The following is a 120,633-nucleotide window of genomic DNA, read 5'->3' on the forward strand; positions in this document are numbered from 1 at the left end:
GATTTAGGAATGTCGCTGCCAGGGCTTAGTGTGGAGAGGAAAAAAAAAAAAGGCTCTTTGCTGGCAGTAGATGTGGATAGTGGGGAGAAATTTGCCATCTCTGGAGTTCCGGTGCAGCATCCCCGCTGTCCGCTGCCAGGCGTGGATTAGGTGGATGCAGAGCAGTAATCCTACCTAATTTTCAAAACAAGCCCTTAGGGATGAAGAAGTAAATCTCGTTGTGGGCTGCTGACCCGATTAACACAAAATGCAGCAGGATGAGGCGGTCGGCGGTTCAAGCAGACCCGCTGCCGGGGGTTCCCGCCGGCGGGTGACGCGAAGCCCGAGGGCGGCGGCGGGCGGGCCCCGGCCGTGCGGCGTCCTTCGGGCTGCCCGGCTCGGCCGCCCTTCGGGAAACATAAAGCTGGCCTAGGCTTTGGGTTCAGGTGTGGCTGAAAGGAGATGGTGCGCTCTGGGATGTTTCCTAGCCCTTTTAGCGGTGATGCGGTCTCTGTGGGTAGCCGTGCTCCAGGTGCCACCTCTTCTGGCGTTTCTTTTTGTGCCCGAGGCCGCTTCTTGTGTTCGTTAGCTGTCGGGGACAGGCGTGGGTCTGTCCTGAGCCCCTGGGACCGGCCCCTTGAGGAGAAGGGAAAGGGGGGAGCGCAGAAAAACACCCGGCCTGACTTTCACCGTGTGCCAGGGGATGTAAGCCCTCACAGAAACCAACCCCTAACTTTAGGAACGACCGAAACAATCTGCTGGGCATTTATGAGGTGCTGTAGCCTGCTCACTACCGAGAGAATTAAATCCACAGATCCTTAAAACGGTTTCATTGTTTTAAAAATTTATTTTCCAGTTTATGAACAGAAATGTCTGCAATTACTGACAAAACCACGGACAGTAACACAGGAGTGTGCTTGCACATGTTTTAAAACAGAAGCTTAAGACTGAATGAAGAAGGTTTAATTCTTAAATGCACACTCGTCTGTTACACTAAAGAGAGACCCTAGAACTTACAACTTTACTTGTAATTAATTTTTCACTGAAAAGTACAATTTTATAAAAAACCTCACTTATTTGCACTTACTTAAATTATGCTTATTAATACAGACTGACAACGTAGATAGCTCTTAACAAATTAAGTTGTTTAGTGAAAATAAAAAATTAAAAATAAGTCAGCACTGTTGTAAAATGGAGTCATGGTCTGAAAACCTCCAAAGTAAGAAACAGTTGAATTATTTGTGCTTCGCATAGACTTTATGACTGAATCGCCAGGTCAGATTGCTAATGCGATTGTTGAAAACTACTACAGTGGTTTAGAAAAATGAGTAGGTTGAAGCTGTTGCCTGTGCTGTTTCACTTTCCTGAGGTGGCAACAGTCCCTAGTTTGTGACGGAGGTGGGCACCTCTGGATTTGGTTCCTGCTTTGGTCAAGTTGTCCATTTCTAAGCTTTTGCTCACAAGTTAGGCAAACCATTTTTCTATCAAAGTTATGATGTGCTAATAAAGTTAGGTTAAATTGCACTTACTAATTTTGTAAAAGAATACTTAACATTTGCCTTTCTAAGAGGAAAAAGTATGTTTTGTATTTCATCATTTGTACGGCAGTGCATGATAATTCTTGACACTTTTTAAAATGTCCTTTATCTTAAATGGAGAAAATGAGGAAAATTTAGGCCTCAACACTTCTATGCTGCTATTCTGCTTTTCTTTTTTCTTGCTGCTAATTGGATTAAAAGCCGTTTTGGTTCCTATGGCATCCCGTGAGGAGATTACTGTCTGTGAAGATGAAGTAAGGTAAAAAATCAGAACTGTGGTACGAGCAGATCTGGAAAGATATCCACAGTTCCAGGGGTCACTTATGACTGTATCTAAACTTTAAAAATTACTTAAATGAAAGAATATCTTGCCAGATCTCCTCCCCTGTATGTGTGTGCAGAGTTGCCTTTCTGAATGATGTAGGTAATGTTTATGAGAAAGATTACAGAAAAATCTGTTAAAATACATAATAGCTAAACTGGTCATCCTGACTATTTTTCAAGTGTAAAAGGCTAAAACACTTTATTGGAGACCAATGAAAATACTGTCTTTTAACACCTGCTAAGACATCGTGCAACTGTCCAGGAGCATCTGAATTCTCAGTATAATTCTGTAACCTTACTGTCACCCGAAATGGAAGTTTTAGAGGTTAGATGGATATATATGTCTTTGTATGGTGTTTGTCAAAGTGAGTCTTTTTAACTGTCTGTTTCTATTTTGTGATACTTTGTCATATTTGAATGTTTGAAAAACATGAAAATATAAGCAGTTCTGTTAGCTTATTCTTTCAAGTCTCATTTTTCATTTGTAAAAAGTGGCTTGCCCTGAAGCAGTAAAGCTTTGAACGATAGACATCAGTAACTGAACTCTTTCAACAACAATTAATTTACTTTGTTGGTGTTTCCATAGGTCTCGGTACAGCCACTTAGAGAAGATGACAGATTTGGTGGCTGTTTGGGAAGTAGCTTTAAGTGATGGTGTTCATAAGATTGAATTTGAACATGGGACCACTTCAGGAAAACGTGTTGTCTATGTTGATGGAAAGGTGAAATTGCTATGTGCTCAAAATTCACTATGATACAGATTATATAAGTGCCCTTTCATGCAACAGGCATCAGAACAACCAAAAGACTAATAAATGCAAGCGAGGGATAATCGGTTGATTAACTTTACCTGATTTAATGAACTGCATCATTCTTTTTTTCAGTTACAACTAAGGTAATGAAGTGCTTTGCAAATACCAGGTTTTCGTTCATTCTGAAATAATAGTTAAGCACAGCTGTTTCCCGAGTTCCAGGTCATTTTTTTTTATACTGAAACATGCATTCAGGTTTATCAACTAATACCCATTGTCTTTGTTTTATTCCACAGGAAGAAATAAGAAAAGAATGGATGTTTAAATTAGTGGGTAAAGAAACATTCACTGTTGGAGCAGCCAAAACAAAAGCTACTATTAACATTGATGCAGTCAGTGGCTTTGCGTATGAATACACTTTGGAGATCAATGGCAAGAGCCTCAAGAAGTATATGGAGAACAGGTCAAAAACAACCAATACTTGGGTACTGAGCTTGGGTGGTACGGATTATAGGGTCGTTCTAGGTAAGTAAACGTTGAGTGGCTTCACACTGCTGCCTTTGAATAAACTCGTATGCGCTTAATACCTGCTAATTAAGAGAAAGCACAGTTCAGTGGCTAGCACTGCTGCGGTGTAAAATCCTGGGTGTCTGGAAGTTTGGAATTAGATGCCAAAGAGTCTGAAAAATAATGGTCTTGTTACACCTGCATGAGCCTGCCTTCAGTGTTCTGTTCTACAGCAGTGTGGTTGAGGTTTAAAAAAAGGAAAAAAAAGAAGATTGGAAGGAGTTATGGCTTCTGTATCCATAGAGCTGCCCTAGCTAGACAGTTCCCAGTGAAGCATGTTATAGAAGTGTTATCTGCGTTGTGATCAAACCCGCTGCGTGTGTAAGTGTATTCGCCAGGTAACCAGGCTGTCCTTCCAAAAATCAAAGGCCAAAGTCAAGGAGTCTCTAAGTGAAGAAGTGTGACAGTGTTGGTCTACCTCTTTGATAGATTAATCAGCATCCTTTTTTCTGCATCGCTTCTTAACTAGAAATTTTAATCTAAAAACTTCAGATGATGTTTTTCGACTTTTTTAATAGCAAAGCAATGCGTTTCTTTTCTTCTGCCCCCCTTTCCCAAGCAGATGGGAGGAAGGGATCCCCTGAGGAATTTGTCCCTGCCATCCAGTGGGAAAATGCCCATTTAGGTATTGCTGTATGGTGAGACCTGGAGACAAGAGATCTTGGGCTATGATTTCTTCTTAAGCCTCAGGACAGAATGGACTGCCCTAAGATGAAGGGGGGTGGGGTGGGGTGGGGTGGGGAAGAAAGACAATTTTAATGCCAGAAACAGGTTAGTCTCCCCACAGACTTTTAATCTCTCTATGCTTACTTAAAAGGCAAGCAGTGTTCAGCTCTCTGCTGCTGTCCTGTGGATGACAGTGTTGGTAATGTGAGTTCTAGAGCAAAGTAATTCAAGAAGGATGTGCTGGGAGAAGTAAAAGAATATTCTGTTTCAAATGAAAATAATCTAAGATTGATATTTAAAGTAGTACTTGGGTTTTCAAGGACATTTCAATAATACAGTTTGATGGATGTTAAATAATGCTGCTTTTGAATTAAACCAACCTGCAAAAAACGTTAGAGCTTCACTGAATGAACAGCACTCAAATAATTAGCAGAAATTACTTCATTTTTCTGTCTTCAAGTTTTTCAGTTTAAGAATGTCAAAATATCTCTGACAATATTCAGAACACCACAGTGTTAATAGCCAGGGCTAGGGAGAGGTAAAAATGTATGTTCATAGCAAAAGTTGTTTGCCCATTGATGGCAGATCCTTCCCATCTCTCCAGTCTAAGAACAAACCCTGTAGCCCAGGTACTATGGGTAATTAGGAACTTCTTTGGGGAACTGAAAGTAAAATTCAACAGTAAATTGTCAACATTCTTAGATCTTTTTGTCTGTAGGGAGAAACAAATGTCTTGTTCTTTCTACTTTTTGCTTTCTTTTTCCTTCACAGAAAAGGACACTATGGATGTGTGGTGCAACGGTCAAAAAATGGAAACAGCGGTATGTGATCATTGCCAAAGGTTTTTCACAGGCTATGGCTACATAACCGAAGCTCAGCAAAATAAGCCACAGAGGGACGTGTTACCACACGTTACCACAGAGTATGAGCACGTGCCTAGCCAGCCACATGCCCGTAGCCTGTTCCCAGTGCCCTTCAACTGCATTTTATAACCGAGAGTCTTTCAGTTAGGATGCCAAACACCTATCTGTTTAAGGATAAACACACTTCTTAGACAAGCAAAATAAATCTCCTGGGTCGGTTGTCCAGGGTTTTTAGGGTGAAGACTTTCAGGGGAGTGGGAGGGACTTGAGTTTGATGCAGAGTGTAGAGCCACCTCATCCATACCTGCTCGTGTTCGTGGTGACTGAAGGTTGAACATGTGGAGTCTGTCATGACTCCTGATGTTTTTCCATCTAGAGATGGTCCCTAACACTTTGGGCTTAAGTCTTGTTGGAACACATCAAATCTTTTGTCTTTCTGCCCCATCTGCATTAATTTTAAGAGCAGGCTGACAGAAGGCTTAAGCTATTTGGTGTCTCCTTACATTACGATGGCTTTCAATATGCATATGATGTAGGCTTCCCCATCCCTGAAGGATTTCTTACCAGGGAGTTGTCACTGTGATTACTACTGCCACAAGTAATCCCCTGGATGACTACAAATTGTAAAACCAAGAGTTTTGCTGTATTTGAGAATAGGATGAAAAGATTCACCAAATGTGTCTTCAGTAATCAGTGGAAGAAACATGCTCATGAATTGGAACTTCTGCCCTTGATGGTTCTCAGCCTTTTCTACAATGTAATAGAGGCAGTGGGAGATATTCTTGCAGGCTGCGACTACAGGTGTAGCTGTCAAACTGTGCTGGCATTAGAGTGGCACACAGATCCTTCTGCTCTCCCAAAGATGATGCCAAAAACACAGCCCCGTGGGGCAAAATCCGTTAGCAGGAAGTTACGTAACCACAGCTGGAGCTGCGTATCAAAAACCCACAAGTGTCACGCTCAGTTCAGGGATCTCTTTGTCCTGCTGTAGAAGGCACCACTAAACACTTCACCTTTTACTGCCACTTCAGCATAGTTGGTGTGGCACTTACTGGCTGTACTGCACAACCCTGAAGGAAACTGTCTTTTCTGGGTTTGTTTTACTGACAGACATCAATTTGCAAACTCCAACGTTACCACTTCTGATTATGTGAAATTTTGATTGACATCTTATACCCACAAATCTTTAACTGCACACCTTGACAAAGCCCTGTCTGAGATTCTGTGGCTTTGCTCAGCATTTGTGCTGTATTTGGCACAGGTACCTACGGCTGCTCTAATTGTGGGGACTACAAGTGATCTTGGAAACAGCCTGATGCGCTCAAGCCTTTATTTTACTAAAACAGCACCTGTCTGTGTGTGTTCTTCTCTCCTTTCTCCCAGGGTGAATTTGTAGATGATGGGACTGAAACTCACTTCAGTGTTGGTGATCACAGCTGTTGCATTAAGGCTGTCAGTAGTGGAAAACGAAGGGAAGGAATTATTCATACCCTTATCGTGGATGACAGAGAAATCCCAGAGGCTGTGGAGTAGCCTCTAGTTAACTGATTACTGTAGGACTAAGATCAGGAATTTTCAATTACTGTGGTAATTATTTTTATATGTACTACTTGGTACATCTAGTTTGTGCTGGGTTTATTTTCTAGTTTCTGTATATGAAATTATTCTTTTTGAGGACCAGAGGAAAATAATTATATATAACCTCTTACATGACCAGTTTTTAAATATATGTATATATATAGAATATATATTATATCATTAAGTGCAGAGAACACTGGTAGAAATTAGATGCTAGAAAAAAATCTTACTGTAATAAAATGGAAGATAAATATTCACTAAGACTGAATCCTTATAAATTCTGAGGGTGTGTAGAGGGAGGAGGAAGCATATGCTGGGCATTTTAATAAGTTGTTGAAGTCTTCTCAGTAATTATTTTCTCTTAAATTGACTACCAGTTTCTCATATCCAGTGAGATACAAAGTTAATTAAAAAATTGTTAAAGAAATACATTGTTACCAGTACTTGTGTTAAAATAATACTGCGCTATGAAAACTGTTCTTTATTCCGAGTAGGAGAAAAGATGTTACAAAAAGATGTAACCCAAATTCCTGAAGGTTTTCTGAAAACTGATGATGCTTAGAAATTCTTGCCGTAGTTCAGAAACTCTGTACTGAGTTTTTTCAAAAAAGGAAACAGGAAAAAAAATAATTCCTGTCATGAAACTCCTTTAAAAAACAAAACCTCTTGACGCAAGCTGAAAGAGCTTATTCTCGTCCAGTGCTGTCTAGCAAACCTTCTATCTAGAGCTGTGTGTTTTCCTGCCAGTAATGTGTGAATCAAGAAACATGAGGAAAAATGGGACTGAAATAAAGGAAAAGAATTGGTTGTTAAAATGGAAAAGTTAAGATGGGAACAGACTAATTCTGGTTTCAAACTTCCACCATACTATCTAAAAGCAACCTCGTGATTTCAGCGAGAACAAGACTTTTATCTGTTAGGTGGTTCTTACAAGTTCATGGAGGGGGTTTGTCCATTTAAAGTCATACTGGAGCACACCAGGCTCACACACTACCAAAGCTGACCTTTTGCAACAATGTAGACACAGCTAATCTTAAAAAAAAAAAAAAATAAAATAAAAAAAACCCCAAACCCACAAACAAAGTATGAATATATTCATTTAAAATTTTGTTTTGCAATAGTTACAAAAATTTTTCCACTTGCACCCTCACTTAGAGTTCAGAATTAGACTTTTATAACTTCATTTTTCTTGAATTTGTGAGTGGTTCAGTGTTCCTAGCACTATGACTGCTGTCTCGGGAGCTGCAGGTGCAGTACAAATGTGCTGGGAATTACTTAACAAATTATTTTGAAAAGTTTTATTAAATGCTAATTTCACCTGTGGTTTAGGGTTCACGCTGCTCTCCATTAGCACAGTGCTTTACATGTGGATATAATGCTTGTCATATGACAACATTGTGGGTTTCTAATAATTTTACGTGAGCCCTTCTCCCCAGATAATTACAGCTTTAAGTGTAGGTGACTTGTCAAGCTAGAGACAGACCCGATTCCGATAGATGAGCCTTTATTTCTGTATTGCAGTGCTGTTACCAGCCGTTCTGGTGTTTAGTTAGGGCCACAACTGGCGGATTTAAGTGCTTCAGATTGGATAAATCTGGTAGAAGCTTTTTGTTTGGGGCAAAAGACTTGTTTTAAAGCCTGCTAACATCATCGTTTCAGGCTTTAGTACAGAAAGTTTAGAAGAACCTTAGGGCTGGGATGAATCCCCTTTTACATTGAAATGAGTATAACAGCTCTTAGGCTTTTCGCTTCAGTGGCTTCATGTCACTACAGAAGCAACGTGGGGATACCTAGCTACAAGGTTGTCACTGTAATCTTTAAAAGATACTGGTTAAGGTACATTAATTAAAGAGCAATTTCAAGCTATATCTTAAACCAGTTCTCTACTATTTCGTAGCTTTTCAAAGAGACTGAACACCCCTGAAATCTGAAACTCAAATACAGTCCAAGTCGCGTCCTTAAGACTAGATGGAAAAATAACAGGTTAGGTGATGGTGTCATTCATACTTTTTATTCTGAATACATGTATCTACAATGCTTAGAGTATCTTAACTAATAAGAACTGTAACAAACAGCAACTACTGTTAGAAATTGTGAAGTATTGCCTGACATTTGTCATAACTATGTGATTTAATGGCATGTCCCCTAAGTGGGAAACAGCTTTCACCTGATAAATATTCTTTTGACTTATTAAGTGAATGTAAGAGTCAAAGGCACAACCAAGATTTCTTGGGTTTCACTAACATACGTGGTAACTCAGATTAAGAAAATGTAATGAAAGAAAGACAACCTATGCAAACACAAGCGTATGGTCAGACCACTTTAAGGCATAAAGTAAACGATGCAGTAAATGTTGCACTGTATTTTGTGATGCTTTCCCTCTGTTCCCTTTCACAGATAATTTTGTTCTTACTTTTTTCGTTCATGGATATTTCAGAGCGCTTTGCAGGAGGCACTTTGGTGTGTTACTAGATAGAGCATCCTCCTAAAATCTAAGTACTGTACTAGCTACAGTTCCGATTAATTCTTACTCTGGATGCTGCTGGTTTCCTCAGACAGCCATGTACTTCTCCCTTACTTGGGAACAAGTCAACAAATATTGTGGAAGGGCCCCAGCACTGTTGCAAATGACAAAGGTGTCAGGATTGTTTACATCATCTACTAAGCTGTCATATGCCTCAGTGGCATCCCCCTCCACTGCTGGTGGCATAATGTAAGACGGCTTGCCCTTTGTGTATAAGCCTGTTAATACATCGGCCTCAAACACGTACATCTTAGAGTCTGTTTCCCACATATCTTTACCCTCGATTAGGCTTTTCGGGTTCCTTTTAAAGTAGATGCCAGCTCCGTATCTTTGTTCTGGAAAAAGAGAGAAAAAAATTCAGAAGAAAAAAAAGCCTTTAACAATTGGTTCTGTTGGGGTGGTAGTACTAAGAGACTGCTTCTTGATTATGACCTTTTATGCTACTGCTCAACGCGGGCCATCCTTTTGGAAGTCAGTTTGCATTGAGTGGCTCTGGTGCTGGCACTGACCTCCCACCGCAGTCACCGGCAGTGACAGCTGAAGGCCATGCCCATTTAACTGCTGCTGCAGCGATGACCCTTTGGATGGAACTGTTAATCCAGCGATAGAAATATCAAGGTATAATGTATTTATGTAAACACTTCAGTCACCATGTACTAGGGACCCTGATGAGCACCAAAGAAGGTAAGATTTTAATAATGCAAACTATAAAAAAAAAAGCCTTGAGATTTATAAGAATGCTGCATAAAAATGCTATCACAGTATCGCGTGGAAAAGTGCAAAGAAATTAAATTAGACCATCGTCCCGTTCACTACTTTGAAAGTGCAAAAGTGTGCCATGTACAAGGAAAGGCCAATTCCACTTTTGAGCAGTTTATGGCCTGAAATCCCGATTCTGTGTTTGACAAGCAAAATTGTCACCTGTTGCAGGATGAAGCGCTAAATGCTCACTCTTTCCTTCTCTGAAAACGTCTGGCTGCTACAGGATTTCATAGACCCCACAACTTTCTTGCCAAGCGTACTCCAGTCTCGATGGCAGTCTGCTCAGCCAGGTTAGCGGCTGTCTGATCGCACCCGAGGTGAGCGGGGTGAGGCTGGATCTCCTTCAGAAGTACCTTCCAGCCTCAATTATTCTGCGATTCCTTTGAACATGTTTTAAGGCATCAAGCTGCTGAGTGCACGTTTGCAGCAAGTAAACAAGGACATGGACCTTCTTTAGAGTGACACAACAAAATAAAACTTGGACATGGCACTATGTGTCTGTTAGCAATTCTGTCACCAGTGCCTGGGCCAGGCTAGAATCCAGGCTTGCCCTCCCAGAGCCTTACTGACTGCATTGTCAGGAAGGAAAAACAGAAATATCTTCCTGTAGATAAAAAATTAAGCTCATATGACTCTAAATGCAGATAAGAAGCAGTTCTTGTTTAGGAATGCCGTTTTTTTTCTGGTTTTAATCCAACTTTAGTAGTCAGTCACTGTTCATTTTGCTTAAAGATACCAAAGCAAGTTACTACCTGTTGGTGGAGAATACATCCTGTGAAATCCAGTTTGGCACACCGAGCGACAGAAGTGAGCAGGAACATGCTGGTACAACTTGTGGGTTATTTTGGAAGTACCTTGTTTTTCTTCTATTTTTTTTTTCATTTGTTGGAATGCAGCAGATAAAAGAGGATTATATACCTTTTCAATCTGTAACGTAAATAATAGTGTAGTGTAAGCAAACGGGGACTGGAATCGGTGAGTGCTCTTGTTCAGGCTGTGTTCTTCAACGTCACAGCCTCCGATTTAGCTGCTGCGCATTGACCACATAGAGGATAAGGTTTCTGGAGTGTGCAGCTGATCCACAGAAATAGAACCATGCCACTATCCCGTGCCTCATTGAAATTGGTGGGAATATCTCCCAGTGTGCTGATCTGCAGTACTCGAGTTGGGCTGAATGGATTGGGCATCAACCCTACGTGAGAATAAGCTGTGTGGGTGCCATCAGCCTCCTCTTGTAAAGAACTGCAGGCGACCGGTAAGGCCTGGAGAACCTCAGCTCTCGTTGATCAAAACTTTACAGGTCTCAGGCGGAAAAAGCTCCACAGATAAGAGGGCCTTTACGTCAGTTTGTGCCTTGAAAGCGTGGCTGCGTGCAGCTAACACCACACACCTTCAGGCAAACTGGCTACGCGGCAGCTCTTGCTGGCACAGCCGGCTCCACCAGTGGGCCAGACACAGTCCGATGGCAAAAGTCAGTGCCAGGGGCCTGCGAGGCCTCTCCTCTGGCAACCCGCTCACGCCAGACGTCCGACCACTCAGCTAACAACAAGCAGGTGCTTCCCGACCACTCAGCTAACAACAAGCAGGTGCTGAAGCACGATCAAGCTTCTGCTCTCTCAAGTCATCTACCTGAGCTGTGACCGACCCTCAGTGCAGCACTGGTTTACATTCTGATGTAGCTTTTGTGTTGAGACTCAGCAAAGCCTTTAGCTCTGCAGATCAAGAAGCACTTGCTTTCATCTGGTTGGTATTTGCTACCCCTTCAGTGTTAAATACCCTTCTCACATATGAAAGGCAGTGGCAGGTAGCAGTCTGGTTTCCAGGTACCTGCTGTTACTACTGGGCACACAAACCCCAGAAGTTTACAAACTTCTGTGATTCTCTGTGTTGCACAGCCTCATCCTCCTGCTCAGTGAAGTGCTGATATCCAAGCAAGATCCCAGCTTCAACATACTACTAATCAGATCGTAACTCCGACAAATCCAGTTGCTAATTTTTGGTGTCAAGCTCACGAGGAAAGAGAGACACTGCATTAGTGTCCTGGAATATTGTACTCATTCTAACATACCAATCTCCTATTTCTCTGGAGTCCTATAAAGGAATATTTGAAGCATGAAATAAGAGAGACTATACAGTACAGCTGAAAGGACTTCTGAAGAGTTTAAACACAGTTTTTGAGTGATTCTTTGCATTACATTTAAAATACTTTTTAGTAGGAGTAAAGACTGCATCTATTTTAAGGATTAGGCTAACTTGATCTTAATTTTTAGAAGCAATGTATTCAAAATAATTCATCTAAGTTTCTTAAGCATATGTTAGACATGTTAGTTCAACTATATCAGCTGAGATTTAGTTTTTCCATGAATACCCTCTTTACCTTGAGAACATGAAGCCCAGCTTTTTCAAACTGTTTCTGTCTATCTTTAAACTCCTGCAGGTGTGACTCCACCAGTGAAATCTGGATGGATTTAGTAGTATTTGTCTTGTGAAAGCGTCCTGAAAATTGATCTGCTTCTGGTTGGCCTGGATACAAATAAGGGAGAAAAAATTTCATATATCATATCTGAAGCAAAGGCAAGGAGGAGGGATCCAATACCTTGGTAGTCAAGAACAAAGAATGTTAAATATTCTCTGAAGTAATGGTAGAGACTAATGTTGAGAGGGACTGGTATATATATATATATATAAAATTACATATATATATATATATAAATTTATTGAAATTTTTCTGCATTTATTAAAGAAACCAGAGAGAGAGGTAACCAAAGAAAAGCAATTTATCTTCTCCATTACATCTCTCCACAGCCCAGCTTTCACATAATGGTACCTATACTGAATGACTATACAAACACAAGGAAAAAATGGATCACTCGGCAGCTTTCTGTAATGCCGTGAGTTCCACCAACTGTTAATGCAAGTCAGACTCTGCAGAACAAGTCCATTGGTGGGTCCTGCAACAGCGCTCCAGCTGTAGCTAGCCAAAGAGCTCAGCAAAGGTATGTGTTAATTAAGTGCAAATTTTGTAAGTCTCCTGTGGCCAAGCTTTAAAGTGAGTCTGTGTTGGAGGAAGCCAGCATTACAGCTGGCTGTACAACCATGGCAGCCCCTGTACAAACTGTGCCCTACTGGGAACATTGCCAAGCGAGTAACCAAAGCTACTGGGGGGGGGGGGCTCATATGATAAAAGTACAGTCATATCAGTAATTAAAGCAATGCTCAGTATGTGCGCGAACCGAATGCACGTCTGTCCACGCTCAGCAATACAGAGATACATGTTGCTTCATACTTGACCTTAGTTAGGCACTTATTTAATTAGGAACTTATTTACTTTACATACCCATTAAGCACAGCAGTTCCTCTTGTTTGGCTGTAGTCTTCTCCTGCATACGAAGCAGTAGTTTTTCAGTTGCGAGCACTGCATCAATCACAGCATCAGGAGGGCCCCGAAATTCCAGTCTCGCTTTTCCACCTCTCACTTCTTCTGATACACATACGCTAGAATGCTGCTCTCGAGATAGTTCTGCAAACTCGCTTCTACCGAGGCTAAAAATGTAGTTGTTTTCAATAACAGCACAGTGACTTTCCTGAACTCCTGCCACGCTTTGGATCCACGACTCTGCTGCTTCCAGTGCTGTACGTGTGTTCCCTTTAAGTTCAATAGCTGCTTCATTATTTGCAGCCTCTTTTACACTTTGACTGCCTGACTTGGCACCTGGAAGAAAGATTTTTTTTCTTTTTTTTCATACAAGTGCATTGGAAGGGTAAAGAGCTTTCAAGTGCTGTCACAAATTCCTATATGTAATCCAAGAGCAACAGTGCAAGAAACACACTACTCTTCTGCTATGCTCAAAAATAGGAGATACCAAGAGGCAAGGTTTCCAGGAAAAAAAAAAAAGCCACATACGCAGAATTTATTTTCCTTCCACTAAATTATTTCCAACAAGTTAGGCACTGATGATGATTTTTATGTTTGAAAATCTTCTAAGACGCTGCCCAGTTCCATTCCTATTAATGTAAAAATGCAAAGCGCTCACACATTTTTGCCTCCCCCTTTCCCCAAGACACGTACACAAATACTAAGTTCTTTTTAGAGGAATGTGATTTCAGATTCTCAAATCTGCAGTGCTCATTTACTTGAGATGCCCCTTCTGTTCATTACTTACTCAAATGATCACTTCTGTTGTAATACTGCTTTTTTCCCAGCTTTTGTGTTGCTGAATGAAGTTTTGTCTTGAAAACCTTGAAAGAGAAAAGTTGAGGAGCAGTTTGCAATCTGTTGTCAAATACGCAATTCGTCTCTTCAACACTCTGTGAGATAAGCAGTTTACAGCTGTAGTTACACCACCCCACTCCCCCAATTCTGAAATTGTTAACAGCTGACATTGCCAGCTTTTCCCAAAATTTTGTTCCTGATAATATCCTGTTCTTCTGTTCTCTTAAGGTAAGACGCCTCACACACTGAATAGCACCAACTCCCTGTGGCTGTGGCATACCCAGAATTCACAGAACCACAGCACATAAAGGTGTTCATTACTTGCAGTTTAATGCTGAGGAATCCTTACTCAGTTTTAAAACTCAGCCTATTCCTCAGCCTTTACCCTAAAGCTCCTCCTCACAATCACACATGGAAAGCCTCTGCGAAGTGCTACTCTGCTAGGCAGTGGATTTGGCACCTGGCAAATTGCCTTTCCTACTTTTTTCAGCAAAAAGAGTTTCTGCTGTGCCCTGATTATCAAGGGATTAAGTGATGAGCACACAGCTGTCATACAGCTTCCTTTAGAGTTTACGGGACCGTTACAGAACATGGATCTGATCTCAGAATCACAGAATGGTTTGGGTTGGAAGGGACCTTACAGATCATCTAGTTCCAACCCCTGTCCACCTAGTTCTTGCACCCATTGAAAGAATGGATGGTTGATGTTAAATGTGAACAAAAGCAAACTCTGTACTTCCATAATAGATGGCTAAAATAGTTGTGTATTATCAGCCAGATATCCAAAAGGTGGAAAATGGCACACTGCGGCTGAAATTATCCACTGTCTGTTTGCAACCCTCTTATCATGTTAGGTCACATAATGTGCTGACAGTGTTTTGCTCCAGGAACTTCATACCAAAAAAAAAAAAAAATTTGGCTAAAGAAATTTCCTGAGGAGGAATAAGTTTAGTCCCTAATGAGTTAAGAGTAGACTCTTTCTTATAAATTCACCAATAGTCATGAGAATTTCAGAGCTCCCTCCCCTTGTTATCAGACCACAGGGTGAAGACTTCTGGTTTAGTGAAGAGAAAATAAAGATTTGTAAAGATTAATAATACCTGTTAATGAGATAAATAGTTTCATAAAGGGACCTGCTGCTCACAGACATTGTAAGTAGTACAGAATTCAGATTATCTTAATTTGTAGTCATCTATGGGAATATTTTTACAGCTCTGGGTTTTCCTTATTGGTAATTACTAACAAATTTGTTACCTGATAGGCATCGTAGTCACCTGGGCAACAGACAAACTGCACATCTATCTTCTTCTCAGGGTGTGCCGTGGCAAAATTTAAAACCTCTTCAATCATGATCTCTGCCACTGTATCAACAGGCAGTATTAACAACCAAATTCCATTTGCTGGAAAAGAAACTGAGGGAGACTGATAGTCCCGAAAGTAATGCAGACATCTTGTCACTGTAGCTTTTAATTCCTGCAGGAAATACAAGTGTTTCAGTCCTCACATCATTCAACATGAAAATCAATGAAAATCCAACCTAACTGATCATTACCTCACGCAGTAACACCCTGTGGCGGTACGGCGGCCACACAACGTGCAGTATGAATGAGCAGGGCAGATTATACCCTTTTGTTACTATGAATTCCTTGTAAGACGAAGAATATAGAAGGTGAGACCTAAGTTCATCCTGAAGAGCTGAACCCGCTTTTTGCAGCAGTCGTTTTGCAACGGGAGAGTAAGGCTCGCCACGCATAGACACGCAGTTAACAACAGCTGTAGTCTGGAAGAAAAAAGTACAAAGTGTCAGTATACTTCAAGTTTACTACTTGCAAGCTTTGCTACTACAGGGAGCATGCTTTCTAGGAACAATTCCTTTAAAAAAGCCTGACTGCAGCAGGTTTGAAAGGTTCTCTTACTACTAAGGGCAGTGCTGGAATGGATCAAAGCATGCACCTTCTGGTGGCAGGAGATGATACAATTTTTTCCAGAAGCCAACAGCGTGCATAAGACCTGTTCGAGTCACCAGAGCGTATTCAACAGAATTATGACCGCAGCTATAGGTGTGACCCAGCACCTCATCAGATGCAATTCTGCAGACAATTCTCAACGAGCAGGAGAGAACTATGGCTATGTCTGTTATCCCAGCCCACACAGATGCTCCCCACGTTAGGGTAGCAAGCACCCATCACCGAACTAGCAGGGTCAGTGCACACAGAGGAACTGCAAAGCTACGGTTGCTTCCAATTCCCTGTGGAAACAGCAGCTTTCCATAGCAGGTCTTCTGTATTTCAAATTAAATACGTAAAATGCAAAAAAACTTGTTAAAAGAATGCTGATAACAGCAGTAATTGTTCTAACTTTAATTGTTGAAGATTAAAGATACAAAACTTTGGAGCATATTTTCCTCATAGTCTTGAAGGCATGTGGTATCTTTCAGGGCTGTGGAATTGGTTACTAAAATTCCCCACAATGACAACTTTGCAATCCTTTGCTCTCACATCAAAAAAATAAACTTCCTATTCAATTAAGATACGTCTTTAAAATAAAAGTTACAAATTTTTTTAAGATACAGTGTTTGCTAAAAGCAAATGCCATTCCTGTGATGTAGCTTCCAGTCTCAGAGCTCTGTTGGGTTACTGTGACTGCACTCATGTATTTTATATCATATTTTCTAGCTAAAAAGTTAAATTAATCAATTTAAATGATGCACTGTTTAAAGATATGGTGCACATAATCTGTGTAAGTTATTTTCAGCTGTTTCAGTGTTTGTTGAATAGCTCCAGTAGAGGCACCTATGAGAACACAAATTATAGGAAAAAAGCAAAGCCAAAAATAAGAGTAGACTTACAGGGAATGCATGATAACATGTGAACTCCCATGATGTTAACATAGGGATATGTTATTGCTAATCTTCCAATCATTAGTTGCTTCCTACTATACCATAACAGCATGTATACAAAAGAAATAAAAACGTTCTTATGTCTAATACCAATTTAGGAAAAAAAAAATAAAATCCTTGCTGCTATAATTTATTTACCATTTGTAGATTCTCATCAGGCTGAGAAGATATCTATTTAGTGGACTGATACAATACGTGTTCTGAACTCTTGGGCTCCAAATCCTGCCAAGACTTGGAGGCAATTCCATGTCCAACCCATTATGGGACAGACTTACCTTCTGCTCTTCAAGGAGTCCGCTTACGATGCGCAAGCGACTGCCTCCATGTTTGATGAAAGTTGAAAGCTGGCTTGGTGAAGCTGAAGGGGTTTCCTGAAGTGAACTAGTATCACCCAGAAACTCTTGGCAGGCCTTCTTCATTTCTGCAACTGTAGGCTCATGAATGTTCACCAGGCGGATTTCCCTGAGGCAGCCTAGTGGATGTGCCTCAACAAACTCCCTTATAGCCATTACCATCACTCGAGCACACAAACTGAGCGGGAAGCCAAAAAGACCTGAACTCACTGCTGGGATAGCCACAGACTCTATCCTATTTTCTGGAGCACTAACGTACTTCAGAACATTCACAATAGCTTCCTGAAGCAGGTCACAAGATTTATTCTCTCCACAAATGGCCCACCTTGGGCCAACTGCATGAATAATTTTCTTACAAGGAAGCTTCCCTCCACCTGTCACGGCTATTTTGCCAGCTGCGAGATGTCCATGCTTTTGAATATAAAGCTTGCTTTGCTCTTGTATTTCTTGCCCTCCAGCAGCCACAAGGGCTAAAGCAAGGCCTCCTCCATGCTCTAGATACTCATTGGCTGCATTCACCAAAGCATCGGCCTTGTGTCTTGTAAGATCATCCTTACAAACACAAATATCAATTCCCTGCTTTAGTTTTTTCCTGTATACTTCAACAGTGCATTTTGTACTTTCGAAGGTCAATGTACAAGCAAACTTTTTGGAAATGAGATTACTCAGACTATCCTTTCTTTTCTTAAGAACTTCATAGGCATCTTTATTGATGGGGATCATCAAGCTGTCCTCATCCATTACCATGCTTGGCCCTAGGATATAGAATAATATAAAGTGAAATCCAAGACACTACTGTCAAAACATTGCTTTTTATACAGAAGTGTGGTTTATAGCTCTCAATTTTATCTTGCTGCCATTACTTACCAATACTTTTTGGCATAGTCTGATCTTCTCTTTCCCTTTTCCACAGGCTTAGAAAGCCCAACTAAGCAAAGAAAGGCACTAAAAGATGACAACAAGAGTATCACTGAGCCTGTGGTGACTTGAGGGTTTGGGTTTGCCTTACCGTTCAACTGAGGGGGAAGCTTGGTTAAGATGTGTCTCCTCCTGCTACTTGTTCTCTCTCTCTCCTACTGTTTGTTCTCCCCACCATTAGGCTGACACAACCACTGTCGGGGACATATTCTTAAATGAACCACTGGCATAATCTGAATTAAAAAAACCAACCCAACCACACCACAAAACTTAATTTGTGTTAGAGCACCAACCTTGAAGATTGATACAGCAGCACAACTGAATGGGCTGAGAATAAATGGTGAGAAGGAAGAAAAAGGAGCAGACAAGTGTGAGAGGGACATCTTTGAAAGAGATCCTGTTACAGGGCTTTGTTAACTGGCTGCAGCGCCACCGTGACACTGTACTGCATTTGCCACTAAAACTCCAGCTGAGAAAGCAAATGTGAAGAGCCACACCATAATCAAGGCTTCAAAATGCCTCTAAAAGCAGCAACCACCACTTCCCCTCCAAGCTTGTTTTGCTGAGAAGGCTGAAGCCTGCCTCTGTCCTCCCCAGGGCATTCTTAGCATTTTGTTACCGATTTCTAGCAAGATCTGGGAGTGAGCAGCGACTCACAGGCACACAGCAGAGGAACACTTGCCAATACGTTCATTTAACCGTGCCACAGAGATATTATGATGAGCTTTGTCTTGAATTCTGTGGCTTTTCTTTGGTCTACACTTAAAGCCCACAAGCAAATTCTTTCTTTGTATGGAACTTACGAATTCAGAAGGGCTTTTTAAACCACTTTTTTTGGGAATAAAAAGAATGGTAAAGAGTGGGGCAGTTTTTGTATTATCACTGTGGCTATACAGCCCTCTCCTGGCAGATGTCAGCAGTACTGTATGCGGCAGTTATGTTAATTAATGTAAATCAATACTTATGAGTTTAATCGAACTTTCCTCTGAGGTATGCTGCCTGCTTATAAAAAAAGTCTAACGTTTTGCAGTTATAAAGTATACACACTGATTTATCAAAACACTTCTAAGCACATCCTTTTAAAGGAGAAATGCAAGTAAATAATCTTGAAGTAATGCATAATAATGTTGGTTCATAACCACGTCTAATTAATACGTTTCAAGTTGCTTTTGGCTATGCCACATTGGCGTTTTCCAGTTTGCTGGCTATAGCTGGCAATTTTCAGCTTAAATGGAGGAACACACTTTGCAAATGGCTAAATGAGACACTTACCTAAACCGCTTTTCTCTTTCGAGGTCCCTGGACTGGAACTCTGTGAAAAACGAAACAAGAGAAAGAAAATACATGTTACTGCCTGACGGGCTGCGTGCCTACAGGAGCAGTTCTGTTGCAAGCCAACACCGGCAGCACCACCTTTTCAAAAATTTGTATGAAGTTTTTTAACATTTAAAGCGCTATTCAGAGCTGAACTTCGGAGGCCCGGACCGCTGCGGGTGAAGTTACCCTCAGCTTCTTCCCGCTCCGGCTGACCCGCGGGCGGTGAGGAGCCGGGAAGTCTTACTGCTTCCCGAGAGCCCGGCCCCACACCACCGCCGCTTCCCCCCACCCAGTGCCTAAACCCCCCTGGCAGCTGGTTGCTCGCAGCCCCGGAGAGCCCGGCCCGGCCTGGCCCGGCCCGGCCCGGCCCGGCGCACAGGGAGGGGCACGCCTCGCCGCAGCTCCCCGGGCCCGTGAGGGAGCTGCTGCCCAGCGGAGGGCCGCCCCGGCGGGGGCCGCGGGTCAGGCGCCATCCACGGCCCCGCCTCGTCACCTGGAAGATCCCCATTAACCGGCGCTGCGCGGCGCGGCCGTTTCCCTCTCAGCACCGGGAGCTGGAGCGGGGCCCGGGGCGGGGAACTGCGGCTGCGAGCGGCGGAGCAGGAAACGAAAGCGAAAGCGGGCAGCGGCGGGCATCATGGCGTCGTCGCCGCTGCTGGTGCGGCTCTGCCCCGCGCCCGACGCCGGCGACAAGCCGGTGAGGAAACTCCAGACCTACTTCCAGTCAGGCAAGCGGTCGGGCGGCGGCGAGTGCGAGGTGCAGGCGGGCCCCGAGCCCGGCATCTTCAGGGTACACTTCAAGCAGGAGCGAGGTACGGGGGCGAGGGGCTGGGGCAGGGGCGGGCGGAGCGGCGTGCCCCCGCCGCCGGCGCTGAGGGAGGATGACGGGGGCGGTGGGGCTCCAGCTGCCCCGAGTGTGGGGGGTGTCTGCTCGCAAGGAGGTCGCGCAGCCCCGTGAGGGGACGGCAAATGGACGCCGAGGGAACCATCTTGCCCCCCCCGGGCAATGCGCAGGCCTGCAGGTGGTCTCCGTGGCCGCTTGTAGCCGTTAAGTTTTCCGGTAGCTTTATCAGCCTTATCTGCCTGTCCCCAAATTACTGCAGATAAGAAGAGCGTGGTATCCCGCACGGATCACGTCTTGGAAATCGGCGGCAGATGCCTGAAAATAGTCATCCAGCCGGGAGAAGGGGACCTGAGCAGGAGCCCCTTTACAGAGCAGGCCTCCCCCAGCTTCTCTGTCCCTTCCAGCTCTTCCCCACCTCAGCAGGAGCAGCAGGCGGTCACAGGCCATGGAGAGATGGCAAGAGAAGCCCTTACCAGAAAGGTACATCAGGAAGAGTGGTAATGAACAGTGTCATGACCTGCCCCTCTTATAGTTCCAGGCATCCTTTGCGTTGCTTTGTGTCACACTTCAGTATTTCCTGCCAGGCAAATGTTAGTTTTGTTGTCTTAGCCAATAAAACGGGGATGAGGAGCAACTTTTGAGTGCTGGACCACAAAGCATCCACACATGTTCACAGGCAGCATGTTCTCCAGCATGGCTTTGGCCCATGCCAACCACTACTCCCCAAAGCGGCACCCTGGCAGGTTTCAGGGGTTAATATGCACCAAGGACTGCTGCCAAAAGGTGAGAGAGTTGTATGATGTTTGTATCCCTCTTGTCATGCAGACCTCTTAACACTATTTCAGCATGTTTTGCCCCTTCAGACGACTCTAATTGCTTCCACCCTTTACCTCAGTGTTAAAATATCCACTCTGGTGTAAAGTAGCACAGCAAACGTTATTTCAGACACTTTGAACTAAAAGTTATGCAGAAAAGAAAAGATCAACGTGCAGTAGGGACATGGGGTGGGGCCAGGCTCCATGTTAGATGGTATGCATGCGGCTCTACTGAGACACTGATACCTGGCCCAGAGGGTTTACCCTGTTTTCTGTAGTAGCATAGATTAGCTTTTAAGGTATAGCATGTGGTAAAGTAGTGGTTATCTGACATATGTAGCAGTATACTGCAAATTTCCCTGTCCCTTTGTGCAAAATAGAGATGTGAACACGTTTGTTGCTGTTTTTCAGAATCCTGTTTTCTGCCTTAACCCTGAGGTACTAAAGCATGATGTTTGGGAAGTTTTTAAAGAAAGACAGTAAGAAAAAACTAGAAAGTCTAATATAATTAAAGGGCAATGTACTATAACTCGTGCTGTTAAAACGTGTTGTGTTTCTGTCACCCAGTGCTAAGGGCACAGACAGGTTCTTTTGGGGATCCTTGGGAGAGTGATGATTGCACTAAGTTGTAGTCACAATTAAAGCTTTTTTTTTTTTAGTAGGACTTTATGATTAGCATAGCATAGAATTAATGATCAGAATAGCACAGGATTCTACAAGCAGAATCAGTGTAGTACAGTTTTATAAGTAGCATCGCACTGGATTTTGTAGCACAGCTTAGCTTATGGTTTCTAATCACTTGCACCCTCTGCAGACCATGTCAAGTCTTAGTACTTGGCTTGCTGTGTCAATATACCAATCACAATCTAGGCTGGAAAAACCCATAAAATATTACGAGTCATTCACTCAGTCCTTGGAGGAAGCAGAGGACAGTGGAGGTGTCACTGGCCGCTGGGGGATCACAGGTCTCCCTGCCCAGTAGCAGTTACAGTCCATGTTCCCATTTAGGACTTGTAACTTTAATTTTGTAGACAGTGCTCTGCATGCTGTTATGCTTCCCTGTTCTGTGGCGGGGTCATCACCACCTGGTTGGCGGGGTGCCTGGGACCTTCAAGGCTGGTAAGGAGGGGAGTAGCTGGCCTGGTGCCCAGGAACCTTGAGGACAATAGGGAGTGGAAGAAGCAAGCTGTTTGCTTGGTGCACAGGACCTTCCGGGCCTGATAATGAGGGGAAAAGGGACTAATACATGACCAGCTCGATCGCAGAGAATGGCCGTTTGCCTTACAAAATGGTGTTAGTTACGCTAACCTCATTAGCAGAGGTCAGGAGCGGGGGGGTACTGGTCACGGTCTCAAACTAAATAGCAAAGTTACTGTCTTTGTTCCTGCAGCGCTGATGACATTAAAAAATTTTGGATTTGCTGCTGACTTAGAAGCAGATTGCTTTACTTCTGTGTATGTCAAGTCAGTGTACGTGACATAAAAAAACTCTACTGTGTGCAAATGTGTATATAGTAATCTGGCCCTGTTGAGATGTACAGAGCTTTTTCTTACTCAAAATACAGAAGCAGCAAGCAGAGAACCTTAGAAAAAAGACACTGATATCTTCTTGTCTTCTCTTTAGATATTTCTTGCAGTGTCTGCAACTTTGAATACCAGTATGTTCACTGAAGAGCAAAGGGAGAGAATTACTATTATATGTCCAAATTTAAAAAGAGAAGGAGATCCTGATACTGATGGCTCTGAGAAATTGACGGGAGATTTTACAGATATTGAAAAAGCTTATCACTACTTTAAGGATATCCTTGCAGGCAATGACCCAAACCGTGATTTTTCACATTCTGAAAGCAAAAATGGCTTGAAAGATGAAAATGGTCTGAATGCTGAAGAAATGAACGAGCTTATAGTTCCATCAGCTCTCTATGAATATTTCAGTCATACCTGCAAAGAACAAATCCAAAAACTATGTGAACGTTTTGGAGTGAATATACGAAGTAAAGATGATCACAGTGGAACCATGTTCATATGCTTCACTTCCGCTAAAAGTCCTGCATCAATACAAAAAGCTAATGATGCTTTTATCAGGACTTTTCAGAAAAGTGTAGAGCATCTGAAACAGGAAAAAATTCCCATAACAAACAGTTACCCATTAAATGAGACAATAATGAAATTAAATGCTAAATTTGGTAATCTTCTTGCCAAAGAGGAAGGGAATCAGTTGCTACTCCGTGGTCCAGAAAGTGAGATTTTAGCTGCCAAACGATTTCTAGCAAAGGAAGGTGAGAACAGCCAAGCTGAAAAGAATGTGAAAAGATCATCTGAACTGTACAAATACAGGAATGGAATTGAAGTTGATGCTTCTGCATTTAAATTGTTGGAAACAATACTAAGCAAAGAAATTGAAGACATTAATGACAAATTTGATACACTAGTAGAAAAGAAAGATGGTTCGTATGGCCAGAAGATGCTCGTAATATTTAGGCCTCGGATCAAAACTTCTGATATGTCCTCACATGCTACTGAAAGTTTCATCGATGCATTTCAGAGTGCCTCTGCAATGTTAAGAGAAAAACCCATCAGCTCCAAGCTTTCAGAAGATCAGAAGAAAAGATTAAATATGCTGCTTGATGGAAAACAATTGGAAAATCTGCATGTAAAACTTAAGAAGAAGGAAGACAAAGTCATCTTAAGTGGTTTACCAAATCATCTTTGTGCTGCTGAAAAGCACATTATGAACATTATCACTGAAGACTCAACACAAACTAAAAATAAGACACCACTGTTCTCTGATCTCCTCTATCAAGAAGCTACAGGAGCATCTGAAAAGAAATACAATGGCAAGCAAAACAATAATCTTTCTTCTGAAGGACAGGCTAAGGCAACGACAGAAGGAGACGAAGATGTGTGTCCGATTTGCATGGAGACAATTAATGATAAAGAAGTACTGAGAAAGTGCAAACATGTGTTTTGCAAAAGTTGCATCAGCCAGGCCATGACTTACAAGCAAACTTGTCCTGTTTGTAGTACCGTCTATGGAGTCGTGAAAGGAGACCAGCCAGAGGGAACGATGTCAACTGAAACGCTGTCTTTACCTCTCCCTGGTTATCCCAATTGTGGTACTATTGTGATTACATACAAGATGCAAAGTGGTATTCAAACTGTAAGTGTATTAAGGATTCATAAAAGATATTTTTCCCACAACAAAACCAATATTGAATATAAAATTAAGTATTTTCCTGCCATTTTAATGCATGTCCAGGAGAGCCATTTCTTTGTTCTGTACAAATCTGCAAGTACTTAATTCTGTATCCTCGGGTGTGATTAAGTAATGCAGTAGGACTTAAATAGTCAAAATGGTAGCCCTCTGTTTTATATGCACCAGGACAGAGCTACCTGTCTTAATGTGTACACTGAGAATAACTGAACTGAAACCTGTGGAGTGATATCATAAAACCAAAGTTTTGCAAGTATAGTGAGGGTTCTCTGAGGTGTTCTCCTAGCTGCTGACACCAATGGACAAAAATGAATAGTGGGCTGGCTTGTAAGCTTTCCAGGGGAGAGGTCAGCTTATTTTATGTGCTTAGAGTCATGGCTAGGACTGAAAATCGGATAAATTAAAAAATTGGGGGTGGGGTGACGTGCAGTTGGGAGAGCAAAGAGACAAAACCACATTTAACAATGGATGCATGAGTGATGGCAGGAGAATGTGAATTAAACTTATATGAAAGAAACTGGCTAATGAGGAAAAAACCACCTCAAAATCAGCCATCAGTCATGCTATGTCCTTCTGATTCAAAGATGGGATAAAAAGTATCGTGAAAGCTGGGATCTGTGATTTTCACGCTTTCAAAGCGTTTTTCATATACAATGTGGGTTTATTTTGTTTTTCTACAAAACAGAGCAACCATCCAAACCCCGGGGAGCCTTACAGCGCCACTTCTCGAACAGCGTATTTACCTGACAATAAGGAAGGGCAAGAAATTCTGCAGCTCCTCAAAAGAGCCTTTAACCAAAAATTGATTTTCACAGTGGGGCAGTCACGTACTACTGGTGCACAAGATGTTATCACATGGAATGATATTCACCACAAAACTTGCAGGACTGGAGGACCCAGCAAGTAAGTAGTCTTCTCTTTATGTCATTTTGTTGCTACTCAGATGTGTCAGGAAGGCTACCCTGAGTATTTTCCACTTTAGAGCCTTCAGATTTTGTCACTGAGTGATTGTGGAATGCTGTATGGATCCAGGCTTGAACCACCTTCACCAGTTTGGACAGTTGGAACAAGGATGAGCTTAGCTTTCTGTTGCCCCTCAGGCCACTTCTTCACCAGTGAGTTGTGTAAAGGACCTACTCAGTAACTGCTCTGATGAGAAACTACTTCAAGTTCAGGACAGGACAGCAAGCTCCAGATAGCAGCTAAGGTTGGACTCCTGATCTCAGCCTCTTCTGTCACCAGCTGTTTTGCACCAGGAGGTGCTGGTCCATTATGATCCCAGTAAAGATGGCACTCGGACTCTGTAAAACATGGTTTGAAATTCTACTTATTAGAGCTAACAGCAAGAAGAAAGAGGTTGTAGTGTAGATATGGTTATGTCCTTTTAGATGCTAGGAACCCCAAGTTGCGCAGCATTCCGTGGGCCTCTGATGAGAGCACAGGACACCATGCTGGCCCCGTGCATGGAAGGTGTTACCCTGCTTTGATTGTTTAAGCTACTACAGGATTTTCTACGTAGAAGACAACTCTGTTCAGCATTTCTTGAGGACATGCTGAGCTTGTAGATAGAGGCGAGGACACACAGGTGGTGTACTCACTGGTACCCAGTAGGAACTGCCCACAGCACCTCTCTCAGAGGGAGCTGGCTGAGCTGTCCCGCGGCCACAGGACATGCACGGCCCAACTCACGCCTGAAGGCCACACCACATGTGTGGCACAGGCCTGGGCCTGCCCGGTTAACTAATGTGGGTCACTAATTCCTCAGTGTATAACGGTCTTACGGTCAGGGTCACCACAGTCCACCCCTTACTGTGTGTAGAATCGACCGTATTTTAAAGATATGATTAACTACAGATCATGTCAGTAAACTGGTTCCTGGAAAAAATCTTACAGAGACAAGAGGGAGGCTTGGAACAGTCCTTTCAAGCTTGTTGCAGCCTCTCAGGAGGAGGTGTCTTCCTGCAAGCTCTAAAGATTTGTGTCTAGGTCCTCCTTCCTGGGCTAGGATTGTAAAAAAAGGAAAAAGCATCAGTTTTACCTGATTCCCCCCTCTGCCCAAATGCTCTCCTTAGCACTCCGTAGACGCTGTTGGCGATGCACTAGTTAAGATCCAGAGGTGCCACTGTGTTTGTTTTCAGTGCTCGCGTGGATATGTTTCAGGTGTGATTTTTAGAAAGATGCATACCCACGCGCCCCATCGTTTTGAAGTGACACAGCAAGCAGCTTTGAAATCAAGTTCTTAGTGTCAGTTTGGACAACCAAAATCAGCAGCTCCTTTTCTGAAGTTTTTAACTTTACCCTGCCTGTCCCACCTCTCTGACCTGTGAAATAGGGTCAGTTTTCTCTGTAGAGTAAGCTTAAAATTTGTAAAGTGTTCCAACAGGTTTTGATGAGAAGGTTCTGTAAAATTGTCAGGTGCTTCATTGCAGAAGTAGCCCAAATAATTCTTTTCTTCTTCTCCTAGTTTTGGTTACCCTGATCCTCATTATCTGCAGCGGGTTCGATCAGAATTGAAAGCAAGAGGAATTGAATAAAGAAATTTATCAACTGTCAACTCTTAAGTGTAATAACTGATCATGTAGTGGTTAATTACTACCCAAGCACTAAGAAGAAGGTTCAACTGCTGTACTTAAGTCACTGTATTTCGCATTCAGCTAAGAAAAGTAATCTTTTTTCATCAAACAATATATGTTCTTTTTATGCATCATTTACTTCCTTGAATAATACTTCCCTGTATGTGTAGCCCTTACAGAATTTGGGTCTTGTGAGTGCAGCATTGGTACTTGTCGCACTTGTTCAGTACCAAATTGTGTATCTTACTTTATCAGTGAACCTGGTCTGTGCTTCTTCCCACAAGTCTTCAGTCTGACCACCAACCCGATAGATCCGCTACTAGCTGTTATTCAATCAAACGCTTGCTTTAGCTTTGTGTTACTACGTCTGTCATCAGGGACAGCACCATGTAACCCATCTACTGGAAAATTTTTATGCAGCTGTATATATTATGTATAAATGTGATACATTTTTATAGTATCAACTCTGATCAGGCTATGATCTTTTGCTTCTTTTCAGGGTAGAAACGGCATTAGTGGTTTGGGGTTTAAACATGAAATTAGTATGGATGAGGTATGAGGGGGTATGTGGATGCTCCTGTATTTTTAACCCTGCAGAAGTGCTGAATGCTCAGAGCCACGCTGGAGCAAATGGCCTGTGGCCATCTCTGATAATGGGGTCCTGGTTTTGTGCCTTCCATCGTGTTTAAGCTTAAATACAACTTTTATGTCAGCTTTGCGACTATAAAACTGTATTCTTCCCGTTGCTTCCAAAATATAGTTTAAATTGTACTATAAAGATACTTTGTAGCTACTCTGCACTAAATAGCCTCCTGATTACTTCTGTGGTGGTGTGAAACAAATAGCTTTCACTTAATGCAGCCATAATTGTTAGTGAGTTAAACCTTGTTAGGCTGCTGACTATAACTGGTAAATAAAATATAAAAATACCATTTGCTTAGTTCTGCATTCTTCTGTACAGGTTTTTCCTCCTGTTTTAGATATGTATAGTTGGTTTTTATTTTTTTTATTTAGGAACTTCCCAGCAATGCCATGATTTGGGGTGATTTGTACCCCATGCCATCTCTTTTTTTTTTTTTTTTTAAAGATTCCCACATTGTGAGGAGGCAGTTCTACTTTACCCCTTTGACTTTCAGATTTCATAGTGTTGGGCACTGTTTGGTTTCCTCGTGGGTGGGATGACTTTCCTACTGTGGTTTTGTTTTACTGTATCTGTTTTCACATTTTATACTATTTCATGTTCCCTCCCTTTTCTGTGCAGTAAGATACCAATATTCCAGTTGTTTCTAAATAATGGTGCTTTTCTGCAAACCAAAACAAGCTGTGGAGATCAATTCGCCCCAACTTCTTTTGGTCTCTTGTTTCACTTTCTGTCCCAGTAAGCCAGTTCACCCATGTCAGACCCCTGTCTGATAATTCACCAGTTCCCATTTTATCTGTGGCAGTTTGCAGGCTGGGTTTTGCAGCAGAGTCCTATTGAGTGTCACTGAAGGCTCCCAAGCCTTTATCCTATAGCCAGCTGTACAGACCTTTACTTTCTAATCATAGCTGTACAGTTTAGGAATAAATCTACCCGATTTGCAAAGTCGGGTATTTTGCCAGGGTTGCAGCAAGGGAGGAGAGCGTGTCCCTGGACTAACTGCTGGGAGAACAGCACATTAGAAAGCAAGAGGTTAATTGCCTGCTGAGAAACAAAGGCGACTCCACGGGTCTGCTCAGCGTCTCAGTGTCTGACTACTCCTGTATTTGGGTGACATCTGCCCTTGCTTATGGTATTTAATGACATTTGGTTATTACCTATTTCCACAATGAACTTGCGGGGAAAATTTTTCATTTGTCTGTCTCGTATTTGGGCACATGAGTAAAATACGCAGCGAGAAACAGCTGAAAACTGTAATCTTCAAGGGGAAGACCTGAGCCCTCAGTTGAAAATGTCTCAGCTCGCTGACACGTGGGTCTGAGGAACTTGCTCTTTCGTTGCCACCTTGCACAGCTGACGGAGAATGGTGGAAACGGGTAATTTCAGTTTGTTTCATGGCTTGTTTTGAAAACGCGGGAGAGCGAGGTCTGTATGATCCAGTGCCCAACTCACCGTAAGTTCAGGCATTGGAAACAGCTGCATTCCTAAAACCGGTTGCTTGTACGACTCTGTGGCAGGACAAGGCCGCCTCTACGATCTCCCGGGCAGAGCGGGCCGCGTACCCGCGGTGCTCCCCGGGGCGGCAGAGCCGCCGTCCTGCCCGCCGTGAGGTGGCGCGGCGGGAAGCGGGGCCCGCCCGTCCGCCCGCCCCCGGGACAGGGCGGAGCGCGCCGCCGCTGGTTTCCTCGCTGAAGAAATGAAACCGAAAGCGGCGGGATGAGGGGAGACGGAGAAGCGGCCATGGCGGGGCAGCGGCCGGGCGCCTTCCCGCTGCTGGTGCGCGGCGACTGGGGCGCCGCCGAGCCGCCTCCCGCCCTCAAGAAGAAGCTGCTCTGCTACTTCCAGAGCCAGAAGCGCTCGGGCGGCGGCGAGTGCGAGCTGCGGGCCGGTACCGGCACCGGGCACCTCCTCGTCTGCTTCGCCCGCCCCGAGGGTGAGCGGCCGGGGCCGGGGCTCTAATAGCCCCTGCCGCGTTTCGGAGGCGGGCGGGGGGGGGGGTGGGATGGGGGCGGCGGCGGCGCGCCCTCCCCTCACCGGTGTCTGTCGATGTTGGCAGTGAGGCAGCGGGTGCTCGACCGGCGGGTCCATGAGCTGGACTGGGGGCCCAGAGGGCGGCTGTCGCTGCTCGTCACCGAGCCGGCCGCGGACGGTGACCCCGCGCAGGTGAGGCGGGCGGGGCGGTGCGGTGCGGGGCCGGGGCTCCGGGCTGGGCGAGCGGGGCCGTGGTTTAACCGCTCTTCTCTCGTTCCCCTTCCAGGAGGTGGGACCAGCCGGCGGGGCCGAGGCGCCAGGTAGGGTCTGCGTGAGGCGCCGTGCGGGGCTGAACGCTCGCCTCAGCCCTGCGGGGCCGGGGCTCCGGGCCTGGCCCACCCGCGGCTCGGCGCTGCTCCGGGGAGGTGGCAGGAACTGGTGGCCGGTTCACTCGCGGAGTGCCAGGCTGGCGTTAAGCTGTGCTCTTTCCTCTTCCTCCCCCCTGCGGCCCCAGCACTCTTCCTTTTTTAAACCACGACATTAATTTAATTCCTAAAGCACAGCCCATAAGTAAGCTAAGCTGGACGAGCTAACTTGCTATGCATTTTGTTGTGATTCCAGCTGACATCATGTGTTTTCCCTGCGGGCCAGAGTTTGCTCGTCGTATGTAGCACGCTTACCTCTACATGCATAAATATCGTTTGTGCAGATGAGGGTGGCGCACAGATGAACGTTGAGGGTGCAGACTAGAAAAGCAGTCTGGCAGATGTTACCGTTATCTTTTGTTTTCTAGTTTAGCTGTGTTCCTTATTGTTTTAAGCTAGCAGGCAGAGGTCACAATCATAGAATAGTTTGGGTTGGAAGGGCCCTTAAAGACCATCTAGTTCCACCCCCCTGCCATGGGCAGGGACACCTCCCACCAGACCAGGTTGCTCCCAGCCCCATCCAGCCTGGCCTTGAACGCTGCCAGGGAGGGGGCAGCCACAGCTTCTCTGGGCAACCTGTGCCAGTGCCTCACCTCCCTCACAGGGAAGAATTTCTTTCTAATATCTAATCTAAATCTCCCCTTTTTCAGTTCAAAGCCATTACCCCTTGTCCTATCACTGACAAAGAGTCCCTCCCCACCTTTCCTGCAGGCCCCCTTTAAGCACTGGAAGGCCGCTATAAGCTCTCCCCAGAGCCTTCTCTTCTCCAGGCTGAACAACCCCAGCTCCCTCAGCCTGTCCTCACAGGGGAGGTGCTCCAGCCCCCTGAGCATCTTTGTGGCCTCCTCTGGACCCGCTCAAGCGGGTCCGTGTCTTTCTTGTGCTGGGGACCCCAGAGCTCAGTATAGATGTGCAGAGTCAGAGTATGTCATGACAGGTGCTTTTACAGAGGTGCCTGGTTTCTAAAGGCATTTCTCTCCAGATAAGGGATGTCTTTGACAGATCTTGTGTTCAACAGCACAGTTTTTATGAGGATAGTGTTGTAATGCATGGGAGGACCTGCTCGCAGCATGACTATGTGCTTGTTTGTTTTTTACTGTTATGCCTGAGGCTTCTTCAGCTTAAAAGAGTGTTTCTGTAAACGTATTCTATGTATGGTTTAAAAAAAAGAATATATGGAAGTCTATGATTCTGGCAGTGTCAAATGAAACTAAATTCAAGCTGTGTTAGTTCTTGGGTCTACAGGAGTGTGACCTTTTTCTTCTTGAAGTATGCAGTAACTGAGAAATCATTGTCTTTTATCTCTAGTTAAAGAACCCCAGGGGTCTCTTCCCACCTGCCAGAATAAGGAGACTTCTATGTGTACTCAGCAAAAGGAGACAGGTAAGCATGCCACTTACCAAGCAGAGATCAGTGTATTCTTGCTTCATTGGTTTTCATTGACCTTTATGCTGCAATAGAGCCCTGGTCACCTGGGTGGCTTGTGGTGTTTGTCTAATGTAGTATAGAAATCATGATCTTAGGCTAAAATAAATATTTTTTTTTTCTTTGTACGAGTCCCTTTAGGAAACTCCCCATTTCACTCGCTGCCTCAGACAGGTCAGTTCCTTAGGGAGAGTGTGCAGTGGATGCTGACCTTTGTTCTGGGTAAGGCTGTCCCTGTCCGGGCCTTCCCAGCTGTCACCAGTCCTGACAAGGCAACCTGTGACTGAACATCAGTGGCCATGTACCCCAGATACACCTGAGCTCTGGTGGCAGCCAGCACATGTAGACCCATGGTGACCCACAGCAATGGCTGGAGCTGTAAGAAGAGAGGGTGCAGAGGCAGAAGAGTGATGGTTCCCCTCCTCATGGATTTGTGAAGCAGCTTTCATAGCCATTAGCTCTGCTGTCCTTGCCTGGTGATGAATGGAAGCCTTTTCTCCTCACCTGTTGATATGACAACTCACACTAGCAATAGGCTCAGCTTGTTTGGGATTTAAAGGCTGTTGTGGGAAAAAGCCAAACACCTGAATTACTGTTTATTTGCCTATTCTTTTCCCTGGTCTTATCTGGGATCTGAACAAAAAGTGGTGAAAACCTGGAAGATAATAAGCTTGTTTTTTTTCCTTAACTTTTGCTTAAGATATTAGGTGTGATCTTTTCATTCCAGAATCACAATCAGGTGAGAAACTGGAAGTGGAAAAAGCAACCTCTAGGAAGTCTGTTGTAGTAGTAACCACTGCCTCTGGGGAGGAAATAGAAGATGAGATTGTGGAAATGTACTTTGAAAATAAAAAGAAGTCCGGTGGGGGGACTATCGAGTCCTACATCAAAAAGGATCAGCAAATGATCATTACCTTTCAGGATGAGGAAGGTATGATCATATCTTATGGGTGTTAGATTACTGAAGCGTTTGCTGGTGCTGGATCTCTTTGTGGGCATTGCTTCAGCAGAAAAGCATATTATTCCCGATGGATGACAATGTAAAGGGAGCAAATGTGCCTTTCTCTCCGATGCAGATGTGGGTTTCCTACAGTGTTTATAATAATCCACAGGGAAAGAAGTGCTTCGCTAGCCCTGTCCCAAATGCTTGATCAATGTTCATAAAGAATAATGCAGGAGAAATGATGTCAGGAGCTCTGCAGAATAAGTAAGCTTAATTCAAGTTCAGGAGACTGGATAAAGCATAGTAGAGTATTAACTGCAGATCATGGGTAAATGTTTTGTTGTATTTTCTTTCATGTTCATTTTAATTGCCAGGATTTTGGAGATTGGGAAGAAAGGAGGTATTAAATATTATGCATTTGCAAGGCAGGGGTGAATGCTCACCTGGTGGAGAAAATTATTTTAAAGTAGCCTCAATTTATATGTAGTTTTCCTCTATGCTAAGGTGCTGTTGGCAAGTAGCCAACAGTTAGTGTGTGAAAAACGTATGCAAAAAGACGAAAATGTTTATGCAGGATAAATAGTTAAATACAGTAACTATATTTGACTATGTTGAATACTTAATAGTTAAATATTTGTTAAGTACACAAGCAGGATGGAAAACCCTTTCTTTATTTGCTATTTATTAGATGTTCCTAATCTGGAGAAGGGTTTCTTGCACTTGAGGGCAGTAGAAAGGAGGCAGCACTTATCTCAAAAAGTAACTTTTTTTTTTTTTTTTTTTTTTCCCTTGGGAAGATTGGGGGCATCTAGATTATAGAGTAGCTTTTATCCTGACCTTAACTTTTGATGTAGTTTTGCCTTACTTGTTTCTTCTGTGATATGAGAAAATGCCTGGCCGTGTTTTTAAAGTGGAGTGTAATTTCATATGTTACTCTCTTGTGGTGGGAGGGAAGGGAAGATCACATTTGTTTTCCTGTGGAACTAGATGCCCAAGAAGTTCTGAAAAGGAAGCATCACTCTCTGAAGAAAATTGATCTGGTCGTGAAGCCATGGCGAGTGGAGACTCTGCAGGAGCCGTGCCAAGTAGAGGACTCTCAAAGATCCTTCCCTTCCGCCATAATTGTGCTTGAAAATGTGAAGGAGACAGTAAAGGAGTGCATGTTAATTATGCTGGTAGAGAACATCAGTGGCTTGTCAGAGGATGATGGTGACTTCAGTGTGGAAATGATACCTGAAATACGTGCTGCTGCAGTTACTTTTATTGGAAATACCGGTAAGGAGTCAGAGTTGCGGATCTTTCTTACTAGCTACTTGTGTGTGTGTATGTGTGTGTGTGAGGGCAACTAGGAAATGAGTGTTTTCTCTCATAGATTTAAGGTTTAATCTGATACTGGTTCATTTTAAATGAGGATTTACTCTACTGAAGTTAATGACATACCTTTTATCTGTAAGGTATAGAGGCCAGTGTAAGTCAGAAGAGGGCTAGCTCTGATTTGGATAGTAAACAGAATAAGTAGGACTAAAAACTAACTTTATACAAGCAACATAAAGATGTAGGCAGTCTTAGAACAGATTGATGATAAAGGCTTTCCTTGTCTGTGTAGTAAGTTTGTATTGGTTTGAGGGAAAATTGAGTGTGGAACAGAGCTTTTTAAGGTTATTAAATAGACTGCCTCAGGCTTGGGAAATCTATTGTAGTAGATTGGAGGCCAAGAGAGGATTAGGGGAGTAGCATCTTCTTACAGGTGTTCTCTAGATACCTGCTGTGGCCATTGCTGGAGACAGGATACTGGGCTGGATAGACCCTGGGATGCTGAGGCAAATCCAGCTGTCCTTATGCAGAGTGGCAGCTGTCAGTTACGTGAAGCGTGGCATTAACACCCTACGCTTTGCCTGATGCTGCAGTACCAACTAGTTGTTAAGCTACTGCGTGCCCACTGTGGTTTTTTAGCCTGTTCAATACCACACGCTTTATCTTCTGCCGTATTAGTGATTGATGACAAAGGCATCTTCCAGGTGATGAAGAGGTGTCTGCTCCTGCTTCCCACCAGTGAGGGGTTGGGGGGGACTTCCTCGTTGATTTATGGTTGATATTATTAACAAATTCCATCCCAGGACATGGGCAACAGTAAGTGATTTGATAAGGCTAGATTCAGAAACAGTGTGAGCCAATGCTATAGCAGATGTCGTAGAGATAGCAGCACCACATTACTGGGAGAACTGACTTAAACTGACAGCAGTGAATTGGTTCCAGGATTCTTTGGGTGCTGCTGTGCTTGAGTCCTTTTAGGGATAAAGTGATTTTACACGTGCTTGATTCTGGGTGAGGAGGTAGGACAGGAAAGAAGAGAGAATTCTGTCTTCTGTGGGGAAAAAATTGTAAATCTCTTTAGAAGGTAGAAGGTGATGGGAACAAGTTATGTGCCACTTTGAATCAACTTTGTGGGAATAGCTGTGTTGCTGGTAATATGTGAGAATGAAGTTGCCCAGCAATCTTGAAGTTGTGAAGGGTAATCCCTGTGGTACCATTGTCTGTGGTCTTTAGTCTGTGGTACCACTAAACGAAATAAGTTTTTAGTCTCTGAGAAGGCACAGGGTATTCTGCTTTAGAAATCAGAAGTTAATTGTTTCTCATAATGTGGTCCAGTCCCAAATTTTTGGTGTAGCCTTTAGGAAATAAGTAGATCCTTTAAAAACTGAATTGTGTGTTTGCCTGACATAGGAGTGACTTGTTTATCTTTTACTGTGATAACAGGGGGGAGAATAGCCAAAAATAGAATATGTTTATCAAAATCTGAAAGAATCCAAATTCAAACTGTTGACTTAAGTCTGCTTAGTTGTGTATAAAGCTATAGCCCAGAAATGAACCTGATCTTATTTTCTTTTGGGGTTGAAGAGGCCCAGTGCTACTCAGTAGGGAAACTAGTGACGAATTCTGGCTACAGTAGTTGTAGTCAACAATTGTGATCAGTCATGTGGTGAATACTAGGTAACAGGCACTGAATATGTGGAAAGAAGTAGCTTGGTGGGCACCTCTGAGTTGATAGATGCTGTGTAATTTGGTGCTTTTGGTCAATAAGTACAGTGATAGTCTGCTAACTTCATAGTAGAAAAGCGAGCTGCTTGTTTGCTTTTTTATTTTTTTTTTTCCTTCTCCCTTCTATTTCCAGCTGCAGAGGAATTTGCTAAAAAGCTGAATCAAAACCACAGAGCAAAGCAACAAAACATTACTGCACGGTGCCTTGAGCTAACAAAAAGTGTTAGGGCTGAAAATTTACCACCTAACACCCCCAGTGACTATATAACCATCTACTTTGAAAGTAAGAGGAACGGAGGTGCGCAAGTGGTGGATGTTCAGCAGCTGCCTGATGAAGATGCAGCTATCATTACATTCAATGACTATAAAGGTAATGCAGAAATATGAAGCCCTTGTTTCTTCGAGATGCTTTCACTGAAAGATCAAAACGCGGATTTTCTAGAGAAATGCCTACTTTACCCCTGTAAAACAGCAGATCTGGTGCTTTGTCAGCAGGTCTCTGCTAACTGGAGTGCAAGCTTAAGTTTTGGACCAGCTGGGCATGAGGCATAGAAGTTTTTCCGTTTTATGCACAATTTATTTCAGCCAGGCCTTGATCCTTACAGAGCTCAGGTTACAGTTTGAGTTCAATAGAGAAAGCACAGCCTCATGTAGTGCAGGAGACTTGCCTCCGCCCCGCCTTCACCACCAGCTGCCCTGTGGCAATGTGTGCTGCATGGCTTGTCTGAGGACAATTGCTTGGACAGCTTTTTTTGCCCGAGAGCAGGTGCTGTGGTTTGTCCAGCCAGTGACAGAAACATGAGCATCTGTGGAAGGTGGAGGACAAGGGGGAAGCCGGGGGCATTGCAGCAAAGGGGAGAGCTGAAGGGAAGTTGAAGAAAATAAGTGCTCTTTCGGGGGGAAACAGAGGAGCTGTGATTTGATACTGCTCAGTAGCAGCCCAGACAACTGCTGAGTTGGGCACTTCAAGTACAGTATATAACAGAATTTGAGGCAGAGACGGTGCTGAGCATACCTCCTTCTGGAGGTGGACAGTGTTGGTTCTTAACTGTCTGTCTTTAACTTAGTTTATGGCATTTAAAACCAGTAACTCGTCAGTAATCTGGCATTATTTCTATCTGGGAAGGGGCGAAAATTACTGTATAACTATTCTTAGATGTAACAAACATTATTATGTAGAAAATACAGTTGGGAAAAAAGAACTCGGAAGATCTTTGGTTTTAAGTGCTAGCATTAATTGTTTGGGGTTTTGTTTGCTCATTTTAGATGTAACCAATATCTTGGCAAAGCAGCATTCATTCAACAAAACGCCAATCTCTGTCTATCCTTACTACATCTCACTGGGAACAGCCCTATATGGAAAGGAAGGGCCACAAATAAAGAGGCCAGATCCCATTACAGTGCCTCTGGATCTGTGTGTCTGGTCTTACTTGCAGAGAAATAATCGGCTAATTGAGGCAATAAACTGTGAAATGGCAGAGTGTAATTGTGTGCTAACATGGCCTGAACCCCGCCATGCAGACCCAAAAGTTACTTTGCATCCTTCAGCTACTTTGTCTGAGCAGAAGAGATCAGCATCTCGACTGATCAAGACATGGAATGAAAAAGTTTCAACAGCATTTTCACGTAGCATATCGAAGTACAAAGCAATTAAATGTCAAGTGAGCGCGGAGGTGTGGGAAGCCATTAGAAACAGCTTTACCCATGATGAAGTTCTGATAATCCCATGTATCTCCAAGGGTTTACTTCTTCTAGTAGGTGAAAAAGAAGTTGTGAAGGATGTTGAACAAGAACTGAAGGTTCTGATAGAAAAGGCCACCAGAGAAATCGAAAGAGAAAAGCAAAGAACTGAAGAAATGATGCTAATGGGTCCAGGGGAATATGCACTTTTACAGAGTACTGGTCTTGAAGAAAAAATTCATATGGAGTTCCCAGCCCTGCAGATAACTTATGATCATTTTCAGAAGATAATTAATCTATGTGGAGTGCCTGAGGAAGTTTATAAAGTAAAAGGGGAATTATTAGATACTATACGCAAAATGGCAAAGAAAACAATTAATATCCACCCTTATATCTTTCAGTTTTTAGAGCATATTGATAATGAAACCTTGTCACAGAGCCTGTTTATGTCAAAACAAATTAGTGCTTTTTATGAGCTTGGCACAGGAACTATCATCTTGAAAGGGAGTGCTCCTGAAGATCTCCAAAAAGCAGAAGAAGAAATAAAGAAGGAACTGGACTACAAAAGCATTACTTTGGAGGATGAGTCGATCCTCCAGAAAGAGGAATGGAGGATGCTCACCAAGCAAAACTGCTCTAATGAAGCCGTAACAGTCACTCAGGCAGAGAGTCAGATCATCATTGCTGGTTGTTCTCAAGCAGTAGCAAAAACCTTTGAGGAACTTTTTAACTTTATAGATGAAAACACGCAAGTACGAAAGGTCATTGGAGGAAAGCCCATGGCAGTCATCATGTTTTTTGAGGAAGAGAAGACCAATGTTTGGCGTGACTTAGAGAATAAAGGTGTAGAAGTTTGCTTTAGCACACAAAACAAATGTAGAGTTATATCCTTGAGTGGGCCAAGAAGAGAAGTGCTGAAGGGATTCACCTTAGTTGAGCAAATTCTGTCTGGCCTGCATTATAAGCGTCTGGTAATTAGAGAGCCAGGAGCCAAGTCGTATTTCAAAGAGCGAGAAGACTTTTTTGCTACTAGTGCAAAACATGAGTTTAAGTGTCTAGTCAGACTGGAAGAGCAGTCAGAAGAGCAAGAACATAGTAATATAGGCAAGCCCTACAGGCAGGTGACCATGGATGGAATTGTAATAGCGATTTATAAAGCTGACTTGTGCAGTCATCCTGTTGACGTTGTGGTAAATGCATCTAATGAAGACTTAAAACACATCGGTGGCCTTGCTGAGGCACTGTTAAAAGCAGCTGGTCCAGAGCTGCAACAGGAGTGTGATGAACTGGTGAGGAGGAACGGGAGTTTGCAGCCTGGGTGTGCAGTTCTCACCGGCGCTGGGAAACTCCCCTGCAAGAACATCGTTCATGCTGTTGGGCCGAGGTGGCGGAAGGAGGAAGCAGAACAATGCGTGTACTTATTAAGAAAAACAGTGAAGAAAAGTCTACAACTAGCTGAAACACTTAATCATCATTCCATAGCTCTGCCTGCTATAAGCGGAGGGATTTTTGGCTTCCCCCTGGAACTGTGTACATATTCGATTGTATCCTCCATCAAAGAGACCTTGGAAGAATCCATGGGGGACAGCAGCTTGAAGGAGATTCATCTTGTGGATATTGCGCAGAATAACATTCAGGCTTTCAGCAAGGCACTGACAGAAGTGTTTTCAGATTCACCTTCCTACAGGTCGCTGCATCAGACCAGTCCAGTTCATAAGCCTAAGAAAAGCAAAATTTCTCAAAATAGCAAGAACTTTCCGTTTGTAACAACTGAGGAAGGCCTTAACATCATGCTGAAAAAAGGAAGCATTGAAGATGCTACAGTAAGTGTTTTAAATTACCTGCTTTTAAAATACCAAATGGTTGGTTTTTTTTTTTTTTTTTTTTTTTTTAAAAAAGAAAAACAAAAAAAACCCCAGAAGAACAAAAAAATGACCAATCTTAGACCATCATCTGGAATTGGCAATGTAACATGTTTGATATGTTACTGAAATTGGCTATCGCTCCTGATAACAAGCATTGCTATTAAGTGACTGTGTTACATGATAGATACAGGTGGCTGTGCAGCGCTGCATTTCATCGTCTGCTAACAGAGGCGCACAGCTCCCTGTGGTACCTCGTGCATTACAACTTAGCAGAAGCAACCGGGGTCAGCAGGGACGGTTCTGGGCTCTGAACCCCCCTGACCCTACCTTGCTGGGCAGGACCACCCGCGTGCAGCATTGACCTTCCCAGAAATCCTGATTGCAGGAGCGTGGTAGTAGCGCAGAAGAGGGTGCTCAGTGTTGGTTAATGCAAGTACCCTCCCTTGTGAGATGGCTGGGCTGCTGCCAGATCCACTGTGGTCCTGAGGCAGCACAGACACGCTCCTCTGAGCTCTGGGCCCTCAGCCAGTCTGGTTCTCTCCCTGCATCTGTAGGATATTGATCTGGGGAACTATTAATCATCATGTCATTGGTAAACACTGGCACAGAATGTGCAGTTGCTATTGCATTCCTGTGGAGAACTAACTTCACTAGTTGATTTCCAGTTGCCTCTGGTATTCAGTTGCTATTAGCTGGCTGATAGCTGCTTTACTGGGCTCACTGATACTGGAAGCAGCTCCTTTCAAGACCCTTTCCCTGGTGGCAAGCAAATTCTTTCAGGAGTGGATGTCTCCCACAGCTTGTGCAGCTCCTTCAGTTAGCCAGGGCAGAATGTACATGAAAACGTGTACAGAGGTCCTTCCTGAGGAGCTGCATGTAGTGCTCGCCACGATGATCATAGCCCTTTGTATTTCTCTCCCTTGTAAGTTACTGCTTTTCCCACTTCTTTCTCCTTAGCTTTCCTCTCGTCTTGTTTGTCTTCAGCTTCTCCTTTGTTTTCTAGAGTAGCTGCACAGGAACTCCTGCTTACCTCATTGAACACAGATTTTTGGTCTGCAAGCCTCTTTTGGAGAACGAACTTGCATAAATGTATTTCAAATGGAGGTAGAGTGACTAGACCAGGAATGCAGAATTTTAACTTTCTCCCATCGTGTTGAAATTAATTTCACTGTTAACTCAGCTTTTGTGTTGTTTTGGGCAGGCTCATGATAGTAGAATTCATACTAACTTCTGGCTTATTCCAAAACTTTGTGTACTCTTGGGTTGCTGTCCCCAAAATTTACTTTGTAAATCAGTAGGCAGGCTGTATTTGAATAACCGTTTATTTACCAATTAAACAATTACTTAAAAGCTAGAGTTTTTGCTTGCGTGTTTTTCAGACAGACATTGTTGTCATCAGTGTTGCCAAAGACCTTCAGCTTGATAAAGGGCCACTCTCTAAAGCTTTGCTAAGCAAGGCAGGGCCAGTGCTTCAGACGGACTTACAAGAAGGCAGCCAAGGAAAAACACCTGAGGAAGGATCCGTGTTGAAAACAAAAGGTTACAATCTAGGTTGCGGTGTTGTGCTTCATGCTGTCGTACCTGCATGGTCCCAGAGACGCGCATCGTCAAAGGTATAAGGGATTTATGTGCTTGAACTCTAATTTGACTAGCTTTATGGTGGGTTTAATGCCACTTTTCCTTTGAAATGGAAGACAGTGTCATAGGAGATGAGATATTGGCCTGTTTTTTAACTGTGTGGCTGATTCCTTGTGATGTAGGCAATTATTATATGTTAATACCAAGAGGTGTCTAAAAGGGAAAGTGCTACATTGCACATACTTTAAAAAATTACTTTCACTAATTGAAAAAAATAATCGTACTTTACAGGTCTTGGGTGACATCATCACAAAATGCCTGGAGATTGCTGAGGAGCTGTCTTTAAAGTCAATTACTTTCCCAGCAATTGGGACTGGGAATTTAGGATTCCCAAGGTCTGTTGTTGCTAAATTACTGTTTGACAAGGTGTTTGAATTCAGTAGTAAAAATGGAGTAAATTCTCTTGAGGAAGTTCACTTTCTGATGCATCCAAAAGACACAGATAATATTCAGGTGAGTCACCATGTTTTCCTGTCTCTGTTATATGCTGGTTTATTTGGGTCTGTCTCATGATACTGATGATCTCCAAAGAATCCACGGCGTGCTTGTTCTTATACTAAAGAAGTTTGCTGACAATCTCTCTTTTCTGTACTGTAAGTTCTGTCTTTCGTTCCCTCATGGTCACCTGCCTGTCCTGTACAGCCCTACTCCTTTCCTGTCATTTTGTTCCCTGGCAATAATACAGGCAAAACTGTAATTACTCTTTGTCTCATGAACTTGCCTAATTCTTCGGTCCATAGGACTTGCCTACAGATAAATTTTCTGCAAGTCCTGCATAGCTGCCTTCGCTCTTGGAAAAAGGAGTACTTTCAATGGAGTGATAGTGTCTTTTTAGGAAGAATAATTATGCTAGGATTGCTGTGCTGGTAAACCTCTGCAGTAGAAACATATCAGTATTCTGCATCCCCTTTTCTTCAGTATCACGTTAGCACAAATTAGCCGCGCTCAGGTTACTCATTTCACACATGAATCTCTCAAAAGAGAGCAGCCACACTGTGAATTAATGTCCAAATAAGTCTTTCTGCATCTGTTGACTTCTGCTGTTTTGTGCAGTAGCTAATATATTTTGAAAGGTCAAACACAAAAGCCTGAGCTGTTGTGCATAGAGGAGGGTGGCACTGACTGCAAGACTTGAGTTAAGAGTGTAAACTAGCCCCTCAGTGTAAGGGTGCTGTCTGTTAATGTACCCCTCTGGAATGGTAACTAGGGCTTTGACTTAGTTATTCATCAATTCCCTCTGTTGCTCACGCTGAATAACCTTGCTCTCTGAGAACAAGTGTGTCAAGACTTGCCATCAGCATTACGGCAGATGGTATGGAGTAATTTGTGTTAAGCTCTTTCTAAATGTTTTCTAACTTTACTTTTCAAACCTTTATTTCTACTGTGTAATCTAAAGACTTCTACAGTACTTTGTAATTTCCTTCTCTAGGCATTTTCAGATGAACTTGAGAACAGGTGTGGAAATACTGCAGATGTTAAAGTGCAGAAGACTTCTCCAAGTAAGGCTAGCCAAGGTATGGATAAGCATGTGTCACAGAAGTTGTGTGCCTCGTGGATTTTTTTTTTTTTTTGAGTCTTTTAAATATTCCAGGGAGTGCATTCATTATGGATGTTTAGATATTTCTTTGGTGAGCATATCGTTCCCGAAGTCCAAGTAATAGTCAAAGTGGCTGCTGTAAAGGCAGCATATAGTGTTTTCAGAGTGAGTGTCTGTAATGTCTGAAACAGTGTTGGAGGTGCCAAGAAAAAAAATGCACCTGTGATTCATTTACCTGGATAGTGTCCCTACAAATAGGGGCAGCAGAAGCTATCATGGGCTGAGGGCACAAGTAGAGCTTTTTTCTTTTATTGCTGCAGCACGTGATTAGACTGTGAACAGGTCAGTGTCTTCCTGTGTCCTGGGAAGGAGGTGAGTTCCTGGTCTCTTAAGTGGCCTCTTTGGAATACTCTTAAATCTCTTACATGTTCAGGTGACTAGCAAAACTAAACTGAAATATCTTTGGTGTTACCCAGCCTAATGGAACTGCAGAGTGTAGAAAATGAGGTACATGTGGAAAACTTAAGCAAGTTTTTACGTATAACACATAGGCTAAAAGTTCCTGTCACACAGCAGAGAATCTGCCTGAAAACTCTGCGAGGCAGAGGGGCAAGGGAGTGAGACTTGGAAAGTTTGCTGCTCTCTTACCTTGGAGTTTCTCAAGCTTATATGGTAAAATGTTGCAAAGTAGTGTCTGTATACCAGGTGTGCAGCAAAACAAGGGGTTTTCTGCCATCTCAGCATGAATAGCAATGTTGGGAATAGGTAAAGGTTGATCAGAGACTGCTGTGAGAAAAAATGTTTTTCAGTTAACATGGCAGGCAGTCGTCTTCACAGGCTGAGTCTGGAGCCAAACTGTGGCCTCTGTAGGCATTGTGCCCATGAACAAGTCCCTGACCTCTTACCTCAGTCCTCCCTTCTGCTCAGTGTCTCTGTTTCTTTCCTGCAGCTTCCTCTGGCACCTCTTCAGCCCCAGCACAAAATGTACATGAAATGACAATTGGCTCCGTCATATTCCGGGTGGCGGAGGGTGATATTACCAAGGAAGAGAGTGATGTCATTGTAAATGTAACAAACCAAACATTCAGCCTCAAAACAGGTATTTTAGTTGGTATTATGTGTGAAAACAGTACATGTGTTTGGAAGGAGTGGATAAGGAGAGTAGGAAGTTTGTTTTGTTCTGTTTTTTCAAAGTTTCAAACCCTTCTGTTTCACAGACTAGTTTCTGTTTTGCTTCTTAGGGTACAATGGTTCCATTAGGAAGTGTCTGAAACTTTTCTTTGCTTGTTAATCTGTGTTACAGGATGGCATATTTAAGACTCTTGCAGAAAGGGAAACATAGTATTTTTTTTTTAAATAGAATCTTTTAATCCTTCTCGAACTAAAGGAGAAGACAAACCTCAGTGAGGTTTTGACCTCCGGGAAACTTGTTAGGTACTATAGACATCGCTTTGAGTTGAAAAGTATAAGCCTAAAATCTAAATTATAACCTTTAATGTTACCAGGATTGAGATACTTTAGATACTATGTGGTACACAGTTCTATCTCAGATGGGACTTTAATGGTATTAACAGTAGTGACAGTGGATTCATATGCCTCTTACTTAAGGTGTCTCTAGAGCCATTCTGAACGGTGCCGGAAAAGCGGTGGAAGATGAATGCGCCCAGCTAGGTACGGTACAACATTTCTGACCTCCTTTCTGAAGGTGTTCAGGCCTGGCGGGGAATCTGTTGGAATGCCTTCTCAGTGTCTACTGTGCATCCATCGGTATTAGGTGCTGTGTTACATCAGCTAGTTTTTAATTGGGTAATGTGCTATTTGTAAAACATCTACTGAGGGAAGGAAAAGAAAAATCTTCAAGAAGAGGGCTTCTAAGCATATTTAAAGAACTAAATCTATTCATTATTGCATCCTCTTTCTGTCATGGTTTAACCCCAACTGGCAACTAAAGATCATGCTCACTCACTCTTCCTCCCACCCCTCCCGCTGTGAGATGGGAAGGAGAATTGGCAGGGGGGGGTGGTGTGTGGGGGGGTGGTGGTAAGTAAAACTCATGGGTTGAGATAGAACAGTTTCATAACTAATCTAAAATAATAATAATTGTAATGAAAATGAATATAGAAAAAAGAGAGAATGAAATAAAACCCAAGACAGACAAGTGATGCACAATGCAATTGCTCATCACCTGCTGACCGATGCCCAGCCAGTCCCTGAGCAGCGATCCGCCCCTCCCAGCCAACTCCCCTCGGTTTGTATACTGAGCATGATGTCCTATGGCATGGAATAGCCTTTGGCTAGTTCGGGTCAGCTGTCCTGGCCATGCTCCCTCCCAGCTTCTTGTGCACCTCCTCACTGGCAGAGCATGGGAAACTAAAAACTCCTGGACTTAGGATAAGCCCTGCTTAGCAACAACTAAAACATCAGTGTGTTATTGACATTATTCTCACACTAAATGCGAAACACAGCACTGAAACAGCTACTTAGAAAGAACATTAACTCCATCCCACTGAAACCAGGACATATTCCAATAAAGCTTTCTGTGATAAAAACAAATCAAGTCTACATTGAACAGAACCATGAGCAAGGGATGATGTTGGCAGAAATGTTAATAGAGAAGCCATACCCCACTGGAAGCAACTGTCGGCCTGCAACTCCTTTTGTCATTCTGAAGTGAGAAAATGTCTGCTGTTGGCTTAACTAGCAACCCACTGCCACATCCTCTGTGTGACCAAGAGGGAAAACTAGTGAAGTTGACTTCCTGCCTCAGAAGAGACGTTTATTTGTAGACCAAATTCAGCTAGTGAACAGCAGATATAGGGAGTGAGGATGGATAAGTACGTGGGTTTAAACCCCACAAAATAAGGGAAGTGGGAAAGACACTGGTGTGGAGGTCAGCTTGGAAGACCAACTGAAGGAAAAGAATTGGGTGGAGGAGATAAGAGGTAAACCTCCGTTGTGCAGGCCAAGAGGGTAATTCAGGCTAGGCGGCCTGCGGGTAGATGGCATGCTTGTTTGTGCGTGAAGGTGGAGTAGTACTAGTCCGTGTGAAGCTCTCCAAGTCGGCAGAGCAAACTTGACAAATAAGGGTGCACACAAAATTTATTTGCCAAACAAGGCAAATATTTTACAAATGTAAAATGAATGCTTGTGCCTTGAAAGTGAAAATAGAGAGAGGGGGTTGCACAATTTGTGGAAGGAGACTTGAAGCTTATCCTGGGGAATATTTGTTGTCACTTTTATCTCCTAATGAGGATTAGTACAGATCTATATTGTGGATAATTGTTGATTAATTACGTTTTCCTACTTATGTTTCAGCCTCACAATCTAACAAGAGCTATATCACCACCCAAGCAGGAAGCCTGCCATGCAAAAAAATAATTCATTTTGTTGCCCAAGAAGATATCAAGGCGCTAGTCTCCAAAGTGCTTCAGGAGTGTGAACTACAGCAGTACACCTCTGTCACCTTCCCAGCAATTGGAACAGGTCTGTGTCTCCCGTTATGAAATGGATTCAGTGCATGTGATTCCACTGATCTCAGGGTTCAAGGAATGAGTTTGATTTAGCTGGAGGGGTTAGTCTTTGGTGAAAATATATGAAAACTGCAGACTTTAAAACTGTTACTAGAAGCTTATGAAGACCAAGAAAGCTTCGTTCCTTGCAGTCAACTAGTATGTGAGGAGTATAAGTGCTCTAGAGCTCACACTTCCTTGCTAACAGGGATTCAAAGGTATGTCTGTACTTCCTGGAGAACCATAAATACTTGACACAGCAGCCTGATATGTGTGGGCAGCTCATCAGAGAATTATCCAGGGTGCTACTTCTCCATTGCTGAAATCAGTAGATAATGCAACTCTGGCTGGCTGCTGAACAAGTAGGGCTGGTACGGATGGAACGTGAACCTCTCAAAAAGGCCAGGTTGTCCCTTTTTTGTCTCTTGTTATTTTCAGTTAGTTCAGTAGAAATGCCTAGTGAGAGAATCCAGAACTGGGACCTATGCACACAGGGACCTCTTGCGTGAATAAAACTAGACTTGCTTTTGAGCAAAGAGTTGGCTACTGGGCTGTTGAGCGTCAGGCCAGTGGCCTATTTGGTGACAAAACCACATCATCTACATCATGACCTGATCAGTTGCCATGTCAACAAAAGTGAACCTCTGTTTTTCCCTTGCTGATAAATAGAAACCTTTCCTAATTGCCAGCCTGAAGTTATTTCTGACCTGTTCACAATCCAAGTGATTGTGGATAGGTTCATAACTGACATTTTAACTATTTGTAACAGTTATTAACACTTTTTAAAGGCAAAATGCTTATAACTTGTTTCAGGTGAGGCAGGCCGTGATCCAGCTGTAGTAGCTGACAGCATGATAGGAGCAGTAACTGACTTTGCAAGAAGTAACTCCGCTCCATCTGTGAAAACTATTAAAGTTGTCATCTTTCAGCCACAGCTGCTGAGTGTGTTCCATAAAAGCATGCAGAAAAGAGAAAATCCTGCTAAAACAGTCGCCAAATTACTCGTTTCCAAGTTAACCTGTAAGTAGATGTCAGTTAAATACAGGCTATAGATCAATCTGTTTAGCACCAGCTGATAATAGTTAATATTTATTACAACATTTGTGTATCTCTTTGTAGCATTCTTGGGCTCTGAGAAAAGTTCCCCAAAGAAAATAAACAAAGCAGTCTTGGAAAAGAAAATTGACCTGGCTGTTGTGCAGATCTGTGGTGAAAACAAAAAGAAAGTAGAAGAAGCTGAAAACTGGTTGAAAAGTGCAATTTTAAAGGAACAGTATCAAAGAGAAATCACAGATGAGTCTATCTCTCATTTTGGTGAAGCAGAGTATGAGGAACTGTCTAACCTGCAAAATAAATTAAAAATTGCCCTTTATTCGCTTGGTACCTCTATTCGAATTGCAGGTGTTGCAAAAGATGTCTGGATGGCTTATTCAACTGTTCAAGAAATGATCCACAAGGTAAAAGCTGCTAAACAGAAAGAGATTAGAGCAGAACTTTTACAAAACTTAATCGAGTGGAAATATTTCGAAAAGGATTCCTATGTGCCCTTCAACAGTCTCACAAATATGCACTTGGAAGATGCTTTCATGGGAAAGCAGAAAGAGATTTCAGTCATCATTGATGAGAAAAAATACACAGTGAATTTAGAAGCTAGATATGCTGTGGATGACCAAGGAAGACATAGACCCGTTATGCGTATGAATAAATCTGAAGGTAAGTAAAAGCATCGTGATGGAGTGACATTCCCACGTTAAAACCAGGTTGCATCCAGCCTAGTAGGAGTAAGAAATGGTAAGAACGTGCAAAATATTGTTAGGAGCTTTGTGCAGGACTGTTTCTGGAGAATGTAGAAACAAACTGAATTGGGAAATGAAAATAAAAGAATCCAGGAGTTATTTGAAATATTTGGAAATGTAGGTAATGTGTTTTGAGGTTCTTAGCAGGCTTACCAACGATAATTAGATGTCTGTAGCAATTGTCATTCTAGATAGGGCTCAGCTCATTTCTGTTCTTGATGTACCCTCTTCCACTTACTTCTGGTCCTTTACAATACAAAGAGCTACTTTTTTCTTACTCATCCATACGGGACTTTTCCCACTGTATTATTTTCCTCTGTCCTGCTGTGACTCAGTTTTACAGGGGTACATTTTGTATCTTAATGGGAACAACTTTTTGTCCACTTAACACTTGAAAGTGGACAGGTTTAGGTAACTGGAGCTCCCAGTGCCTTAGTAATGCCTCCTGCATGTATTTTCAGATTTTTATTTCTTGTTCTCTTGCCAAAAAAAAGTCACTTCTAATTGAGGGAGGCTATAATGCTGGATGCCTGTAGCATATGCATCAGTCAGTGTTACTGTTTGACAATACAGCGAGACACGAGGCCTCACAAGAAATGAGGGAAGGGAAGACTTCTGCTTTTCAGATGGAGAGTGTGTTCTTGAACTCTTTGATTTAAAACCTTCCTTGTTCGGATGCTTTGCTCCTAGTTGACGAGAATGCAGTAAATCTGCATTTGCTCTGTGTCCTTGAAAACTTGATTTGCAGAGAAGGCAACTGGTAAAAGGTGTTGCAAAGGATCCCTCTTCAGCTGTGAAGAACAGATTTGTCTAGGAGCTACCAATTCAGGCCCATCAACCTCCAGTGCAGTGGCAAACTAGAAACTACAACACCCTAATCCTCTGGTAAAAGACCCATGGAATACTCTTGGCTGACAAAGAGCAGTAGGCACTAGTGATAAGCTAGATGTGTAGGCTTTTAGAAGGGTTTCTGGCAGGGCATATTTCATTTTAAGCAGAGGATTTGGGTAAATATGATTGATTATGTTTCTTCTGCAGATCAAGAGTCAACAGTGCTCCCTGCAACATGGGATGATATGCAAAACCAGCTACTCAAAATAGTGGAACTAAAGCCAGAAACAAAAGAATATAGAGAAGTGCAGGAAAGGTTTCTGAAGACCTGTCAGTCATTTAAAATTGAAAAGGTAAAAGTGTGTCATCATTTCTGAGCATAAATACTTGGATAGCAAGTGATGAAGAATACTAGTAACAATGGAAAAATAAATTCCACTGGGATTTCTGAAGCTGGACAAGTCTTTATGGCTGTCACTAACTTTAATTGGGGTCAGTTTAATGTTGCAGTTGAGGCATTTGGAACAACTCTTAAGCAGTCGCTTCTTCAGCACCAAGGGAGAGTGCTCTGCTCTGTCTTGAAGTCGTTTTTGCTGTGGTAAGCACAGCATTTGCTCACTTCAGCCATGTGGGCTTTGCAGGTAGGCACGTCATCTATGCCCCAAAACCTGTGAACTGTTCCACGTTGTTTCCCATGGAGCGTTTCTGTCGTGTTTGGGGCTGGGTTCTGCTGTCCATTATGCCAAAGTTTGGAGTGATTTGACTAACTTCTTTCATAATCTGGTATACACATTGGTGCGAGGAGGAGAATCTTGGAAGCAGATTGAATTGTTGATACACTAATGTTTTCATCACAGCAACCTACTTCCTGTCTGTCTTTCCTTTCAAACTTTGCAGATTGAAAGGGTACAGAACCCGTATCTTTGGAAGACCTACCAAATAAAAAAGCGTGAAATGGATAACAAAAATGGCAACAGAAATAATGAGAGGTTTCTGTTTCATGGGACAAGTAAGGATTCGTTAATCTTAATTAACAGCCGTGGATTTAACCGGAGCTATGCTGGAATGCACGGTAAAGTGAATTTCAAAACAATTCTTGTTTTCCTGAATAGGGCTAGGACTGATTAGCCATGCCACCTCTATAGTCCTGCCTTGTATGCAAAGTTATTTGGTTTGTTATATCTCCCTCTTGCAAATAAAAAGCCAAATTGTCAGGAGATGCACAGGCTGTGAGCATGGCAGGTGAGTGATGGCCGCTAATGAAATGCTCACAAACATTTGTTTTTCCGACTACAGCTGCAAACTTTGGAAACGGAACGTACTTTGCTGTTGACGCCAGCTATTCTGCCCACGCCACCTACTCTAAACCAGATGCGAATGGGAAGAAGTACATGTACTTGGCTCGAGTCCTTGTTGGGGAATATTCTCAGGGGACAAAAGGATCAATTACTCCAGCAGCAAAACACGCTAGTAACTCTATAGATCTGTTTGATAGTTCAACTGATAATGTGAACCAGCCATCCATGTTCATCATATTTAATGACATTCAAGCTTACCCAGAATACCTGATCACTTTCGCTAGATAAGCATCTTGATTGCAGCCAAGACTCTGCATCTTCCAGCCTTTGTGTAGGACAGGAGCACTTATAACAACATACACACTGAAAACAACAAATAGTTTTGTCAAGCTAACTTCCTAAAGCTTGGTTACATTTAAGCAACCTCTGGCACTTTTTGATAGCACTGAAGTAGGCTGCTTGTTTACACTCAAGAGTAGCTGAACATATTTAACACTTGAGCTTAGTATTCCACTGAAAACCTCTGTTAGATTACATATCAAGCCTTTATAGTGTATAAGCCTTTCCATACAGCCTTACAGCCATCCTAGTTATGCTAGGAAGTGGGGAGTGCTGGCAGGAGACTGGAAGTATTCAGCCACTGACGCTCAGTGTTGGCATTTCTGATGGCGTCTTATGCTCTGTAAATGACAGTCTGCATCATAAATTGTGATAACAGTGCTTTTCAGTAAACGAACTAATTGTAGTTGGTGGCTTGTGTTTGTCTAATTGTCTCTGAATATTTAGCATTGGTTTTCAGCCAGTGAACTTCAATCAACTTGACATCTCAAATAGCGATTTGCTTGGTTTTAATATAGTAACCCTCCCTGGCAGGTTAATAAGACCTTCCACAGAAGGTTCTAGAAGTTGCCCAAGTTACTTACATATAACCTAAGAGAGACAGGAAAGTAAATTTTGAGAAGGTGTTTCTGTTGTCATGTGCCAGCTGCAGCAACCTTCCTGTGATATTAAGGAGAAATGAACAAACCGAAGAAAGAGAGGTGGGGGGGTTGTTAAGGGTTAAATTAATAGGTTCCCTCAAAGGGATGGTTATTAGCAAGATAAGAGGTCCGTGTTGGGGGGGCAGGGGGAAGCAAAGCACCATCATCTTCTTTGTAGCATATTCATAGAATAATAATAAAAAAAATGCCTCTCCCAGCCTTAGATATCCTGAGCTCTTCCAGTGAAAAATCAGTCTGATGCAGCAGCTCCAAATTCTAAAACCTTTCGGCTCCTCTAAATGTATCAGATTTGGCTTCTTTTTTCGTTGGATGATTAAGAGAAAATCTTGCACTTCTTGCTGTTACTTCAAAGTTTTACCGTGGGTTGGTGTGTCCATGTAAGCAGTAATTGTTGCAGCGTAAACAGTGCTGAGGGACACGTTTTCTAGGGAAGGTGGTGTGGAATCATGTGAACCTGCAAGTGTCTTAGCAGAGCCATTCACGCCCCACCCCGCTGCTCCCTCTGCAACAGTGCTGGAACCACTGGCTTTGGGCTTTATTGTTTTCGATTATGTCTCTTTTCTAACTGCTGAAAAATGCTGACTCTGCTTGAACTCAAGATAGGGGCGTGGGGGCCAAAAGTCTTTTAAGTTTGGCTTTTATAAATGAATAAACTTAATCAATCCTTGTAACAAATACCTGTGGTCACTGGTTCATCAATGTGACAGAAGCGAGAGCTGTGGCTGGGGGTGCTTCCCTGCAGCTGATGGGTCACTTGTGCCAGCCTGAACTTTCTCTCCGGGAGCCGGTAGTGCGTCTGTTCTCAGCTTCTCCAGCACCACAAGAAGCTCTGGAGAAGGCCGTGGTGTGTTTTCAACAGTGCTGGCCATACAGGGGCCTGGGGCACGGAGCAGGGACCTCTGGCACTGGGCCCTGCGCAGGCACTGAGGGAAGGACGCTGCTTCTCCGAACGGGTTTGTTGTCATCGAAGGGCGAGGGCGGGAGGCCGAAAAGTACCAGGGGACCTTGGTTCTCCGGCGGCGTGGTGGGCTTCCAGCTCCCAGCACGGGGAGGGGGAGGCCGGTTTATAACGTGAGGGGAGCGCCTGAGGCAGCTGCGGGTGCTGGGGAATTCTGGCGCGTAAGGGCGCGGGTGTGAAGGTGTGGCCGGCGGATCCGAGGAGCCGGCCGCCTGAGGCGGCTGTGTCGCGACAGACGACAGCGGAAGGGACGAGGCGGCGCGGGCCCCGCCCCGGCGCAGCGCCCTCCTCCGCGGCGGTCCGGGCCCCGCCGGCTGCCGCTGCCTGCCGAGAACGGCTGCGGACCGCCCCGCCGCGCCCCGCACCGGGAAACGAAAGCGAAAGGCAGCGCGGAAGGAGCTGGCGGCCATGGCGGGGCAGCGGCCGGGCGCCTTCCCGCTGCTGGTGCGCGGCGACTGGGGCGCCGCCGAGCCGCCTCCCGCCCTCAAGAAGAAGCTGCTCTGCTACTTCCAGAGCCAGAAGCGCTCGGGCGGCGGCGAGTGCGAGCTGCGGGCCGGTACCGGCACCGGGCACCTCCTCGTCTGCTTCGCCCGCCCCGAGGGTGAGCGGCTGGGGCGGGGGCGGGGGAGTGCGGGGGCCCGGCGGGGGCTGCCGGGGGCTGCCGGGGCCGAGGGCTGCCCGCCTGCCCCGGGCGGAGCGGGGGGAAAGCGGGTTAGTGTGTCCCTGTAGAGTGAGCCTTTCTGCAAGGTAAAATACGTATATTGACTTAATTATTGCGTATGAGGTCATAGGCACGGTCTAGTATGTGATAGACACGTCTATAGCATACAGTGTCATATGCATTCCATAATGTGTAATATAATAGCTATTATAATATATAATAGGTATTTGCTTATATATATGCTTAAATTTGGTGCTTAGTACTAGCCTCTAGATTGCGTTTTGAGTGACTAGGCTGTAAGTTAATAAGTACATCCTACCAGGCATATACACATATATATTAATTTTGATGCACAGTAGTATTCACTAGACTGCACTTGGAATAACAAAGTTTATGTTAGTAGGGCTTAATATAGTGTAGTTACAAATATACGTTAAAAATATGACATAATATGCATGTATTTGTACAAACTTGCAGCAAGATGGAAAGCATTTAGCTGCAGTTGTGTTAAAAGTATATGCATACATGCATGTGCGTGTATGTGCATAAACACATACATATATACTTTCCTTCTCTTTCTGCTTCATCATGCTTTCCAGTTGCTGACTGGTCCAGATGGTAAGTTCAGGACATACAGCCCCAAGCCATTTTGACACTGGGTGGAAGAGGGTGTGCGAGGCGCGAGGCCGGTACTGGGACCCTTGTGCCGCAGCCCCAGCACGGGGCTGCCCACTGGACATCGGTCAGGAAGCGTGTGGTGGCTTTGCATCTCTGGTGGTTTTTTGCAGAAATCATGTCCTATGCTGTTTTTCCGTTTGTTTTCAGGAGGAAAGCCTTGTGTGTGCTGTGTTAGCGTTGTGAGTTTAAAGCCCTTTCATTTTGTGGGACAGTACATGCTCTTAATGTGATGGTGGGAAAGTGCTATGCAATTTAAAGTTGTATTTCTATTCAGATTATTACTGGGGTTTTTTGATTTATTTAGTGAAGCAACGAGTTCTTGAGAGACAGTCTCATAAGCTGTATTTGGGAGAAAAAGGAGAACTGAAGTTGGTTGTCACAGAGCCTGAAACAGCACTAGCTGCTGAAGAGGAGGCATTGGAAGAAAAATTAGTTCCCACAAAGGTGAAGAAAAATTGTAACCCTAACCAGAGCTTTGAAATAGTGGTGAGAGTGTCAAATCAGTCACTGATATTTTGCTTGCCTTTTTTTTTCATTATTTTTTTTTAGGCACTGGACACCATGGGCAACCTTCAAACAAAAGGTAAAATGTTATCCATCGCTCTTGTGTTCTGATTCTTCATAAAATGAGAAGGTTGGTGCTTTTCTCCATACACAGCTCCAGTTCTGTGTGGAGTTGTGCTGAAAGTTTCTAGGTTGGGCAGCCTGACTGGGGGAAAGATGTCTGTCCAGATGCTTAGACTTGATCACCAGAGATGGGGTTCACCTTGCCAGACTTAGACAATGTGCCTGGTTTTAGCTTCTAAAATAGCCTTTTTAATCAGAGGAGCATCTCCAGAGAGGGATTTAGTTCCCTTATCCTGCATAATTGTTGTAAGGTAAGATCTGCATAAAAACACCCAGACTGAAGGTCTTAAGTCCAGGGCTGGCATATCTGTGCTCCTTAGAGTTAGAAGAGTCTGTAAAGTCAAGTGGTGCATCTCCCCAGTACCTCAGTGACTTTGGTTAGGTCCTCTTTTAGCAATATTCTGCTAAGCTTTATGATTCAGAAAGTGATCTAGAAAACAGTACTGCACACCCAAATATACCTGCACCCATGAAGAGTAAAGACTCAGCCCCAAGACAGACCAGTTAATCAGGAAGTTCTTTAGTAATTACATCCCTATCCTTTCCTTTCTGTGTGAAGTCTTGTTCCATGCCATTTTGAGTGATTTTTCTCCTTTCAAAATCAGGTACTCAAAGTTGTCATCTACTATTTTTTAGTTATACTAGAGAGGAACCTGAAAATCTCCAGATGCTGCTCTTAGTCACTTCCTTGATTCAGCCTAGCTTTCGGTTTTGGTTTTTTGTGCTTTCTTCATTGGACACAGTAGAGCAGATGATTCCTGTGAGCGATCGATGAATTAATAACTAGCATCTATAGAGCTATTGCTTCTGCAGTTATTTGTTTTGTTTTCCTCTTCTTGGGCTTACGCTAGCAGGCCTTCAAAGGCAATTGTCTTCTGTAAATGTTACGGGTTTGGTATCAGTTGTTATTGTACCTTGGGCGAGCCTGCAAACCCAGCGAGCACCCAGAACCACCCTGTTTGGGCTGCTGCCTGCTCGAGCCTTCCTGCCCTGCATCTGTCTCTCTCCTTGGGCTGCCCCCCGTGGCTGGCCTGTTGGGCACTATGCCAGGATTTAGGGATTTTGGGGTGTTTTTGAGTAAAAGCAAGCAGAGACCTTACACACACACACACACACCCCATCCCTGGTCAGGTGTACAATTGCTCCACTGAGCTCCTCTCCCCTCAGTCATACGTGTCCTCTGCCACAGCCAGAGATGGTGGCCCTGGAGGTTTACACTGAGGGTGGTGAGCACCAGGGTTTCGTTTGATGCTTGTCTCCCTGCCATGGTGCAAGGGTGAGCTGGTTTATCAAACTGAGAGGGGCCATCTTGAGCACCCTGGGGTACTTCTTGAAGTATGGCCATCTTGAGCACCCTAGGGTGCCCTTTGGCCTGTGCCAGTCCCCTGCCACCCTGCAGCACTCTGCGACTGCTGTCTTCTGTGACTTGTTGCACAGTTGTGTCAGCTGCATGCTTGGGTGACACTTTTAGTTCACTCAGGCACATGCAGGAGCACATTGTTCACGTTTGGGAGGTTGTCACCTGCCTCCACCCTCATCTGTCTGCAAAGCTGGAGATGTGCCTTCCTCTGTCAGCCGCTGGACTTCTGGGGTACTCAGTGGGCATCCCTGATATATTTTCTATCCACAAAATTTTGTTGCATCCCTGCCAGCTTTCTGTGCACATGGGCCCTTCGGCGCTGTCATGCTGCACTGATGGCAGGGCACGGTGGTCATCAGGAGGCTTTGCATCGAGTCCTGCAGAGCTACTGGTGGCCTCTGGTGCCTGTGGATATCATGAGCTATGTTCAGGCTTTTTATGCCTGGGCCAAGAAACCGATGCAGAGGCTGCAGGGCCTCTCACAACCCTTAGCAATGCCTGAGCAGCCATAGCCAATTGTCTCAATAGATTTCATTTTGTTTTATTTATGTCTGTGGCCCAGAGACATACCAGTGACCTTGGACTTGTTTACTCGTGGCTGTTTTTGTGCCACCAAAGAAGCTGCCTGCAGCCCTGCAGAATATTGCATCTGGGCTGTTTTGGATCCCAGAGTGTCCTGGGGTACCCTGCAGTATTTGATTGGTTAGATGATCTTGTTGCTTGGGAAAGGAAAGGAGAAAAAGGGTAGGCAAAATCCAAGAAATGTGTACCAATGTCATGTGGCTTGTTTCTCTTTTTGTTGAAGGTGATGCAGAAGCCTTGCAGAAAACGGAGAATTTTGTTCCGAGCAGCGTACTCCAGGAGGAAGCTGGCTCTGTGGGGAACAACACAGGAAAGTCTGCAGAAACCTCACCTTCAGTGGTGTTGGAAAATACACAAGATTGCAGTCTGCAGTGCTTACGTATGCTGTTGGAGAACATCAGCAGCCTGGCAGTAGATGAGGACTTCACTGTGGAAGTGATACCTGAAATAAATGCTGCTGTAGCTACCTTTATAAAAAGTATTGGTAAGACAGGATGAACACTGCCATTCATTTCTATGTGTATGTATGATAATAGCTTTCAGAGCTTGATTGCTCTCCTGTTAGAGATTCAGACAGTTTTTAAAAAGTACCTGGACAGTAGTCTCTCAGGAAAGATATATACAGCTCCAAATGTTACAGTGAAAAAAGAAAATTGTGGCATCTTCGTTAATTGAGATTGGATAAGAAAGTTTCATTGTCTCTATTTTATTTTGGGTTAGATGGAGGGGAATTAGGAGCGGACTGAGTGTGGAGATGAGTTCTGCAAGTTATTGAAATACACGAAGTCTCAGTTTGAGAAGACAGTGAAACAGTAAGAAGTATTTAGTTTATGTGAGAGATAGGAGGGGAGAGACACAGAGGTAGTGAATAGCAGTTACACAGCTGTGTGCATTTCCCTTTTTTTTTTATTACACCAGCAAGTTACTTGGCACCAAAACCAGTTTTGCTCCAAGTACAGGGAGAAATAGACTCAGCTCATTTCTCTGCCAGAAGTGATAGCCAGGGCTGATAATGACCCAGGAAAACACAGTCCTTTCATACTGTTCTTCCGTTACAGATACTGAAGAATTTGTCAAAAAATGCTCACAAAACAAGAGAGTTAAAGAATTCAAAATGACTGCCAGGCTTCTTGAATTGACCCGGAGCATCAAGGCTGAAAACCTACCAGCCAGCATTTCCGCAGACTACCTCACAGTTTACTTTGAGAGCGCGCGGAATGGAGGGGGGCCCGTGTCAGATGTCCAGCTCTTCCCTGAGGAGAACTCAGCCATCGTTACTTTCTGTAATGACAAAGGTAACGCTGTCTCACCTGACCAAAGTGCTCCCAGGCAGAGGGCCTGAAAGAAAATTGCCACAAATTTGGGCATTAGGAGAGGCCTGGCTTGCTGTCACTAAAGCTGGTGTACACTGTCCTGTTCCTGGGAGGTGCTCTGGATTTAGAAATACTGCTCCAGGTTTCAGAATCTCTCTGGTTTTTGATATTACCAAAGGTTCATTTAGTACCTGCTTTGTGCATGGATTGTTCCCACTAATCTTTTTCCCCGTTCACAGAGGTGTTTATCTGCAATACAACATGAATTGTACCTGCAGGGAGAGTGTCCTGTTTCGGCTGGGACAGAGCTAATTTTCCTTCTTACTAGTTAGAATAGTGCCATGGTTTGGATTCAATATGGGAGTTGGTATGAGAAGAATGCTGATAATACACTGATCTTTTTAGTTGTTGCTAAGAAATCAAGGACTTTTCAACTTCCCATGCTCTGCCAGTGAGCAGGTGCACAAGAAGCTGGGAGGGAGCACGGCCAGAACAGCTGACCCGAACTAGCCAAAGGCTATTCCATGCCATAGGACATCATGCTCAGTATATACACTGGGGCGAGTTGGCCAGGGGGCAGGTCACTGCTCAGGCATCAGTCAGTGAGTGGTGAGCAACTGTATTGTGCATCACTTGTCTTTTCTTGGGTTTTATTTCTCTCTCTTTTTGTTATATTAATTTTCATAATAATTATTATTATTATTTTCATATTTTATTATTATTGTTATTATATTCTAGTTTAGTTATTAAAGTATTCTTATCTTGACCCACAAGTTTTACTTTTTTTTTTTTTTTTTTTTTTCCTGATTCTCCCCATCCCACTGGGAGCGGGGAGGAGTGAGCAAGCAGCTGCATGGTGCTTAGTTGCTGGCTGGGGTTAAACCACAACAAAGAGGAATCAGGATTTGTTAATGACTTCAGCTTTCACAGTTAGCTTTCAGAAACTAATTAAGGTCAAACATGTTCATTATCAGGCAAAAGTAGAGCTGAAGAACAATTTTGTTACTCTTCCTTGTGTTGAATCACTGTCCCATTTTTGTGCCAGCACAACCTCTGGTAAATGTTTCTGTGTTAGGAGACTCCTGGCTTAGTAAATTCCTTTACTTTTAATTAAAGATATCTGCCAGGTGATGGTTTTTCTTCTGACTGTCAGAATTTCCTTAAGAATACATATTAACTTAATGTACAAAATAATTTGGACCATTGTAATGTGGTTTTAAGTCCCTACCAACATTGTAATTCCTTTCCTTTGTCTGTTCCAACTGAAATGGCAAAAAAAAAAAAAGTAAAAATGTACTAGCACATAGGGTTTTATTTTAAGTTGAGAGTAAGGAGCATTTCATAGTAGTAACTTGATACAGCCCTGCTCTGTGGTGGAGTTTCCTTAGGAAATGAGAGCAAGGTGTAGCTGTATAGATAAATACAGGCATAAGCATATTTATCAAACTAGTTGGAGCCAAGCCTTTTATCTTGTCCCCTAAGGGTGGTTTGGAAATCAGAAAGACATAAAAATTGCTCTTTCAAATGAAAAAAAAACCCAACGTTATTTTATTAATGTAACAGTTCTAAGAACAGAGTAATTTGCTTGATTTGAAGATAATGATATATGCGTGTTTGTGTGTGCTGTCTTTTAGATCTAAACGCTGTCTTGGAAAAGCAACATTTACTGGAACAGACACAGATTTCTGTGCATCCATATTACCACTCCCTGGGAACAGCTCTGTATGGAGAAGAAAGACCAACTACCAAGATGCCAGACCCCATTGCGGTGCCACTAGATCCATATGTCTGGCAGTTTTTACAAAGGGAGGCTAAACTGATCCAAGACATAAACCAGGAAATGTCAATTTGCCATTGTGAGCTAAAATGGCCCCAGACAGACTGTGCACACCCAGAAATTATGTTGTGCCCATCGTCATCTCTCTCTGAGCAGAAAAAGCCAATGATGAAGTTGATCAAGACATGGAAGCAAGATGCTTCTGCTGAGTTCTCATGTATCATGGCACGTTACATAGCTATAAAATGTAAAGTAAATTCAGTGGATTGGGGAGACGTGAAAAGCAGATTGGTGAAAGATGTTGCTTTGATCATAACTGATATTTCTGAGGAGATGGTGGTGATTGCAGGTAACAGAGCAGCAGTGGACAGTGCAGAGAAAGAAGTGAGGGAATGCATGGAAAAAGCTATGAAGCAAAGTGAAAGGGAAAAACAAAGCATAGAAATTTCTGTGTCAGTGACCCAAGGGAAGTATGCTGTTCTGCACAATGCTGGGCTAGAAGAGAATATTCACAAAGAATATCCATGCTTAAAGATCTTTTATGATGACATAAAAAAAACTGTTCAGTTGTGTGGATTACCTGCAGAAGTATATAAAGTCAAAGCTGACTTACTGGAAAAGGTATTGAATATGCCATGTGCATCAGTTACCATTGATCCCCATATTTTCTGCTATCTACAGCATGTAGATAATAAAACAATGTCAGAGACATTATTCACTAGCAAAAAAATTAATACTTTTTATGAGCTTGGGGATGATACTATGTTACTATTTGGAGATGCTCCCAAGGATCTTTTAGAAGCAGAAGAGCAAATAAAGGCAGAGTTAGACTATGAGTGTATCCATGTGGAGGACAGTGAGGCCATTAAAAAGGAGCAGTGGAGGAGTCTTCTTGCCTCCTTGTGTAAGAAGTACAATTCTTCCCAGGAAACTGTAGTCATTGATGAACTTGCTGGAAAAGAAAATAAAGTGATTATTTCTGGCTTTTCTAAGGCTGTTACAGAAGTTTCTGAAAAACTTAATGATTTTATAGATAGAAATACACACGTGGAAAAAGTAATCCCGGCTAAGTCGGTGGTGGTAGTGCAGTTTGTAGAGAAGGAAAAATCTGGTGTTTATCTTGAATTGAGGAAGAAAGGTGTGACAGTGCATTTTGACACCAAGGCACTGTGTATTTCCCTGAGCGGACCAAGGGCAGAAGTGCCAAAAGCAGTCACCATGTTTGAAAAAATTCTCTCATCCCTTTACTCAAAAAATGTGCCAATTGATAAACCAGGAGCCAAAGAGTTCTTCACTGAGAGGAAAGATTCATGTGTTCTTGAGGCAAAGCAGAAATTTAGCTGTTTGATTAGGCTGGAAGAAGAAGAGCAACAACAACAACAGAAGGGTGAAAAAGTTGGTGATAAAGAGAAAAGAAAGCTCTACTGCAAGAAAAAGCTGCCAGGTGGAGTTGTAGTAGCAGTGTATAAAGGTAACTTGTGTGATTATCCTGTTGACATTGTGGTAAATGCATCTAATGAAGACTTGAAACACATCGGTGGCCTTGCTGAGGCACTGTTAAAAGCAGCTGGTCCAGAGCTGCAACAGGAGTGTGACAAGCTGGTGAGGAGGAACGGGAGTTTGCAGCCTGGGTGCGCAGTTATCACTGGCGCTGGGAAACTCCCCTGCAAGAACATCGTTCATGCTGTTGGGCCGAGGTGGAGGAATGATGGAGAAGAAGAATGCGTGTGCTTGTTAAAAAAAACAGTGAAGAAAAGTCTACAGCTAGCCGAAACATACAATCATCATTCCATAGCTCTGCCTGCCATAAGCGGAGGGATTTTTGGCTTCCCCCTGGAACTGTGTACATATTCGATTGTATCCTCCATCAAAGAGACCTTGGAAGAATCCATGGGGGACAGCAGCTTGAAGGAGATTCATCTTGTGGATGATGTGGAAGAAAGAGTCCAGGTTCTGAGTGAGGCAGTAAATAAAGTCTTTACAGCTAAATCACCCATCCCAATACTGCAGATGCCACGCTCAGAAAAACATAAGCTGAGAGAAAGCCAGAAGGAGAAGAGAAAAGAGGATCTGCAGATGGCTAGAGATGATCCGCGGATGATTACAACAAACGAAGGACTTCGCATCCGAGTAGAGGAGAAAAACGTTCAGGAAGCCACGGTAGGTCTTTAATTTTCTGCTTCCACTCTAGCTTGATGTGAAGATCTTTAAATTTAAATAGAAAAGGAAGGACAGTAGGTTATATTGGTTTACAAGGCAGTTGCTACTTAGGGAAACTACAGCCATGTGCTAGCTAAACAAGGATGCAAGCTTGCAAAACTGATGGATTTCATGTTGGGATCTGCCACTCTGCAGCCATTTCTAGTGGGCAGCTGTGAATTTCAGGATGTTTCATTCCCAGCTAGGTTTTATTTGTTGTCCAGATCTCAGGTCAACATGTAAAAGATTTTGCTTTTTTTCTAAAAGGGAAATATTAAAATACTTTCTAAAAGTATTTATATGATCTGTAGCTATCTAAGTTGGATATTACAGGAAATCAGCGCATGTCTGGGCTGCTTTTGTGAGTCATGCTAACGGGGAGGATGTAGCTTTGTTGTTTTTTTTTTTTTTGTTCCCTTCTCTTTGAGCGGGGTAAAGACACAGTCTATGAAGAAGTTACTGGGCTATAGAAAAGTGACCCTATAGAAGAGTGCATGCTTAGATTGTTTTGCCAAAGTCTAGACCTGATTCTACTTATTTTTTACCCCCATTTTCTTTTTTCATTTTTTTTGCTAACAAAGAGTTAAAACTACTACTCATCTATACCATCAAGCCTCACTTTACACCTCTGACATAGTTCCTTTCCCTTATTTTTTTTTTCAGTGATGCAAAGTGCATCTTGATAAAATCTCTCTTTTTCAACAGCCCCTGATTTTTATACCTTCGGAGTTTAAAACCTCCCTAAATTATTATTATTGTCCTGTTGTTTCAATATTAGTTACTTCACTTGTCATTTTGGTGCCTGTAAAAGCCTATTCCAATAAAAGAGCAATACTAGATGTAAAAAAAAATCCTCAATATGACACATATTTAAAATGGTTTGTAATTAAAATGTCTCCAGTGGGGAAAAAAACAAAGTAAAAACCAGACTTCAGGGCTTTGTCTGTTTTCTTCATGAGAGCACAACCTCCGTTCACCTCATTTTGGTGCATGAGGTGCTGAGAAGATGTAGGCAGTCCCACCTCAGTGAAAAGGAGGGAAGGGACATTAAACTTGCTACATTATGTGTCCCTTACACAATACATATATGTTGCATCCTGTGATGATGCTAGAGAAGAAGGAGCGATAGTGCAGCAGTTCTTCACAAGGAAATGCAGGAAAGGCTGGGTCTGGGGAGAGGGGATGAGGCAGACTGCAGAGGTTGGGTTTATTTCACCTGCCCAGACACTGGTGTCTGCTCAGGAGCAGGCGATTCACAGCCTTACCTCCACGGAGGGCTTGCCAGCTCTGCCTGGATGGAGGGAGGGAGGGATGGAGGGAGGGAGGGAGGGATGGATGACCTGCTCACATCACCTGTGGTGTTGATACTCACAGTGGGTTTGATGCTGCCTGCCTTAGGTTTCCTACAAGTCCAGGAATACTCAGTATCCAGAAGCTGTGCTGGAAACCAGGTTATTTCTCCATGGCATCTTGTTTTTCATGTGGCCTGTTGCTTTGGTAGTGCTATTGGTCTTGGTGCATATTTTTACTTGAAGTCTGGCTATAGGTGTTTTTGTTGTAATTTTGTTGCAGACGGATGTTATTGTCAACAGTGTTGGCACAGATCTGAAGTTTGGCGTGGGGCCTCTTTGCAAAGCCTTGCTGGAAAAGGCTGGACCAGCGCTCCAAGTGGAGTTTGACAAAGAAGAACAAAGCCAGATTGCTGCTCAAGGGAGTGTGCTCTGCACCAGTGGATATGGTCTGCCCTGCAAGTCCGTGCTTCATGCCATACTTCCCACATGGGATGGAGGAAAAGGACAGACCCTGAAGGTACATTTTAATTATTAAAAAAAAAAAAATTGAAACCAGATTTATTTGGTATCCTGTCCTGAAGTTTCAGGATTTAAAATAGTTAGATGACTCGACTCCATTTCCTTCTGTTGGAATGACCTTAAAGATGCCTTGATGCACTGAGAGCTTTTTCTCATACCAGTGTAGTTTCTATGGAACTAATGATAAATGATGCCTTTAAAAAAAAAAAATAATAAAAGAACAATCTTCACTGTGTTTTACAGATCCTAGAAGATATAATCAATTCCTGCTTGAAGAAAACTGAAGAACTTGGACTGAAATCGATCACTTTCCCAGCTATTGGAACTGGAGGATTTGGATTTCCTAAAGTCGTTGTTTCTAAGTTAATGTTTGATGTGGCATTCAAGTTCAGTAGCAGTCACACTCGGAAGACTCTCAAGGAAGTTCATTTTGTCTTGAATCCAAAAGATGTGGATAACGTTCAGGTAGTTCTCAGGACAAAGCCATCTATGTTGCATACTGTTCTAGTTAAACCTTAACAATATATTTTAATTATATTGCTTTCTTAAGGGAATAATTTAGCACTTTCTTACTGCTACGGACTGGTGACAGTGGAATGTCCCTCCAGTGTCTGAAATACGAATTCTCAGCAAGCACAAGCTGTGGACAAAATTGGCCTTGCTGCTGGCACTGTAAACACCTGTAGATGATCACTCATCTTTTGACAGAGGAGTTCTGGCAACATAAAGACAGTAACTATTATCCCACTGTCCACACCGAGTCTTCCACTATTATTAATGATACGTAAACATGGCTGTAAAATACATCAGATGGCTCAGCAAGATCTACGCGACTAATAATGTTAATTATAGAAATATTCAGTGTATAAACTCTGAAATGCTGTCTTTGGTACCTTTTTTCTCTTCTTAGACATTTACCAGTGAACTAGAACGTAGGGTAGCTGGAAGGTGCAATGCTGCAGCACCACGATCAGGTAAGTTGTGTAGGGGCTGGTGGTGGGAGACAGGGACAAGTGTAAAGTGGTTTTATATATATGGGGAAACAAATGAAATGTCATCGAGACGGCATTTTTTGTTCTTCCTAATGGACTGGCATTCTTAAACTCCATTTGTAAAAATCTTAAAGAGGAATTTCTTTTGTTGAGGGCGTGCTCATCTCTTAGTGAGGCCAGTCTTATCACATGGAAGAGGATATCCTGCTAGGAGAACCGTTAGTTTGTTCTGCTCAAAGGGTATGAGAACTTGGTATTGCTTTGCCAAATAAGCCATAAATAACATGTATTTCTGTACCTTTAATGTCCTATTTAGAGATATACAGAAAGGATAACGTACTTTCCACTTATTAATTGACAGTAGTGTGACAGAATAGCAAAAAGGTATGAGTGAACTGCATCAACGGCAGAGGCTTAGTCATAAGAATATATAGCTCTTTCTTTTTAGTTGCTGTGAGTATCAGTGAGATGAAGTTAGGAGTGTGGTGCAGATAAAATATGAATTAGGTGAGTTGAGACTAGAAGTAAGGAACACTTTTGTATCTGTGAGGGTAAAGATGAAATAATTTACAGAAGCGGTGTGATGGGTTCTCCATTACTGGCAATGCTTAAGCTGGATACTCCATTTCTTGTAAGAGAATTCAGGAAACTTTCACAGAGCTAGTCAGATCAGATAACCCCCAAGAGTCCTTTCTAAATTTATATTGCGTGAATTTACACGAATAGAAATGTTTTCACTTTCACAGTATTGAAATGGGAAGAATGCTGCACCTTCTTGCTTTCAGAAATGGAGTAAAGAGAAAGGCAGGGACTCTCTAGGTCCAACAAACTGATCTAGAGCATATTACTTAAAAGGATGAGTTGACGTTTCCATCAGTGGAAGAGAATAATATCCCAAACTAGAGAAGTGTTTTAAGGTATTTTTCTTTCCCTTGCAGGTTTCATTAGGCATGTTTCAACTGAAGTATTGGGAGTTCATGAAATGCAGATTGGTTCCATTACACTGCAAGTAATTAGTGGAGATATTACCAAGGAAGATACTGAGGTTATTGTAAACATATCAAATCCAACATTCAATGCCACATCAGGTATTGTATTGAATATGTAGTTCTTTAGTGATAAATTTGAGCTAGTTTTTAGAAGGGAGTAGGGGAAAGAATTGTCCATATGTGAAATTTGTACGAGGTAGTTTTCAGATGAGGGGGAGTTGTGATTAGTCAGGAAACAGATCTTAAACAGGTCCTGAATATTCCATTTAGTTTCCACACTACTCAGACAGAAGACATCTGACCTAAACAAAAATGCTTAAATAAAAGGGAATTTTTAGATCAAATGTAATTCTGAAAAACTCCGCTTATCCTAATACATTTCACTGTAAGCAGCAGAGGATTCTTTGGTGACATTGTGAATTGCAAGCATGAAAAACATCGAATGATCTAATTCAAAGCAATAGGAGAGTTTGGTGAGGGGCTTTCTACTGGCTGGTGAAATGATGAAACAGGAGTTATTCTTAACGATTTCTAGTCAATAATGAAGGCAGCGTTCCCTTTGCAGGCAGTGCAGTGTGTCACGGAGAGTACTTAGGGGAACTGGCAAGGTTTTGCTCTTTGTGGGATCTTGCCCTATGAGAATTTGGGGTATTTGTAGAGTACAGAAGTTGGGTAAGTTTTGAGTAGAAATAGCTAAGTTGACTTAATGAATGTGTATGCTTTTCTTGTGTAATTTAAGGAGTCTTCAAAGCAATTATGGATGCTGCTGGTTCCCAGGTAGAAGAAGAATGTGCTCAGTATGGTATGTTAAAGCATACAGTTTTGTTTGATTAATTTTGTTTGTTTCCTCTGAAAACTCAAAGTTGTTTTATAATTCTCTACTCTGATGGTATAATTATTTTATCTGAAAAAAATAGCTTTCACTTTTGGGAATTTTGAAAAGTCCTGTTTTGACACCTGCTTTGAGAATTTTTCTTTTCACAGCTGAACAGAAGATGGATAGTTTTCTGATGCTAATAAATGCTGGGAAATTAATGTAATTTAAGTTTTTTACCCCTGAAATTACATAAGCATGTTCCTGACTTAAGAACAGAAACAGTCCCACTGACTTGAACATAATTTTTAAGCTCATCTACTGTCAGCTACAGGAGAGCTGAACAAAGTGGTGAAAGACTTAGCATGTGCAGGACCGGCTTTTAGAAGCTAACAGCAAATCTGGGCTTCTATTTACAAATACATAATTATTTTTTTATTGAAGTAATATAACTCTGCTTATCACCCTGATTGTGAGTTCTTCTGTAGTCTGCATTCTGCCAGACCAGTAAACCAGTAAAATCCCAACTGACTGTGCTTGGCCTCTGTGAGCACAGAAAGGAACATGTTCTGGTTGCATAAACAAAATGTTGCTGCTCTGAAGGTGGAGTTTTCTGGATACTTTTTCCAGCCTTTGGCTCTGCAGGCTCTCCCTGTTTATCAGCCTGATCTCAGTGCATGCAGAGCTGCAATCAGTGAAGGGGTATGTGACTGCGTTCAACAGTCCATTCGTCCTCACAATATGACTCCATTTTGAGGCGTTTGTAATCAAACATGAGTGCTCTGAAAAAACATGAACGTCTTTTTAAAGATTCCATACCACAGTTCTTAGCTCAGTTGGTCATTATCTTAATGATATTATTTTAACATTGAGCCCTTCTGCAGAATAAGATTCCTTTCAAGGAATAATTTGCATAAGAAAGGAATTCTTACATAAATGAATTGTGCCCATGCTATTGGCACGCTTTTAAGTAAAAAGTGAGCTGCATTTAAATTCAACATAAATTCTTAAGTTGTACTTAATAGGAAACTGCTTTGTAGCAGAGATCTTGTGAAATTAGAAGACACACAATTACTTGAATTACTTTCTCACAGAAATTCTGCAATGAGAGTATTTACAGAGAAGACCAGAATCAACTGAAACCAGGATAATTTAGCTCACAGTGGATTTCTTTCCACTTTTTGCACTTCTCTTCTAGCATCAGTATAACCAGCTGTCTTATTGGAAGAGATAGCCGCTTTGAAAATGTTATGTCTCCTTTTTTATCTTCTCTCTTCTAGCTGGGCAGTCTCAAAGTGGCTTTATTATTACACAAGGCGGGAAACTGTTGTGCAGTAAAATCATCCACTTGATTCACGATAACGACATCAAGAGTCAGGTCTCCAAAGTGCTTAACACGTGTGAGCTACGGATGTACACATCAGTTGCTTTCCCAGCAATTGGAACAGGTTTGCTTTTTCTGAGAAAGTGATGAGGGCTGTGATGGGGACAAAGTTAATCCCTCTGATATGGATAACAGTAGACTTGTGCAAGAAACTCTGTAAACTGTGATTTGTGAAAGGTCATTTTAGTCAGGACAGACACCACCTGCACACTTCCAAAGTGCTGCTTTTCTTAAAAGTACAAATATTACAGTCAATATTGGTTGAGAAAGGACACCTAAAGAAAAGGTATTGCTCCATAAAAGACATTCTGCCCCAACACAGACTGTGTATCGCAGCTGGCCACCCTGCACCTTTCTTCACACGTCCCATTCACCTTGCTTTGGGATTTCAGCCACATGGAAGGGCTGGGGTTGGGGTTTGTAGGCGAAGAAAGCTGGAGTTGTCCTGAGAACAAAACCTTGCCTGGATGACTACGGAAATTGCGGGCTGGGCACAGAATACCTGCAGTTTACACCTTTTATAAGTCTCGTTTCAGCCACCTGCTCTGGAGGAGGGCTAGAGGCAGGCTAGCTTGTTTGGCTTAAGCTTCTGGTTAGCTTGGGGAGTGGGGCTTGAAGAAATCAGGGTATCTTTCTCAGACCAAGGCTCCCCTTGACTGGAAAAAGAAATTGTGAGCTAGTCCTTGCCCAGCGTGCCAGGTTAGGGTAGGAGCTGGTGCGTGGGTCAGTGTTTGTACTCCACAGTGATGGTCATGGCAGGTCCCCTGGACTCTCAACATCATCTGCGTGCTGGTGTCATGATGGCTGTCCGAGGGATGCCATGGCTGAAATTGTCAGGGATACCACCAACATGTCAGGACAAGCTTTATGTTGCACTTCAGGCTTGTAGGGGAATGAGAGCAGTTGTTTTGAGCTTGGTGTTGGTGTTTGTACGTTAAATACACTGCAGGCTTGTGCCAAAATCCTCTGCTGATTTTGATTTGGTTTTACTCTATCCCCATCTTTAAACTGGGTATGAGAGTTCGTGATGAGTGGGTTTAAAATTTTCAGGGGGATGCTAAGGCTGAAGTGCTCGTTGGAGCCTCAAAGTGAATGGGGGGCTAATCCCAGAAGGGCTTCTTGGGTCTGTGTAGGGTGTCAGGTCCTGGAGCTCACAGGCTTAGGTGTAAAGCTGAGGTTAAGCCTGGGGCTTTGGCCAGAAAGCGTAATGGGGGAGGAGAGAGGGGCAGCAGTCTGTATGAGCTGGGGATGTGGTCTCTCTTTTCTGGATGCTGCCTTGAATTAAGTACTGTTCACTGATTACGTGCCTTTTGTTTAGGTCAAGCAGGACAGAGTCCAGCAAAGGTAGCTGATGACATGTTGGATGCTATAGTGGAATTTGCAAGCAAAAGATCAGTACAGCATTTGAAAAAAATTAAAATCGTCATCTTCCAGACAAAGATGCTCAGAGACTTTTATGAAAGCATGAAGAAAAGAGAAGATTCAGATCCGTCTACAGCAGATTCATGGATGTCTCGGTTTAAATGTAAGTGGGTGGGTTTTCTGTGTGCATGGGCACATAAAACTAAAGGTCTTTTATTTAAAACTGATAATTAACATGTATTTCTTCACAGCATTTTTTTGGGGCAAAACCCAACCCACTGAGAAGAAAAAGCCCATGGTTTTGGAGAAGAAAGTTGATCTGGCCACATTTCAAATTTGTGGAGAAAGCCAAAAAAATGTGGATGCAACTGAGTCCTGGATAAAGAATTTAATTTTAAAGGAACAGTTTGAAAACATTATTTCAGATGAGCGAATTGAAAACTTTGATGAGAGTCAAATTAACACTTTGGCAGATCTCCAGAGAAGAAAGCATGTTACCATTCAGATTGAAAATAAACTTTCCCCCCCTCACATTAAAATTTCTGGTATTAGCAGGGACGTCTGTTTTGTTTCTGTGGAAGTTCAAAAAATGATCAAAAATATGAAGGATATTGAAGAAGAACAATCCAAGGCAGAACTTGTTTATAACCTGGTAGAATGGAGATATCTAGGAAGAAATGATAGCTTTGTTGCTTTTGACAAACTGACAAATATGCAGCTAGAGGATGCCAAAATAGCTAAAAAACCACATCTCACTGTCAAAATTAACAAGAAGAACTACAAGGTGGATCTGAATACTCTACAGGGTATAGATGACCAAGGAAGAACTATAAAAGTTCAACGTGTGCCAAAGAATGAAGGTAAATTACAGCTTTGTTAATTAAAAAATCCTTCAGTAGTGATTATTGAATGATAATTCTGATAAATGCAAATTCTCTTTTTTTTTTTTTTTCTTCAATCCCTGGGCATGCCATAGCCAGCAGTTTTAGTTTCGTAATTACTGGCAGGTATGACTGAAAGCAGACCATCTATTTTAAATACAAATATTATCCATATGTATGTGGCTAGTGAGCATAGATTTCATGCTTAAATCTGACAAAGGAAGCGGTGTGTGAAGAAAGTGTGAAATTCTTCTGTGGTTTTCAAACTTGTTTTAATTAGATATCAGTAAGGGGATAATTAGACTAGAGAAAATGTGAAGTCTTAACAGCACATTACAGAGCCAGTGATGTATTGAAGAGAGAGTATTCTTGGAATAAAGTATTGCGTAAGGTACTGTCCTCTCAGCCCTCTATATGCAGTTGGTTTGTAACATGTGCCTGCAAAACTGAGCTCAATATCTGTGATAATAATACAATCTCTTCTGCAGATAAGCAGTTAATAGAGTTACCTGCGCAGTGGGATGACATGCGAAAGGAACTGGTCAAACTGGTAAAGCTCAAGCCATCACATCAGGAATATCTGGAAGTTGAGACCAAATTTAAGAAAACCTGTCCCGGCTTTGTCATAGAGAAGGTGAAATCCTATGGGGGGAAAAGAAGTGAATTCTTGGGCTGAAAACATTAATATACTTTCTAAATATTTGTTTGTAAGGTGTCTGCAACCTTATACACCTCTCATAGGTCAGTCTCCCTAGCACTGTTCAGAGTGGATATAAGTCAAGTCAAGTTTCCTGAGAGTGGCCCTGCCATTCCTGCCTTCTAATAATGCAAAACCAGTGACCATCACTCTTTAGGGTGACTCTGCATTCAACTGATGTGGTACTCGCTAGTTAATGTGATAATTCTGTATTGAAATGGAAGCACGAGCAAACGCATTCAGAACACAGAGGAAAATACAGAGTCCTTGCAGAGTGGCCATAAAGCTTTTTACTATTTTACTATTTCTTCCCTGTCAGTCCCAGAGCCTTTCAGGCGAGACTATTGGTTTTAACCCAAGTGTCAAGATTTGATGCTGCTTATTGAAAAGTCTGCCACACAGTGCACAGAGATTTAATTGCCAGGGAGAAGATGGGATTATTTAGAATCAGGAGGAGCGATAAATAGGAGAAAATACAATGAAAGTAAGAGTGAGAATATGTGTTTGAAAAATGTTCTTCTATCATGAGATTCAAAGAGCATGGTCACTAAGAAACAAATAAAACAAAATATTAGTGTATAGTAGGAAAAAAACAGGTAATGACATGAAGCCTTTTTCCATTGAAAATGGAAAGCTGTTAGAGCAATGCCTTTAAGATTAGCCTTTGACGCAGATACACTGTTTCCCCCTGAGCTATATTCACCTTGTTGGCACAGGGAGCCAGCAACATCTATCCTCCAATTTATTTTTGTATAGGAGTTTCTCGTGGGTTGCTAAGCTACACAGTAAAGGAAGTAATTTTGACTTCCAAGCTGAGATCTGGAGGAGAAACTTGAATTCAACATAATGCTTTTGGTACAGTCTACCTCGTAGTGGGAAAATCATCAGTAAAGATGATTAGGCTGTACGGAAGGCATCTTACATCACTGCCTCTAGCAGTGGTACAACAGCCTGTTTCTAAAAATGACAACACACAGCTGCCATGATTGCTTGTGTACCTGGTACGCTAGGCAAGGCAAAAGTATGCCAAAAGTTACCAAGCTTGAAAACCTCTTATAAGCTACTTTGGTTTCTGATTTTTCAGGAGGCTTACGTTCCCCAAACCACACACTAACAGGGCATAGCGAAAATCACTATCATTCTTTCAGTTTGGTTTGGTTTTAATGCTTTCTTGCCATGATAAATATTGGTCCCTACCAGTATAAATACAGTTCTATTTTGCAACTTTGCAGATTGAAAGAATACAAAATCCCTTCCTCTGGCAGCAATACCAAATTAAAAAAAAATCTCTCTGTACGAAGAATGGAAGTCAAAATAATGAGAAGTTGCTATTTCATGGGACAGCTTCATCCTCATTGAGCACAATCAACTACAATGGATTTAATCGTGGGTTTGCTGGAAAGAATGGTGAGTCATTATCTAAAGCAGTTAATTTCCTAGACACGTATGAGGTGTAGGTAATGTCAATATAATAAACAGCTCCAGAGCATAATCTATATGGACAGAGGAATTGGACTGTTCAGTTAATCCCTTGCTGATGAATGCCACCATCTAGAGGGTATCAGAAAGAGCTCACCCACCCTGAAATCAAGCCTGGGCAGCTTTTGAGAAATGTTTTGTATGATCGGCCTACAGAAAGGAGCAAGGGCTGCTGTTCCACATCCTCAGCTGAGATACCAACCGCTAGCTGCTGGTGTCTCCTCTCTTACTACACAAAGGCAAGTGGCAAAGTAGAGGTGCAGATACTTCTGCTGCCTCCAAAGATAAGGACAGCACAAGCAATCAGAAGTTCTCACTCCCCTACCATTTTTATGCACATGAAATCTGTTGAAATTCATGAGTTAATTCTTCCCCTTAATAATTGTTAGGGACAACTATTAAATATTTCATAGAAAGAGTTTCTACATTAGTTCAAAGATTGTTTTGTCCAGGTCTGCTAGTACAGTCATGTTATTATTTGGTAGCATTCAAAGATGAAGGACAGGATCCAAAGAAGCGGAACTTGGGCTGAATTGAGGTGCCAGTCACTCATAGAGGTCCTGCAACCTTACATCAAAAGTTCTTACTTTTAGTTCTTAATGTGTTCTTCCTTAAGACAACTGTACATGCCTAGGGCTGATTTCATCTTGGGAGAGCTGAACTCAGATCTAGTTGACACTTCAGTGTGGTTGGATCCAAAAGCAGACATTTCTCTGTCTGGATCCTCTAGAGGTACTCACGCTGATATTTTCTTGAGAAAATGAAGCCCAGCATGCACAAAATATATCAGGCTGTGCACAGACAGAAATGGGAGCCACTGTTTCTTTCTAAAACATGACCAGAGGAGATGCAGTTTCACTTTCCTGCTCTTCGGTAGTGCCAGGAGGTGGTATTGACTTGGGAAGCAAGAGCTCTAGATCCCCAAGTCCTCTCTCTGCCTGTGAGTATTGACATCCACCTCTATCTCGGCCACGATTTACGATAGGAAAGGCACGCTTCCCTTCTGTCAGGCTGGGCAGCCATGCAGAAATATCCAAAGATACGAACAGCCAGATAGGAAGGACCTGTCTGGCTTGAACAAATTTCTACCAATGTCAGAAAAAAAGAAATCTGCCTCAGACAAAGAAATGTGATTCCTTTAGCTTGCTATGAAGTGTAACTAGAAAACAGTACAGCTATACAGTCATTCTGAGCTGAAAAGGCTCTGAAGATTTGCAATTTGATGGATTGCAGGCTAAACCACAAGGCTAAACAAAGAGAGGAACCCTTTTCCCCATAGCAAAGGGCACTCAAAACCTGGGTGTTGGTATTTGCCTGACATCTAAGCGGATTCGTATCTAATTCTGATCAAAAGGATTATTACTAGAATTTGTTGTTTAACCAAATTTACAACTCCTGCAGAGTGAAAAAAAAACAAAACAAAACAAAACATGAGCTTTAGACATTCTTATGGGAGTAAGAAAGAACACGAATAGAACACTGACTGTCTTTGAAAATGTTGTCTTTCCAAACAGCTGCAGCCATTGGAAATGGAACCTACTTTGCTGTTGATGCACGTTATTCTGCTCAGGACACTTATTCCGTATTGGATCAGGATGGCAGAAAATACATGTACTTGGCTCGGGTCCTCACTGGGCAGTACTGTGCTGGGAGCAAAGGACTAATCACTCCACCACCAAAAAACCCAGCAGATCCTACTGACCTGTATGACAGCGTGGTTGATAATGTGAATAATCCAACGATGTTTGTCATATTTAATGACATTCAGGCATATCCTGAACACCTCATTACTTTCAGAAAATAGAACGTTCTTAAATAGTCTGGAAAATTTTAGTGCCTTTTACATGTGGGAATGAACAGGGTAATTCTTGAATCTTGTTACATCTCTGTTTCTTAAACGAAGTGGTAATTTATCTATCCCTGTGTTTAAATATGTCTTCAAATTATCAACACAATGAGGCCAGGATAAGCAAGTGTTTTAGAACATGCTCTTTCAGTACTCAACTTTTCAAATTCAGTTATGCAGAGGCGTAGTCAAGAACTGTGAGAACAGCCCTGACCTCATCCTATGCAAGGCAGAGGGAACTGGTAGGAGAGGGAGCTGCTCTGCCTCACCTGTGGCCTGGAGTAAGAGGTGTAGGGGAGGTCAGTGCAGCTATACGTGTTCCTGTTTCTAGTATTGGCTGCTTGTGAAGATTTATTTAAAATACTCTGTGTTGGGGGAATAACTCTTTCACTGCCAGAGTTTTTGGTCATTCTTAGGCATCCACTCACCCTTGTTGCTAAGAGTCCTGAAGAAAAAAAATCCAATATTGAACATACACTTTGCATTCATTGCATCACCCCCTTTTATGCTGTTGTGGCATACTTTGTTATTCCCTAGATGTAAATTCCTATACTTGTACTCGTTTTTAGGGGCAATCTCCATGCTATCCTGCATTAGGTGTATCCAGCTTCCACATACTTACTTCCAGAAACAAGTCATTGCTGCTGAAATTTTCAAGACAGTAAAGAGGGATTTTTAATTTCTTCTGGTCAGTACTGAAATATTAACCTTTCTTAGAATTACCAATTTGCAGAGAGTAATCTACAGCAGCATAACTCAGTTACTATGCTTAAACCATTTGAATTTTTTTAAAGTTCTGTAAAGCAAGTAAATAATGGCATTTATACATCTTTGCAAACTGTACACTTAATTACGGTGATAATCTTACAACTGCCAGTCAAAAGCCACATACATGTGGTTTTAATAAAAGTTTCAAACAGCTACGTTGTATTACTGAGTTGTTTACACAAAGGAACGTACTTCAAGTAGAAATACTGCTTTACATTTGAATATCTATGTTACAGTGATGCTATAAATAGTGAGGAGCTGAAAAGGCTTAGAAGATAAAACTGTTTTCTTGTATTGTCTGAGTGACAGATTTGTGCATTCAGACTCCATGTGAAATTATTCTGCCTTAGTCCAAAGGAGAGCGATGCTGCAAATAGCTGCCAGGATGTCTTAAAACCCTGCCCCAATGTTCTTATTGCCTGCAAAGGGGTAAAGTGCTTACTGCACTTGTAGGTGGCAGGTGGCAATATAAAAAATTTCTGCTCTTCACATGCAACTCTTGAGGTGAATATCCTGCATAAATTTCCCTTTAAAGTGAAACAGTTTAACCCACTGCTGCTTTAATAGATTTTGTTCCCTGTGAAGAGGTGAGGGCGCTTTTCTCACTTCTCAGCTCTTTTGGGGTGCTTTTCTGTATTCTGGAAACTGCAACAGCCAGAGCGACTCGGTTTAACAGGCAGCACCAGGAGTCCTCTGCCTTCTGCCCCTGCTGTCACTGAGCTGCTGCCTGAGCTGGGACACACTGGGACATACTGCATTCTGTTTTGCGTGGCCCTCATTATAACCAAATGCCTTGGAAAGCACCAGTGTCACGGATGGATTGATACACTCCACTCGTAAGAGAGAAGCAGCAGTATGTTTATTGATCTAAAACACCGATTTAACAAAGTTTGATAGTAAATGCAACAGTGATTTAACAAGATTTGCTGGGAAGGCATGCTTGACTATTTACTGCATAGAGGACAGCCAGTCAAAACTGTCAGGGAGACCCTCCCATTGAGTCAGGAGGTTCAGAGAGGACCCCCTTGCATTCTAAACTCCTCAGAGACGAGTCTAGGTGCGGCTGGATCCAGACTTATCCCAGACTTGGACAACAGTTTGTGTCTATAAAGGATTACATATGCGCAATCAATCATTTATATCACTTAGCTAAAATTTCAAAAGTTTCAGTGCTCTTAGTCCCAATTTACTTACCGAGTATCTGACACGATAAGGATTCTCTCAGCCTCAAGGAGTAACCTGGAGAGGCATCCCTACTCAAGGGGAGATCCTGGCGTGCAGCCTGCTGCCGTGTAGGAAAGCTCAACAAGCCCTGGGCTGTCCACTAACGGAGTAAGGTAATTGGCTTCTAGTCATATTTACATACCAACTACAGATGTTGGTTTATCCCAAATTGGGCTCGAGTGGGACACTGACCAGCACTGTGGTCAGGTGGGCACATTGATCAAATTAGCCCTTGGCTATTGTGTTGTTATCTCTCCCCTCTAAATCCATGCGACCAGATGCATCTGCCATGATGGCCACGGGCGGTTATCACTTGGGCAGCGTTATGGGGAACACAGGTCAGGTTGTGGGGGAGCACACTGCCACAAGCAGGAGCTGCAAGATGAAGCACTACAAAACCCGGGACTATTTTTATCCCCGGTGGTGGTGGCAGAAGTTTCTTTACTAATTTCTGTACTGGAAACTTGGGGATACTCTGTTGTAGTATTTGTGGACTGAGAAGCTGGAAAGAAGCCACGTTGTGTATGAAAAATTAAATTCCAGGCCCAGACTGGAGCGCTGGGATGGGCTGGCCACAGGCAGACCTTTGCTTGTCCGCAATCAGATTTCAGACTCACGGCCTGGAGCCACCTCCTTGAGGCGCACGACTCCCAGTGCTCAGTCCTGGGGGAGAGAATGAAGGGCCTTGCTGAACTGGGGACCTCGCGCCCCAACCCCAAACTGGCTTTACAGAATCACAGAATGGCAGGGGTCGGAAGGGACCTCTGGAGATCCCCTAGTCCAACCCTCCTGCTAAAGCAGGTTCACCTACAGCAGGTTGCACAGGATCACATCCAGGCGGGTTTTGAGTATCTCCAGGGGACTCCACAGCCTGCCCGGGCAGCCCGTCCCCTCAGAGGAAAGAAGTTTTTCCTCACGCTCAGGTGGAACATCAGCCGCCTGCCACACCTAGCGTGGGGCAAGGCCACCAGAGCCCCGTGAGACGCGCTGACTCTCATGCGGCGATGTGATGCACGGCTGCCCGCCGCACTGCATGCGCCTGACTGGACCGCAGACCGCGCTGCACCGAGCTGGGTAACACGGCACCGCGCTGCACCGCTCCCCGCCACGCTGCATCCCACTGCCCGGCGCTGCGCGCACTGCCCCCGTGCTGCCTTGCCCCGCAGGCACCGCGCTGTCGCCCTGCACCGCGCTGCAGAAGGCTCAGTTGCACAGCACTGCGTTCCGCTGCACTGCTGCGCGGCGCGGCACGGCACGGCACGGCACGGCACGGCACGGCACGGCACGGCACCGCCCCGCACCGCCCCGCCCGCCAACCTCCCGTCACCTTCACCTCACCTCTTCACTCCCTGCCCCACCCCTCACCCTTCCGTAAGCTGCGCCGCGCCCAATCAGAAGCGCTCGTCGCCTCCGCCCCGCCCCTCTCCAGCACTTTTCGCCTCGCCTATTGGCGGGAACCGCCACCAACGGCGCTGCCTCTATGGCGACGCGGCGGAAGGGCAGTCGAAGATGGCCGCCGAGCCGGGCGGCGGGCGCCTCCGGCCTTACCGTTGTTACCGGCCGCTGCTCGCCGCTTTGACCGCCGCGCTGCTGCTGCTGGGCTGCGGCCGCCCCCGCGCCGCCGCCCTTCCTCCATCCTCGTCCTCCTCCTGTCACCACCGCGTGCCCAGCGGCGGGGAGGTGCGGCCGCCGCGGGGGGCCCTCAGGCGGCGGCGGCGGGGTTTGTGGGGGGTGAGGGCTCCCGTGGTGGGGTCCGCCCCGGGCCGAGCTGTGCGGGCCTGGCCCCGCGGCGGGGGTAGCGGCGGGCGGGGCGGGGCGGTGTGTGAGGGGAAGGACGCAGGGGGCTTCGCTGAAGCGCGGGCAGAAAGAGGAGGGGGAGGCAGAGAAAGACGAGGCGGGAAGGGCCTGGGAGCGGTGGTTGGGGTGGGTGTCCCGGCGAGGTGCCTAATCCGGCGGCTTGTTCCTCTCCCTGCCAGGTTGTCTATCAAGTTCCTCTAAGGGAAAATCATGTCTTGAAGAGAAATGTGGGTCAACAGCTAAGGATTAAGATTATATATGACAGAAGCGTTGAGGAGTGAGTATGATGTGGCAACTTTTTTGTTTTTTCTCCATATCCGGGAATGGAAATGTTATTAACTAAAGCTTGTTTGTTTTTCTTTTGTTTTTTAAATATAGTTTGCTACCTGAGAAAAGGCACCTTATAAAGGTATGTCATGTTAGCTTCTGCTTTTTGTTTGTACTTATCTTATTACATGGGTGAAATTAAGTTTAATGCCAGTTTAATTAAAGGCTTTGAATACCAGCAATTTCATGTGCTCTAGTCTGGGAAACCAAGGCTTTGTGTGCAGATTATGCCTCCGGACCAGGTATTTCCAGTGTTCTGTTGAGTGTTGTTTGGCGGGTGTTTGCTATATCCCAAGGTGCAAAGCTTTCAGTGAACAGTATGTATATAGCTTTTAAAGACTCTTTGAAGCTGTACATTCAAATTAATACTGGCTCCCTTCTCGTTTTATCATTCCAATAACAAAATATGGGAACACTGGAACAAAATATTTCCTAAATGTATTAATAGAAATGGAACTTAGAAAGTGTGGGTTTCTGGCATGCTGCTGTACCACAACGCCTGGCAAGTTTCATGTAGTTTGGTAGTTGACGCTTTTAAGGCGGGTCATGTCTGCGCTGCTACTGGGTGACTTATTTTTGTTCCATTTAGAACAAACTTTTTCCACAAGCTATATCTTATTTGGAGAAGACATTTCAAGTGCGCAAACCCACGGGTACTATATTACTAAGCAGGTATGTGAAAGTTTGTTGAATGTCGCTTGTTTATTGAAAATAATTTGATATTTAACATTGTGTTGTGTAGCCTTTAAAGTCAGAATAGAATGAGAGTGTAAGAAATGCCCTCCTGAGTCAGGCCAGTGACCCATCTGACCCAGTGGTGGTAGCGGGTGCTATTTAGGGAGCATACCCCAGTCTGCCAGCCTTGATGTTTGTTGTATCTGAGATGTTAAAGGGTATGAATGCTGCCTGTTCCCTTTTGTGTGTACCTCCATTTATGAGCTTGTTCCTAATATCTCTTTAAACCTGTGGATACGCCATTAACAACTGGAAGCATTAAGTCTTCCAGAGCAGGATAACTAACAATTCTCACCATGGAAGCTACGTTAAATACCTGTATACAGTGTTGTTGGGTGCTGTAAGACTATTCTACAGTTTCTTTTTAATAATAAAACAGTGCTGACTGTCTTTCATGTTTGACTGAAGGCAGTGTGCAACAAACCAGTATTTAAGGAGGAAAGCTGACCCTCACAGATGCTGCCGAGGAGCCTGCGCAGACCATACAAAATGTGGGCCAGTTATCGTTCCTGAGGAACACCTCCAGGTAAGCCAAGTCATGCAAGTGCTTCTTCACCTTTGAAATGTTACTGTTTGTGGAAACTAATTAAGTTAATGTCACTAACTGTGCATAAGTGACCAGTTGGCAGGAGATGACTAAATTTGAGTGACAGAATAGAACAACTTGAGTTAGTGGGAGTTTCTTTACTCTATGCTGTTGAACCGAAAGTCAAATAAATCTGGAGTGTTTACTGTTCTGTAAGCCTGTGTTATCGTGAACTGTGCAGAGAGGATGAGATTCAAAGCCTGTTAAATTGCTACTGGTCACTTCATTATTCACTTGGGTCAATAAGTCAGACTTCCACAGAATTAGTAATAAGTTTTGATTTTTTTTCTTTTTTTTTTTTTTTTTTAAAAGACCTTACTTGAAGGTGTTATCTACTGAACCAGGAGCACAGTGCAGGAGATACTTCTAACTTGTTTTCTTGCCTTAACTTTTGATTCAACTACACTGTGTGATCAGTATATTTCTTTATTTCTCTTAGCTTGAAGTTTCAACTACAGTACTAATAATGTATGAGGTTACATGTGAAATGCAATTGATAAGTATCTATACTATTCCTGTGAGCCAAAAAATTTTTTACTTTGTAGGAAATAGAGTGTTAGTTTGGGGATATCTAGCTTGGCAAGCCCTTTTTTTTCGAAAGCTGCCACTTTCCTGGTGTCTAATAAATCAAAAGAGCTAGTCATTTGGCAGTTATTCCTTGGTTCTGGTTTTGTTTACTGTCATCATAGGGAGTTTTCTCATCTTCTGCTGTCTTACAGTGGGGTTTATTCTTGCCTTCAAGCTGATTGAATTCTCTTATGCAAAATTTTGGTCGTAGCTAAACTATTTTAATTGTTCTGTTTGAACATTGTCAAAGCAATGTAGGGTGTTCAATGAGAGCGAATGGCACTGCGGACCCACTGGCTTACCTGACCAAGAAGGGGTCCGAGATGCTGACTTTTTACTTTACGTTAGCGCACTCACCACTGAGAGGTGTGGCCATGAAAACATCATTGCGTATGCAGCCTACTGCCAGCTGGAAGCGGAAATGGACAGGCGAGTATTCCCTCTGTTACAAACTTGTGAGTTGTTTTGTGGGTTTTTTTTTTAAGTAAACCTTCAAGTTTTTAATTGTTTAGTTGTGGTGTTTAATTGTTGTATAATACAGCAAAGTAGAAGTCATTATTGAAACAGACAACCACTGTATTTGTGTAAAACCAGAGAACTGTCAAATAGTGCTCAGCTTGCAAAGCTGAGGCATTTAAGTCAAAGCTAATCCTCCACTGTTATTGCCTGAACTTTATCTCAAGATCCTGTTTCTGTTGAAGTGAACATCGTGCTTTCACAAATTTAAAGGAGAAAGTGGATGAGCCCTATTTACATGGCGGTTGTTTCCAGTTTGGTTGTAGCCGTTGCCACAGATGCTTTGTACCTCTGTAGTGTCTTACCTGACACTCAGATCTCTTACGCTGTTGGCACTAACCTATGCAGAATCCTGAGCATAGAGATTGATCCCACCCTATCCCTCCCCATTTCAACAGTGAACTGGTCACTGTATTGTTAACAGACTGTTTATAAATGATTGGGGAAGTTGTTTGGAAGGACTTATTTTTTAAATTCCTCTCCATTTTCTTTTAAATCTTCTGCCTCTTCAAGTGAATATGATTTGAATTTGTTAGTATTTTACTAGAAACAATTTAATTTTAAAACTCTCTTCCAGGCCAATAGCAGGATATGCTAACTTGTGTCCAAACATGATCTCAACGCAAGCTCAGGAATTTGTTGGCATGTTGTCTACAGTGAAACACGAGATCATCCATGCGCTGGTAAGGGCTGATGTTATAAAATCGGTTTCCCTGACGTTTGTGCCTGCTTCCTCACATACCTGCAGCTTGTTGCAAGAGAAGGATGTTTGGTGGAGGAAAACTCTCGCTTTGCCTCCTTTAAATTTGTGTGTTAGTTGCCTTGAAGCGTGGTACTTGCAGTGTATCTGCGGTGGGTGTGATAACTCTTTCTTGGCATTTTACTTGGTATGTGAATGTCTTACCAAAGGTTTCCCTGTGCTTGGGTTTTAAATTCAAGGGTTTCTCTGCTGGACTGTTTGCGTTTTACCGTGATGATGACGGAAAACCTTTGACAACAAGATATGCAGATGGACTCCCTTCTTTTAATGAAAGGTATCTTATTTTTTTGGACCTTTCGGTGCTCCAACTGAAGGAAATTTTCACGTTGCCTTTTTGGGATGTATTCTTGCCTGTTGAAAATCCAGCTTGATTCCATTATTAGAATGCTTTGCCCTTATTATATTCAAACACTGGTGTTTTATTAGTCTTTCTTTACATTGGCATTAAGCACTGATATTATCCATGTGTATTACAGACTAAGGCAGGATTTTATTTATCAAGAGGCTTGAAGTTAAGTGTTAATACTTAAATTTCGATGCTTGCCGAACACCTTACTAAGTTGAGACTTGTATTTTCTCTAGTCTGTGTAATGTCAGGGCAGTTCGCTTTTAAGACAGACATCCTTCAAGGTTTATAGTTGTGCAGAACTGACAATGTGTATAGTTTGCTGCGTGATTTTTGTGGCTTGTTATTGAATGAACAGTTTGCACTTTTTTCTTCGTTTAGTTAATATTGTGGAAATGTTCTTCTAGGGTTTTTTTGGAGGTGGAAAGGTAGAGAGCTTTTGGTTTAGTTCACCTTCCTTTTTGTAAGAGCAATTCTGAGGATTTTTGTTTAATTTCTTACACTTTTGGTAACTGTAGAAAATAGCTCTTGAGTCTACAACATCTGTTTAATAATCTTACTTTGGCTTATTAAATCAGAGTTGTGTATAACGTGTATCTTGCAAAGGAAAAATTGTGCATAATAAATTTAAACTTCAGAAAGCATGAAGAAGCGTAGAGATAATTCATGATTCTGTTTTACGGAGATAAATCTTTGCACAGTAACATGTACACATGGGAAAGACTTGTAACCAAAACATTCTTGTTACAGTCTAGGTTTGTATCAGTGGAGCAATAAAGTCGTTCATAAAGCAGTGAGGTTATGGGACGTACGTGGTGGCCAAATCCTGCGCCATGCTGTTCATCTTCTGATAACACCTCGGGTAGTTGTAAGTGTGGATTAACTTAAACTTTGTATGCCAAGGTTACCATCACAGTCTCCAGTCGTAAATATTTCTCATTCTTTAAGAAGCAATAACCTTACATTGCATACCCTTCTCCTGATAGTGGGGCCCAGAGACTACGCGTTTAAGACTGTAGAATTAGTTGAGAGGGTGTATGCAAAGTAAAGTGGAAAATGGTTGACAGACAGTATGAAATAAATAAATTGACATACTAAGAGACAATGATCAGGCTGGGAAGTAAATTGTAAAAGATTGAGCAAAACTCATGTTGAGTAGATTCCTTATCCTACTCTTCAGATGTTTTCCTACAGACTTAGGCACCTAGTATTCCCATTGCCTTAACAGATAGTATTGTCACTGCTTCTCATCTGTAAGTTCATCCTGTTTTCTACTTTTCTCCTTAAAAGCATTGTTTTAATCTTTTTCTTATTTTATTGATTGCAAAATAGTGCAGTTAACATTTAGTCAAGTTTAGAAATAAATTCTTCAGTTATTCTTGGAAATCTTTCTTGCTTCCCACACCTCTGACTCTCCCCCCTGCCCCCAACAGAACATATGTTTAACTGTAATACATTTGTATTAACAGTGTTAATCATATTTGGCCACAAATAATCTTTTTGTTTGTTTTAAATCTAACACAGTTTATAGAGCAAACTTGGTTTAATTACCCCTGTTTTGAAAATTGGCCGTGCTGGTCAAACCATTCAGAGCATTAAAGGTGCTGCTGTGTAGTGCTGCGCTGGCAAAGGCTGGGCTCCTGCCTGCGAGACCGCAGCGTTGTGGTGATGCCTCTTAAGATTTTAAAACACTTTGCAGAAAAGACTGCCTCCTGCAAAACTAGGTGACACGTACACCTTCCTAATAAAAAAGTGTTTTTTCTCTGCAAGATTTGACAGAAGCAGGGTTGTAGTGTTCCTACATTGCTTGGGTGTGTGTTTGGGGTTTTTTTAATATGTGCATGACATCCTTGGCTAATTCTGTTGCTGTTTTATTCTTGTAAACTTCCATTATTTATTTCCAGGAGATAAATAGGCAGATTGTTAGGCTTTGCTGTTGGGGTGCTTGCTGGCTTAGTCAGCTTCTCAGTAGAAGTGTTTTGCATTTGGAGGAAAACAAGATGGTAGAAAAAGAAATGCTGGAATACTTGTAAAAGGTGATTCTAGAAGATTAGGACTGTATATTGGTATCTGCCTCAGTATTTTGAGGGTTGTGTTGAAATGTTTTCTTTTCTAGGAAGAAGCTCGGAAACATTTTAATTGTCCAATTTTAGAGGGAATGGAGCTTGAAAATCAAGGTGGCATGGGTACTGAGCTCAATCACTGGGAGAAGAGACTGTTGGAGGTTAGTGCTGGTACTAGGAATGGAGGGGGATGTGTGCATATCTACTCCCCTGCCTTTGTTTTTAGGCTTATAGTGGTACCTACTGGAGCCTTGAAAATGCAGGTGTATCAAACCTCACTGAAATATATCACAAACAGTACTAAACTACAAATACTTAAATGTCCAATTCCTAGATAAATCTTTTTTTGCCTTAGTGCTAAGTCTCAGAGTACGAGTTTGAGATAAGCTGATTACTAAAAAACTCGATGTCTCTTAATTTTGTCTGCCATTTACCCTTTTGAGAAGGTATGCTGCCCTCTTAGGAGAAAGGGCATATTTCTTTGAGTCAATTCAACTTTATTGCCATCTGCCTACATCAAATATTTGATCATTCTGTCTAGTCATTATCTTGACTTTATCTGTAGTTTTGTGCACTGTGGTCAGCTTTTGCTATCCCTGTTCCAGAACCTCATCTGATCAAGGAACCACTTATTTTCCTCCTGACATTTAAGCTTATTTTTATTTATAACTTTACATTGCGTGGTATTTTGGGCAGAGATACACTTTGTAGTTGTTATTGTATGCAGTGAGCTAAACAGGAAGGGAAGTGCTTCAGGACAGATGTTTTTGTGGAAGTAATCTTGAAAAATGCTTTTTTCTTGAGACTGTAATTGTTAGCTTTTCCTGCTTTTCAGTAACCTTTGGTGTGGATCAGTTTAAAGCCAACTGGAAGGACTGCTATTAGAATGAGGGTAATTCTAAGGACTGAATAGGATTAGCAAAAAGGAGATAATTACTAGTCTCCTTATGCCTTTCCAGAGAAAGTTTGTATCTGGAAAGTAACCCATATAGTTTGTTTTTGGTCGTGATCCAGCTCTCATTAAGTGTTGTAGAGACTTTTGCTGTGAGCCTGAAGTTTATCAGATGGAAATGACTGAGCAGGAAAAAGACAGGGGTGTTACAACTGCCAGTTATAAGACGATTAGGAAACTCCAAGGTGACTGGAGTTGCTCTTTTGAGGCTGGTGTGAACTTGCTTCTTTTTAAAGGAGATGGAAAATTCCCCTGCCACGCTAATAAAGCTTCCTTTGGAGTGCTGTGTTCCTGTATCCTGTGCACCTCACTCCTGAAAAGGACTGCTAGAAATTCTAGGAAAACTAAAAATCAGTCTGGTGCAAGAAAATTGAAGTAAGCTTGGCTCTCATTTTACCAAACGCAGACAGAAGATGTGGTGTGATTGCTACTGAGTAATACACTAGAAGAAGGAAGGGGTTTATTTTACCTAAAGAAAAACGAGTACGCGTTGGTCATAAGTAAGGAAGGTTTAGCTGGAATTTGGAATGAGGTTTCTGACTTCTAGAATTCTGAAGCTTTGTAGGGTGGAGTGGGGAAGCGAGTTGCAGTTTTGATCCCTTTTATGAAAGAGATTGGGAGTTGATTGTCAATGGTCAGAAGAGACCAGTAATAAAATGTTTTTTTCATAGGAAGCATTTTTTTACAACAATGGTTTTCAGCAACTTGCTAATAGTACCTGTTAACTTTCAGAATGAAGCTATGACTGGATCTCATACACAGAATCGAGTCTTTTCCAGGATCACATTAGCATTAATGGAAGACACAGGGTAAGAATTAATAAGAATGGTGGGGGGGGTTCGTTCATTTGTGTTTGGTTTTCATTGTATTTGATTTTATTTGGAATTGGTGCATTTGTGCTTACCCATCTGCCACACAGTAGATAACTGTCATAATTAGCATTATATTAGACAAGGAATTATACCTAGTATATTAATTTTTCTTCACGTATTTCAAAACCCATTCTAGCCTTAAGAAAGCCATGCTTTGCAGTGCCTACTACTGTTTGTAGTGCCTGTTTACTTTTTTCTTAATACGTCTTCTCTCAGTTGCATGCGGTATGTATTGATTATTTTTTCAGTTCTTCTTGCAGACAGAAAGCATAAATTGTCTACAACTTCATCTTTCTGTATGCAGTGTTCCTTTGCAGATCACGATGCATTGCTATTGAGTAAATAAGCGATAAAATTTTCTTTTAGTTCACTGCAACTTGAAAAACAGTGAAATTGTAATATATTTTGTTCTAGGCAGAAAGGGATGCAGTTTCCCTGTGTATTCATTTGAAGAACCTAAGGCATAGTATGAAGCTCTTTGAACTGCTGTCTTATTAATCAGAACACTTAATTTTTGAAGTAACTCTATTCTCATTTCAAAATACTTTTACAGCTGGTATAAAGCAAATTACAGCATGGCAGAGAAGTTAGATTGGGGACGCAATAAAGGCTGTGACTTTGTAATGAAGAGCTGTAAATTCTGGATCGACCAAAAGAGGCAAAAGTAAGAATACAATCTTTTTTTAAAAAAAATAGAGGAAACACTGATGCTTGTTTACGTTTGTCCTTCAAATGCAACTTGGTAAAAAGAAGTAGAGGTAGCTACAGATTAACAAGGAGTGCTGTCTGAAGTACCTTCAGAACGTGCCTAGGAACGAGCACTCCAGATGTATTAAGAGCAGAAGCATCCCACCCAATAAATACAGAGCCAAACATCTTAGGGTGTAGAATGCCCTTAGAGTAGAAGAGGGCTGTGCTTTGGAGAGGAGGCACAAAATAAGAAGGCAAACACTTTTAGATTTTGTCCCTTTTGGTTGGAAATGCAGCCTGTGTCATTTTGTGTGACTGGGTTGTACTTAAAGCAACAGGAGGAGACGATAGACGTGTTCAAGACAAAGCCCTCCTTGGTTGGTGGTTACAGTACTTGTTGCAGGACACAGCTGCAGTGTTGGCCTGTTTTGCTTCTGTGGTTTTTTTCTTTAAAGTTTACAAAGCACTGTCATTAAAACCAAATAGTGAGTGCATTTTCACTTTGCTGGCTTGATATTCTTTGAATTAGAAAGGTCGTAACCAGACAAATAACAATAATCACCCTCCAGAGGAGAAGTTGGTGCTTCTTTGTGTGATTGACCGAGTGTGGGGAAGCGTGGGAACAGACAGTCTTGACAGATTGCTTAGTAAATTATGAAAAGCAGTTAAAGTGATCTAATGTGATTTTTATTCTTTTTTTTTTCTTTGAGGAGGCAATTAATCAGTCCATACTGTGACACTTTGAGGAGTAATCCTTTGCAGTTAACCTGCAGACAGGACCAAAGAGCAGTAGCAGTGTGCAACTTGCAGAAGTTTCCAAAGCAGTTACCTCAGGAATATCAGGTATAATGGTTCTTACTTTACCAAATAACTTAAGTGTTTTCATTCTCGTGCTTTGCAGCCAGGTGATTGTATTTGTTTCATTTTTTTTTCTTCTGAACTAGTAGATGAGAAGTAGCTATTGTGGAAAATCTCTGCTTAGTTTATTACAAGGAGTCTGGAGGCTGAAAAAAAAGCCTCATGATCTTAATAAAACAGTATTGCTTGGCCATCTAACCAAATACCGGATGGAAACGTTTCTCTGTAACAGAAGTGCCCCAGAATATTTTGTCTGAGGTGTTTCTTCACCCTGTCTGCTGCCTTGTGTCGCTGCACGCTAAGAAATTTGTTCTGTTTCATCCCAGAGAATGCTATGATTGCAAAGGAGGGGAAGGAGTGGGGTGTGATATGTGCAAATGTGACTCTTACTGCATTATTTAAGTGTTTTTAAATACTTCTGGCTCCTCTGGTTCAAGAGTATTGTAAGTTGCTGTTAATAGCATTCCTGAGTAGTAATAGCTGATGTTCTTACAGCTGTACTGATTGGTTCTGTTTAAAAAAAACAGTTGTGCACCTGCCTTTGCACAAACTGCTTTACTACCTGTTTTGTTTTGCAGTATTTTGACGATCTTAATGGAGTACCAGCAGAAGAATTGCCTTATTATGGTGGCTCAGTAGAAATTGCTGACTATTGTCCCTTTAGTCAAGAGTTCAGCTGGCATTTAAGTGGTGAATTTCAACGCAGCTCAGACTGCAGGATAATTGAAAACCAGCCAGGTCAGTTTTCAGGACTTCAGGATGGTATTTAAGAGACTGCAGTTGTTGATCTGGAGTGGACTTGCTGTATATCCAAACTAATTGGACGTGAAATTAGTTTTACACTACTAGCTGTGCTGGGGTGAGACGCATAACACAACTACCTTGTACACCTAGGAGGCAAACACTCACATCTAATACAAGAATTGGGTAAGAGCTGAACAGAAATTGATTCCAAATGAAAGACGAAGGATGGGGGTGGGTTGGTTGGTTGTTTTTTTGGGTCTCTGAAAAATAATTCCACTTTTCATCTTTGTAGGTTTTTTTGTTCAAGGCAAGGAGCTTTGCCAATTATCAGAACACAGGCTTGTCTCCCAGGGTAGAGCATGAATGTTCAATATTGCAGAGCTCCAGAATGCTGTAGGATATTACCTGTCTGTGCAGTTGTCTCAAAACCAAACAAATAAACACCTTCTGCCCCCAAGTCAGCAATAGGAGCCGGCACTCCCTGGGGGCAAACACGTCTATGTAGTTCTGGTAGAATGTGTTTGCTTTTTTTTTTATTTTATTTTTTTCAAATCTTGGGTTTCTTCCCACTTTATATTCAAGATGGTGTAATTCCCAAATTGATAACGCTTACCAAAAGTAAACCTTGGAATTGTGTGTGGGGACATTGACTACTTACAGCACATTGTGTTGGTGTGGACTTCCTGTTCCCCTAGTAAGCTGCAATGCACTATATTCTTTCTACCTTAGATCCTACCAAAAACTATGGTGCAGAGAAATATGGACCAAACTCTGTATGTCTCATTCAGAAATCTGCTTTTGTCATGGAACAGTGCAGGAGGAAACTCAGTTACCCTGACTGGGGTAGTGGGTGTTACCAAGTAAGTATGTGTTGGGTTTTTGTCTTTTTTTAAAAATAAACATTAAAGGGAGAAGTCGGGCATGAAATGGAGGCCGTGACTGTTAGAACTTTGCACCTGGATGCTGTACATGATCTTCGCTGCCTTGAGTCGCTAGATTGTATGACATGCTTAGAAAATAAATATCTTCTAACTCCAAGCCTGTGGTTTAGATCACGCATAGAGTTAAGCATGTGACTGCTGGGATGGCTTGTGTCTTCCTTCCAGTCTTGCCAGGGACTTTGTCTGTCGTACCCCTGTGACACTTTCTCCACAGCTAAGTAGGAATGCTTATATTGGAGTCTTCTGTTGTTGAAGCTTGATTAGTCTCTCTGATTTTTTTGTTTGTTTTTTTTTTTTTTCCAAAGGTGGAAAGCACTGTGCACATGTCACTTATTTTCCTTTATCCTCCTCCTCTTCAGGACTGTCTCACTAAAGGTGTCACTTTCAACAACAGCACAACTCTAAAAAAGTAGTCATTAGCAGAAGCCAAACTTTTACTCATTCTCAGTTGATGATCTGCATAATTGCACAAAAGAAATACAGCCAGTGCTTTAAAGCATTCTTGCTCTGAGTGCATTAAAATACTTACAGTTAATCTACGCTCTAGTACCAGGTGTTTGGTTGATGAAAGAGCCTCCAAAGCCCAAAACGAATTTCTGATAAATCGTAATACAGGCTTCACTTTTATTCTTTTATCTTCAGGTTTCTTGCTCTCCACAAGGGCTGCATGTTTGGGTCAAGGACACTGTATACTTGTGCAGCCGCTCAGGTCAGGTGTTAACGGTGAGCATTCAGATGAACGGCTGGGTACATGTTGGGAATCTGATTTGCCCAGCCTGTTCGGACTTCTGTGACTCCTGCCCCCCAGAGCGGGATCCTCCTGCTTCCAACTTCACAAGAGCTGCACCAATCGGTAGGTTGCCTTAATTGCTGAAGTGACACTTAATAAACTCTAAAGGTTTGTATCGGCCCTGACTGTTGGGGAACAGGAAAGGAGAGCCATGGCCTGGCTATTCTCAGATCCTAGGTGTAGGAGTTAAAGGAAGATGGCAAAGGTGCCCTGCCTGTTGCTGTGCAGGGTAGCTGCTAACATAGGAGAAATGTGTCTGAAACATAACTACTTCATGTCATGTCTCCTCCTGGTAATCCTCCCAGAAATCTAGCTTTAGCTTAGCAACTCGCCAGAAAAATCTGATCTGTGCTTTGAAAGCTGTATCATTTTTGTAACCTCCAAAACGATCCCCTTGGTGGAAAGAGAGTTCCCATTGACAATGCTGTAATCCAGAACATGGAAGATAGGTGTCAGTTTGCTTTTTGAGGGAGGAAAAAAGCTTATTTACTGACTACCAGTTAATGTTTTGGCAAGAACAGATGGCTTTCTAAAAAGCGAGTTGATGATGGTCTTTACAGTATTTTGTACTAGTGGCTTATTTTTAAGCCTTTAACCAACTCTTTAATTGTTGGATGTGCTGTCTCTGCAGTTTGCAAGGAAACAAATAAACCTGTTTAGTTTACTGCATACCCAATTCTTTTTTCAAAGTGGTGCACTTGGGGTTGTGTGTACCATTTCAAATAGTCTTGTTTTGTCTCGGAGATGGCAGCGTTTCAGTGGTTGGTGGAATGACTCCTGTAGGTTAGATTTTAGAAAGAGAAAGCTGTAACCTAGGAGACTTGCATCTTCTAGTGTCTATTTGGATTTGTGCTTGGTGTTTCTCACATGCATATGTGGGGGTGTGGGGTGTATGTGTGTGTGTATGCGTGTGTGTGTGTGTCTGTATAAAAAAGGGGTTTTTATCTGTGCAAATTTGCATTTGTGTCCATGGTTTTCTTAAGCCTCGTGGCTGTGTGATTACCTGCCATACGGACAAACTCCCTGATTTGTGTTGTGTACTGGGTTTTCTCCCTCCCTTTTTTCTTTTTCTTTTTTTCCTCTTCAGCTTGGTGTTTTGTGGCTTGGGTTTTTATGACTTGCAGCCATACAGATCAAAAGTATTAATAAAACTGTCTCGTGAGAGTCTGTGGTTTTGAAGTGCTGCTCCTCCCTGGTCATGCCGTAGAGAACTTCCTGCTCTCTTTTTTTTTTTTTTTAAATACCGATACATTTTTCTCAATCGTTCTCCTAATTGCCCTTAATGAAGGAATGCAGAAATGTATTTAATTGTAAACGGAATAATCATGTTGTTTGGTTGGTTTGGGTTCCTAGCCTTGATAGCTAGAATAAATCAGTGCAGGTTACTGCAAGTATGGTTTTGCTTTTTGGTGTCTTTTACCGTTTTCTTTGTTGTTTTATCTTCTCTTTAAATATAAAATTGATGAGCTTTATGGTGTTTTGTTTTTTATTTTAGACTTGTGCTCCTGCTCATCTAGCCTGGTGGTAACCCTTTGGCTGTTGATGGCTAACTTAATTCCCCTGCTAACAGGATTATTTCTCTGCGCATAGAGTTAAGCACAGGGCAAGAAGATGTTCCCAGATGATACACCATCATGTTGCACTCCTTATTCTGGAGCACTGAGTTTTTTCTCTCTGCAGGCAGCTGTCTTCTGCTGAACCTCATCTCTCCTGGCAAGTATCAGTGCAGACAGTAGTCAGGGAGGTTCTGACAAAAGCAGCCACAGTTTGAGAGGAGGAAAATTTACCTTGACACATCTTAGTAAGTGCCAGTACTTTCCAAAATTGCAACTTTTGATTTGTGATGCAGTATCAAGATCCACTATGGCAACTGTGTTAGACTGCCTGGCGATTTGGTCAGATTTGAAACGAGAACGCTTCTGTGGTAGAAATGAGGGTTTTTTTGTTATGTCCTCTGGGTGACTGGTAGCAAAGCATCCTCAAACTGGAAATATACCTCAGTGGTTTAGTCAAAAACCATGTAATAGTCAGTTGTCATCACTGCTGATAGCCCAGGCCCAAACAGGTGTGGGAACTTTTTTATTTTTGTTTTGTCAATTCTTGCAAATTATGGGGGGAAGAAGTAATTTAATGGGATCAACCAGTGGTTGGCAATTGCCTCCCCAGCTGGATTCTGCAGCTTTGAGACTTCTCAGAATTCATACTGGCAGTAGGCGGTAAAGCAGCTGATTCTTGAGGTTCACTTAAACCTTCCTACAGGCGCAAAGTGGAATTTCAGACTGGTAACCAAGACAACTGTCTAGAAACCCTGTTCTTATTTAGCACGTGCCAGTTCTACTGTGAAATTTAATACATCAAATGTTTGAATGTTCCCAGGGTAAGTTGCTAGGCAAATGCATTTCAGTACTGACACCCAGTCTGTAAAATTGAGACAGGATTTCTGATTATTTTTAATTTTGTTGGTTTGTTTCTTAAATAGCAGCATTAGTATTTTTTGAAGTCATGTGAACATAAATGCAGCTGTTCTCACTTTTTGTTGAAGGGCAAACGAGTAGCGATGGCAGCTCTAATCTTAGAAGACCATATTGGCTTCTCTAGACCAAAAACTACATTGAATGTCTAAAGAAAAGTCTAATCTGTCTTCCTCGTCACACACCCACCCCCCCCACCCCCCTTTTTCTTGAACATATCCATAGTATGAATTATTTGAGCATTTGTGGTAAGTTGGGAATGAGACGTTTTGAACCACACGAGGGCACACGTTGGTACAAAATGAATCACTTGATGGATGCAATACGTAAGAGGAGGGAAATGAGCAAAGTCTGCCTAGCTAAGGACAGCTGCTCTACAGGACACTTGTAAGGATGTTTTTTGTTGTTTCTGACTCTATAGTGTGTTACAAATAGTCCTGTTCAGAGTAAAAGAAACTCTTACGTGGTCCAGTCTCTTGTTTGTCCTGTTAGGATAGTTTTCATTCTTGAAAGAGTGTTAAAGCTGTGGGGGCAGACATGCCCAGTGCACTAAAAAAAATACAAATACAGGGAGAAAGATGATGTTACTCTGCTTCTTAAATGTGCTGTCGTGTTAGAATTTCCAGTGACTAGATCCCTTTCTAAAGTGAAAGGTAGGGGGGTGGAAGGCATGTGAAGTAAAATTTATTTAGCTACAGTTAAACTTGTTTAATAATAGGATTTCCTTTGTTATTGTAAGAAAATCTTTGTGCCTACTGGACTTTTTTAAATTATTATTTATTTAAAGAAACTGATGACACTGCTGAAGTGAGTAAGCTGCAACCTAAACTGTCTGAAGGCATCACAGTTGAGAAAATACCTTGCACTGGGCTAGTTCCCCTTCTTAACTGCGGGTTAAGTTTGCTTTGATTCGTACAAGGTCTAGGCTAGCCTTAAATAGGTGTTTCTGAGAAGCAATACGAATTAGGAATCAAATGCTTTAAAAGTGTACAAGTTGAATTAAGAAACACTTGGATTAAGTGAACACTGATAATTTTAATATATGCACAGTCAACAGTTGGTGTAGATTGATTCCTTGAAAACATAAAGGATTGAGAATCCATCTTGGGTCCTGGGGGTTGATGCTGTATTTTTTGTCTGTTGTGCAATAATACAGTTTAAATGGTGTCACTCAACAACAGTGCTTTTGATACTTGAAGAGAAATTACTGGTTATTTTTTCTTACTGTGAAATATTTGCACTGTCTAAAACTTTCTGGTTAACTTTGTAACTGTTAAACTTTTTTACTGGTGTTAATTTATTGTGCTTGGTATTTGATATGCTGGTCTCCTGTCTGTGTAAGTGTGAGATTTGTCATATTTAAGTGAGTATTTTTATCTTCTACAGTTGTTTATCTTGAGGGCTTTTCTTCTTTTACTCTCTCTTCCTGAGAACTAACTGAAAGATGGCTTAATGCTTGCCTACTTCTGAATTGTGTGCATTACTTAGAGGCTGTAGTGTGTTGTACCTACAAGGAAAAATCTGTCTGCCTGTCAGAGCTGTCGTGGTCAGATTCACCAGTACCTGCTGAGTAGCTGCATCAGTGAACCCAGTGAAGTAAAACTATTACTGCCTTAATAATCTGAGATTTCATTTGTAATTTCTTTGACGTGCAGCCCTCCAGCGGGCTGTGAGCTGCAGAACTGGACGTGACTTTGGGCAGTCGGGGAGGGAAGGTACTTTAGCGGGCAAAATCCAACATGCTGCGTCCCGTCGGCGCGTGAGCAGCTGTAGCTGCGTTGGAACTGCCGAGGAACGTGTCAAATTCCGTTCAAAGTGAGCATGAATTGGTGACTGTCAATAAGAGTGTTTGAGTAAAACTGACTACCTCAGTTCTGTTTGTCTTTGAGTTAAGCTTCTAGCCTGCTGTGAGCTTCCACATCTTAAGATAAGTAAAAACACGTCTCAGGTTTTTAAGAGCAGAATGAATCCATTAGGAAGCACAAGCCATTCTAGAGTGTAGAACACAGCTACAATTGTAGCCTAAACTGGTGAGTTATGCAGCCATAAGTGTAGTTTCCCCCCAAAAGTCGGTATTGATTTGAAATAACTACAAAGTTTGCAGGCAGTTGCTTTGGGTGTCCTGACCATACTGTGGCAGCTCCATCCTACAGCTTCTCTTACATCTGAGAGCTTTGAAATACAGCCCAAGTGGGCCTCTGTGTTTCCGCCAGAGCAGGTGGGGCAGCAGGAGCCCTGGAAATAGTGCAGAGAGCTAGATGAGTCCGCTTGTCTGTAGCAGAAACATTTTCAGTATAGAAGGAATTTTAATTTAAGAGCATCCTATGTTTGCTTACGGAAGTAAATCAGTCTAGGGGTCTTTTTTGATCCCCGTAGTTCAAATCTGTAGCATTTCAAGTAGAAGTCGAGGCAAGTCGTACTTCAGGAACACGTTTTTTCAGTGTTTCAAACCATTATGAGGAGGAAGGCTAGCTTTTGGCTGGAGCATGCAGCAAGTACAATTACACCGAAAAGCAGGTAATTCATTCCTCTGGAAAAGAGTTGAGCTGTTGGGAGGCTGTCCTGGCCTCAGATGTAGGCTGATTACCCAAAGAGGGTTTCGACCCCTGTTAATTGACTGTCAGTCCAATGCAGCTCACTCCTTCTGCTGAGCAGTTGTGCTATAGGGAGGTCACGTAAGACCAGACCGGACCCTGACAAGGGCCGGTTGTTTTTAAAATCTTCCCGTCCTGCAAATCTTTCTGCTTGACTGTATTTCAATAGAGAGGGAGGCGTGTTTCCTTCCTTCCCCACGTTTCCTAGATGTGACTTTCAGCCAGCTGAGCAGCTCAAGGGCTTTCCCCTGCAAGATTTAACGACCGGCTTTCACTTGGCTGAATGTTTTGCTCTTCAGGATTTGGGTCTATTTCTGTATTAAATAATGTGATCTTACACCACCAGACTTCCAAAGCACAAATGTTGCCTTTTTAATGTGAAGCTTACCTTGGAGATAAAACAACTGTTTTGAGAAAACTGGCTGACCTTGAACATGTTTCCTATTTTGGTACAGAATGTAAATACAGAACAAACTATTTTACTTAGATTTTGACTGGATTGAGATATAAGGGCTAATTTTTCTTATTTATGGAGTAAAAATTTCCTTATTTTACTGTGTAAGAAAAAAAAAGGTATGTCATACAAAAGAAAAAAATTGTTAATAAAATGTCTGCAGAAAATTGACTTTTCTTGACCTCTTCTTTGAGAGCTGACAATTACTAACCGCAGGAATAAGCACAATAGAGGACTACTGTTACAACAGCCATTTATTTTGTGGGAATTCTGAAAAATGAAATTACATCAAGACTGCGTATCGATCGTTTTATTAGACTGTTATTTGACATACTTTGAATGTAAAATGTTCTGGATTATACATGACTTATCAGAAGTTCAGACTGCCGGTGCCGTGAGGGGGTTCCTGAATTCTCTATCCCATCCTCATGGATTTGATACTTTAAAATTACGCAATATTTGAGTCTTTTTCTGCTTGACCTGGAAGATCGTAATTCCCTGTTTTGTGTGAAGGAATGGTCCGCAGGATTCCCATTTCAGCGGAAGGAATGTTGGCGCTGCCCTGTGGCACCGCGAGCCCTCGGCTGTGGCCGGAGCTGGAGGAGGTGAGCACAGTCGCTGCTGTTCAGGGGTGCTGCAGCCGCTGCTTCTGGTACCCGAGCCAGCTTTGGTAGCTGCGAGACTGGGATTTTTACAATATATCTAAAATTACAATACATTCATATATATACATATATATTACTCTGATAAATGTGAAAGACATAACATTCCTCTAAAATGCAGAGTGGAGATGATGTTATAATTAGCTTTTTTTTTTCTTTTCCCCCTAAGCAATATGTCAGCAACTACATAGATTAGAAAAAGCCACTTGCCTTCCTCTCTGCTATTTTGGAAAACTGGATAAAGCAAAGCAAATGTAGGTTACTCTTCCTTTTTGTTTGCCTTGTCTCAAAATAGGAGGCTTTCAAAAGGGTATTAAAGCTTATAAAATGTGCCACTGTTCATTTCATAGATGGCTTTAACTCTGAAAAACATCAGGTATGTCAAGTTACCCAAGTACAGCTACAAGGTTTAAAAACTGTTATGTTTCTAAAATTAACACCATTGGTAGCAAAATAAAAGAAAAAACACTCTAGTTTATGAACCAGTCTGTGTTTAAAATTGAGAGGCAGATAGAGATACCTCTCTTCTGGAGTGCGGGAGGCGTTGGGTAGGTGAGCTACGGCGGGAGCAGGGCGGTGGTCTGGTCTGGAAAGGTGCGGGCAGCTGCACTGGTGGCATTCCAGTGGTGTTTCCCGCGGGAGTTAAATGCAGCCTGGTTTCAGCTGCAGTTGTACAGGGTCGGTGTGCGTCTCTAGCGGGCGTTTGCCTGCATCTATGAAAGTCAAGTACCCCAGAGGGTTTTTCCCCGTGGGCTGGTAGGTCCTCAGCAGCATTGCACAAGCCGCCAGCTGAGTTGCATGTACATCCTCCTGTCAGCCTCCAGTCCTCCCCTCTCAGCCAGCACCCATCAGTGATGGGACTTGTGGAGGAATCCCGATGCTAACTTCAATCCACGTGATTATTCCAATTTTTTTTTTCTGTATTTCAATGGGATACAGTAAGTTTAACAAAGGTCAAACTACTGCTGAGGATTCCCAGCGTCCTGAATTTGAAACAAACCCCACCTCAAACCCCTTCTTTCTCCTTCCCCCTGCCCTTTAATCGGTTTTATTGATACATCTGCTGAACATTCCTGTGTGTCCAAGGACAGTAACAAAACCTATTTCTCCAAAGAGGCTTACAGTGGGAAATGAAATCAAGGCAGGACTAAATGTCACAAAATACAAAATATTATTTGTGTTTGAGGGGAATTATGGAAACCCAAAGTTTGCTCACGTGATTGCATCTTATTACTGTCGGCCTGGGGTTTTTTTAATTATAATTTTTGAGTTCTTCAATTTTTCTGCATCTTGTGCTGTTCTGTAATAAATATTAGTAGATAAAATGTTGAGGTTCATGTGAGCTAGACTGAGCTCTTGTTACGGAAATCAGAAGGAGAACTGTTTTCAATCAACAAGAAAGTAATTATTGGGAAATGCCCGCATTGCTGTTAAATTTTACATTCGTTTCCTGTTCTTTGGGTATAATGTTGGAATTGAAGGCAGATTTTTTTACCCCCAGAATGAGGATACTGAAATACATTCTTCGTTGCTTTTACAGCAAGCGTTGTCACACAGCCTGTTTCTCTACTTTATTTGCCGTGGAGTGAGCAGAAGTCCTGGGAAGATGAGACTGGGACCAGGTGAGGAGAGGGGATCTCTAAATGTGTTCTGGGTGGTTCTGCAGGCACGTGATGAAATCCTGGATCGACTGACCCTCGTAGCAGATCTTGTAGATGGTTGTAAATAACGGGAACCTAAAAGAAGTGCGTGGCAATGAAAATAGTTTGTAAAGTTTATATAAAACATTTCCATTCCATTTATCGTGGAAAAAGTTGTTGTTACTTTAAAGGAAGGTGGACAATTTTTCTCTCTCTTTGCAGTATAATTTTAACTTGGAGGTGCCTTTACTGGAAGACTGTATAGGGCAATTAGGAGGAGCTAGGGGCAAGTCTTGGTGACAGCAGAGAAGAGCTGTTTTGGAGACAAAATTCCTATCTGGTATTTTATTACAAAAAATCTGGAATTGCATGTCCTCTTTTTCCTCCTGTGTGCAAAATGCATATATTATTTGCGTTCGTTACTGATATCTAAAAGACTAAAAAGAATGGAAATGGTCTAATGGTTTCCTTTTCCTGGCCTAAAGGGTTCTTTCCCTTTTGCAAGCTGTCTTAGTCATTATGTGGTAAAAAAAATGAGTCCACTGAATGACTTGGAGCCGAGTGTGCAACTAAGTGCAATTATGGGATATTTATTAGATCAAGTTTTGATTTAAAAGTTCACGTCCTGTTAAAATGAGCTTTTCTTTTCTCTCTTGTTTTTGAAAGATAATGCCACTCGAATCTTCTGTATCTGTTATTATTCTAATGGGAGTTTTTTAAGTGTTCATTTAGCGGTGTTTGACCCCTCGGTACTGCTAGTGTACGAGAGAAAATGGGATGGAGGGAAGTTCAGCTTTTCTGTTGTGTAAGATGAGACAAAGGTTTCAAATTATAATCTCGCATCATCCCAAACAATTAGAAGTACTCTTTATCCACCATTACTTGTGGCACTGCAGCACTGATAGCAGCACATATTCCCTATTCAATGCTATAAAATTTTTTCATCGGGGCATATGCTCCCACGTTTTGTACTGGGATAACCTGGGTAACGCTGGCACAGCTTGCAGCAGTACTGCGCTCTGTGATGGTGATACACTGAGAACAAGAAACCCACAGATCACGCTTGCAAGCTGACTCTGTCTTGTTTAGGGGGACGGGGATATCTGGGTCACTCCTTTGGATTGTTGGTTTTTTGGTTTCCTATATGTCTGTGGCTTGTTTTTTCTAACGCTGTTTAGCCTTCTTCCTGTTCTACCGACCATGGCAAGGAGGGGTTGGGCTAAGCTGAGCTCTAATGGTGGTCCAAGATGTAGAAAGCCATTGTTACAGAAACGGAGAACTAAACCCAAGTACCATTAGGGAGGTTTTGAATCGCTTGTCATTTGTTGTTGATTCAATTTTTTTAAAAAATAAAAGCACTTACTTATCGAGCATATTTTTCTGTTTCAGAATCTTGTAGACTTCGGCTGAGGTCTGAGGACCTTGCAGCTTTTGCCCGTTCAGCATCTCGTTTTCCAGTTCCTCAATGGACTAGAAGAGAGGAGACTGATTACTTGGATCAGAGGGGATACTGCTGCGATACCAGCAGTTATCAAGAAGGTAAACGGCTAACGATGCCTCTGTAAAACACAGAAGGATTTCTTCATGCGTTAGTGTAAAACTTTCCAAAGTCCTCCTTACTTTTCCTGTGCGAGCAAAGGCTTCTGCTACTTTTCTGTTGCGTCCCCCGTAGCAGGTAGTGATGAGGTCAGCGACGCCGCAGCTCTCCAGAAAAGTGGCTGTCGATACCGGCCCCCTACAGAACATCTTGGCAAAGGCTACCATTTCCATAAGGCCCAATCGTATCACTGCTGCCTTTGTGTTATCGCCGAAATCCAGTCCGTCGCAGAACCCAGCTCCCACTGCCACGATGTTCTAAAAACAGGTTAGTGTGAGACACAGAGGAGGAAAGGACACGGTCAGGCAAGACTGCAGTTCATCGGCTTGCGCTGAGCTTTAAGAAAATCCCACAGGTCTGCCTTCAGCAGAACGAGGTTCAATTTCTGATGGCCACAAGTTTATCTTATGAAGAAGGTGGACAGCTAGTTACTCTTGAATAAAAGTAGCTGGACTTCTGGAAGATTTTTATAAAGTATCCACTGTTATTCCCATGGGCAAAAATCAAAGCATCTTGTTTAATACCGTGATATTACAGTCACGTAGCCTGTATGCAACTTGTTTTGGTTTTCTGCTAGTTCCAAGTTGGGAGTCACTGACCTTTCTGTTTTAAATCTTTAAAATACCCCACGTGGAGTCGTGCCTTTCTAGATTTTCTGTGTGGGTCTCTAATATACACAGACAAGGACTGTATGTACAGATGATGCAGTAGATCAAATTTTGGTTTTGCTTGCAAAAACAGTCAGTAGAATTGTCCTTTTCTAAGCTCTAAAGACTCTCTTGGGATCCTAAACATCTTCACAACTCCTCACTGTTGCCCTGCACACCTCCCTTCCCACCTCCCAGTTCCCAGCCCCTAAATAGGTCCCTACATAAGCGTAGTTCACTGGCTTGTAGACAATGGCAAAGCAACGATTTCAAGAAAAGCAAAGACGTGCCACAAAGCAGAAACAACCTCTCTCCCCTCTGTGCCTGCCCCCGGTTCCAGTCTGTGGCCAAAAGCAAAATCTGGTGGTATTTGGTTTTGTACATAAAGAAACTTTTCTTTTTGTATGTAAGGTTAAACAGGACCAGTTCTTTCCTAGCCAGTAATCCCCCCTCCTCCAAGAAAAGGTGAATTATTGAAGTAGGAATGATTGAACGTATCAAAAAGTACAACGGATCGCAGGCTGGAGTCACTTTCGGCACGTTTAAAAGCAAACTCCAAATCTCACTCAAGTGCCTCCTCCATAGGAAACCTGGTGACTTTGGTATTGTTTCTGATCCAGCCTGGGATCACACCGTGGGCATCGCTGAATGCCACACAGATGTGCTGCCGACACAGAGCGTCGCTTCTGATGCGAACTTGCTAGCAGGTTACTACTTGAACCACGGAAGTGAGTTATTAGCGGGAGCTACTATCTGTAGTAAGAATCTTTGATCTGTGGGCTTACAACATGCAGACAAGAAAATACAGTAGACTAAATTCTGCCCTCAGAAGCAGAAGTGCGTCCAGTAAAATAAATATAAAAATACAACTATTTTGAAATGCAAAGCCAGCAGTTTTTCTAAGTAAGTTTCCCCTTTTTTTGCAGGTTGGAATACTGGTGCGTGAACTACACATCTTGTCTGTGTGCTTGCTCAATCACACACAGTTGCAGGACTCATGTTAGACTCCGTGGCTTACAGAAAACTCAGGTGAGGGTAGAATTTGGCCCTAATAAAAACATTCTGGTTTGAAATCACTCACTTTTAAGGCTCCACAAATCTCCACTGTATCAGAGTCGAGCACCACAGTAATCCTGAAATTGGGGGTCTGCATTAATTCTTTAAAGATTTCCCCTTGTTTTTTGTTTTTGCACCCTGTGGGAAGGAAGGATGAAAGTTAGAGTGATTTTTTTGCAGTGTTTCAGAGTACATGCAATGAACTGAAATCTGAAATAAGGTCCCAGGGACCGCTTTAGGTTTTCTGGTCCCAGCAACTGGATGTTGCTAAACAAGAGATTCATGTGACAGCAGCTGCTGTTGCTGGAAGCCAGTGTTAAATGTATGCAAGTCCCAGGGCACTGACCAAGAGTTGCTTAATAACACTTTAAAAAGCTGAAAAGTAGATAGACTCTAACACAGCTTTCTGCCTGAGAAAGCTCGTATAACCACAAACGCTGCAAAAAACAGTGTTTATAAATTGCTTTGTGTATATCATAATAGCACAACAGTGTAATTACTGCTTTGAAAGTGTTACACTGATGTAATTGGTAGGTATTATTATGGGATGCAAATAATTAATGCCCAATTAATTCCCAGTTACAGGGAGATCCACAGATGATGAAGCTGAACATTGGCATTGCTGGAACGTTTTTGTTACCAGTGCTACGGAGGTCACGTGTCATGTCATTACAGTGCTTGCCCTGGGTGTTATTGAGAGGAAGGGTAGAGAGCCCTCGGGGTAAAGGGGATGAGGTTTGCCTTTATCCAGAGAGCCCCTGGCCAGCTGGGCAAAGGCTTTTGAATGGCATTTCACTCATTTTCATAGGAGGCAGCTTGGTTTCCTTCAGGGAGAGCTCAGCAGTGAGTTTTACTAGCCTGAGGCACTGCACTCCGGTAGCTGTGGGGTTTCTGCCCCATCTCATGAGAGACTTTGGGTTTGCTTCTTGTCCTTCGCAATAATTGATGTTGGGGGATACCCGGTCTCTCTGAGGTGGCTGTTTCTGGGCTGTGTCGCTTTCCACAAGGACAAGAGCAAGGGGCAAAGCTCTCTGCACAGCCATCATCACAGCATGGGTTAAAACTGGGCCAGCAGAAGTTAAAACTCCAACCAAGAAAACGAATATTGCTCAACTCTCCTAATCATGTCTAGTTTTATTCGTGCCTAGGTGCTCTGCCAGCAACGAATGCCCAGCTGGTACAGTTTTCACTGTTACTGTAACATTTGCAAGGCAAAGGAACAGAAGTGCAACAATAACTTATTTGTCTGCCTTCCCTAACTACAGAAGGCTCTAACTTGAATTTCTGCTTGCTTGAAAAATCAATGGGTTTTAAAAACTGCTGGATGAACTTTCCAAGTCAGGTCAGACCCAGTTCTGGGAGGATCTGAGGGTACGTCTTGGCGAGCACTCTGAGCAAGAGGGAAGAACAGAATGTTACTGGGGTTGTTCTTTGTTCTTTGGGCTTGGTGTTTCTTTGTGTGGGTTTTTTTTTTTTTCCAAACAAAGCAATTTGAAGATGGAGAAAAACATCTCAGGGAGCCTGAGCACATACGAGCTTCTGATTACACTTCTCTATCTAGAGAAGCCGACGTACTTGGTGTTGAGTTGTACAGACAGAAAAGGTGACTCTCATCAACTCCCACGGGAACAGGATTAAGCTGTAATTTTTAAATGGATGAAATTAGCTCTCGGCACTGAAACCCACTGTCCACTCAGATGTGATCTTGCTAGCACCAAGCTCCCTGGAAATCATGCTGCCTTCCCGAAGGAGCTCAGTGGGCACCGCACCACTTGGGAACCACCTGGGACCCGTCACCTTCCCCTGCTGCCTCCAGAGTTACCCAGTTATCTTGTTGCCCAGCCAGGGGTGATGTTAAACCACAGCTCGCAGCTCTAACTTGCTCTTTGCAATAGTTACCAATGGTGGTTTCGCAGAACTTCTCATCAGCCACTTCTCGGGCTATGTTGGCCCCCATAAGCACACTGATCTCTATTTTCAGTTTCTCTCGAATGAGGTCAGAGATGAGCTTCAGGCCATCAGGACCCTCATCAATCCCCTGAATAAAAGATAAGTCAAAGCCAAGTTATTAGACTAGGAAAATTGCAGCAGTAAGAGCATTGGTGAAGCAGAAGGTGTCCTCTTGCCTGCAGCTCTCTGGTTTTAATTAGAGGGATTTGGGTCTTATATTCACTAGCCTTAGCCACTAATACCAATGCTCTGGGTTTGTACTTTGGTAACTGCAAAATTCAAGGCATGTTCAGGGAGAAGGCAGCGACAGTCGAGGTAACCCTGCAAGAGGCCTCGCACCCAGTGCTGCTGTCCTGAGGCTTGCTTTGAGGCTGTACTCTTCCTTTGTGTTAAATTCCTGTAGCACAGAATGAGACTTTTAAATTAAGCCTACAGGCACTGGCTTTTTTTCAAGATCTAAGCATTAATCTGAGTGTTTCATTGGTGTTAAGGAGTATACTGAACTGTTGTGGGTTTGGGGTTTTTTTAAGCTGAAGTAAGAAGTAAATTAGCAGGAGTTTCCTTCCTCTCCCACATTCCTCTCCTCTGTGTACTGCAGTTCATGAGATAATTTCTATGGGGGAAAAAAAAGGTGAGGTGAGGGGAGAGCTGGTGTTGCAGTCTGAAAACCTGAATTACATTTCTTTCATTACAATTTTAATTTGGATATTTCCTATACTGCAATCAAAAGAAGAAGCAGTAGACTATATTCCTATGCTTTGCCTCTGGCTTTGAGTTTGAGATTCTCTTAAAATATTAATTTCTTTTAAGATTATGATAATCCGGTACCTCTAAACTTAAAAAAAAGAGATTCCTCAGTTCATGCCACATTGAAATTGCTTCAGTTCTGCAAAATCACTAGTGTTACTGTGGCGTTTTACTGCTGCCAAGAACAGCTTTAGCATGTATTCAACCCAGTGCTCTTTCCAGTGAAGAGTTAATTGAGGCTATATGTATTCTGATGAGTGTTTTTTCTGGCAGCAGCTTCAACCTAGGTAGCTTTCTTTCTGCCCATTTTCACCTCTGTGCTGGTCCAAGTGGGAAGCGATCCAGGCTAAAGATGGGCTGGCAAAGACTGTTATGCTTAGCCCGGCTGGGTTGCCCCATCCTTTCCTCTCTGTGTCCACGTGAGCAGCAGAAGGGCTGGCAGAGGCTGGCTAAGTTTTAACTCTTGCAGAAAGAAATGCTTGTGTTTATGCAGAATGTGCAGCTGAGGACTGGAGCTCCTCCCCTCAAGCTGAAGCTATTTATTCAGTCCCTACAGATTGAGTCTTGTGGAGGTGACAGCTTACCTTGATCAGTGAAATCCCAAATGTCCCGGGTTTTATCTGGCCCGTGATCTGCTCGCAGATTCGTCCAACGAATTGATGTGGCAGAACAAACACTAAAATGTCTGCCCCGGTTGTTGCTTCGACCACGTCTGGTACGGCCACCTGGGACAAGAGCGACAACTGAAATGAGCCCCAGGTAGGAATCCTCACCCCTTGGAAGATACCAACGTGACAAAGCCATTGAAGACATGTTGCAAATGTCCTTAGTTTTAACTGGCAGTGTGGCATAGCTGCTAGCTCTTCATGTGAGCAACTGCAGCTCTCTTCTGACATACCCAAAGCAGCCTAACTATTTTAGGTTTGGATTTTTTATAAGTTTGTTTTTAACGTGCCTCCCATCCTAGCCCTGTGTGGATAATCTGGGGAGGACCATATCCTTTATAAACCTGCACCATCCTGGGAAGCCCCTTTGCTGGTTTAGCTTCTTCAGGTGGTTCCTGATGATACTGAGCAACCCCATTTGGTTCTGCTGGAATGGGTGGTAGTACCAGGGAGGATGGGAGTGAAGCAGGGTGGTGTGGCAGAGCCTCTTCTGGCAGTCTTTAGTTTCCATAGGTCACCAGCTGAGAGCTACTCAGGAGTAAACGATATTAAAAGGTGAGATTATTATTATATTTGGGGTGGGATGAGTTGTTTGTTGTAATTATATAGTAACTTGACCAATTTACCCAACATGCTTAATAACTATCAAGCTGTATCTTCTTCCAAATGCTGATGTTACTCGGAACACAACTCAAACCAGGCTACAGAGGCCAGGGCAGGTGAATTTGAGCCTGCTGTCACAAGCAGTTCACAATCAGGGCAAACATCGCCCTTGGATGCAGCCTTGGAGCAAGCTGCCTTAGAGCAAATGGGATTCCTGGCAGGAGAACCAGAGCTGCTGCCATCAAGGCTGCTTCTCTGGGAAAATGGCAAAGCAGGAGCGGAGCAGAGGCTGGCAGCGCTGTACAGGCAGTGCTTCTGTCTCTCCAACACTTTGCACAGCAGTGCAAGGAAAAAATTTATTTGTTTGTTTGTTTTCCTCGGAGGTGAAGGTGTGTGGGTCCCTCCAGGCTTTCCTGCAGCCAGCTGATTTCTGCTGGTAAAGCCTGAGACTTTGCTAGGGACAGGATGAGGCTGATCTCGAGTGATGGTGACAAGCCTGTTGGTCAGCTAGAGGGCTGCAAAAATAACAGTGACAAGTCAGTTGTAACCCAGGAGAACCGTGTGCCAAGGTCAAACCACGAGGGTGCAAATACGCAATCGCAGCACTAAATGGAGTGGTACATACAACCACTCTGCAAGCAAGGAGACCCACCACGTGCAGCGTCTCAACTTCCTTTCACAACTGCAACTGTTGTGCCACTTTAAGTCACAAAACAGTGGCGTTGGCAAAATCTTGAACAGACCAACCCCCTCACCTTGCTTGCTTCAGGAGCAGTAAATTGTCTAAGCTGATTAATTAGAGATCTATAACTTGGTATTTTAAATGTTCATGAAAATTAAACATCTTATATTTTTGGTGGAATTTACGGCATTATTAATTACTGCAGCGTGTTGCTACCCGGAAATCAGCCATGAGCCAACAGTTCATTATTCATCTCCTTGTCAGCCACAGCTGTTAGCTGTACTGTTGGTTTCTTCTTTAAAGAGGGGAAAGCAGTAGCTTTCCATTTTTCCCGAGAGAATGCTGTGGGCTTGAAATATCTCAGCTTTGTGTCGACAGAGCTCTGCCTGCCATTTCTAGGGCTATGCTGATTTCCGCCAGAGAGGAGGATGGTGCGTTACCAGCACCCGACAGTTGGGTGTTTGAGGTTGCGTGTGACACAGGAGACAAGCAGAAGTCAGAGAAGCGAGTTACATGTCAACATCGGAGTGAGTTAGGTGGCAAACCAGAATGAAGTAGTGAATTACTTGCTAGTTTTAATTTTGCCAGGTTTTGCCTCCTTTATAAAAAATAAAAGTATTTTAGTGAGATTTTTTTTTTTTTTCCCCAACTCACCACATTTTTGGGTATCTTGTATCCAGGCAGATATTTAACATTTTCATGTTCCTGGTTGATTATTTCTGAGAGTTTTCTTCCGTTGATGATCTCTTCAAATACCCACATCTTGACAATAGGATCAAATCTGTTGGACTTCTGGACATTTTTGCCAATGATTCTTGCTATGGCTGATCCCCTTTAAAACAAAAAAGATGAAATAACTCATAGGAAACAAATAGTTTTATTGTGAATTGGGAACACAAATTACTTGAAACACAGTAACTCATAAAAGGCCTGTGCTATAGAGCTGTTCAGGTGCTTGCTACATTTATCGGACAGCTTTATCCACTACCCTCCATCAAAACCCCCTTGATTTAAAAACAAAGTGAAATCAGAGCAAACATAACTGTAGTAAGGGGTCTGAAGTCATATATCAAAGATTATAGAGTAGGAGTGTGATGTACCATTGGCAGCACTAAAAGTACAGTATCTGGGACTAAAATCTCACTTGCTTCGTGGATATTTTTTTTTTCTGAAGACCAATGGATGTAAAACCACCCAGGTGGTAAAGCAGTGCTGAACGATCTTGCTGTGACAGGCTTTGTGCATCTCTTCCAAAATAGATGCAGCCCACTTTCCTACTGAGAACCAAACAGTTGTAGTAAGGATTTTATGTAAGAGCTAAATTCTCAGAAATTGTTCTGTTCTTTTTTAAAAAAATACAATCTTCAACCTGATGGTTTCTTTTTATTTATTGTTCTAATTATCACTGTAACAGGATCTGTAATAGTTGCAGCCTGAGGATATTTTGACCATCCAGTTTACTCTTCTTCAGTCATGCTGAGCATCATTTAACCTCAGCTGAGACAGTAATTTTATTTCCCCATCACCACTTGCAAGCATTCATGTATTTTCTTGGCAAGAGAGAGTGAAAAACCCCACCAAAAATATTGAAAGTATTGCTTAATGCTCTTTAAATTACACGGGGAGGAGGCGTGATTATTTTTACTCCTCTGCTCCCTCTTTCCATTTTAATGCTACTTCAGTCTTTCAAGTCCTGGCCACTCTGCTAACACAATGTAAAGAGGAGCCCCAGTTGCAACGCTCGTGTTCTCTGACCCACTTGTAACGCGCCTACAACGAGGAGCATGAACAGGATTGAGCTGTGGGCTGTTTTCTGCAGCGGACAAAGGTCTCGAGCATATCCGAGGCGAAGTCCAGGTGGGTCTGTGCTGTCAATGGTTCGACGGGAAACCACATTACAACTGGCTCCCCTTGGCTCAGCCGTGGTTTTGGTGTAACAGGCTGGCACAAGGCTGGATTGCTCAGTGAGTAGTAGAAGAATAAGGCCTTCATCTTTAACGATAAAGAAATCCTACTGAGAGCAGGTTTCACTTTGCTCAGTGTTGACTGTATGTATATCCTGAGCTGCCCAATGCTTTTTTTTTCTGCTTTTTTTTTTTTTTGGGGGGGGGGGGGGTGTTGAGTTTTTTGTGAGGTTTTGTTTGTTTTTAAAGGGATGACTGGTTTTGGCCCTTTGAAATATTTAGGGAAATGTTTAAGGGGTGAACCTTTACTGTAAGAGTTCTGCTTTTTTGAAAGAATTGTACATTCATATTATTTATAAAATTACTTATATTCTAGTTTTCTTGCCCTGCTGTCAACAGAGAGCACAATCAAGGCTTGAGCTGAGGATGACTTGTGGCTCTGCACAAGAAATGTGTATTAATAAGAAAAGGGGGTTGTTCACAGATAAACTTGAGATCTAAATTCATTGTCCAGGTCGTGCTGCAGTCTCCAGCACAACCTGGATGGTGAACTTAGACCTCAGGCCTATCCATGGAAATAACTTTTTTAGCTATGTACCGAGCTCATAGGATTTTCTGTTGAAAGATGCAGACTGCAGCTCAAACCTCTGAAATCCTGAATGGGACTCAGAACTGTCAGTAGGTAAACCTGATCATCTAGCAGAGCTGTCATTACCACCACACTTGGATGTTGCCACCCAAGTGTTTTCCTGTTGACAAGGTGTCGGTGAATGTCTCTCGGGCATAAAGGTAGCTCCATAAATGGCAGTATTTTTGTTTGGTTCCTCTTTAGATGAATGAGGATTTGAGGGAGAAAGGGTTTAATGTTTAAAAGGCATTGAGTAGTCATCAGGGGAAATACCTCACCACAAAACCATCAAACAGTTCAAAACCTGGTGCTCTGTTTACTTAGTCTATTTGAAATTCAGTCACTGGTGATCAGCCTTGGGAGGAAGAATTGCTTTGTCTGGGAAGGCGGTGCTCGGTAGACTACACAGGCTTGGCAGAAGAGGGCTGCTTATGCAAACAAAAACAAGGGCGCTCACATATAAAGACTTCGCTATGGTTTTGTTTTCTCCAAAATTCAATTTAGTGAGTGAAGATTAATAGAAGACAAAGAACTCCGCTCAGATAATTTTTAGAAGTAAGTGAAAGCTGCCAATCAATTTTTTCCCTGTTATGTTAATTCATGTTGGAAGTCATTTACATATTGCTAAGAAAAAGAGCTTTTATCTGGAGATTTCATATCAGTATAATGAGAAAGCTTTGATAAAGATTAAGTCAGTTAAGACCCATTATTTACATATGTGAATATGAAAGTGTTTGTGGCATACATCAGGTCTGGTGAAAAGCAGAGCTTAACGGACCCCATGAAGCAGGTCGTCCCTTCGCTATACAAAGGGCAGTCACATATCCTTAGGCCATTCCTAACAGTTTCTCCGAGGAGGTCTCAAAGACATCAGTGGTTGCAGGTCTCTTCACTTCCCCCACCAGCCCCTCCCAGCCATTGCTCTCCTCAGCATTAGAAAGATCAGCCTCACATTTAACCGAAGTCTTTCGTACTGCAGTTTAAGCCCATTTCTGTTCTAGAAGGGTGGAATATTGGTTTTCTCCTTTAGAAGCTTGAAGACGATCATGTCTTCCTCCAGACTCTTCCTTAGCCAACCACCCCAAATTTTTTTTAATTATAGTATTGCTCAGGTGGGAAGGGACCATGAGGGGTCTCCAAAGAGGGAACAGCACTGAGTTCAGATGGGTTGCTCGGGGCTTTGTTCAGTCGAGCCTTGAAAACTTTCCAAGGGCCACCTCCTCTCTGGGCAACCTGCCCCGATGCTTTATTAGTCTTATAGGGGTTTGGTTTTTTCCTCTTCTCTTTATATATTGAGTCAGAACCTTCTCTGGTTTAATCTATGACCACTGGCTCTTGTTTTCTTTCCATGCACCTCCGTAAAAACCCTGGCCATCTGTACCTATTGCAGACAAGAACCTAGTTCCAGCTGGATCTTCACTGAGGACTCTGCAGCCAAATGAATTGAAGAAGATGGGGAGAGCTTTTGGATTCTGAAGGGCCAGGCAGTGAATTAAACCTCTGGTTTTAAAAACAGGTAACTAAACCGTGATTAATGTAAACACAAACCCTCCTGCACCTGGCTAGCAACTGCAAAATGCGGCGCAGCAGTTACTTCGCTTAACTCGTGAGTCTCCCAGCAATGTTGACTTAGTAAGTCCCTGTGACCTGCTGAACTTCTGCAGCTGACATGGGCTATTGCAACATGCTGTGTCACGTGTCAGCCACGTTTCTGAGCTGCAGGAAAGACTCAAGAGCAGTGATCTGAACTGTCACCCAAATGTTCAGGAGGAAAATAAGAAAAAAATATTTGCCAAAGATAAACATATTTCTGTGTTATGCTAGGACAACCTGTTCTGCCACAGAGGCTATGAATAGATGTGATTTAAACATCAGAGCACAATGTTTGTCTCCTCCCTGAAGATTTTACAGTCTATTTATACGGTAGGAAGCAAGAGATGGGCCCAGGCAGACAGGCAGTACAAGCAGGTACTATTGAATGAGCTGGGGTCTCTTATCTCTGTGGCATAACTCTTTCAGAGTTTGTAGGTACATACGGAAAAAAAGAGAAGTTTCTGGAGTGGAGATCTGAAGGAAGACAACTCAGTGGCTTTGGAGAATGTCTTGTGGCAAGGGGACAGGCTGGGAAAGGCAGGAGGTGCTTGCTTGAGGTGCAGCAAGAGAATGACGAAGGCTGTTACCGTGGGCTGACCACAGGTGACAGCTGACTCCCAGATGTGCAGCCGGGGCTGTTGAGGGGCTTGGAAGTGACATGGAGCTGTCTGCGTGGGCTTGGATGCCTGTGGTTAAGGTGAGCGAGAAGAAGGCAGCAGGGGTGAGAGGCAAGCGCTGGAACGACATGGTGAAAGCGGCAGCTGGGGAAACGCTGGTGCAGAAACGCTGGGGCGGGACTGTGTCTGTCGGGGCCAGAGAAAGCCAGATGCATGATGCTGAGTTCCTGAAGAAAACTTAGCTGTGCAGTTACACCTGAAGGGCTGTATCTGAGAGATGTCATGCACAAAGAGCCTGTGATCCGGAAAGGACAGGCAGGTGGCGGCTCAGAAAGCAGTGGACTGGTTTTGCAAGGCAGGAAGGCAAAGAGCTGTGCTTTAACTATGGTGTCTTCTCAGCAGCTCATGAGCAACCACTCCCTCACCTATTGATTTCTTCTGGCATTTGCTTCCACTTAGCTGTCAGATATTTTAAAAATCTTCAGGAGCTTGCCCTCCTTGTACAAAAACAATCCACAGAGCTACCTCAAGGCTGGGTTTGCTAATCCCAAGCGCCTGCACATACATATTGGTCTCTTTGTGCTCAGCTTACGTGAACCATAAGAAAAGATGCGAAGTCCAGTGAGACAGGATTTACTGACTTCAGTGGGGTCTGTCAGACCCGAGGCACTCTGGAGAGCCATGCTTTTGTCCAGGCTCGAAAGGACGGGGCCGTACTAAAGCTATTCTTATGAACAGGGGTGAGGATAAATGGGAGACCTGAATGCTTGTACAAGGCTGCGTCTGCGCCAAGATGCACGACGACATGCTGAGGAGGCTGGAAGTGAAAGGTGCCAATAAGTCACGGCTCTAAGTGAAGCCTGTGCCCCTGTTCCTTCCCAGGACCGCAGCTGGCCTCTCTGCTCTCCTCGCCACTGAATGCTTACGCCTGGCCGCGGAGGCACAGCCCTGGTCCCCTCCGAATGTCGCCCTCCTGTCCCCGGGCTCCCACGGGCTCCCACACCTCGGCGCTGCAGGGGCCAGTCCCGGGGGCTGGTGCCGCCTCTCAGGGACGACGCTCCCTGCCCGGGGAGAGCCCGCACGGCCGAGGCGGGACGCGATCGGGACGGGGGCCGCGGTTTCAGGACCATGGAGACCCCCGGCTCCCCGCACCGGACCTGTTGCGAAGCCCCCGGGCGGGGCGGGGGGCGCCCCGGGGCGCTGCCCGGCCCGGCGGTCTCGGTGTGCGGGGGGGGGGGTGGGGTGGGGTGGGTAGGAAAGCAGAGAAGAAACGGGAAAAAGAAGAGAGGAGTGGGGAAGGGAGGAGGGCAGGGGAGAGGCGAGGGGGATGGAGGATCCCCCCCCCCCAGCTCCCCGCGCTGCGGCACTCACCAGTTCCCCGAGCCGACGATGCAGACGCGGAGCGGTGACATGCTGCGGGCTGCCCTCCCGCCTGGCGCGGCTCGGCCCGGCCCGGCCCGGCCCGGCCCGGCTGTCAGCACCGCCCCTCCCGGCCCGGCCCCCGGCGCCTGCGGGAGGGCCGGGCGTGAGCGGGCGGCGGCCCCGGGGGGCAGTGCCAGCCCCCCCCCCCCCCGGCTCCGCCTGCAGACCCGGCGGCCTCTGCCCGGGTGGGTCCTTGCCCCGAGGGGCTGCCCCACGAGTGTCGGCTGAGCCCGGGGTGGGGGGGGTCTTGTGTGTGGAGGGGGTGGGATTCGGTGCCGTGGAGGGGAATGGGGAAAATGGTGTCTTCTCCGAAAATCACGGGGATGAGGGCCTGCGTGGGGAGGGCGGGGGGGGGGGGGGGGGGGAGCCCGGCACTTCTGGTGGTGTGGGACGTTCCTGCCCATCGGCAGCCCCGAGGGTTTCTGCGGGGTGGGTGAGGTGGCGGAGTTTGGGGCAGGGAGAAACACCTCGGGGTCCCACCTGTCCTACCAGACAGGTGGCTAATGGCTTCAATTCTTCCAACGGGTGAGGAGCACACCAGGGAAGGGTTATGAGTGCGTTTGCGGAGCCGAATTCAGCTGATAAATCATGGACTATGCCGTAGTTCTTAATACAGGACATCAGATAAAAGTTATTTATAAGGAAGGACGAAACAGAGCGTCATTGCTTTTCCCCTACGTGGTCTAATCATGCATGGCGCCCTACAAATGACCACATTTTACCTCTCAGCCCTCCACTACACCCCGAAGCAGCGTTCTCTCTTTTTTTTTTTTTTTTTTTTTTTGAGCCAAAGAGCTGCATTTGCTGCCTTCCCTGCGCTTGCGCTCCTGCTTCCCTTCGTCCTGCCGTGCCCAGGCTCCCTTCCCTGCCGGGGGCTGTAGGCTCAGCAGTGACCACATCTGCTGCCCTCGCACCGGAGCTTGGCTCCGTGGTTTTCTGGCTCCGTGTGACAAGGACGCCTGACCCCGTGATTCACAGAGGAGGGCTGGCTGCCAGTGTTTCAGAAGCCCATGGGTGTTTCTGGAGGTACACATGTATTCAGCTCGCCTGCTGTCGGCTTTATCGGCTCAGCTATTTGGTGCGTCCTGATGGTGGTGAGAGTGTTTGGGGACATAACAAACAAATTAGGGCAAAATCCTGCAAAATGAAGTCTTGAGAAAATGACCAGGACAGGTTGCTGAAAAGGAAGGTGTAGCTGGGACCCTGGACACATGTGAAGCCTGATGGAGAGCTCTGTGAGAAGAGGCATTCCCCACACACACAGTTTGAGCATAGCCAAGGCACAAGAGCCTTTCTCTGGTTCTAGGTGCGTTTCCTCTACTCTCCTGTAAGTTCACTATGATTTGCTCTTTCTCTGGCTGAATAGCTTCTCCATGCCTCTTAGCTCTCTGCTCCTTTTAACTTATTCCTCCATCATGAAGAAGATCAACTGTGGAGGTGAGAAAGAGACATCATCCTTCTTGCCCTGTTCAGCCCCTGAGACTTGTCTGCTTGTTGCAAGCTCTTCTGTGCTGGCGAGTTCCCAGGCCCCCAGGGGAGGACAAACTCACTGAAGTACTGGCTTCTGCAACTGATGCGTGCAACAGAAGATGTCCCTAGTCTATATAGTACGTAAGTATTGCAAACTGTAATGGTTTCATCTAAATTAACGTGGAAGCTTTTAATTACAAAGGGGATCAGTTTCAATTTGAACTGATGGATTTATGTGCCCCAGGGCTCTGGACTGATGGACTTCTGTGCCCTCCACACTCAGGTGGTTGCACTGACCATTTGGTTGGCGCACAGAAGCGGGCAGGGGTGAGACTGGCAGAGGATGAGCAGGCAGATGGATACAGCAGGACTTGTGAAGAGCAGAGGACACAGCCTGGGACTGAGTGCATGCATCAGCTTATATATCTGTGACACTAATTGGCCGTGGAAGTAGATAACTTGTGCTGCTGCTGAACTGTCCTCTGGATTTGTGCAGTCACTGCTCCATGGAGATGGACAGGAGAGCATTCACACACGAAGCACCGTTCTAGGAGGTCTGCAGGCAGGTTTGGATGTCAAGGCGCTCTCAGCAGCAGTGTTGTGTGGGGACACAGAATGGCCTTGAGAAATGGGTCTTTTGGCAGATTCCAGAGCCCCAGAGCCATATAGCACACACCAGTGGATGCTGACAACCGTTGTTTTATCAGGCAAGGAGAAGGACCTGCCCTTTCCCACAAAGGCACAGTGTTTGTTTTTCACGTAAACCCATGAGCGCTACCTCTCAAGCGTGAGTCATTAGTACATAACAGACATAAAAGCCTAGTCTGTTTAATAACGAGGATAAAGACAACACTCTCAAGGCCACCCCCACCCAAGCTCACCTGATTTTCTGCACCTAATGGGTCATGTGGTTGTCAGCAGTGGGAGATTACACGGCCAATACACGGCCAAACAGTTTTCCTCTGCCTAGCAGCTGCTGCAAACAGAAAAACCTCCCTGTTGGTGCTGCAAAGCCAGGGCAGCCAACGGGCGTTTTTTCGTAAGACAGATGTGGCTTTCTCTACGGTGGCAATGAGGTCTCTGGACACCCCAAAATGTGACTGAGAAATGCCAAACTCGGCGGGCGCCAGGCAGAGGAAGGGCAGGGAGGAGAGAGGGACTTGAGGGCAAGGTAAAGGGCAGCGTGCTCTTTCCTGTGGTATAGATACAGGCCTTGTGTGCTTTGCTTTCTTGGCCACTGGTTGGTGAAGCCTGGGCACCCTTTACTGTTGGGTGCGTAGCGTAAACTATGTGAGTATGGGACAGAGTCAGTCCTCTGTTCTCCTTCCCTGGGTGAACTGGAGCTGGGCCTGGAAGGACACTGTCTGCCAGCTCACAGCCTTGTCATGCTCCATTTTAAAATCAGCTAGGTTTTTTGCCTTCTCTCCTACCGAGAAGCTGTTGGAGATCATTACTCCTCTCACAGTGAGACCCCTTCTCCCCATTTCGTATCCAACGTGTGCCTGTCTGCTCTAGCACAAGCACTGTCTATAAATGTGAATAATTCTTCTCCTTCGGTGCCTATTCTCCCCCTCTGCCCACCTTAAACCCCAAATGTATTTACACAGAGGAATCTTGGTTGGACTAGACGATCTCCAGAGGTCCCTTCCAACCCCTACCATTCTGCGATTCTGTGAATCAGATCCCTTCTCAGCGTTCATTTTGCCAAGATCAGCAAGACATGCTCTCTTATCTCCTCTTTCTTCTTCCTCTGATTATCTGGATGGCATTTCTCTGTACCTGTTCCAGCATGAATTCAGGCTTCCTGAACACCGATAACCTGAATGATGCCCTAAAATCTCAGTGGAATTTTACCTGGTGCCTTGTACATGTTTACTTACTGACTTCCTGGAAATATGTGGCTTGCTACATGGAAGACTGCATTTACCTTTTTAATAACTACATCAGGCATGTGGCTCTTCCTCTTCCGTTGTTCACAGCAAATAAATCTTAATTTACAGCAGAAATTTTATCAGTCTCTCGGTGCATGTCCCTCCATTTTACACTGTTACGTTTTATCCCATGTCTGTTACTGGGACATAACAATCATATAATTCTTCCTGTAGGATTTCCTCTGTGTTGAAAATGTCTCCCAACTTTGTCATTAGCAGATTTCATTACCCCACTCATCATTTTTTGCACCAAGCTAACTAATGGAATTATTCAGTAAGACCGATTCCTCCAGTCCTGTAATTCTGTTCTCAGCCCCATCAGCAGTTTTCACCCCCAATACTATTCCTTCAACATTTTATAGCATTTATGTTAATCCTTATCTTCGCAAGTTTAACTAATAATTATCTAGGTAATACCAAATCAAATGCTTTACCAAAGTTCAGGTTGATAAGATTTATTAGTTTTCCCTTGTCTGCAAATGCAATTATCTTATCAAAGAAAGATATTGGCTTAGTCCACATATAACATGCCTAGCTTGCACTTTAACCCATTTTCTCCTTCCCTTCGTGTCTTTTATTACTCATGGCTTACATTTCCTCTAAAAAGCCTATAGATTTCAGTGACAGAGATTATTCAGTCTTCAGAAGTGAACGGTAAAGAGCTCTTGAGTTCTGTGTCTGTGTTGCCTGCAGTAATTTCCATATCTGTGCCCTTTAGCCCATTAAGTGTGCTGCCTCTGCTCTCTGGGGTTACATCTTCTTCCTTATGGAAACTGAAGCAATATAGTCCTTTAGCTTTTAGATATCTGCTCTGCTGTTATTGTTGATGATGCTTTCCTTTGTAATCATGCAGCTAAAATACTTTTGTTCTTGTTTTTCTTCCCTTTGCAGGTCTGATTTGTTTTGATTTTGAGCTGTACCTTTAATTTTGGCTGTTTGAAGGATAGTTTTCTCTATATATTGCTCCTTTCTACTGTTTTCACTAGGCTTTCTGCATATTCCTAAGATGTCCTGCACCATCCGTGTTACAGTTCACATCCTGTGCGGGGATATAGAGCTACGGGTAATATTCTGCCTTATTTTGCCTGATCTCTTTGGAGAGAAGTAAGATTCAGGGAGCCTCTTCTGTTTTGTGACTTCTTGAAAGCAAAGCAGAATATGAATTTTGCACTCCCTGGGATGACCATACAGCACCGCTCCTCAGCGTCACTAGGAATGCAGGCTTCAGAGTTCAGGGAAAGAGGAGCTGAGAATGGAGCTTTTTTTTGCTGAACCTTGTGGGCTGATGTCAGCAGGACTCAAACTGGGTTTTCTCACTTGTGGAGCCATGGGTAGAGTTAAGGATGGGGTAGGTCTGGAGCTGCGAACACGGGTTTCCAAGTTCAGCCTGGCTGTGCGGGAAGGAGCCCGCCTGTTGTGAGTGTCCACAGAAACCTTCCCCTGGCCAAGGTCTGCAGACCGTTAAAAACCTCCCGCTTGAACTCTACCCAAACTGCAAGTGCCACAGCTGACCCTCCCCTTACACTAGACAGCCTGGAGATTGGCATTAGCATCAACATTACTTGTACATCACAGGCCTCTTCATTTTCTACTGGAAAATTTTTGCTCATAAGCTTTCCCTGAATCATATTCTAAATAGAAGATTTGCACGGTATATATATAAACACTAAATTATAGCATGTTTAATTACTTTTAAATATAGGTAGTAAATAATAACCATTTATACTGAGGTACCATGTAATATCTCAAAGCAGCTCTTCCAGGATATTAGGTACAGACACATAACATCAGTTTGTGTCCCTAAGAGCTGACAGACCAAATTACTCACAGCTTTACAGCTTCCACGTGGCCTTCTTGCAGTCTGCTTTTACTGACTCACGGGCTCTAGAAAGCAAATCAACAGTGAAGTCTTTACTCCACTCATTTTATTTAGCTGAGTTCTCTGCTGCAAGTTCTGAACAGATTATATAGGCAGAAGTTTTTTTTTTTTCCACACTTAACTTAGTTCTCTAAGAAGGTACTTAGAGACTGCATTTTAGCCCTATAGAAATCTATGTAATTCCAAGTAATTTAAGGAATTCAAGCCGAACAGACTGAGAGGCCAATTGTAAATCATCTGTACTCTTTAGAGCTTTCTGTAATCCAACAGAGAAGGTTTTCAGGAGAAGCAACAGGACTAGAGCAGATCTGAAAAATGTATTTGCCGGCTGAAAAGCAGCACTGGTAACTTAGAGTTAATTTTCTATAAAATAGATGTCAATCCCCAGGCAACGGACCGACAAAGACTTTCCAGAATCCAAATATACCTATTCTGTAGGCAGTGCAGGCTGCAACGAGAAGGAAGGATGTCATTTGGAAATTGTGGATGGAGAATTGCTTTGAGTGTGCAGATGCAAACAGAAGATCTGGTAATGAGAATAGCTCAGCATCAGTATCCCACAAGCAGAGCTTGTATAGAAACATAGCAGTCAAATTTTGAAGGACAGGTTTGCCTACAGAAATTACCAAGCACTTTAGCTTGGTTTCCAAACTGCTCTTGTTATCACCTGGAAACTGCATTTGACTGAGATAACAAGCAACTAAACATGACAATAGGGATCTACAGCAGATGGAGAGACACTCACGTTGCCATAGAAACCGTGCAGGAAAAGTGTGTAGGAGAAAAGCATGGCACAAAAAAAGCTTGTAGGATAAGGGGCTAGTGACTGAAGAACTGAATTCACTCAGCAACTATTAAGGTTAGTGGAGACAATAAATACACATTAGCTTTTCAGGAAATTGAGAATCGTGGAGGAAAGGTGTCCTACAGGCAAGCTGCAGAACAGTCAAAGGCAGCAATGCCATGTTGTGCCATAGGGTAGGGCACAAAAAGTCTTTAGAGAAAGGCTGGAGATGGCCACGACATGGATGAAAAAGCTGGGAAGCCCCTCAACCACAACCACAGCAGCACATGCTCCCCTTGCCTCTGCTGAGCACACACCGGACCCAGGCTGGTGGGAAGGGGGTGCTCTTCCCTTGGCCTCCTCTTCTCTCCCTTCAGCGAGTCCACACGTGCTTGGGAGGTGAGCCAGCCCCGCTCATCCAGTACCTGCGCGCTTTCCCTGTGTGGAGGACCTGTTGGGTGGTCCCACGGTGCTAGAGGGCTGACTCCTCAGTGATGGGCTCACGTGCGGCTACGTTTACTGAAGAAGGTCAAGGGCTTGAGCAGGGGGGCTATCTGGAGGAAGTTTCTGTTTCGCTCTCTGTTGGGGCAAGTAACAGGGCAGGAAAGATCACCTTGAGCGCAGGGAGCGGAGTCACCCGGGGGCTGTTGAGGCAAGGCAGAAGGTGGGTCCTGCCGCGGTGCAGAAGGACCAGACAGAGGTGACGGGCTCCAGCCATCACCCTTTGCACTAGAACAGCCTGCACTCTGCCACAGTGGGCGGTGAGGCAATACCCTGAGCTCTCTGCCTGCTCACGAGTTGGAGAGAAAAGGGCAGGGAGGCGTCCCTGTGTGACTCGGGCAAGCAGGGGCTGTTGCTCGGGGAAGACCCAGGACACACATCCAGCTGGCAGCAGCAGCTCCAGCAGACTGCCAGTTAAAACCATGCGTGCTGGGCAGCTATGCAAGGGCAGGCAAAGGGATCGAGACAAAGTGCTTGTCAGTGTTGTGGAAACAGAAATGTCTCGAACTTTGGTCACAACACAGTTTTCTCCTGCTGCTGCTGGTGAGCTGCCTCTGTAGGACAAGCTTTAGTCTGTGTGGGGACTTGGAAGACCCTGCTGAGACGAGGTGTAAGTGCTTTAACCACTCCCAGGTGGTGGGGCTGGGTCAGCAGAACCACAGGTTTTTGAGGTCTAAAAGATGAAAGGCAAGGTGGGTGTGCTGGGCGCAACATGCCGGCGTGGAGAGGGATGGGGCTGCTGGGGTCTTGGCTCTTGCGCGACGCCTGCAGAGCAGCATCGCTTCAGCTACCGTTGCAGCCCCGTGGCTGCGTGATGAGGGTGGCAGCTCCAGGCTGAGGCAAGCCTCTCTCCACGCAGAAGCATTAAAGGAAAATACCTGTATACAGGCGGCCACTCCAAAGATGCTGCTCCAGAGGCAGACGCAAGGTCCTCCTGTCCCGTTGTTCACTGAGCTCCCAGGGTATGGTCCTTTCCTCAGAGGGTGCCTCACGGTGGGGAAGCTACTGGGATTACACTCCCGGCTTCCAGCCAGACTGAGCCTTTGCTGCTGCCCCAGTTTACATTTCCACATCTGGATCGTGTTGGGGTGACATAATGCTGGCGCATGACTCAATGCAAAGTCACACTGGGTGCAACTGGAAATGGTGCCAAATGTGAGTGTGAAGGACACAAATGGGTTACGAAAAGGGAGGGAAACTTTCTAGGCAGCGTGAGCTGCTGCCATCTGTGAGACTGGTGCTTTCAGCTGGACCTGCATTACAGCAGAATATGATGCATAGGGATTGATAGGGAAGAGAAAGAAAATTAGATGATGACTTGACAGTGACTGAAAAGCCCAAATGAAAAAAGGTTTTGACTCATTAAGACTGCAGGAGGACTGATGAATAACCTTTAAAAGCAAGCACCAGAGATCCTGCATGCCAAACAGAGCAGTGTTGCATACACATGTTAAGTTACAGCAAAGCCACAGACCCAGTGACTTGGTAATATCTGTAAAGCTCCGAAATTAAGGTGTTCTGTCAAATGATCACCACAGTGTAAAATCCTCTGAATTCAGCCTATGGGGCTGAATAATTTGTACTACATTTAGCTGACCTTACTGGCCATTTTCACCTACGGCCAGGAGACCACAGCCATGCGCTCGGTACATTGAAGGAGAAAGGCTGTTCTTTTAAACAAATTTTCTTTCTTGTTCTTGTGTCATGGCATCTAACTTTTAGTCAGCAGGTATCTTTTATTCTTAGTAAGAATAGGAAGTTCTTTCATGTTCATTATCTAGAAGAGCCCAGAAAACATTAAATATTTCCCAGACTATTAATAAACTCAAGTATCAGTTGCTTTGAGAAAGAATCTGACCCTAAGAACCACTGATCGTACAATTAACAAACGCAGAGTGGAGCGCCGTTAGCAACGTTACTTTTCTGGTCCTGTTCTCATTAGCCAGCGCCTCCCCCAGTTCAGCAATGCTTCTGACAAATGGCACTCCTCCTGCCGTGAAGGCAGGCTCTACTTCTGGCTTTCCTTTCCCAGGATTGATGTCATTCCTCCGCACGCCTGTAGAGGATGTAGTTCCCTTAGCAGACAGGAGCAGTCATTGCTTATCTTCTGTGGACCAGCTACCAGAGGAGGGCACAGGTTTAAAACTGTTAAACTTGGTCTCATCCAAAGATCCTTTTTAGGTCAGGAAAAAACCAAACTGTCCAACTGACGAGGGAGTGGTAGAAAACTTGTATAATCATTTCTATTTTAAAACTCCTATTTTTTTTTTTTTTAAGCACACAGATGATGAAAAATATGCTGGATTTTAGAGCTTTACTCTGTGAACATAGATCTTGCTGCTCTAAAGAAATGAATCTGATCTGAAGAGATGCTAAGCATGTCTAGCCAGACTATAAGCTTCAGAAGAAATCAGCAAGTGATACATGGTTTTGATCAGACCCTAGACAGTTTCCTAAATTTAACAGAACGATAAATTATGGCAATTTTGGCAAACTTGCTTTAACATGAGTTAAAATAAAATATGATCCACTTCAGCTTGTAGCCATAATGTGGCATACAAGGATTTGATTTGACAAATGTCGATAAATGTATGTTATCCTACTCATGCTTTCCTCCTCCAGATCTGCAGCTCTTTCTCAGTTCTTCCTCTGGACCTAGAATTCACAGCAAGTGGCAAGGCTCAGGCAGGCTGCAGGCAGGGCACTGCTGTGGCACCCCAGCACTTGCCTTCAGCTGCTCTTGCAAGGGCCAGGGTGGGATTTTGAGCCACTAAATCATAACCGGGAAAGGAGACTGAGAGCAGTGAACCTGAACACAAGTTACAATTAGTAGAAACTGTAAACTAAAGATAAAAGGCAGCTTGAACTGTAAGTCCTTGGCAAATGTGGTTGTGCTCTGTTTGCCTTCCTACGCTGCTAAGCATTTTGTCAATGCCATCTCACGGCAGCCTCTGGTACTGCGAGTGCAAGACTTTTTTAAGAGAAAAAGCAAATGCGTGGGAGAAGCAAATCTGAGTTTACCACCCTGTGCTCAGGGGCCAGATGCTGAGGGGTTGCAGAAACATGCATTGAGGATCGCTGACCTGTCTTGGGTGTTGGAGAAGTTCTAGGTGCAGGAACATCCTACTGACCACCTGCGATGGCTGCAAAAGGTCCAGCATGGGTGAAGCTATGTCTCTGTTGGGACCGGTTGTCCTCAGGCAGCGGGGGAAAACAAAACACACAAGTGAAATTCTTGTCCGAGTTGCTTTTGTTTCAAATTTTTCCAGGAAATTTTAGGTGGTGTTGGCATGCATTATGATACTATGCAAATATATTGTATTTTCAATTAAAATGTCAAGTGATCAGCAGAGGAGGAACTAACACTGCAGGACTGAGGGCAAGAGAAGTGCAGTTCTGGCCAAAATTTTCTTTGATGGACAAAGTGATTCTGCTGATCTGATCTGTTCTCCTGTGGTTCCACGTGAGAAAAAGCCCCTTTTTTTTTTTTTTTTTTTGTTTTTGTTTCCCTGCAGTGACAAACGTGCTCCTTGAAAAGCAGAAGTGGAGGATTTTATGCCTGTGCAGTGGTAATATATTACGTCTCTGTTAGAGAGATTATAGGTGCGTGTGCAACACGCAGTCCTCGCCTGGAGTGTGTTAGCTGAGATTACATGTGATTGCTTGGCAAGGAGGGATGGTTACGTGCTAATTTAGAGCCAGATTAAAGCTTATAAATATACTTTAAAGACGCGATGCTCATAACGTGCTATCCTCATTTGATGGCCAAAGGCAAAGATGTTTTGAATGCCACTGGGAAAGTGGGAACGTGCTGGTAGGAGATGGGAAAGCCAGGGCAGCTTTCATGGGGTATGAAGCTCCTACCAGGGGGCATGCTCTAGGTAAATAAACTAT

At 43.3% G+C, this 120,633-nt stretch overlaps 7 protein-coding genes across 12 annotated transcripts; 5 read left to right on the forward strand and 2 right to left on the reverse strand.

Annotated features, from left to right (window-relative positions):
* The first annotated feature begins 812 nt into the window (after positions 1–812).
* Positions 813–7,156, forward strand: FAIM (Fas apoptotic inhibitory molecule). Its single transcript, XM_009953725.2, has 5 exons — positions 813–1,776; positions 2,428–2,563; positions 2,890–3,118; positions 4,598–4,647; positions 6,073–7,156. The coding sequence occupies exons 1-5, from the start codon at positions 1,616–1,618 to the stop codon at positions 6,220–6,222; spliced, it is 726 nt and encodes a 241-aa protein (XP_009952027.2). The 5' UTR covers positions 813–1,615; the 3' UTR covers positions 6,223–7,156.
* Positions 7,157–8,256: 1,100 nt separating this feature from the next.
* Positions 8,257–19,806, reverse strand: PARP9 (poly(ADP-ribose) polymerase family member 9). 2 transcript variants are annotated; one of them, XM_086465479.1, is made up of 10 exons: positions 19,747–19,806; positions 19,209–19,248; positions 16,941–17,773; positions 15,319–15,546; positions 15,021–15,239; positions 13,717–13,792; positions 12,891–13,265; positions 11,931–12,076; positions 10,306–10,480; positions 8,257–9,126 (listed from the first exon to the last, which is right to left on the reverse strand). In XM_086465479.1, exons 1-10 carry the CDS (start codon positions 19,759–19,761, stop codon positions 8,819–8,821), a joined length of 2,415 nt encoding a protein of 804 aa, XP_086321605.1. In that variant the 5' UTR covers positions 19,762–19,806; the 3' UTR covers positions 8,257–8,818. The 2 variants fall into 2 exon arrangements, with proteins under 2 accessions (XP_086321605.1, XP_086321604.1); XM_086465478.1 differs by lacking the exon at positions 19,747–19,806 and adding an exon at positions 19,350–19,485.
* An 84-nt stretch (positions 19,807–19,890) lies between these two features.
* Positions 19,891–27,630, forward strand: DTX3L (deltex E3 ubiquitin ligase 3L). 2 transcript variants are annotated; one of them, XM_086465523.1, is made up of 5 exons: positions 19,891–20,065; positions 20,357–20,577; positions 22,536–24,071; positions 24,811–25,028; positions 26,590–27,630. In XM_086465523.1, the coding sequence occupies exons 1-5, from the start codon at positions 19,891–19,893 to the stop codon at positions 26,657–26,659; spliced, it is 2,220 nt and encodes a 739-aa protein (XP_086321649.1). In that variant the 3' UTR covers positions 26,660–27,630. The 2 variants fall into 2 exon arrangements, with proteins under 2 accessions (XP_086321649.1, XP_086321650.1); XM_086465524.1 differs by lacking the exons at positions 19,891–20,065; positions 26,590–27,630 and adding an exon at positions 25,108–26,579 and having other exon boundaries at positions 20,517–20,577.
* A 1,448-nt stretch (positions 27,631–29,078) lies between these two features.
* Positions 29,079–50,971, forward strand: PARP14 (poly(ADP-ribose) polymerase family member 14). Of its 3 annotated transcripts, XM_086465142.1 has the most exons (19): positions 29,079–29,271; positions 29,395–29,501; positions 29,596–29,634; position 30,773; positions 31,899–32,090; positions 33,090–33,377; positions 35,275–35,511; positions 36,408–38,644; positions 40,066–40,299; positions 40,556–40,777; positions 41,754–41,838; positions 42,811–42,960; positions 43,470–43,532; positions 45,177–45,344; positions 46,184–46,390; positions 46,490–47,083; positions 48,211–48,350; positions 48,895–49,069; positions 49,294–50,971. In XM_086465142.1, the coding sequence occupies exons 1-19, from the start codon at positions 29,079–29,081 to the stop codon at positions 49,581–49,583; spliced, it is 5,622 nt and encodes a 1,873-aa protein (XP_086321268.1). In that variant the 3' UTR covers positions 49,584–50,971. The 3 variants fall into 3 exon arrangements, with proteins under 3 accessions (XP_086321268.1, XP_086321269.1, XP_086321267.1); XM_086465143.1 differs by lacking the exons at position 30,773; positions 31,899–32,090 and adding an exon at positions 31,043–31,117 and having other exon boundaries at positions 29,596–29,629; positions 48,205–48,350; XM_086465141.1 differs by lacking the exon at position 30,773 and having other exon boundaries at positions 29,596–29,629; positions 31,887–32,090; positions 48,205–48,350.
* A 691-nt stretch (positions 50,972–51,662) lies between these two features.
* LOC104339856 (protein mono-ADP-ribosyltransferase PARP14) lies at positions 51,663–72,678 on the forward strand. The gene is made up of 17 exons (XM_086465229.1): positions 51,663–51,855; positions 52,898–53,037; positions 53,143–53,176; positions 55,386–55,646; positions 56,221–56,457; positions 58,110–60,412; positions 62,024–62,260; positions 62,506–62,727; positions 63,173–63,236; positions 64,193–64,342; positions 64,983–65,045; positions 66,338–66,505; positions 67,760–67,966; positions 68,055–68,663; positions 69,173–69,318; positions 70,614–70,788; positions 72,375–72,678. Exons 1-17 carry the CDS (start codon positions 51,663–51,665, stop codon positions 72,662–72,664), a joined length of 5,499 nt encoding a protein of 1,832 aa, XP_086321355.1. The 3' UTR covers positions 72,665–72,678.
* A 3,493-nt stretch (positions 72,679–76,171) lies between these two features.
* LMLN (leishmanolysin like peptidase) lies at positions 76,172–89,861 on the forward strand. Its single transcript, XM_086465532.1, has 17 exons — positions 76,172–76,378; positions 76,675–76,772; positions 76,874–76,904; positions 77,412–77,494; positions 77,966–78,083; positions 78,961–79,139; positions 79,804–79,909; positions 80,166–80,260; positions 81,083–81,200; positions 82,449–82,556; positions 84,080–84,156; positions 84,773–84,883; positions 85,620–85,752; positions 86,346–86,505; positions 87,241–87,371; positions 88,095–88,305; positions 89,738–89,861. Exons 1-17 carry the CDS (start codon positions 76,208–76,210, stop codon positions 89,830–89,832), a joined length of 2,025 nt encoding a protein of 674 aa, XP_086321658.1. The 5' UTR covers positions 76,172–76,207; the 3' UTR covers positions 89,833–89,861.
* A 6,201-nt stretch (positions 89,862–96,062) lies between these two features.
* Positions 96,063–110,164, reverse strand: LOC104345398 (glycerol-3-phosphate dehydrogenase [NAD(+)], cytoplasmic). 2 transcript variants are annotated; one of them, XM_086465140.1, is made up of 8 exons: positions 110,124–110,164; positions 104,670–104,842; positions 102,645–102,721; positions 101,263–101,401; positions 99,389–99,501; positions 97,684–97,917; positions 97,427–97,533; positions 96,063–96,159 (listed from the first exon to the last, which is right to left on the reverse strand). In XM_086465140.1, exons 1-8 carry the CDS (start codon positions 110,162–110,164, stop codon positions 96,063–96,065), a joined length of 981 nt encoding a protein of 326 aa, XP_086321266.1. The 2 variants fall into 2 exon arrangements, with proteins under 2 accessions (XP_086321266.1, XP_086321265.1); XM_086465139.1 differs by having other exon boundaries at positions 102,645–102,785; positions 104,665–104,842.
* Positions 110,165–120,633: the final 10,469 nt, after the last annotated feature.

This window comes from Leptosomus discolor, chromosome 5 (assembly GCF_034619465.1).
Source record: "Leptosomus discolor isolate bLepDis1 chromosome 5, bLepDis1.hap2, whole genome shotgun sequence".
NCBI lineage: Eukaryota > Metazoa > Chordata > Aves > Leptosomiformes > Leptosomidae > Leptosomus > Leptosomus discolor.

Coding starts and splice junctions, on each gene's coding strand:
- FAIM (XM_009953725.2), top strand. CDS start 1,616: ATGTCCTTTATCTTAAATGGAGAAAATGAGGAAAATTTAGGCCTCAAC. Junction 2,564..2,889: donor TTGTCTATGTTGATGGAAAG/GTGAAATTGCTA, acceptor TTTATTCCACAG/GAAGAAATAAGAAAAGAATG. Junction 4,648..6,072: donor GTCAAAAAATGGAAACAGCG/GTATGTGATCAT, acceptor CCTTTCTCCCAG/GGTGAATTTGTAGATGATGG.
- PARP9 (XM_086465478.1), bottom strand. CDS start 19,382: ATGTTAAAAAACTTCATACAAATTTTTGAAAAG. Junction 15,547..16,940: donor GACTCCTTGAAGAGCAGAAG/GTAAGTCTGTCC, acceptor TTTTTCTTCCAG/ACTACAGCTGTTGTTAACTG. Junction 13,793..15,020: donor GTGACTACGATGCCTATCAG/GTAACAAATTTG, acceptor TTCTCTTTCAAG/GTTTTCAAGACAAAACTTCA.
- DTX3L (XM_086465523.1), top strand. CDS start 19,891: ATGGCGTCGTCGCCGCTGCTGGTGCGGCTCTGCCCCGCGCCCGACGCC. Junction 20,066..20,356: donor ACACTTCAAGCAGGAGCGAG/GTACGGGGGCGA, acceptor AAATTACTGCAG/ATAAGAAGAGCGTGGTATCC. Junction 25,029..26,589: donor AGGACTGGAGGACCCAGCAA/GTAAGTAGTCTT, acceptor TTCTTCTCCTAG/TTTTGGTTACCCTGATCCTC.
- PARP14 (XM_086465141.1), top strand. CDS start 29,079: ATGGCGGGGCAGCGGCCGGGCGCCTTCCCGCTGCTGGTGCGCGGCGAC. Junction 35,512..36,407: donor TACATTCAATGACTATAAAG/GTAATGCAGAAA, acceptor TGCTCATTTTAG/ATGTAACCAATATCTTGGCA. Junction 47,084..48,204: donor GCGTATGAATAAATCTGAAG/GTAAGTAAAAGC, acceptor TTTCTTCTGCAG/ATCAAGAGTCAACAGTGCTC.
- LOC104339856 (XM_086465229.1), top strand. CDS start 51,663: ATGGCGGGGCAGCGGCCGGGCGCCTTCCCGCTGCTGGTGCGCGGCGAC. Junction 51,856..52,897: donor CTGCTTCGCCCGCCCCGAGG/GTGAGCGGCTGG, acceptor TGATTTATTTAG/TGAAGCAACGAGTTCTTGAG. Junction 55,647..56,220: donor TACCTTTATAAAAAGTATTG/GTAAGACAGGAT, acceptor CTTCCGTTACAG/ATACTGAAGAATTTGTCAAA.
- LMLN (XM_086465532.1), top strand. CDS start 76,208: ATGGCCGCCGAGCCGGGCGGCGGGCGCCTCCGGCCTTACCGTTGTTAC. Junction 79,910..80,165: donor ACGAGATCATCCATGCGCTG/GTAAGGGCTGAT, acceptor TTTAAATTCAAG/GGTTTCTCTGCTGGACTGTT. Junction 84,884..85,619: donor ATCGACCAAAAGAGGCAAAA/GTAAGAATACAA, acceptor TTTTTCTTTGAG/GAGGCAATTAATCAGTCCAT.
- LOC104345398 (XM_086465139.1), bottom strand. CDS start 110,164: ATGTCACCGCTCCGCGTCTGCATCGTCGGCTCGGGGAACTG. Junction 102,786..104,664: donor ACAAGATACCCAAAAATGTG/GTGAGTTGGGGA, acceptor CTCTTGTCCCAG/GTGGCCGTACCAGACGTGGT. Junction 99,502..101,262: donor GTTCTGCGAAACCACCATTG/GTAACTATTGCA, acceptor TCCTTCCCACAG/GGTGCAAAAACAAAAAACAA.